Raw genomic sequence first — 110,468 nt, forward strand, 5'->3', positions numbered from 1 at the left:
GTATGATTGGTTCCTTAAATTGGGGTTTTTTTGATTACTTTTAATATTAGATTTGTTTATATTGTCTTTTTACTGTTGTTAGCCGCCCTGAGCCTGCGGAGATAAAATAAAATAAAATAAAATAAAATAAAATAATAATAAAAATAAAATAAAATAAAATAAAATACAAACAAACAAATAAATAAAATGGAAGGAAAACTTCAAAGAAATAAGCTGGGATAAATATGCAACAGATAAATTAATGTTGATGTTAGGTTGTTTCTAGACCACAAAAAGACATTAGTGGTAGACTGTTGATTGATGCCACAGCAGGATCGGATATGAGGGGGGGTGTCTGTAGATTCCCATGCTGAGTTTCCTCCATTGGTGGGCTCAAACAGGAGTCAAAGTCAAAGGAGTCAATAGGGGCAGTGAAGCAAAGAGGGCACCCCGTGAGGTTGTGGAGAGTTGCAGCTCTCCTGTCTGACTCAGAGTTCTTTTTCCTCAGCAATGGTGAGGTGAAGTGGCAGCCTAAAGATGGCTGCCACGAAGCTGGGGGGACAACCAGGGTGGACAACTAGTGCTGGAGTGAAGTAGGTGAACAGTGAGGGAGAATTTGGCTTTACAACCTAACCCCAAGGAATAATTAAAACTATTTGCTCAGAATTAGTTGTTAAAGCAGCATTCAAGCATTCTGAGAAAAATACCAGACTGGAAGGAAAGGATAGATAATATTTTTTTAAAAAATATTACAGAGAATTGGACCCTTAAATTGTGACGATGTGGTAATGGGAAGGCATTTTGAAATGCTGTAATCATTTACTTGAAAAAAAACTTATCCTGCTTCTATAATTGATCTACAACTAAAATGACAGCTGACTAGTGGAAATACTGAAACTTAAGTTGAGACTGCCATCTACTGGCGAAAGGAAAATATGCAAGTTTGGGAATATTTATATGAAGGACTGTGAAAACATTTACACTGGATTATTCCTAGCTCAAATAAGAAAATAAGGACGTTTTAAATTAAAGGGACCCATGAATGTTATGCCTGCTTCACCACCCACCGTGCTGTGAGTGGCCCACCCAGCCCTTACCTTTTGCCTCGCTCCGGTGCGCGTCTGATCTCCTGCAGGAGTGCTGAGAAGTTGAGCCATGGCACTGAGAGAAGAAAGCAGCGGAGTACCACAAGGATCAGTCCTAGCCCCAGTACTCTTTAACATATTCATTAATGACCTAGATGAGGAAACAGAGGACCAGATTATCTCAGGGACCGCCTTCTGCTGCACAAATCCCAGCGACCAGTTAGGTCCCACAGAGTGGATCTTCTCCGGGTCCCGTCAACTAAAGAATGTCACTTGGCGGGACCCAGGGGAAGAGCCTTCTCTGTGGTGGCCCCGGCCCTCTGGAACCAACTCCCCCCAAAGATTAGAATTGCCCCCACCCTCCTTGCCTTTCGTAAGCTGCTTAAAACCCACCTCTGCCGTCAGGCATGGGGGAATTGAGACCCTCTTCCCCCTAGGCCTTTACAATTCTATGCATGGTATGTATGTATATATGTTTGGGTTTTTTTTATATTAGTGGGCTTTTAATTATTTCTAACATCAGGCTACTATTGTATACTGCTTTATTGTTGCTGTTAGCCGCCCCGAATCTCCGGAGAGGGGCGGCATACAAATCCAATAAATAAATAAATAAATAATAAAATAATAATAATTAAATTCACAGGCAACACCAAGCTGGTGGGAGTGGCCAATACCCCAGAGGATAGGCTCAGGATACAGAAAGATCTAGACCAGAGGTCCCCAACCGCCGGTCCGCGGACCGGGACCGGGCCGTTGGGGCTTTCCAGCCGGTCCGCGGCGTCGGAGACCCAAAGCCCATCCTGCGTGGAGGGAGACGGAGCCAAGCGGGGCCACCCGGAGACCTTTTCCCGTCTTCTTCTCCTCGCTCGCTCCCCTCATAACCAGCAGCCCCGCTCGCGGGGGGATGCCCGTTCGTAGCTACGCCAGCCCGCCAAGCGTCGAGGGGGCTTCTGAGGCTGAAGGGAAGAGCCGGAATGCCCTTCCCGCGTTTAGATTGCTTGCCGTTGGGGGAAACGGAGGAGGCGGCGGCGGCGGTGGGGCGCGATCGCCTAGTTTCTGGAGCGAGGAGAAAAGAACCGCCGCCTCCTCCGTTTCCCCCAATCTAAACGCGGGAAGGGCATTCCGGCTCTTCCCTTCAGCCTCAGAAGCCCCCTCGACGCTTGGCGGGCTGGTAGCTACGAACGGGCATCCCCCCGCGAGCGGGGCTGCTGGTTATGAGGGGAGCGAGCGAGGAGAAGAAGACGGGAAAAGGTCTCCGGGTGGCCCCGCTTGGCTCCGTCTCCCTCCACGCAGGATGGGCTTTGGGTCTCCGACGCCCTCGCCCGTTCCCTCAGGAGCGATGAGTGGGACGTCTTCTTCTCCTCGCTCGCTCCCCTCATAACCATCCCTCCAGCGTCGAGGGGGCTTCTGAGGCTGAAGGGAAGCGCCGGAATGCCCTTCCCGGGTTTAGATTGCTTGCCGTTGGGGGAAACGGAGGAGGCGGCGGCGGCGGGGCGCGATCGCCAAGTTTCTGGAGCAGATAGGCTTTGAGTTTTTGGCTGGGGGGGGAGAAGTAGGACCTTCCTAAGTCCCCCCCCAGTCAAAATCACAAAGCCAGGCAGCCCCCAGCCGCCAAAGGAGCCTCCTCATTCTCCCCGCCCTGTGGAAAAGTGTGGAGGGCTGCGTCACTAAGCTCCACCCCTCCATAACCCCACCCCCATATGACCAAAGCCCCCCCCCACCGGGCCGTAGAAAACTCGTCTAACTTAAAGCCGGTCCCTGGTGCTAAAAAGGTTGGGGACCTCTGATCTAGACAGACCTGTACAGTGGGCCCAAACAAACAAAATGAAGTTCAATTTAAGGAAAAGTAAAACCCTACGCCTAGATAAGAAAATCCCAAAACATATATACAGTGATCCCCTGGGTATCGCGATCCCGATCATTGCGAACGGCTATATCGCGATTTTTCCACCCGGAAGTAAAAACACCATCTGCACGCATGCGTAGATGGTGGAGTTTGCGTTCCCCGCCAGGCAGATCAGCTGCTGGGCGGCCGAAGGAACCTTCCCTGGGTCTTCCCGCCGGCATGGGGGGCTTCCTAGCACCCCCCCAAACCCGAGCTGCAAACGGCGGGTAGGCGGGCGAGCGGCAAACGGCGGGTGGGCGGGTGAATGGGGCGAGCAGCAAACGGCGGGTCTTCCCCGCGGCGGGCAGGCGAGCGGCGGCCGGACAAGCGGCGGGCGGGCAGCGGACAGAAAAGCGGCGGGCGGACAAGGAACCTTCCCTGGGATCGTGCACGAGAGGCGGGCAAGCGAGCGGCGGGCGGGCGGGCAGCGGAAAAGCGGCGGGTCTTCCCAGGTGCGGAAGTAAAAGCACCATGTGCGCATGCTTGGCCATGAAAAAAGGGGCGCGCATGCGCAGATGGTGCTTTTACTTCCACAGCGCTACTTCGCGAAAAACCGATCATCGCAAGGGGTCCTGGAACGGAACCCTCACGATAATCGGGGGACCACTGTACAAAGTGGGTGAAACCACACTCAACACAAATAACTGTCTTGAGGAGTCTTGGCAGAGAACCAATTAAATATATTAAATAGCAATGTGCAGTGATGGCTAAAAAAGTCAACTTGAGTTAACCTTGAGTTGCATCAATAGAGGGATACAATCTAGGACTAAAGAAGTATTAATACCACTACATAATACCCTAATCAGACCACACCTAGAGTACTGCATTCAATTTTGGGCTCCACACTACAAAAAGACATTGAAAGTCTGGAAAAAGTACAGAAGAGAGCAACCAGAATGATAAAGGGACTAGAAACCATGTGAGGAAAGCCTGCAGGAATTGCACATAGATAGTCTAGTGAAGAGGGGGTCCAGGGAGGACATCATAGCAGTCTTCAAATACTTGAGGGGCTGCCACAGTGAGGAGGGGATCACACTGTTTCTTAAGGCACTAAAGAGCCAGACAAGGAGCAATGGATGGAAGCTGACCAAGGAGAGATTCAACCTAGAAATAAGGAAGAACTTTCTGATGGTGAGAGCGAATAACCGGTGGAATGGTCTGCCTGAGGAGGTTATGAATGCCTCAACACTGAAACCTTCAAGAAGAGACTCGACTGCCATATGTCTGGGATGGTATAAGGCAGTGATGGCGAACCCTTTTCCTTCAGGTGCCAAAAGAGCATGCATGCGTGCTATCGTACATGTGCAAGTGCCCTCACCCATAATTCAATGCCTGGCGAGGCAATGCCTGCCCCTTTGGAGGCCATCTGGAGGCCAAAAATTGCCTGTTTCCCAACTTCTAGTGGGCCCTGTAGGCTCCTATTTCACCCTCCTCAGGCTCCAAAGGCTTCTCTGGATCTGGGGCATAGTTCCCTCTAAGCTGAGCAGTGAGCAATCGCTCACTTAAAAATCATCAACTCAGAGTTTTCCAAACCTGCCCAGAAGCCGAGAGGGAAAGACTGAGAGGGAAGGAGGAAGAGAGAGAAACAGATAGAAAAAAGAGAGGAAGGAAAAGAGAAAGAAAAAGAATGGGAGTAAGGAAGAGAGAAAGAAAATCAAAATCTAGTTTGAAACTAGCTCAACTATTTAAGTGGCATTTTGATATTGATAGAGTTGCCCTATTATGAGCTCACTGTTATAGACACACAGTACAGTATTTTATTTTGAAATTCTCTGAGGCAAAACAGGGCGGGTGTTTTATTTGTTTGTTTGTTTGTTTGTTTGTTTATTATTTCTGTGCCGCCCAGTCCCAAAGGGACTGCCGCTCAGACACTATACTTTTCCGCACACACACCCCAAAAAATTAGAGGGAACACTGATCTGGGGGTGTGTAAAAACATCCTCCCGCATCCCCCTGGATGCTCTGGAAACCAAAAATGCCCTCCCAGAGCTTCTGTTTGAGCCAGATGGCCAGCACACATGCAACGGCTCGTGTGCCAGCAGATATGGCTCCATGTGCCACCTGTGGCACCCATGCCATAGTTTCGCCATCATTAGTATAGGGCCTCCTGCACCAGTAGAAGGTTGGGCTAGTAGACCCACAGGGTCCCTTCTAATACAAGCTATAAATAAAGCACAACATTATTTTATGTGTACAATTCATTCATCCAGTTGAAAAGGAGAACTGGTGGCTCAGTTTTCATATATGAGAAATACCTACCTGAAACTTAGAAAGTATTTCCAAATCTGCCTCAACAGATATTCCCCACCCAGTTTGTTAAGAGGGAGGAGCAGACAGAAAGCTGAAAGTCCATAACAGAAATGAAAAAACGAGTGGACTGGATTGTGTACATTCTGACAACTCTGCTAAGGGAAGCAGAAGTGACCGAGACGTACCATACAATAATATCTCTTTTGCTGTGTTGCGGGTGGGCCTCAAATCAGAGATGGAAAGCTTGGAAAACAAATTTATCAAGCCCTCCAAACTGGTGGAAATTGAAGGAATCCCAATGCCCAGTGAAGTGTTAGAAAATTGGAACCTCCTAAGTGGCTTTCAAGCTCGGCCTGATGACCTTCTTCTCTGCACTTATCCCAAAGCAGGTAAAGAGGAGCCCAGGAGAATGATTGGCAGAGCTACGGGAGAAGGAGAAACAGGAAACAGCTGGATGAATTCTCTATAGATTTTTTTCTTCCTTCCTGGTAGGGACCACATGGATACAGGAAATTGTGGACATGGTCCAACATAGAGGAGATGCAGAGAAATGTGCCCGGGCACCCATAACTGAGCGGAGCCCCTACATAGAACTTTTCCCTCCAAAGCCCATCCCTTCAGGTGAGTGAGTCTCACAGGCACAGAGGGAAAACTGTAGAATTAAATACTGTACTTTGCAATGTGTGGCTGACTTCGTATCTCCTGACTTTGTAGGCTTTCAAATGGCATTAGCAATGCCTTCTCCGCGAACCCTCAAATCTCATTTTCCAGTTCAACTCCTGCCAACTTCCTTCTGGGAACAAAATTGCAAGGTTAGAATTCAAGATTTACTCGGTGTATTAATGTTCACCAAGGCAGGGATGGGTTCCTCCCAGCTCAGACCGGTTCCTGGTGCCATTATGATGGCATCACTAAACCATAGCAGTCGTTGCTGGTCCATGGGCTCCGCCATCTTTTTTTTTTTTAAGTATAATTTTTTTAAAAAAAAATATTTGAATTTTTTTTCTTTCTGAGCAGGCACAGAAGCCGAGTTCTGGCACTGCACATACGGCCACCAACTTTTTTTCAGCTCCCCACTTACTGGATTTTTTTGTTATTGTAGGATTTCATTATGTGTAGGGTTTCATTACGTAATGCAGGCCAGGCACTCCACTTTTTCAGAATCCCCTCCATCTAGCATTTGTTCTGAATTGAACAAGATCTATGTTTGCCAATCTGGTACTTGTGGGACTACAGTGCTCACCACCACCCAGTTCAGCACAACATGGTAATAGGTGGTGATTACATTTGAAGAATAGCTCAGAAAAACAGGAATTAAATTATGTCTGAAAAGCCCAAAATTTCTAAATGTTTTGCTTCTCTTATAAACATTTCACTTGGAGAAGGTGATGTCACTGAGCCCATTCATCTGATGCATACTTGATTTTGATAGGGTTCTGTTCCACAACATTGTTGGAACTGCTACAACTTAAACCTCTAAATGGAAACAATCCTTAGTTCCATTTGTTGAGAAAGATATAGTTCAGTGATCGTGAACCTTTTTAAGCTTGAGTATCAAAATACCCTGTGCATGCGTGCCAACACCCATAACACAATGCCCTCCCCCCAGGTGCACAAGCTTCACTGAAGACTCCAGACTTCTGGTGGGCCTGTTGGGCCATTTTTCACCATCCCCAGGGTTCGGGAGGCTTTCCTGAAGCCTGCGGAGAGCAAAAACAGCTGCAAAGGATCCCCAAAATAAGCTGGCTAGCGTGCATAGGTGCACTGGAGCTGACATAGGGCAATGCCTTGCGTGCCCTCAGATATGGCTCCGCGTGCCACCTGTGGCACTCGTTCCATAGGTCTGCCATCACTGTTAAAGTTTAATGAAGATTAGTGATGGCAAACCTATGGCATAGGTGCCACAGGTGGCACGTGGAGCCATATCTGCTGGCATGCCCTATCTCAACTCCAATGTGCAAGTGCGTGCCAACCAGCTGATTTTTGGCTTACCCGGAGGCTCTGGGAGGGCATTTTCAGCTTCCAGAGAGTCTCCAGGGAATGGGGATGGGCATATTTGCATCTGGAGCCTGGGGAGGGTGAAAAACGGGCCTATTGGGTCCATCAGAGTTTGGGAAATGGGCTGTTTCAAGGCCTCCGGGGAGGGCAAGAGAGGCCATTTTCACTATACCCAAGTATTGAATTATGGGTATGGACACTTGTGCAAGCACGATAGCACTTGCACACGCGTTTCGGCACAGAAGGAAAAAAAAATTCGCCATCACTGTTGTAGATCAAATGTATTGTACTATTGCAAAGCCAGAACTGAGAATCATGTGCCAAAATCCCTAAATTCTACTTTTCCCTCCCTTACCTCTCTCTCATTGCCCAGCCTGGTGTAACTAGAAACATAGAAACAGACAGCAGAAAAAGACCTCATGGTCCATCTAGTCTGCCCTTATACTATTTTCTGTATTTTATCTTAGGATGGATATATGTTTATCCCAGGCATGTTTAAATTCAGTTACTGTGGATTTATCTACCACGTCTGCTGGAAGTTTGTTCCAAGGATCTACTACTCTTTCAGTAAAATATTATTTTCTCATGTTGCTTTTGATCTTTTCCCCAACTAACTTCAGATTGTGTCCCCTTGTTCTTGTGTTCACTTTCCTATTAAAAACACTTCCCTCCTGGACCTTATTTAACCCTTTAACATATTTAAATGTTTAGGTCATGTCCCCCCTTTTCCTTCTGTCCTCCAGACTATACAGATTGAGTTCATTAAGTCTTCCCTGATACGTTTTATGCTTAAGACCTTCCACCATTCTTGTAGCCCATCTTTGGACCTGTTCAATTTTGTCAATATCTTTTTGTAGGTGAGGTCTCCAGAACTGAACACAGTATTCCAAATGTGGTCTCACCAGCACTCTATATAGCAGGATCATAATCTCCCTCTTCCTGCTTGTTATACCTCTAGCTATTAGCCAACTAATCAGGTTCAACAAGATGTTTCCCTAAGGGTCAGTCCAAGCGCAGTTTGGTATGCAGCCTCCTCTTTCTTCAAGCTGGGTGACCTGGAGGCAGTGTCTCAAGGAGGCAGAGTGTTGTTTACTCTTGTTTCCCCAAGCATTCCCACCTTCATTCCCCCTTCCCACAGTTCATGGCAATTTGTCTCCGCATAGCAGTGAAGAACAAGCAAGCATAAGTGGCAGCTGACATACATTTGAAATGAATGATGGCATTTGCCTTTTTGTTACAATACTTAATGTTATTACCTAGTTTGAGTAATGAAACGTTTGCAAGAAAGAAGAGAGCACCAAGGACCCCTGCTTGTTATAATATATTTTATTATACTTTAGACCTCGGAGAAGGTCCACATCTTGGGAATCCTCCTCGATCCACAGCTGAGTTTGGAGCAATATCTTTCAGCTGTGGCAAGGGAGACATTTGCACAGGTTCACCTGATGCACCAGTTGCGGTCTTATTTGGACAGGGAATCTCTCCTTAAAGTCACTCATGCCCTCATCGATTACTGCAATGCTCTCCACATGGGGTTACCTTTGAAGAACGTTCAGAGACTGCAGTTAGTCCAAAATGCAGACATGTAAGTTGTCATGGGCCTATCAAGGTAGGCCCATGTATCTCCATCATTCCGCGAGCTGCGTTGGCTACCAATTGATCTCTGAACGCAAGTCAAAGTCTTGGTTGTCACCTACAAAGTCCTACATGGCTTGGGACCAAGATACTTGCAGGACCGTCTCCTGCCTCATGTATCCTAGCGAGTGGTCAGGGTCTAGAGAGTTGACCTTCTCCAGGTCCTGTCAGCCAAGCAATGCTGTCTGGCGCGTCCTTGGGGAAAGGCCTTCTCTGTGGCAGTTCCGGTCCTTTGGAACCAACTCCCCCCGGAGATTCACACTGTCCCCACTCTTTAGACTTCTGGAAGCTTTAAAACATCATATTTTCCAGCAGGCCTGGGGCCATTGAGCATGGACACTCTGCTCCGGCTGATACCATGACTGAGATTGGATTAATGTGGTTGTATGCTTTTTTAACACAGGTTTTTAGATTTGTTTTATAATTGTATTTTATCATGTTTTCTGTACTGTTTTTATATGTTGTAAGCCACCCTGAGTCTTTGGAGAAATCCAATCAATCAGTCAATCATAAATATTTTGTCCATTACAAGCAACATAACTCTGGGAACTCATTCTGCCCTTCTTACCAAGGTTGCTATAATCCTAAATCATTTGCCTAGGAACAAATGAGTGATTAAATTAAAGCTCTCTCACTTCTAAGTAGCCAATGGCCTACAAATTTAGATTTGTATGCTGCCCCGAGTCTTCAGAGAGGGGCGGCATACAAATCTAAATAATTAATAAATAAATAGATAGATAGATAGATAGATAGATAGATAGATAGATAGATAGATAGATAGATAGATAGATAGATAGACAGACATTAGGTAGGCAAAGTTGGCTCTTCTAGAACTTGTGGGCTTCAGCTCCCAGAATTCCTGAGCCTATCATGATAGCTCAGGAATTCTGGGAGTTAAAGTCCACATGTCATGGAAGAACCAACTTTCCCTACCCCTGGCCTAAGCCCATCAAATAATCCCTGTAAATTGAGTTTCTATCAACTAATGTTCCTGCATAAATTTTATTTTCACAGATCATTTATGTGGCCAGAAACGCCAAGGACTGTGCTGTCTCCTACTTCCATTTCCACCGCATGCTTGCATTGTTTGAAGATCCGGGAAAGTGGGAAGACTTTCTGGGGAATTTCATTGCTGGGAAAGGTAAATGGAGGCTATTTATGTAAAGAACAAACTTTCTTACCTGAATGTTTTAGGGGAATAGGTGATCCAGATAAGTTTCATAATACAGGAGACAAGTGGAACTTTTTCGTTAACAACACACATGGTGAGGAGTGAATGGGTTTTTGTAAAAAGAAAATAAAAAGACAAGAAAATCCCATGCTAATTATTTTCTACATTTAGAGTTTGGCAGATTTGGATACTATACATCGTTTTCTAATTTCTAATCTCAATTTTTATTTCTTTTGCAGTTGGTTATGGCTCATGGTTTGACCATGTTCGTGGTTGGTGGGAAGCTAAAGACCATCATTCAATTTTGTATCTCTTTTATGAAGACATAAAAGAGGTAAGCATTTCTCATACATTTATACGTACAGACATACTCAAGGTAGTAAGGCCTCTTTCTCCACTAAAGAGAACCTTAGGACTTCATCAAATAAGGTCACTTTTTTCCTATTACAGTAATATTTTTAATAGTGATTTTTAAGGGAAAATTAAAACTCAATTTTATACATTTTGAAAATCAAATACTAAATATTATGATTAAGTTTAAATACAGGCCAGTTAATCATAAAATGCACATACATACCATCCATAAAGCATCAGATTGGCATCTGAGTAGCACTGTTGAAAAAAAAATATGTTCATTTATTTAGTTATTTTTCAATTGCAATTGCTTGCAGAACTGTGGGATTCCATGCAATCGCAGTTGAAAAAATGGCTATAGTTTTGCCAAGAGAAAATGTGAATTTTTGTTGTTGTTAATTTTTGCCACTTATTGTATTTGTTGCTCTATTATAGTCCATCACAGCAGTCTCCAAACTTCTGGGTGCCTTGAACCAGTTCTGTGGAGAGTAATTTTTCCGTGGAGCAGGTGGGAGCGTGGTTGTGCGGTTACACATGTGCACGGATGGAGCTTTACTTGCTTTCTGGCAGGCCATGGATTGATGTCAATCCACAGACTGTGGGTTAGAGACCCGGGTCTATCATAAGTCATAGAAAACCTGAATGCCTTATTAATTGGACAATGTGAACATGAGTTCTTTTTGGAAAAGTTAAATGAGTGGAATGAATTACCATATTTTTCAGAGTATAAGATGCACCTTTTTGTCTCCCAAAAGAGGGTGGAAATGTCAGTGCATCTTATACACCAAATACAGTCATTTTTTACTTCCTGAAACTCTGCATCCCAGTTTTGCAAAAAAACCGTGCCTTTTGTTTGCAAAAATGGGGTATGCGGAGGTTTTGAGAGGCCTGTAGAGTGCTCCTAGAGGGGGTAGGGAGGCAAAAACTCTTGTTTTTTGAAAAAAAGGCACAAACATTCTTGCCTTCCTCCACCCCCTAGGAGCACTCTGCAGGCTTCCCAAACCCTCTGCATACCCTGTTTTTGCAAAAAAAAATGGGTGAAAAATGGGTCTTTCTTTTTTTTTTTTTTGCAAAAATGGGGGCATTTTTGCCTTTCCCCACGCCCTAGGAGCACTTTGCAGAATTCCCAAACCCTCTGCATGCTTCATTTTGCTAGCATGACTGGAGGAGGAATTCTGGGAGTTAAAGTCCACAAGTCTTAAAGCTGTTAAGTTAGAAGTTTGTAAAAAGTAAACATGGTTGTGTGTACTTGTATACACAATACAGTGGTACCTCTACTTAAGAACGCCTCTACTTAAGAACTTTTCTAGATAAGAACCGGGTGTTCAAGACTTTTTTGCCTCTTCTTAAGAAACATTTTTTTACTTAAGAACCCGAGCCCGGAAAAAATTCCCAGGAAATTTGAGAGTGGCACAAAGGCCTGGCCAGTTTCCTGCCATTCCCCTTTTAATCCCAGCCATCTGGGCTGCCAGAGGAGCCTTTTGGTGGCATTTAAGTAGGCTCTGGCAGTCCAGTGCGAACAAAGCATTTTCCTTTCGCTTGGACAGGGAATAAACCTCTGCCAACACCCAGAGAAAAAAAATGTTCCCTTTGCTCTGGGCAGCTGAGGAGTCACCACAACGAAGGAAAGGCACCAGCTACAAAGTGAGCAAGCGAGAGGAGAGGGGAGCCCTTCAGCATGGGATGGAAGAGGAAGCAGGAAGCAGCAGCAGTAGCCAGTGTAGGAGGCAGTGTACGGGAGGCAGCCTCACGCCGGGTGTATGGGAGGCGTGTGCTCCTCCTAGCCACCTCACAGTCCCTTTTTTTTTTAAGCTTTAAAGTTTGGAATTTTTTTGAATCCCCTCACCTCACCTTCTTCCTTCGGCAGCGACTGTTCTCCTCCTCTTCTTCCTCCTCCTCCTCCCACCCAAATTCCGAGCTTTTATTTCTTTCCTAATGGGTTTGTACGCATTATTTGCTTTTACAGTGATCCCTCCATTATCGCGAGGGTTCCGTTCCAGGACCCCTCGCGATAATCGATTTTTCGCGATGTAGGGTTCCGGAAGTAAAAACACCATCTGCGCATGCGCGCCCTTTTTTTCATGGCCGCGCATGCGCAGATGGTGGGGTTTGCGTGTGGGCGGCGGGGAAGACCCAGGGAAGGTTCCTTCGGCCGCCCAGCAGCTGATCTGCTCGGTAGCGCAGCAGCAGCGAGGAGCCGAAGATCGAGGTTTCCCAGCCGCCCACGCAAAGGGGAAACCCCGATCTTCGGCTCCTCGTTGCTGCTGCGCTACCGAGCAGATCAGCTGCTGGGCGGCCGAAGGAACCTTCCCTGGGTCTTCCCCACCGCCTCGGCTCCTCGCTGATACCCGCCCGCCGTTTGCCGCTCGCCCATTCACCCGCCCACCCGCTGTTTGCCGCTCGCCCGTTCACCTGCCCACCCGCTGTTTGCCGCTCGCCCGTTCACCCGCCCGCCCGCCGCTCGAGAGCAAGAGGAAGGAAGAGAGTGACGTCATCGTGGGAAAAATCGCGATATAGCGTTTCGCGAAGATCGAGATCGCGAACATCGAGGGATCACTGTACATTGATTCCTATGGGAAAAATTGCTTCTACTTAAGAACGTTTCTACTTAAGAACCTGGTCACGGAACGAATTAAGTTGTTAAGTAGAGGTACCATTGTATCTTGTGTACAAAGTATTCTGCCACACTGGTATTTTATTAAATAATATATTACTAAACAATTTGGTTCACAATACTTTTTTCCTTGTTTTCTTCCTCTAAAATCTAGATGCGTCTTATACTCCAACAAAATACTGTAGCTAAAAGCTCCTCATTATGTCAACAAAACACAAGGGTTTGAAGAGCATACAGAAACATGTTTTATTCAACAAGACTTTCCATAAGATGAAAATGGATTCTCACAATCCAATTCACTACACTTCTTGTTCTAATCTTTCTTTCCCTCCACAGAACCCAGCTAGGGAAATCCAGAAAGTAGCTCAGTTCTTAAATATAGAGCTTTCAGAATTGGTCCTGGATCAGATTGTGCAGCATACCACATTTGAGAGAATGAAAAAGAACCCAATGGCTAATTACAGCAACATACCTTCATTTGTCATGGACCAAAATGTGTCACCCTTTATGAGAAAAGGTGGGAGAGTAACTAATTCCTAGCTGCCTATGATGGGAAGGAGGCTGTTTTGTGTTGTGTGTTGTATTGTATTGGCAGTTCTGTGCTAGCAAAAACTTCAGAAGAGAAGGATTTAGGGGTAGTGATTTCTGACAGTCTCAAAATGTGTGAAGAGTGCAGTCAGGCGGTAGGGAAACAAGCAGAATGCTAGGCTGCATAGCTAGAGGTATAACAGGCAGGAAGAGGGAGATTGTGATCCCTCTGTATAGAGCGCTGGTGAGACCACATTTGGAACACTGTGTTCAGTTCTGGAGACCTCACCTACAAAAAGATATTGATAAAATTGAACAAATCCAAAGACAGGCTACAAAAACGGTGGAAGGTCTTAAGCATAAAACTTATCAGGAAAGACTGAATGAACTCAATCTGTATATTCTGGAGGACAGAAGGCAAAGGGGGGACATGATGAGCCGGGGTGGCGCAGCAGGTAGAGTGCTGTACTGTAGATCTGTAGGTCAGTGGTTCAAATCTCATCACCGGCTCAAGGTTGACTCAGCCTTCCATCCTTCTGAGGTGGGTAAAATGAGGAGCCGAATTGTGGGGGCAATACGCTGGCTCTGTTAAAAAGTGCTATTGCTAACATGTTGTAAGCCGCCCTGAGTCTGAGGAGAAGGGCGGCATAAAAATTTAATAGATAGATAGATAGATAGATAGATAGATAGATAGATAGATAGATAGATAGATAGATAGATAGATAGATTAGATTAGATTAGATTAGATTTATTGGATTTATATGCCGCCCCTCTCTGTAGACTCGGGGCGGCTCACAACAGTGACAAAAACAATACATAATGACAGATCTAATATTTACCAATCTAATTACAGTTTTAAGTTAAAAAGTTCATAAAAGCAACCCCAGTATATATAAAAAACAAGCACACAATCAATCAAGCACCAAAACAACATGGGCAAGGGGGAGATGTTTCAATTCCCCCGTGCCTGACGGCAGAGGTGGGTTTTAAGAAGTTTACGAAAGGCAAGGAGGGTGGGGCAATCCTAATCTCAGGGGGGAGCTGGTTCCAGAGGGTCGGAGTCACCACAGAGAAGGCTCTTCCCCTGGGTCCCGCCAAACGACATTGTTTAGTCGACGGGACCCAAAGAAGGCCAACTCTGTGGGACCTAACCGGTCGCTGGGATGGTTTTTTTTCTTCTTTCTCTAAATTGTTTTACTCCTCACTAGGCACCGTAGGGAATTGGAAGGAACACTTCACAGTGGCTCAAAGCCAACTGCTTGATGAAATCTGCACTCAACAACTAGGCAACACTGGCTTGAAGTTCCGCACAGAGCTATAAAACAGACTCCAGAGTGCCTTCAAGGAAGACTTTTTCATCAGCTGGTTTCTACATGACATTAAAGAAATAATTGCACATTTGCAAGCAATGGTGGAAAGTCCTTTTGCGATGGGTGGGCTTCCCATTCATAAGCTTTTCCCTTGGAAAGGAATTGCCCTGAGATGAACGGAAAGAGTTAACTTCATAATCACTCGCTCTGATGATGAGATAAAGAATGAGTACCTTTCATTTGAATAGCCTTGTCCTTTCCCCAAAGATCTCAGAGAGGCGCACACAATTTACACTTTACCCTTATCTGAATTCAGCTTGTGCATTATGCAAGAAAAAAAAAGAATAAGAAAATAAAGATCTAAATTATAACCAACCATAGCATATCATTCTCTCTATGTCCTGATCAGATTTCTGTCGGGAGAAAAACCTGCGGCAAATGACCATTATCCAGAAATTTTACTAAATTATTCTCCAACTATTACTCTGCTGGCCCTGCCAACTAAACAAATAATCATTTAACAACCACTTTATTCAACATCCATTTGAAGTCACAACAACTGTTGAAAATGTGATATTTCTGACCTTCCTCAAAGTTCAGCTGTTTGAGCACCACTTGGTCTCAATGAGAGATTGGTCATGGCATATAAGTCCAGTAAATAAATAAATAAATAATCATAATCTCTTCGGAGAGGGGCGGCATACAAATCTAAGTAATAAATAAAAATAAATAAAATAAAATTTGGCAGCTGACTTACACTAACAATGGTTGCAGACTCCCGCGGTCACCCAATTGCCCTTTGAATTGCCCTTTGGCACCACCTTTGCTGGCTTTCCACAAGCAAGGTTAATAGCAATAACACTTAGACTTACATACCGCTTCACAGTGCTTTACTGCCCTCTCTAAGCGGTTTTCAGAGAGTCAGCTTATTGCCCCCAACATCCTGGGTCCTCATTTTACCCACTTCAGAAGGGTGGAAGGCTGAGTCAACCTTGAGCCTGGTGAGATTTGAACTGGTGAACTACAGCCAGCAGTCAGCAGAAGCAGCTTGCAATATTGCACTCTAACCACTGTGCCTCCAAGGCTCATGGGGAAGCCTTCAGGAAAAGTTTGCCTTAGTAAGTCGCAGGTTGCCTTGGTAAGACGCTCACACCGCCTCCCACTTGATAGAAGTCAATCTGGGCTCCATACCTTAACCTGTCCACTACTCTGCTAGTAATCTGTCTGTGAGATACTACAGAAGAGAACTTTTGTAGCTCAGGGTTGAACTACAGGGTCCTTGGTGCTTTCTTGAGCTTGGTGGTTTCCTTGCAGGCATTTCATTACCAAGAGTTCCTCTTACTTATCTATCCGTGTGCTATTTGTGCATCACAATGTTTCCTGTGTGCACATTCTCTCATGCGATTTTGCTTCTGCGCACGTTCAGAGAACAAAAATTATTAAAAAATTAAAAAATTAGAGGGAAAAAAAAGATGGCGCTGCGCACGGAGCAGCAAAGAGAGCACCGGAACCATTGTGTGTAAATTGTGCAATCGGCGGGCCACTACTGAAGTGGCACATTAGACCACACCAGTACCAACCCATCTCTGAAATTAGGTAACATCATCAGTGCTAGGAGGGAGTGGGGTTTGCTCTTATTTTTAAATACCAGTGGGCTTGTCCCGATGGGATATTTTTGCTTCTTTATTTATAATAAAGTCCCATTCTGGGATTTGTTTTTAATAGTCTGCTAAATGTTTGGAGCAAAGTTGTATTCTGGTTCAAGTTAACAGAAACCAAATTGTTAGAACTTTATGACCAGTGAAGAGCTACTAAGCTTTTACTACCACACTGTGGGCGTGGCTTATACAGGACGCCCTGCATTTTCTTTCAACATCTTTCAGTGCAAATTGGGCGCTTTGGGGTGGAGCTCCATTTTTGCTACCCCACTGTATTCCCCACCCACCCCCACCCCGGTCCGGGAAATAGCTCACCCCTGTTTATGACAGTTGGTAATAAATTACATGGTCAACGGCCAAAGTTCCAGGTTATAAACCCAAAAACTCTATGTTCATTTTAGGCAGGAAAAGCGGTTGGATGATTTTAGGCCAATCAGTCTCTCTCTCGGTGCACATATCAGGCTTGGCCGACAAGCCACTCGGTCAGTTCCTGTTGCAATAGATTGACATTTGGTTGATTGGGAAAGAAAAAAGTGAACCCTGCACTTTCAGGAGGAATACTAGGAAGGGACGATAAATCAGGTATTTGAGGTAAGAACCGACAGAGATTTCCTTCCTTTTTTCTTTCCTTTCCTTTCTTTGCCTTCCCACTTTCCCCTTCCCTTCTCTTCCTTTATAAACCTAAAATGTGGTGCAGAATGGGATAGGACAGGAAAGGGGCAAAATTGGCATAGGCTACCAAATCTGCCCTGCAAAAATCTCGATGGCCGCTTTTATGGCAGGAAAGACAATTTTCCACATTGCTTTCCTGACATCTGCTGTTCATCCGAAGCTGTGCAGGTCTTAGATTGCAGCTCGATGGCATTTGGGGCAGATGAGGGAGGGGCAAGCCCTGGACCTCAGCCCCAATCAGATCTTGCTTCAGATAACATGACATCCGCAATTCTGGAAACTATGCCGTGTATTTCAGAATAAAAATGCTTACAACTATTCTCCTAATCCATGGTAGGCATGTCTTTCAAAGAGAAAGAACGAGAATATTTATTTATTGACTGATTGATTATATTTATGTGCCACTCATTCTGAAAAGGACACAGAGAAGCTAGCAAGTAAGATAAATACAACAATAGAAAAACAGAGAAATAGTAAAAAAAAAACAATCAGAATAAAATCAGTAATACAGTGGTACCTCATCTTATGAACGCCTCTTCTAACGAACTTTTCAAGATACGAACCCGGTGTTTAAGATTTTTTTGCCTCTTCTTCCGAACTATTTTCACCTTACGAACCCAAGCAGCTGCTGCTGGGATGAAGGGGTTTCGTTTTCCCCCCTCTTTTGAAGAAAGAAAAGGGAGGGGCGGCTTGGAGGAGGAAAGATTTTGCAGAGAACAACGTACTTGCAAAGACACTGAAAGGGTCTTTTTAAGAAAGAAAAGGGAGGGGCGACTTGGAGGAGGAAAGATTTTGCAGAGAACAACGTACTTGCAAAGGCACTGAAACGGTGTCATTTGAAGAAAGAAAAGGGAGGGGCGCCCCCTTGCCTTTCTTCCTTCCCACTCACCCTTTAGCCTAGCCTTGCTTCTTCCACACGCCCCCTTTAGCTGCTCCTCCCTGCCCTCTGTTCGCCTCCCTTCTAAAGTTTGGGATTTTCCTGAAGGATTTGCACGCATTATTTGCTTTTACATTGATTCCTATGGGAAACATTGTTTCATCTTACAAACTTTTCACCTTACGAACCTCCTCCTGGAACCAATTAAGTTCGTATGATGAGGTACCACTTTATAATAAAACAATATCCTAAAAAAAACTATAGATACATACAACTATAGATACCAACTACAGGCAATCTAATTCCAGACCTGCCAGAAAAGCCAAGTCTTAATGGCTTTCCGGAAGACTGATAGGGAGGAGATGGTAGGGGGGCAGTTGATTCCATAGGGTCAGAGCGGCCACAGAGAAGGCTCTTCCCCGAGGTCCTGCCAACCGACATTGTTTGGCAGATGGGACCTGGAGAAGGCTGATTCTATGGGCCTTTTCTGGCTGCAGTGAGGTATGAGGTTGGAGGCAGTCCCGTAAATAGTCTGGCCCTGAGCCATTTAGGTCTTTAAAGTTAATAACCAACACCTTGAATTGTGTTCAGAGACCAACTGGCAACCAATGTAGCTCGCTTAAAGATGGAGTAATATGAGCATACCTTAGTACACCCGTACCAGCTGAAGTTTCCAAACACTCTTCAAGGTTTAAGATTTAATATTTAAGATATATATTTGAAATTGCATGTGAGAAGAAGAAGCCCAGAAGAGGCTCACTCAGAACTCATGCTTGGTTTAATTCCTTCGGAATCGGAGATCTCATTAGAAAACCCAGGTTTAAACATTGTGTATTTAAAAGAAGCACACGCCCTGTATTCCTGGTGGCACACCCACAGATCACTTCAGGACGAGAGACAGAACGCTCAAGTCAAAGAAGGACATCGGACTGCCTGAGAGATTAAGTGAAGAGTTGGTAGGTCCTATGACTCTAGCGCCAACTGATGGCAACCAAGGGAACAGATTAAAGGGACTGGTGTTTGAGGCTGGTGGTGGGGCTAAAATTAATCCTTTCCCTTGTCATATCAGAAGATGGATGTTCAGAAGAGAATAGAAGATATAGACCCTGCATCTTTCGAACGCTTAAAGTTGGTGGAGCTGGAAGGAGTCCTTCTACCTGAGCCCACAGTGGAGCAATGGGATGCTATATGGGGCTTTAAGGCTCGACCCGATGATCTTCTCATTTGCACATATCCCAAAGCAGGTAAGTATGATTAAAGGAGTGAATGTGTGGGATGTGGTAGTATGCATGTGAATGTTTGATTTTAAAATGTTTAGATTTTTAAGATGATTTTTAAATTAATTATTTCTATTAATTGGATTAGAAGTGTTTATATATTGTATATTTTATTGAAATGTTGTAAGCCGACCCGAATCCATGGAGAGGAGTGGCATATAAGTCCAATTAATAAATAAAATAAAATAAAATAAAATAAAATAAAATAAAATAAAATAAAATAAAATAAAATAAAATAAAATAAAATAAAATAAAATAAAATAAAATAAAATAAAATAAAATAAAATATACAGAGGGGTGTAGAAATGGGAGGGCAGCCAGGGAGAATGAGAGCTACTGGGTTGCCTCCATAACTTGTACCCCTTGCCCCTTTCCTTGCCAGGGACAACGTGGATGCAAGAAATAGTAGACATGATCCACCAGGGAGGAGATCGTCAGAAATGTGCTCGGGCTCCCATCTACGAACGGCATCCATTCATAGAGATGTGCCCCCCCAAACCCATCCGCACAGGTGAGAAAAACAATTGGCTCCAGGGAGATTGCGAGCAAATGGGAAGTGCAGAAAGCTGAAGATACCCTTCTAACTCTTTCAGGTTTTGAAGAAGCAGAGGCCATGCCTTCCCCACGCACACTCAAATCTCACCTGCCAATTCATCTACTGCCCCCTTCCTTCTGGGAGGAGAATTGCAAGGTCAGGAATCCTAAGTGATGTTTTCAGACCTGAAGGGGAAGAAAGGACTTGGATTAAGCCTTGGAAGTAGGGGTGGGCTACTGCCAGGACGGTAAGGGGGGGGAAACGCAGTGGGGTAGCGAAAATGGAGCTCCACCCCAGAGCACCCAATTTGCACTGAAAAATGTTGAAAGAAAATGTAGGGCATCCTGCATAAGCCACGCCCACAGTGTGGCAGTAAAAATTTTGGTAGCCCTTCAGTGCTTGGAAGATACATCTACTATACTCTAAACCTCTAGGATTGCAAGGCACCCCAACAGAGAATAAAGCCGGTTTGCTTTGTCTTACATGATCCTTGTGTTGTTTATGAACTCTAAGCTGGGAGAGTGTGGATTCTTGAGGCTAGGATTAAGGGCAGCTTTTCAAATTAAGCTACGGGCATGAATACCCTTTGCTTTGGAAACAGAGATAAGGCAGGGGTGGAACGATGGCCCTTTTCATGACTTGTGGAATTCAACTCCCAAAATTACTGAGCAAGCCATGCTGACTCAATAATTCTGTGGGTTGAAGTCCACAAGTCATAAAGGGGCCTTAATTCCCCACCTCTGCCATAAGGAGAAGGAAAATTCTCACTCATGGAAGTTGTAGAGAAGTTAAAATTTGGGGCATTTTCTATCGCCATCAGAGTTGCTATCTAGGAGTGCTAGTAGCCTGCACTGCATCGGAGTCACACTGGTTTCTACTCTGGTTGAAAAAAATAAATAAATCCCTGTCATATCTAATTATGTGTGTAACTTTGTTCAAAGTGCAAACCTGCAAGCTAAGTTTGTAAAACCCAGAATGGGTGCAATAAAGGGGAAGGTTTGCTTATGAGCCAGCTAGTAAGTTTGCTGCAATCAGTAAATCTCAGTGTAGATTTGCCATAATAAACTGCCATTTTATTATTTAATGATAATTATAAGTTATATAATTTAATTTTACTTATATAATTTATAACTTATATAAGTTTAGGAGATCAGGGATGATAATTTCTAGCCCAGAGGTTTAATTGGCTGCTCCTCCCTTGCTTCACCCTTTTCCTCCCAACTATGACAACATCTACATTTTTGGGAGGAGGCAAATTTTCTACCTTTCGCAAAATGATGGGGGTGATCAAAATCAAGCAAAGCACTGGTAATATACCCAGGCTAATGCAGCCTTCCTGGGGAAGAGATGCTTCATAGCTGTTGCTTCATTTCTGAAACAGGATAATGTGATGGCAAAGTTTTGTCACCATCTCGAAGATCATTTGTCCCATGCAAATGGAGTTGGAGAAGGAAGTTTGTTTGGCCCAATTCTGTTTCCTGCCCCTGTAGGACACAGCAGGAATGTTGCGGTCATAGTTTTTCAGCAAAGTATTAGACAAAGCCCCTCAAGACAAAGCCCCTCATGACCACCAAAGTCATGAAATGTAAACCCGAAGTTTGTACCATCTGTTAGATTTGCAGTTGAATAGAAGGTTATTTTTTTTTATTCATTTGTCCAATACACAAATACATAGGAAGAAAATAGACATGTGGTAATATATATAAGGGTAAAAGTGAACTTAGAGGAGAGGATATATGAAAGGAAGAGAATATATATCATAGGTGAAAGAGAGGAAAGACAATTGGACAGGGGACGAAAGGCACACCAATGCACTTATGTACGCCCCTTACTGGCCTCTTAGGAACCTGGAGAGGTTAATCGTGGAGAGTCTAAGGGAGAAATGTTGGAGGTTAGGTTGTGCCTCTTCAAAAGAAAGTTGAAAAGCTTAGGAGCTAGACCTACTGGATTTTCTTCCTCGATGCTTTATTTTCCCAGATAATTTATGTGGCCAGGAACATCAAGGACAACGCAGTTTCCTATTTCCACTTCCATCGGATGAACAAAATGATGCCAGAGGCTGGAAATTGGGATGAGTTTCTGGAGAACTTTGCTGCTGGAAAGAGTGAGTAGATTAATTAGAGCTGGAAAACGGTAGAGCAGATGCACCACAACAGGTTCGGGGTTCAGGGTCATAGTGAGGGATTCAGGAGTATAGTGAGGAATCAGCCTGAATCTTGCATCTAGTTTTTGACCTTCAAACACTTTTATGGAAGAAGGATTAACTAGAAGGCTGGTGAGATGCAATTAATCGTGCTCTGTGTGAGCTCGCAAATCCTTTGGTGTTTTTCTTCCTATTCTGAAAATAAGCAGCTGTCTGTCTATGTGACTGACTTTTTATCTTTCTACCAATCATCAGCTTCCCCAGGTGGGTGCCCTCCAAATGATTTGGAGTCCATGATTCCCTTCGTTTGGAGGGTCTCCAATTCAGAATGCATATACAGTAATACCTCGTCTTACAAACCTAATTGGTTCCCGGGGGAGGTTCGTAAGGCAAAAAGTTCGTAAGACAAAACATTGTTTCCCATAGGAAACAATGTAAAATGAATTAATGCGTGCAACGAAAAAAAAAAACACAAAAAAACACCACCGCCCGGCTGTCACCTTTTGAAACAGCCGGGTGCTTTTCAGCGTTCTCCCAATGCCGAATCCGGAAGTTCGGCAAAAGTTCAGGTTCGGGTGGCAGCCAAGAAGCCCCGCCGCCCGGCTGTCACCTTTTGAAACAGCCGGGGGGCTTCTCCGCGGCCTCCCGAACACCGAACCCGGAAGTTCGAGTTTGGCGTTCCGGTTCAGGAGGATGCTGAGAAGCCCCCCGGCTGTTTCAAAAAGCAACAGCTGGGCGGCGGGGCTTCTCGGCGGCGGCAGTGGGTTCGTAAGACGGAAAAAGTTCATAAGAAGAGGCAAAAAATTTCCAAACCCCAGGTTCGTATCTCGGATTGTTCGTATGGCGAGGGGTTCGTATCACGAGGTACCACTGTACTGTATTTGCACATTTATTTATTTCTTTATTTATTGGATTTCTATGCCGCTCCTCTCCAAGGACTCGGGGCGGCACACAACATTTAATACACAGTATACAAAACCTTGAATCCAATTATTAATTAAAAATTTAAAACCTCAAAAAAGCATAAGAAAAAAACATTCCATTCACTCAACCTTCTCTCAACACATGTATGTATGTGTGTGTGTGTTACAAAACAATCAGGGCAGGGCTGAAATGCTCCTGGTTCACTCGTGCCTGTCAATCTCGGATAGCAGGTCATGAAGGGAGTGCAAGGCTCCGCCCACCCGTCCGGATGCCGCCATTTTGAGTCTTTCTACCCATTGCGCAGAGGGTAAAAGAACTGGCTCTTAGATGACTGGCAGGCACAAGTGAACATGGATGCTGTCCTTTTCCCTTCCACATTTTCCTCTCTCTCCTAGAAATCCTAGAGCAGTGATGGCAAAACTTTTTTCCCTTGGGTGCCAAAAGTGCATACTCACACACTATTGCACCTGTACAAGTGCCCACAACCATAATTCAATGCCTGGAGAAAGTGAAAATTGCCTCCCTTGACCTCTGGAGGCCAGAAACAACCCTTCTCAACTTCTGGTGGGCCCAGTAAGTCTGTTTTTCACCCTCCCCAGGCTCCAGTGTCTTCCCTGGAGCTTGGGGAAGGCAGAAAAACCCTCCCCCATCCCCCTGGTGGCCTTCCAGAAGCCAAAAATGCCCTCCCAGAACCTCTGTGTGAGCCAAAATCAGCTGGCCGGGGCACACATGCGTGCTGGAGCTAAACTAGCCAACAGCTCGCGTGCCGGCAGATATGGCTCTATGTTCCACCTGTGGCACCTGTGCCAGAGGTTCACCATCACTGTCCTAGAGAAACAAAGACGTTCAAAAGGGACTATAGATTATTTGGGATTGGCACACATCCAATTGTTTTAAAAGTTAAAGAGAAACAGGTCATTTTACTGCTAGATAAGGAGCTAGGAGACAAGCAACAGATGGAAAGGAACAGTGAATAGGCACAAGGGGGGGGAAGGGAAGTTAGAGATTGGTCCAGTGTCTGGATCACAGAGGGCTCCAGATTGATCAACCTCTACAAAGAGATGGAAAGAAATGTGTGATAAATTTAATTCCACTAATTTATTTTTATTTCATTTTTGCAGTTGCCTGGGGCTCCTGGTTTGACCATGTTCATGGTTGGTGGAAAGCTAAAAATTGTCACCGAATTCTATATGTCTTCTATGAAGACATTAAGAAGGTAGGCAACTTGTTTTTGAACTCTACATCTACGCAGCACACAGGCATAAACATATCACAATTCCATCTCATACAGTATGTACATCTCAGTATTTATCTTTAATTATTTATCTATAAACAAATTCTGACAAGAAATTCATCAATTCCTTTAGAAAGTTCTAAAATCAGATCTTTTGACACATATAAAGCAAGCCCTGTCTGGCTCATGGAGCAGTTCAATAGATTATTGGTGGCAGATCAACAACTTCCCAGCAATATTTGAATGACCCGAGCTATGCACCTAATCCAGAAGTGGGTTCCTCCCGGTTCGGACTAGTTTGTCCGAACTGGTAGCAAATTGCTGGTGACATCATGATATCACGGAACTGGTACAAAAAAATAAAAAAGAAGTCAAATATAGAATCTGAATTATAAAACCATAATTAAAAGCCATAATAAACTAACCCGACATGCATACATACAATTTGGCCATGACTGTTGTTGGTTCATAGCCCCCAGGCCTGCCGGCAAAGCCAGGTCTTTGTGGCCTTACAGAAAGCCATTAGGGTGTGAGCAGTACGGACTTCGGGGGGAGAGTTGATTCCATAGAGCCGGGGCAGCCACAGAGAAGGCCCTCCCCATGGCCCTGCCAACCTGCATTATTTAGTCTATGGGACCTGGAGGAGGCAAACTCTGTGTGCTCTTATAGGTTTCTGGGAGATACGCGGCAAGAGATGGTCCCATAAATTATCTGGCCCTGAGCCAATAACCAACACCCTGAATTGTGCCCGGAGACTGATAGGAAGCCAGTGCAGCTCACGGAGTGTAGGTGTTATATGGGTGTACCAAGGTACGCCCATGACAGTTCACGCGGCTGCATTCTGGACAATTTGGAGTAGCCAAACAGTCTTCAAGGGTAGCCCCATGTAGAGCATGTTGCAATAATCAAAATGGGAGGTGATGAGGGTCTGAGTGATTATACATAAAGCCTCCTGGTTCAAATAACGCCACAACTGGTAAATCAGACAAACCTGAGCAAAGGTCCCCTTGGCCACAGTAGAGAGATGGTGATCAAGGCTAAGCTGTGGGTCCAGGAGGACACCCAAGTTTCGGACCCTATCTGAGGGGATCAATGTTTCCCCCCTCCCCCAGATAGAAATAATGGATGGACAGATCAAATAGTCCTTAGGAGGAAATGCTCACAGCCACTCCATGCTGTGACCGGTCCTGAAACCAGACTGAAAGGAGTCCAGATAATCAGCTTCATCCAAGGACCGCGAGAGTTGGAGTGCCACCACCTTCTCAACAACCTTACCCAGAAAGGATAGGTTGGAGAGTGGCCTATAGTTCTTCAATTCAGCTGGATCCAGGGATGGTTTCTTTAGGAGGGGTCACACGACTGCTTCCTTCAATGGCTGCAGAAACGACCCCTCAGTCAAGGAAGCATTAATCAACGCCTGGATCCAGATGCGTGTCACCTCTTGACTGACCGAGACCAGCCAGGAGGAGCACGGATCCAGTAGACAAGTGGAAGAACTCACAGCTCCCATGGCCTTGTCCACTTCCTGTAGAACTGAATTAGAAGCTCCTTGGGCAGTTTGAGCTGAGTTGGCGCAGGAAAAACATTCTTTGTTGTGCTTTTTTTGATGATTTTTTGATGTTAGGTTTTTGTTCTTGAAATATTATAGAACCTAGAACTTTGAAGATCTCTAGTGTTCATACTGTGTTGTCTAGTATTGTATGAGGGAGTAGTATAGGAGGGTTTCTCCTAAAATCTACCATTATTTCTACAGTTTTAAGTGTGTTCAGTTCAAGACTGTTCCAGCCGCACCACAAGGCTAGTTGTTCAACCTCCCGTCTGTATGTAGATTTGTCGTTGTCTTGAATGAGACCAATCACTATTGAATCACTTGCAAACTTCAGTACTTTAACAGAGGGATCTTTTGAGATGCAGTCATTGGTATACTGTATAGAGAGAGCACACAGCCCTGGGGGTGCCCTGTGCTATTTGTACAGGTATCTGATGTGATTTTGTCTACTCTCACCTACAGTTTCCTGTCTGTTAGGAAGCTTATGATTCACTTATAGCTGTGGTCGGCCACAGTTAGCCAGGCTTGACCACATTTCTAACCAGAACATTAAGTACTTAAGAACTTTCTAAGGACGCTAAGTGAAAAGACACTAAAGTTTTATGAGAGATTCCCATATGTTCTAAGGGGAGTTATAATATATTTTATGGCCTCTTAAATGTTATCCCACGAATAAAAATGTAGTCTTACCTGAATATATTTTGGAGCTATAAATCATTCCATAATCCCTGTATTGCTGTCTTTAATCACTTTATTACTTTTTCTTGCTGAATCACAAGGGACACTGAGGGCGATTGTTCATGTAGGGATATTATTTAAACTCAGAGCACTTTTCTTCATAAATCTTAGTTTAACTTTGTGAGCCTTTCTTTTCTTTTATAAGGACCTCATCTCAATACCACTGCCCCAAAATGTGGGCATTTTATGCCAGTACTAATTTGCTTGGCTTCTGTTAATATTACAAAATCTGGACAATAGGTACCATCAGAGGTGGGCTGCTAAGGTGGAATGGTGATGTGTACTTACCCCCATGGGCGCACCTGCGTGTCCATGCACGATTTTTCTACCTGCCCAGGTGCAGTAGCGCAATTGCGCTGGACTCCACTAGCACTCAGAGCCATGGGGGCAAGCACACGTCACCGTTCCACCTTAGCAGCCCATCTCTGGGTACGATGCATAAACAAGTAGTATCCTCAGGCATGATTTTAGCCTATTTTTTCTTGTTCTTTATGGTAATGAAATTCTAACCTAGGCAAGACCTATTGGATCCCTAGGCCATACACCAGGGGTCTCCAAACTTTAAGATCTGAGCATTTCAATTTCCAGAATTCCTCCATCAGTGAGGAATTATGGGATTTGAAATCCACTCACTAGTGTTAAAGTTGCCAAGTGGAGACTTCTGCCCTGGAGTAAAATATTTAGTAGAGTATATATGGTACATTGCTCAACAGTAATAACTGTGAGAGGGATCTTGGAGTCCTAATGGATAACCATTTAAATATGAGCCAGCAGTGTGCAGCAGCTGCCAAAAAAGCCAACATAGTTCTAGGCTGCATTAACAGAAGGATAGAATCAAGATCACGTGCAGTGTTAATACCACTTTATAAGGCCTTGGTAAGGTCACACTTGGAATACTGCACTCAGTTTTGATCGCCACAATCCACAAAGTGCAGAAAAGAGCGACAAAGTGCAGAAAAGAGCGACAAAGATGTTTAGGCTAAAACATATGAAGAAGGGTTGCAAGAACTGGGCATGACTAGTTTAATGAAAAGAAGGACCAAGGGACACATGATGGCAGTGTTCTCAGGGGTTGCCACAAAGAAGAAGTCAGCCTAAACTTCAAAGCACCTGAGGGTAGAACAAGAAGCAATGGGTGGAAGATGAACAAGGAGAGAAGCAACTTAGAACTAAGGAGAAATTTCCTGACAGTTAGAACAATTAATCAGTGGAACAGCTTGCCTCCAGAAGTTGTGAATGCTCCAACATTGGAAGTTTTTAAGAAGATGTTGGATAACCATCTGTCTGAAGTAGTGTAGGGTTTCCTGCCTAAGCAGGGGGTTGGACTAGAAGACCTCGAATGTCCCTTCCAACTCTGTTGTTGTTGTTGTTGTTGTTGTTGTTGTTGTTGTTGTTGTTGTTATTAATTTCCTCATGTTTGGCCTCCATTTGTTTCTCTCTTTCTTTCTCTGTCTCTCCCTCCCTCCTGATGAATTAGGATAGTTCCTGGATTTCATACTGATTGCTGGTTAATGTTGAGGAACTTCTTGAATTGGCATTACTTTATAAACCAGTGGTATCTATTCTTAGAGGTTTGAGATTGGGCAATTGGTAGCACCTACATTGCTTATTAAATATCTAGATGACTGAATCCTGCTTTATTTTTGTTAGGGTAGGGTGTGTCCCTAAAGACAATCTAGAAACTGTCATTGGTCCAGAATGTGGCAGCAAAAGGACACAATGCTTCTGGCATAGTTCCCTCTAAGCTGAGCCGTGAGCAATCGCTCACTTAAAAATCATCATCAACTCAGAGTTTTCCAAACCTGCCCAGAAGCCGAGAGGGAAAGAGTGAGAGGGAAGGAGAGAGAGAGGAAGAGAGGAAGAGAGAGAAACAGATAGAAAAAAGAGAGGAAGGAAAAGAGAAAGAAAAAGAATGGGAGTAAGGAAGAGAGAAAGAAAATCAAAATCTAGTTTGAAACTAGCTCAACTATTTAAGTGGCATTTTGATATTGATAGAGTTGCCCTATTATGAGCTCACTGTTATAGACACACAGTACAGTATTTTATTTTGAAATTCTCTGAGGCAAAACAGGGCGGGTGTTTTATTTGTTTGTTTGTTTGTTTGTTTGTCTGTTTGTTTATTTATTTGTTTGTTTGTTTATTATTTCTGTGTCGCCCAGTCTCAAAGGGACTGCCGCTCAGACACTATACTTTTCCGCCCACCCCCAAAAAAAATTAGAGGGAACACTGGCTTCTGGTATTGAAAAAGTTGCAGTTGCTTTCCAGGGGACTTCCACACACGACCACATGGCGTGGGAGGAAGCGAACCATCAGCAAGGTGAGGCAGGAGCAGAACCACCTCTGCTCCTGCCTCACCCCAACCTAAATCTCGCCTCAGTCTATCTGGGGAATTCTGGGAGTTGAAGTCCACAAGTCTTAAAGTTGCCAAGTTTCAAGACCTCTGACGTAGAGCATCAAAAAAATAAAGAGACAGCAAATTTTCCAAGTAACGAATTTTATATAAACGTACAAGCTTTTGTGAGTATAGCTTACTTCATCAGATGCTGAGTGGCTAGCCCAGAGTTCTTCAATCTTGACAACTTGAAGAAGTGTAGACTTCAACTCCCAGAATTCCCTAGATAGACAGGTGGGATTTAGGTTGGGGTGAAGCAGGAGCAGGGGTGGGTTTTAATCTACATCACTTCTAGTTGGCTTCCTCCCACCCAAAAATTAATCAGAAAGAATTAATCCTCCCAAAAGGCGAAAACAAGATGGTGACGCATGCGGAGTGCCAGAAACATGGTGTGCAGAAGGAGAAAAAAAGCCCCAAAAATCCCCCCTCCCCCAAAAAAGAAGAAAAGAAAAAGAAAACCATAAAATTCCAAAAAAAGATGCGGGCCTCCATGGACTGGTACCAACTGATCTGTTTCTGTGATGTCAGCGTGATGTCACCAGCGGGTTGGTACCAGTTCAGGCAAACTGGTCTGAACCTACTTCTGCGCAGGAGGGGAAGCAACTAGGCATGTAGATTCTGTTGGTATGGATGAGAGAGTATAGCAAATCAAAGCAGCCACATCAATTCCCTGGGAGGATGTATTAAAGCAGTGATTTTCAACCTTTTTTGAGCGGCGGCACATTTTTTACATTTACAAAACCATGGAGCACATTGAGGGGGGGGGGCTAAAAAAGTTTGGACAAAAAAATTATCTCTCTTCTTCCCTTTCGCTCTATTTATCTCTCCCTCTTTTTTTCTCTCTCTCCATCCCTCTTCCTTCTTTCCTCTTTTTTGCTCTTTCTCTCTCCCTCCCTACTTCCCTCTATGTCTTTCTCTCTCTCTCTTGCTTTCTTTCTTTCTCTTTCTCTCTCTTGCTTTCTTTCTCTCTTGTTTTCTTTCTCTCTCTCTCTTGCTTTCTTTCTTTCTCTCTTGCTTTCTTTCTCTCTCTTGCTTGCTTTCTCTCTTGTTCTCTTTCTCTCTCTCTTACTTTCTTTCTTTCTCTCTCTCTTGCTTTCTTTCTCTCTGTTGCTTGCTTTCTCTCTTGTTCTCTTTCTCTCTCTCTTGCTTTCTTTCTTTCTCTCTCTCTTGCTTTCTTTCTCTCTCTTGCTTGCTTTCTCTCTTGTTTTCTTTCTCTCTCTCTTGCTCTTTCTTTCTCTTGTTTTCTTTCTCTCGCTGAGCTTCGTGGCACACCTGACCATGTCTCGCGGCACACTAGTGTGCCACGGCACACTGGTTGAAAAACACTGTATTAAAGTACAGAAATAGAACACAATATCACTAGTTATCACCTATAGCTGAAACCACTTACACATTTTTAATAATCTATAGCCCATACTGGACAATGATATTACATTTTCTCAGTGATATATAATCACTATAGACTAACATGGCTGCCCTCCTACAATATCTACCCTGGACAATATTTTTATTTATTTTATTTATTCATTCATTTGTCCAATACACAATACATATTTTTTTATTAATATTGCTTCTCCATTGCTTATTTGACCCCTATGACAATCATTAAGTGTTGTACCACATGATTCTTGACAAATGTATATTTTACTTATGTACGCTGAGAGCATATGCACCAAGACAAATTCCTTGTGTGTCCAATCACACTTGGCCAATAAAAATTCTATTCTATTCTATTCTATATGGAAGAGAATAGACATGAAGTAATATATATAAAGATAATGTGTAAAAATTGAGCAGAAGATATATGAAAGGAAGAAAATATATATGATATATGAGATAAAGGAAAGACAATTGGACAGGGGACGAAAGGCACACTAGTGCACTTATGTACGCCCCTTACTGACCTCTTAGGAACCTGGAGAGGTCAAACGTGGATAGTCTAAGGGAGAAATGTTGGGGGTTAGGGGTTGACACTATTGAGTCCGGTAATGAGTTCCACACTTCGACAACTCGATTGTTAAAGTCATATTTTTTACAGTCAACTTTGGAGCGATTAATATTAAGTTTGAATCTGTTGCGTGCTCTTGTGTTGTTGCGGTTGAAGCTAAAGTAGTCATTGACCGGTAGGACATTGCAGCATATGATCTTGTGGGCAACACTTAAATCGTGTTTTTAGGCGCCGTAGTTCTAAGCTTTCTAGACCCAGGATTGTTAGTCTTCCTAGTCCTCTTAAATTTTCAGTGAGACTTTTTTTGCAAATGCTATGAAGAATATGGGGCCCCTCAACAGCTAATTCTAACATTCTCATGGTTCTCTGTTTTTGGAGATGTACAATTTAGGGGGGGAAACTTAAGATGTTTATTCTTCCCAGTACTAAAAGAACTGTTTTATAATTTTTAGATTAATTTGAATCCTTTTATTCTACATTAGGATTTGTCAAATTGGCTAGAACCAATATTCCAAGCAGGGACTAAAGATGAGCTGCCCAAAACGTGCAATGATAATTTAAAGTTAGCCTTTGAATCCTGAACAAATTGAAGAACTTTACTCACGGTCTTACTTTTCTATCCAACTTCATAGGATCCAACTCGAGAAATCCAGAAGGTCGCCCAATTCCTGGGAACAGAGCTCTCGGGAGCAGTTGTGGATGAGATTGTGCAACATACAATGTTTGAGAGCATGAAGACAAACCCAATGGCTAATTACAGCACCTTGCCTAGTTTCCTTTTAGACCACGACATATGTCCATTCATGAGAAAAGGTAATATTGAGAGGGTAAATTTTATTCTGGCCCCATATTCTGTTGAATGCAATATGAAAACAAATATTTTTACGTTTATATTTATAAAAGGGCCATTAATAGAATAACAATAGCATTTAGATTCATATAGATTCATGGTATGTTTGTGTGTATGTTTGGTTTTTTATAATAAGGGTTTTTTAGTTGTTTGTTTTAATTGGATTGTTCATGTTGTTTTACCACTGTTGTTAGCCGCCCCGAGTCTGCGGAGAGGGGCGGCATACAAATCCAAATAATAATAATAATAATAATAATAATAATAATAATAATAATAATATTTCTTCACAGTGCTTTATAGCCATCTCTAAGTGATTTACAGACTCAGCATATTGCCCCCAACAATCTGGGTCCTCACTTTACCCACCTTAGAAGGACAAAGTGAGGCAGTGAGACTCAAATTGCCAAACCTCTGGCAACCAGCAGTCAGCAGTCAGCAGAAGTACCCTGCAATATTGCATTCTAACCACTGCGCTCCCATGGCACATCCCTGCAAGAGGTGCTATCTTCAACACTAACTAAATACATCATCATTGTTGCCTGTTGCTTCAGAGTGAGCATAAGTCTCTCTACATGCTCAGATATGCTTACTTTCTTACATATAATTCCAAATGTCAGGACATTTAACTCTTCGAGCAATAAATTCATATTAAGAAGTATTACAAGACTCTACAATATTCTTGATTTAATGACTACAAGACAGACAGTGTGATTTTCTCTTTCACTGTGTGTGTGTTTATGCACCCTATTTCACAGGACCATTGCTTTAGAGATTAAAGTTGCTAAATTAAAGTTGCTATTAGCAATTAAAGTTGTAACCAATTTAATCAGTTAGCTATTATTGCTGTATTTTATATTCTGCATTATTTCCTTGCCTGCAGGCACTGTTGGTGACTGGAAAGAACAGTTTACTGTGGCTCAAAGTGAACAGCTAGACAATCTCTATGCCCCCTTACTAGCAGACAGTGGCCTGACCTTCCATACGCAATTGTAAACCTGTGCCTCTCATCACTTGAAATGCTTGCTTTTCCCTGTATTTAATAAAATAGACTGCTGAAAGCAAGAGCAACCCAAACTATGTGTACGCCTTTTCTTTAAATAATCTTGGCATTAACAAGCAAGTGGAAATAAAATGAATGTATTTCAATTTCTCTGCTATGTCTATTATCCCTATTTAGTTTGTTGAAAAAAGTACCAACCATAAACTAAATAATGAGGTTTAACTTACAAGCTTGCAAACTTAGGATGAATCAGATGGACCATTTACATTGTACCTTTCCCCATCTGATACTCTCTGAAATGTATTGCTATTCCAAACTATTTGGGTTGACCCACAAAGAAGAATGTGAGTTAACATTTGTTAAGAGTTTATAACTTTTTTGTGCCATGAACCCCTTGGGCAGTCTGATGAAACCTACAGACTCTTTCTCAGAAAAACACACTTAAATGCATGACATGAAATGCATAGTTATAAATTAAATCACAAAAGAACCAAAATTATGCATAATCCTCAAACTGCAGCAACAATTAGAATTTGTAACCTTAAGATGCCGCAAGCAGTAATAAGTGCAAGATGATTGGCAAGCACCCAAATTGTCATCACATGACAATGGGGATGGTGTGATAGTCATAAGTACGAGTATCGATCATATGGAGAGGACATAACTGGAAAGACTGGATTTTTTTAAGCACCATCGTAAATGAATGATTACTAAATGAATTATTGTAAATTAAAGACATAGAAACATAGAAGATTGACGGCAGAAAAAGATCCCATGTCCATCTAGTCTGCCCTTATACTATTTACTGTATTTTATCTTAGGATGGATCTATGTTTATCCCAGGAATGTTTAAATTCTGTTACTGTGGATTTACCAACCACGTCTGCTGTAAGTTTGTTCCAAGCATCTACTACTCTCTCAGTAAAATAATATTTTATCATGTTACTTCTAATCTTTCCCCCAACTAACTTCAGATTGTGCCCCCTTGTTCTTGTGTTCACTTTCCTATTAAAAACACTTCCCTCCTGAACCTTATTTAACCCTTTAACATATTTAAATGTTTTAGTCATGTCCCTCCTTTCCCTTCGGTCCTCCAGACTATACAGATTGAGTTCATTAAGTCTTTCCTGATAAGTTTTATGCTTAAAACCTTCCACCATTTTTGTAGCCCATTCAATTTTATCAATCTTTTTGTAGGTGAGGTCTCCAGAACTGAACACAGTATTCCAAATGTGGTCTCACTCATACAGCGGGATCACAATCTCCCTCTTCCTGCTTGTTATACCTCTAGCTATGCAGCCAAGCATTCTACTTGCTTTCCCTACCGCCTGACTGCACTGTTCACCCATTTTGAGACTGTCAGAAATCACTGCCCTTAAATCCTTCTCTTCTGAAGTTTTTGCTAGCACAGAACTGCCAATACAATACTCAGATTGAGTATTGTATTTTATTGTATTTTACATGTGGAAACATTAAACTACAGTTTAATGAGATGCACATTTGAACCAAATATCACATTGATCTGAAATCCTGAATGGATTTCATTTAAAAAAAAATCATAGCTTGCCAAGAAAAGTCTTCATTAAATTCAGGTTAGTGGGGACGCTATCAGTGTAACTGATGATGTGAATATAACTCACAAAAGTCTTTTAATCACATTTGCTAGTGATAACCAATTATTGAGTGAGCAAAAGAGTAACCTTTGATTTTAAGCTGCGCATCTTTGCTTACTGGTCTCTCCTGTGTGCTAATGTTTTCTTTTTTCCTATCTCTTTCCCTAGCGATAATTACCTTCTACTATAAATCTTAGGAAAAATAACAGGAAATAAGGTCTTAGTATCTATGGCCGTGGCGGCAAACCTATAGCACGCGCGCCACGGGTGGCACACATAGCCATATGGGAGGGCACGCAAGACTTTTCTATGTTTAGAATAGAATAGAATAGAATTTTATTGGCCAAGTGTGATTGAACACACAAGGAATTTGTCTTGGTGCATATGCTCTCAGCGTACATAAAAGAAAATATACATTTGTCAAGAATCATGAGGTACAACACTTAATGATTGTCATAGGGGTCAAATAAGCAATGAAGAAGCAATACTGTATTAATAAAAATCTTAGGATATAAGCAACAAGTTACAGTCATAGTCAACATGGGAGGAAATGGGTGAAAGGAATGATGAGAAAAACTAGTAGAATAGAAGTGCAGATTTAGTAGAAAGTCTGACAGTGTTGAGGGAATTATTTGTTTAGTAGAGTGATGGCATTCGGAAAAAAACTGTTCTTGTGTCTAGTTGTCTTGGTGTGCAGTGCTCTGTAGCGACGTTTTGAGGGTAGGAGTTGCAACAGTTTGTGTCCAGGATGTGAGGGGTCAGTAAATATTTTCCCCGCCCTCTTTTTGACTCGTGCAGTATACAGGTCCTCAATGGAAGGCAGGTTGGCAGCAACTGCTTTTTCTGCAGTTCTGATTGTCCTCTGAAGTCTGTGTCGGTCCTGTTGGGTTGCAGCACCAAACCAGACAGTTATAGAGGTGCAGATGACAGACTCAATGATTCCTTTGTAGAACTGTATCAGCAGCTCCTTGGGCAGTTTGAGCTTCCTGAGCTGGTGCAGAAAGAACATTCTTTGTTGTGCTTTTTTGATGATGTTTTTGATGTTAGATGACTATTTTAGGTTTTGAGATATGATAGAACCTAGAAATTTGAAGGTCTCTACTGTTGATACTGTGTTGTCTAGTAGTTTCAGTTCCAACGTGCATGCACGCACTGAGCAGCAGAGTTTTGGCCTTTGGAGTTTCCTCCTCTGAATGCTTCAAGGAAGCTTCCCTGAAGTTCCAGAGGCAAAAAAATTCCTGAACAGACAAACCTAAAGTTCAGGAAAACGCATTTCCGGTTTGCTCGTTTGGGCTTTTTTTTTTAACCTAACAGCAGTGGTGGTAAGGGTAGAGCCGTACCGATATAAACCCACTGATTTTTTGGTGACTTTTTTTCCAGCATCTCTGTGTGGAAGAAGCCCTCGGCTGTGATTCGGACAAAGTTTAAAGGTCAGCATTAAGGTGAGGGGAGGACGGGAGGGCTTCTTCTGACATGGAGACGCCAGGAAAAAAATTGGCAAAAATCCGTGGGATCAGACAGGGGGCTGCACATGCATGGGGCAGAGGGAAGGGGTGTGGGCAGTAATGGGCAGCCAAAATTTTTACTGCCACACTGTGGGTGTGGCTTATTTTGTGGGTGTGGCTTACTGGTCATGTGACTGGGTAGGAGTGGCTTGTCGGCCATGTGATCTAGTGGGAGTGGCTTGAACAATCATTATTGTTCATGTGAACTGTTATTGCCGCACAATGTCCTTTCATCTCAGCTGTGGGACGAGTGAGGGATTCACGAGGGGAAAAAGTCCACAGCCCAGACTGCTTGGGCGCAGCTCTCCCGGCCTTGGGAGGTGGCCGCGTGAGGCCTGGAAAGGAGCCGGGCAGGAGAGAAGGAAGCTCGTCCGAGTCCAGGAAGGGGGAAAGAGGAAAAAAGCGAGGAGCACAGACGCAGCAGCAGCAGGAAGGGGAAAAAAGGAGAGCCAAGCTGAGAACGGTAATCTAGGAAGTTACTGCCGACGGTCAGCTGGAGCTGTGCATGCAGCTTCATTTCCGCTGGTGGAACTGAGTTTCACCCCATCCTGCCTGCTGCCCACACCTGGATGTAGGCAAGTGCACGCATGCTAGCACAGCCACACACACCCTTTTGGCACATGAACCAAAAAGAGTTCACCATTACTGGTCTATGGCAATTTTCAGTCATCCAGATCATGGCTGTCCCAAATGTGCTTTTTCAGGAGGCAACTTGGGTTTGGTTTTGTTTCTGAAGATGTTTCGCTTCTCATCCAAGAAGCTTCTTCACCTCTGACTGGATGGTTGATTTATATTCCTTATTTGAATGTTGTTAACAAGTCATTGAGGCCACTTGAAGGTTTGTATGTCCTCAGGGTCACTTCAATGATTCTGTAAAAGACTACAAGACTCCAGCTGTCTACAAAGGAACATAAATGCTTCCATTCCCCACCATCCAGTCAATGCCGAAGAAGCTCCTGGGATGAGAAGTGAAATGTCTTCAAAGAGAAAACAAAGAACAATTGCCTCCTAAAAAAGCACCTTTGGGATACGCGGTTAGTGGAAAACGACATCCAGTTATTATCTTCTGTTACGGAACCTGTGCCTTGCCTCCTCCCTTCCCTCTAACCGTGTAGGGGGGGAACATCAATGTTTTCTACAGGCAACATCAACGTTCTCTGCTTGTCCCATGTGGAGTAGATGCTATGTGGTATAGGAATTAATTAAGGACTTCTTGGGAGTCAAGAATTGGGTGCCCCTTCTTACAATCTTTGCTTCTGTTTGTGGTTTCTTTTCACTGCACTCCTACGGTGAAGTCTTGCACTCCAAAGACTCATGTATTTGTCAACTGCTTCCTCTAACTGGATGTACAGGGTGAAAAGGAAGTACTGTAAAAGAGAAAAAGTGCTGATTAATGGAAGAATAGAGAAAAAGAAGGCAGAAAGAGGGCTTATTCTCTCCAAAGGGTGCACCTCTTTTGCACTTTTTGCATAGTCTTGTTGGTACTCTTCTGCATAGAGGTATGTTTGCATAGATGAACATGTGGTTTCCATTAGCTTCAGACGACCCTGTTTTCTACCTTATTTCTATCTAATAATCTATCTAATAATAGTTAAAACTTTCTTCTTACACACAAAAAAGAAGAAAGTTTTAACTATTATTAGATAGATTATTAGATAAAAATAAGGTAGAAAACAGGGTCGTCTGAAGCTAATGGAAACCACATGTTCATCTATGCAAACATACCTCTATGCAGAAAAGTACCAACAAGATGTATCTCTATGCAAAAAGTGCAAAAGAGTCAGGTTGAGCAGTTTAAATGCCCCAATTCTTATACATTTAATCTACTCAGTTTTCCATTACAGTATTATGATATCACATGGTTCTTCACAAACACATACAGGTCTACAATCACAACAACAGCATTCAATGATACAACTAAATCACATAATCAACACATCTTTTTTTTGTCTATTAAAAATAAAGTTTATTAATTAACAAAGGGTAAGTGGGGGGGAGGAAAAGGGGGGTACATAAATTCAAAAAGGGGTAAGGGTATTTATTACATGGTATTGTATTTCAAAATATATATCTCACATTGTAACAAAAATTCAGTGTTCACATTTGTATCTTATTACTATCAATAATTCATTTATCTAACTTATCATGTTAATTAGAACCTATAACGATAGTAAGTGGTAGTAAGGATAGCAAGAGACGTATTTGTAGAAAGTTAGTTAGAAAAATAGGTTTAAGATTGTATAAAGTATTTAGGAAAAGAAAAGTATAAAGAGTGAAAAGAAAAAAAAAGTTAAATAATAAGGGAGGGAGGAAGGGAAGATCTACCTGAGTAGCAAAAGTTATCAGGAGATACGACAAGGTGTAATGATACAGTAGTCCCTCACCTATTGCTGGTGTTACGTTCCAGACCCGGCCGTGATAGGTGAAATCCGCGATGGGGAATTTATCGACTGATAGTACTTATTTAAGTATTTATATTATAATTGTTTGATAAGTTTTCATTGTTTTAAGTGTTTATAAACCCTTCCCACACAGTATTTATTTTAGATACAGTATTTAAATACAGTATTTACAATTTTAGATATATTTTTTTTAAAAAACCTGCCGATCGAGTTCGGCGGGCTGTTTAAATCTGCCGATCGACTTCCTCAGAAACCCGCGAACCAGCAAAGATCCGCGAATGATTTTTCTCATTAATATTTCTTGAAAACCCGCGATGAAGTGAAGCCGCAGTAGGTGAAGCGCGGTATAGCGAGGGACTACTGTATATAATTGGGTGTAACAGTAATATATCAATAATGGGGGAAAAAATGGAAAAAGAAAAGAAAAGATATTTATATCTATGTAGTAAATATTGAAAAAGAAGAAAGGTGTAACTCGATTAATATGAAATAAGATAAGTAATTAAATTGTAATATTATAGTATAAATCATTGTTTAATTGAGTTTAAAAAACAAATAAAAAGAGTAATGTTGTCGGAATCGGGTTCTGATCGAATTATTTGTTTGTTTATTTATTTATTTATTTATTTATTTATTGTGTCAGTATTGAAATTGTTTTATTGATCAATGGAGTTTTGAGTTCAAAACGTTGAGAGATAAGAGAAGTTTTTTAGTTTATAAAATGAAAGTTAGATATTTTTTTGCCGTGGTCCATTTATACCAATTGTTCCATATATTATAGTAATCAGAATCTTTTTTATTATGAATCTCCATTGTAATTTTTGACATCTCCGCACATTCCATAATCCACTATAAGAAGGAAGAGTAAGTTAATGCTTCTTGACCAATCAATTAGAGGAAAGTCTGGGTTTAAATCTAAGATTAGATAAAGGACCTATATTTCTGTATCTAGATATTTTTATTATGGTTTATTATTCATTTGTTTAGATTTACCTTCATATTACCTTGGCTTCTTGATATATTAGCCCTGCTGTTCATTTATGAAACTGGAATGGGAAAATCATTAACTGCGGTTAACTTGACCTCTCAAGCAGGTTCTAAACCACCTGACTAGATTGGCACTAGTTAGATTTCAATATTGACTTTTTAAAAAAACTCTTTTTCACAGAATGTCCAGGTTGGTTTGAAGTTTACAGGAGTTTTTCAGTTTAAAAATAGAAAAAAGCAGATACAATCTTCCCCATACCTACTTTTGCAATTCCAGGAATGCCTAACCTGTTTTTCAGCCAGAGATTTAAAAGATAAGTGAGAATCTCCCATAGTATTTGAACATTGCCTGAAGTCCTTTGCAAAGCAAATGCTTCCAGACAAGATTTGCATTCCATTCAACTCTGGATCAAGTACAGAATTTTTACAAGGGTTCTAGAAAATAATTATAGCCCCCAATTTATAGAATTTATATTAGTTCTCTAATATAGTTCTCACCTTATCTCCAATCCAAATGTTATAAATTTCATCATATCTAGAAGGCATAAAATCAAAGATTGTATTGAAGGGAAGCAGGATTTTCTCTCCCTCTCTCTCTTTTTTGGCTCTTGACTGCTTGGACTAGTCCTTGTAGTTTCTTGACAAGATTTTGGAAATGTTTTGCCACTGCCTTCATTTTAGAGAGTGATTGACTCAAAATAATCTAGCTGGGTTTGTGTTTAAGGCACGACTAGAACTCCCAGTCTCCCAGGCATCACGGGAGTTGTAGTTTTGTGGTGTAGTGGTCGACAGACGTCGCTCGAAAAGTACGTTTATGCGACCGCGTCGCCGCACTTATAATTTCCACGAATTGTCTTTCGGGAGTGGTAGTTCTTTCCCATTCCTCTTCCCCATTCGGCATTTGCTGCTTCCGTTGCCGTCAGAAACTATGCCGGGGAGCCGGACTGGGAAGTCCCGAGAAGCTGCCAACCCCGCCGTTGCGGGTGGGACAGAGTCGGTGACAGAACGGGTCCTCCGGGAGGCCCACTCACTTTATGTGCACCCGGGTCATGGTGAGAGTTGAGGGGATAGGGTGGAAAAAAACGTGTAGGGGGGACTCTTTCCTTTTTGGGGTGTGTGTGAAACAACTATGCGAATTGTCACCCATAACTTTCCCGTTATGCTTCAGGTTTGGTGTCCATAGGAAACCGCCTGGGCCTGACCCTGCTTCCCCCTCGCCGTAGAGTGACTGTCATGGTGATGGGCAACCACAGTGCTGGGAAGAGCAGCTTTATCAATTGGTGAGCTGAAGGAGAATGTCAGAAAATTAATCAAGGGAAATCAAAATTGAGAATGGCATCATTAGGATACGGAAGACCCAAAGGGTGTTGGTATGAGTGCAGGGCATTATGGAAAAATCTTTTTTTAAAATAATAATAATATTAATAATAATAGTTTTATTTATTTACATTTAAAACAAAAATATATACGAAAAATGGACAAAACAATACAAAACAAAACAAAATACACTACATAAGCTCTAGGGTTATAGTACAGCAACTTATATCGACAATAATTTCATGTTTATATTTTACATTTATACTACATTGATATATATTAATATATATATACAAGTAGGTATGTATTACATTTACCTACGTAGTTACTATTCATTAATATAATTATCTTATTTTAATACAAGTTGAAAATTGTCATATTTACAATATTAAGTTAGTTATTTACTAATTTATTTGGTTTCTCTTTTCAAGCCAATTATATAATTTGTTCCAAATTTCATAGTACAGTATTCTGTGTCCTCTTTTTCATTTAATTCCATCATCATTTTGTCTAATTCAGCATAGTCAAGAATTTTCTTAATTATTATATTTTCTTTTGGCATATCCCTTTGTTTCCAACATTGTGCAAGGCTGTGGTGAGTATGTGTAATATAATGTAATAGTATTTTTTCTTAAGTTTCCAGTCCAGAATTCCCAGAAGAAATATTTCTGGTTTCATAGTTATTTTCTGTTTTGTAGTTTCCTCCAATCATTTCCAGATTTTACACCAGCATTTCTTTATAACAGGACAAGTCCACCAAATGTGATAATAAAATCCAATTTTATAGTTGCCGTTTTCAACATTTAGGAGATAGGTTTGGATACATTTGAGTCAATCTTACTGGGCAAATCCTAATAAGGTGACATGGCAATAGTATTCTTGGAAAATCCTACAAAGTTATCCATAGTACAGGTAATCCTCGATTTACAACCACAGTTGAGTCCAAAATTTATGTTGTTAAGTGAAACATTAGTTAATTAAATTTTCCCCACTTTACAACCTTTCTTGTCACTTTAAGTGAATCACTGCACAGTTACTCACATGGTTGTTAAGTGGAATCCGGCATCCCTATTGACTTTGCTTGGCAGAAGATCACAAAAGTGGATCACATGACTCTGGGATACTATCACAATCATAAATATGAGTCAGTTGACAAGAGTCTGAATTTTGATCATGTGACCATGATCAAAATGCTGCAATGATTGTAAGTGTGAAAAATTGTCACAAGCTACTTTTTTCAGTGATGTTATAACTTTCAGCGATGTTATAACTTTGAATCTGTTAGTACATTGGTACTCACCTGCTTTGGGTCTGTGACTATAAAGATGTAATATGTCTTTAAGAACTTTGGCTGGTTTGGCCATAAGAGGGGGCTAGTACCGTACCATCTTAAAAAGACAATGTTCTCATATATTCCTCAGGAATAACCTGCTATCTGTCAATGTACTAACTAAGATGGGTTATACAGTATTGTTTAAGAATGACAATTGCATTATTGATAGTGCTGGGCGAACCAAACTTGCATAGTTCAGGTCCGTGCTGAACTTTGTGGTGTTCGGCATACTGAACCCGAACCTGAACTTTTTTGAAAGTTTGTGTTTAGGTTCGGCGTTCGTTCGAACACTGCGGTGAGCGTGTCAACCTGCCGCCACCGCTGGGATGCCCCACCTCCGGACTTCCATTGCCAGCTGCAGCACCCGTTTTCGTGCTGGTGGGATTCCCCTGAGGCTCCCCTCCATGGGAAACCCCACCTCCGGATTTTGCGATGCTGCAGGGGATTCCCAGCAAGGGAATCTCACCAGTGTGAAAATGGGGGCTTCGGCTGGCAACGGAAGTCCAGAGGTGGGGTTTCCCACCGAGGGAAGCCTCAGCGAAATCGCAGCATTGCGAAAATTTGGATTGCAGCTAGAAGGATAGCGAAAGGCAGGTGCACGCACAACTTGTCAGCTCCTCTGGGCTCTACCTCCAGCAATTTAAAAGGCACTTCTGCCCGTGAAGAAGAGAAGGCAAACATCAAACAGGCCAGAGTAGCCGAGCCAGTCCTGCAGGTAGCCACCTCTCCATTACTGACACCACACCTCCAACACAGCATCTCTCTCTCTCTCTTTCTATCCCTCCCCCCATGTCTTTGTAGTCAAACTCTTAAGGGGGGAAAGAGAAGGAAGGAGAAGCACACGTGGGTGGGGGTGGGGGAAGGAAAAGGCAAGAAAGCAGAGAGGGGGGAAACAGATAAGGCTCAGCCCACTTTCAAAGCCGTTTAAAACTCAGCTGCCTCTCCATTGCACCAAACGGCAAACAGCTCGCAAAGTGTTCCTCCAAGCAAGTCTCTATGAGTCCTAGGAGGGAGAGAAGAATACATTGGGGGGAGGGGGAGGAAAAGACAAAGAAAGGAAGTTCTTGGATGGAGAGAAGCAGTCAAAATGAGCCTGCCTTGCCCACTGAGAATGTGCTCCGTCAGAAGCAGATATCGCAGCCATCGGGACTCTCAAAGAGGGGAAAGTCCCTAGCAGGAAAGACGTGCTTGGAGGAAGGGAGGGAGGGAGCAGTGGAGCAAAGTTGGTGAGAGAAGGCAGGTTCACTTAGAGGGAGACTTTCTTTTGCCATCTTTGCACCTCATTTTCATGAGCGAGCCTCACCCTGTCAATGTTACTAGAAATATAGAAAACGCTCTTCCCGCTGGCTTGGAAACGAGTCTCGTTGCTATCCGTGGGACCTGCTATTCTGCAAAAAAAGTGCCTGAAGTGGCAATGCATTCCAGCACCAAGGGCTTTATTATTTCAATTTTTAGACTTTCTTGCAATCTCCCTCTCCCCATTCCTTCCTGCAAGCCTGTCTCTATGGGTCAACGGAGGGAGAGAAGGAAAGAGCGTACACACATGGGGAGGAGGGGATTCCAGCCCAGCCAGCAACAGAGGTTGCTTTCCACCCATCAAATGTCTTGGCCCTTCTCTATCCTCCCTCTCCTGCTGTAAGAGAGTGTATAAAAGATGGGATGATTTGGACCGGGACTCACTGCTCACTCATGTCCTCATCACCTTGAGGTTCGACTACTAATGCTCTCTACATGGGGCTACCGTTGAAAAGTGTTCGGAAACTTCAGATCGTGCAGAATGCAGCTACGAGAGCAATCATGGCCTTCCCCAAATATGCCCATGTTACACCAACACTCCGCAGTCTGCATTGGATCAATTTCCGGTCACAATTCAAAGTGTTGGTTATGACCTATAAAGCCCTTCATGGCATCGGACCAGAATATCTCCGAGACCGCCTTCTGCTGCACGAATCCCAGCGGCCAATAAGGTCCCACAGAGTTGGCCTTCTCCGGGTCCCGTCAACTAAACAATGTTGGTTGGCGGGCCCCAGAGGAAGAGCCTTCTCTGTGGCGGCCCCAACTCTCTGGAACCAGCTCCCCCCAGAGATTAGAAATGCCGCTACCCTCCTTGCCTTTCGTAAACTCCTTAAAACCCACCTTTGTCGTCAGGCATGGGGAAACTGAGATATCTCCCCCCGGGCCTATATAATTTATGTATGGTATGTTTGTAGGTATGTCTGCTTAAAAATGGGGTTTTTTAACTATTGTAAATTGTAAATTGTAAATTATTAGATTTGCCATGAATTGTTTTATTGTGTTGTGAGCCGCTCCGAGTCTACGGAGAGGGGCGGCATACAAATCTAATAAATAAATAAATAAATGATCAAGCTTGAGTACTATGAGAGTACAGATAACATAGCTGACAATTTCATCTACAATTTCAAACTACATCTTGAGAGTTGTACTAGGTACAACATGAAACGGTAAATATGAAACCGTATTAAATGTAAATTGTGGGACAGTTCAGGTCTTGCAGAAACTGTGGCTCCTAAATGTATTTTAACTATAATATCTGGTAAAAAAAATTTAAAATTATTGTTTATTTGTTTCTACTGGTGATTAATAATTTAAGATGGCAGTCTGAAAAGCTGAACCTCTCAATAGCTCCTCTGAGAAAAAAATCCTTTCCACTCTTATACTTCTGCTTAAGTTTATGTCAAAAGAAGTGATGAAAGGCTACTGACAAAAGATGCATGGACAAAATGAATACTGTTTGTCGATTATACTGAATATTATCTGGAAGAGTTAATATTTTTATATCTAATTTTAAACGGAGAGGAAATTGTAATCCACAGATGCCTAGATTATTGTGTCATTGATACAAATAATGCGATGTAATAGAATAAATGGGTGTTGAAACACTTGTAGCGATTTATCAACATTTCAGGAAATTGGCTCTGTATGTTGCAATATTGTACTTCCCCTCTTCAGTTCAGATTTGCCCATATTTTGCACACAAAGAAGAAAAAAAAATTATCTTGGTTTTCTTGACATATTTGTGCAGGTATGTGGAGGAGCACATCCAACGTACTGGGGTTGCTATTGAGACTCAGGGCTTCACCTTCATAACCAGTGGAAAGAAGCGAGAATCTCTCACGGTGAGATGTACAGAGACACTCATTTTTAATACAGTGATCCCCCGGTTATTGCGTCCCCAACCATTGCGAACAGGGTAATTTGCGATTTTTGAGCCCGGCAGTCAAAACACCATCTACGCATGCGTGCCCTTTTTTTCTATGGGCACGCATGCGTAGATGGGGCCCGGCAGATCAGCTGCTGGGGGGCTTCCCTGGGTCTTCCCCCTCTTGCTGGCGGGAGGGCGAGCAGCGGGCATCAGCAAGGAGTTTCCCCACCGCCCACGCAAACTCCTCGCTGCCGCACGCCCTTTGCCCGCCCACGCCGTTCATTCTCGCCGCTTTCGAGCTGAGTCCTGAAGCGAATTCGCTCCCGGACTCAGCTCGAAAGCGCCGAGAGCCAGCATGGACAAGCCGTTCGCTGGCGCTGGCTATCGGCGCTTTTGAGCTGAGTCCGGAAGCGTATTCGCTCCCGGACTCAGCTCGAAAGCGCCGAGAGACAGCGTGGACAAGCCGTTCGCTGGCGCTGGCTATCGGCGCTTTTGAGCTGAGTCCGGAAGCGAATTCGCTCCCGGACTCAGCTCGAAAGCGCCGAGAGCCAGCGCCAGCGAACGGCTTGTCCGCCGCCTGCCTGCCCGCTAGCGAGGAGCCGAAGATTGGGGGCGGCGCGGCTATTTTAAAATGTCGCCGCCGGCATGGGGGGCTTGCCAGCACCCCCCGGACCCCCAACCCGGGTTTGGGGGGCTGCTAGGAAGCCCCCCATGCCGGCGGCAAACAGCCGCGCCGCCCCCAATCTTCGGCTCCTCGCTAGCGCTGTGGGAGTAAAAACACCATCTGCACATGCGCAGATGGTGTTTTTACTTCCGCAGCGCTACTTCGCGAAAACCCGCTCGTTGCGGGGGGTCCTGGAACGGAACCCTCGCAACGAGCGGGGGATCACTGTATAACATTGCATGTATCGCTCTTTTGGCTATTGCTATTTAACCAGTAAGACTTGCCCCTCTTCAATACGCCAGTCACTGCCTTTCCTGGCAGGCAGTCAATTCATCCTCTCCCCCAGTTTTGTTTTGCTTTGTTTCGTTTTCTTATCAACAGTCAACCAACATGAAATCATTGGCAGCTTACATAAAGATATTCAAAAGTTCCTCTCCTCACCCTCTACATTTGTCTCCCCTTGAAAAACCTTAGGTTTCTCCAAACTGCTGGTGTTTTCTTCTTGTGCATGAGTAATGCAGATTTGATTGGGGAGTTATAATTCTAGTAGTCCTAACCCCAATAAGCAGTGATAAAGAATAAAGAAAGTTGTGTTTCACAACATTTGGAAGGCCACACATTTCTCACCACCTAAAACCAGCGATGGCGAACCTTCTTTTCCTCAGGTGTCGAAAAAGTGTGCGAGCACGCACTATTGTGCATGTGCCTGTACCCACATCCATAATTGGATGCCTGGGGAGGGCAAAAACAGCTTCCCACATCCCCCAGAGGTCCTCTAGAGCAGTGATTTTCAACCCTTTTTGAGCCGCGGTACATTTTTTACGTTTATAAAATCCTGGGGCACACCACCAACTAAAATGACACAAAATAACACTCTAAGACACTCTCCTCTCTTTTTCCATCCCGGTCTCCTCCCCCCCCCCCCTTTGTGTGTGTGTGTGTTTATACACACTCTTGAACCATTTCCAAAAACAGGTGAGGGCTCTCTTATTATTTGGGTGCTTTTTATCATATGCTTTAAATCAAGAGTCACTTCTCTCTTTTGTTTCTCTCTCTTTCCTCTCATTCTCTGCCTCAATCATTTTCTCGTTTCCCTTTTTTCTCTCATTTCTCTCTCTCTCTCTTCCTCTCATTTTCTCTCTTTCTCTCTCTCTTGCTTTCTCTCTCTCTTGCTTTCTTTCTCTCTCTTTCTCTCTCTTGCTTTCTTTCTCTTTGTCTTTCTCTCTCTTGCTTGCTTTCTTTCTCTCTCTTGCTTTGTCTTTCTCTCTTGCTTTCTCTCTCTCTCTTGCTTTCTTTCTCTCTGTCTTTCTCCCCCCCTCTCTCTTTCTCTCTCTCTTTCTCGTACACCATGCCGGTGGCATCGGGCAGTAGGGGCGGGGCAGTGGCAGGGCAGTCAGCTGCAAGTGGGAGCTCCAGGACGGAGGCACCGACGACAACGGCTGGACATGTTGCTGGATGCTGTACATGCTGGCGCTGCGATGGGCATGGGCATGGGGCTAGCACCTCCGTTCCGGCCCAGCCAGAGGGCTAGTGCCAGGCCCGCAGCACCAGCATGTACAGCGTCCAGCAACATGTCCAGCCACCGCCGTCGGTGCCTCCATCCTGGAGCTCCCGCTTGCAGCCGACCACCCTGCCACCACCCCACAGCTACTGCCCAATGCTGCTGTTGCCGGCGTGGTGTACGCTGTTGCCAACCACTTGCATCCACCACCCCACAGCTACTGTGGTGCCGCTGCTGCTAGCGCCCTCCCGCTCCTGCTGCCAGTGCCCTCCCACCAGGCCCCAAAGCTCACCTGCTACCGCCGCCAAGGAGACTCCAGCCGGGCGGGGTGCTGCAGCCCAAAATCAGCTGGCCGGCACACACATGTAGGTTTGAGCTGAGCTAGGGCAACGGCTCATATGCCAGCAGATATGGCTCTGAGTGCCACCAGAGGCATCCATGCCATAGGTTCCCCATCACTGACCTAGACTATGCAGTGAGTTTGCTGGTGGTTTAAAACAAGCATGCGACTTAGCTCCCAGAGTCACATATTATTCATATGTTTGGATTTTCAAACATTACTTCAGACAGGTATATTTTAGGTGTCCAAAGAGGACAATGCATGAGACACAATAAAATTAATGTTTAATTCATTCAGTTGCATTTATTTTTGTCCTGGTCCCACCTAGCTTTTGAGCATATACACTGACATCCCCCATAAAAGATCAAAGGCAATCTTCAGCCTTGAAATAATTGTGCACACTTGCTAAATAGAATTTGTCTAATGACATTAAAAGCCATCTGCTACAGCCATAGTAATATCACATACGCTAAAGCCTTCTGTTTTTCCACTCTTTTTCTCCAGGGCAATGCTACACTCCACCTCTATCCTCATTTTCAGATTTTGCAGAACTTCAAAGGTTAGTTGCTGACTGAAGATAAATCAGTGGTTGCCTTTTAATTCAGAACAGTGTTATGTAGCCTGAATGAATATTGCTTTTGATCAGAAAGCTGACATTTAAAAAATAGAGTAATTGGTCATTGACAACTTGCCTGTAATAATTCATGTCGGTAATGAAATTTGAAGTATGGTGTCTGGTTTAAGGATTATTAGAAGGAAAATATGGCATTTGTTATCTGTTAATGGCAAGAAGCTGCTAGTAAATTTTAACATTCTGCTCTTTATCATTCATTTAGGAGTGCCAGAATACCTGACTACTGAGATTTGTACCTCCAAGCAGAAACAATTTCCTCTGATCACTTTTCTTGATACTCCAGGCTTGGTAGATGGTGATATGAAATACCCTTTTGATGTGGAAGGAGCACTGATCTGGTTTGGTGAGTATAGCTTCAAGGAATAGCCTTGGTTCCTGAAGAAGTATTCTATTAAATTGGAGCCTGGCCTCAGGAAGTATTGAAAACACATTTTCCAAATCACCCTAGCCCTCAAAACGAAATAGATGTGCCCAAGAAAGGTTGAATCAGAAGATGGATTAATATAGGTAACCCAGGAATGGTTTCAGTCTTAGGAAAAATCCTTGCGAGATATTTTGGGTTTGGGAAGAAAATACAGGCTTGGTGATGGGAGAACAGATTTTAGCACAGGGCATTTTCTATAGGGCATTAGCTGGAGAGAAATATTATTTATTTATGATTTATTATTCTCATATAAATTTTTCTCCCCATGTTATAGCACCCTAAGTCCTTCCCTTGTACTCTTGTTCAGGCCAACTCTGCGATCTCATCCTGGTCTTCTTCGACCCCATGGGGCAGGCCCTTTGCAAACGCACCTTAAACATAGTGGAGAAGATCAATGAAGAGTACGGAGACAAGTTACACTTTTATCTGAGCAAAGCTGATGAGGCAGGCACAGAGGGCGACCGACAGGTAAAAAGTCTCCCATGGATAATGGGATGGGGAATGGCCCTGTCATGGAACAGGAGGAGTTCAGAATGGTAATTTGTAAAATTGTTTATGTGTGTGTGATCTTTTTCTTTTTCTCTGACAGAGAGTGTTGATGCAAATTGTTCAAGAACTTTGTAAACGCCCTGGTCTCAATAAATGTGGCTTTGACATGCCTACAATTTACATTCCCAACCCCAACAAGGTGAGTGACAAGCTTGGAGTTATTTTTGATATGAGATTGAAGCAGAAGCCATGATTAATCCAGACTTCCGAAAGGATGGGGAGCCTTGGGATGGATGGAAGAGAAAAGTTGAATCAGAAGACGGGTTAATATAGGTAACGCAGGAATGCTACCAACAACCCAGCTGGTTGGTCAGCACCTTATGAAGATGTGTCTTTCGGGATTGGGCAGCATAAAAGTCGAATAAATAAATAAATGTGGAACAAATTGGGACTGAAAATAGAATGTTGATAGATTGTCTGCAAAATGGTGATGTGGATTTTGCACTCACCCTTAGCCGAGTCGGTGTGTTAATCAGATTGAGGAGATCTGTCGCACAATTGGGAAGACCATCAGCCAAACTGTGCAGCATACACTCAATGCTTTGGAAAGGGATTGCCGGCTCATTGAAGAGGCCACACAGGCTATGCTAGAAGATGACAGGTAAGAACATAGCATTGTGGGAGTGGGAGACTTGAGATCTGAGAGGTCCTACCGTTTACAACAAAAGAGGGATGGTATATCAGATCCCGGGTAGAAAACTGGGTGTGTGCATTTGTATATAAAATGGCAAATTGAATCGCCTTGTAGTGAGATGGGTGGCAAATTTAATTAATTAATAATTAAAATAAATTGAGAACTGAGTGGAAAATTCCGATTTGACAGCTGTTGAGATATAAATGAACAATTGCTTTGGAAGGAAAATTGAGTAGAAAGTGAGTGGCAAATATGACCTATGTCAAAGGATTGCTATGTAATTTGCAGCACAGTCTTTCTCACATTTACTAGGACAGAAATGGAGCATTATAAGTGCCTTAAATTGTAACGTGACTCCTTTAAAGAAAGACATATTCCACTATTTCAAATATAATTGGGACTGGATGGTTCTGGTTGCTGGCCTTCACTTTGAAAGGGAAGAGAAGATTATAGTTGGAGAAAACAAGTCCTGGGAACTAATATCTGAGAGTTCTGAAGATAGAAAACTATTCCTAGGGGAATGCGGGATTTAACTATACAACTATATATCTTCCTGAATCCTATATGCTGACTTCGCTTTTTCACTTTTTCTGTTATTCAGCAAGGCCAAAAAGAGCAACTTCCGTGCTTTCTTCCATGGGATGTTTCTGGGCATAGCGGGTTGTCTATTGCCCATTTTTCTCTTTTTCACATTGATATTTGGTACAACTTTTGCTCACCAACTGTGGAGCTTGGTCCTGGGGGAGAAGCAAAGCCAGACCCTGGATCTATACATAGTGAGTATGTCTGTTACTTGAGGGTGTGGGAAACAGGCCTTTCTAGCCTCACATCCACAAATCAACACAAGCTGGTGGGTAGGATTTTAAAACATATAACTCAGTGGTCCCCAAACTACGGCCCGGGGGCCACATGCGCCCGCTTAGGCCATTTATCTGGCCCGCAGGTCTTTTCCAAGGCCGCACTGGAAAAGCAGTGACAATGTCCCCCTCAATCTTATCTCACCCGAGGTAAAGTAAGGCTTGCTGAAAGCCGAGCTGGGCACAACACACACACATACATGCACACACCCGCCTCCTCCTCCTCTTTGAGCTGCTAGCTCCCGTTTTCTGAATGGGGATTGAATGGGAGTCTGGGGTCAGAGGATGGAGGCTTGTCGGGTGAATCCTCCGCGGGGAGAGAAGAGGGAGGGTGAAAGAGGGAAAAGTGAGAGAGAAGTGGAGAGAAAGAAAGAAAAGGGAAAGAGAAGGGAAAATGAGCGAGGGAAAGAAGTGGGAAGGAGGGAGGGAAGGGAGGTAGGGAAGATGGGGAGAAAGAGAGGGAGAGAGAAAGGGAGGGAGGAAGCAAGAGAGAGAGTGAGAAAGACAGCAAGAGACAGAAAGAAAGAGAGAGAGAGAGAGAGAAAGAAATAAGGTACGTGCAGTGTGCATAGGAATCTGTTCACAGGTTTTTTTATAGTCTGGCCCTCCAACAGTCCTAGGGACAGTGAACTGGCCCCTGTGTATAAAGTTTGGGGATCCCTGATATAACTTGTAAAAACTGAAGAACAAGAGACAGAGACAATACGCAAAATATAAGGAACGTATGTTATACACTAATAATTAAGAATGGCTCACTATTGCAAAATTCAGAATCCTGGATTTTCTTTCTTTCTTTCTTTCTTTTTTTCTTTCTTTCTTTCTTTTTTTCTTTCTTTCTCTCTCTCCCCCCCCCCTCTTTTGCAGGAGAAATATGTAATAATCAAGTTTCTAATTCTTACACCAATAGAAATAGAAATGTCTGAAGCCTGCTGAAAGTAGAACAGATGATAGCCTAGAGTAATAGAATAAGAAAAGGATAAGAAGTATAATTTCATGATTCATTGTGTAACTTAGCAAAACCACAATTGAGTAATCTTCATTTCTTGTCTCCCTTAAATTTATAAAGTTTTGGCTATGGTTGGGGAAGTCTAGAAACAATCAGAGAATGCCTATTTGTTGTAGGTAATTTCTGACTACTTTAATTATAGCTAAGTTGTGTGTTAATTATATATACAGGTAGTTCTCAACATATTACCACAACTGAGCCCAGAATTTATATTGCTAAATGAGGAATGTGTTAAGTGACTTCCCCATTTTATGAACTTTTTTGCTACACTTGAGTGAATCACTTCAGTTGTTAAATTAGTAACAATTAATTAATTGAATCTGGATTCCCCATTGCCTTTGCTTGTCAGAATGTTGCAAAAGTTGATCACATGGCCCCAGGACACTGCAACCATCATAAATATGAAATCAGAAGGCGGTTCCGGATGTATTCTGGCCCAATGCCATGTAGGGCTTTAAAGGTCATTACCAACACTTTGAATTGTGACCGGAAACCGATACGGCAGCCAGTGCAGGCCGCGGAGTGTTGCAGAAACGTGGGCGAATCTAGGAAGCCCTACGATGGCTCTCGCGGTTGCATTCTGCACGATCTGAAGTTTCCGAACACTTTTCAAAGGTAGCCCCATGTCGAGAGCGTTGCAGTAATTGAACCTCGAGGTGATGAGAGCATGAGTGACTGTGAGCAATGCGGTCCAAATAGGGCCGCAACTGCTGCACCAGGCGAACCTGGGCAAACGCCCTCCTTGCCACAGCCGAAAGATGATGTTCCAATGTCAGCTGTGGATCGAGAAGGACGCCCAAGTTGCGGACCCTCTCTGAGGGGGTCAATAGTTCTCCCCCCAGGGTAATGGACAGACAGATGGCATTGTTCTTCTTGGGAGGCAAGACCCACAGCCACTCCGTCTTGTCTGGGTTGAGTTTGAGTTTGTTGACACCCATCCCAGCCCCAAAAGCCTCCAGGCACCAGCACATCACTTCCACTGCTTGTTGTCAGTCGAGGATTAACTGTACATTATTGACGTAGAATTCAGACATCATTGTCAGAAATATATTTTTATATTATTATTTTCTTAAAAGTGGATAAACTTATATTTTCCTCAGTTAATATTATGTATCCCATTTATTCTAAATCCTAATTTTTAGCGGCCGGTTGCATCAATCTGGAAAATTGTCCCTGAAGATCAAACCTTAACAGTATTTTTTGGTCTTCTCTTCCTCTCGGTTCTCTTCCTACTCTTGGCCAGCTACACTCTCAGGTAAGAGCATTCCTGTTTACCAAGAAGGGTTGCCCACCACACTTCATACAATGCTCCTTTGTATCTTTTGCCCCACTTAGAATGAAGCCCACCCTCTCCAAAAAGCAGAAGCGGCAGCTGGAAGATCGACGGGATTATGTGTTGGATGTGGTCCTGGCTAAGAAGGTTAATACTTTGGGAACTTGGGTGGGGTGGTTTGAAGTTGTGCCATGAGGCCTGGCACTTATTTTGTAGGACCTAAGAGGGCAGGGATATGAATCCTGTTTGGGTTCTGTGGTGGCCAGAGGAAGAGGTTGGATACGTAGCAGATTTTTTAAAATTGCACTGTTTCTCTGCAGAGAAAACTCTATGAGGAATACCTTCGACAGAGCATTGGTGAACAGGACTTGAGCTGAAACCAGTCTATTCTGAAGAGATCCCTAGCCCCTCTTCTGCCCCCTGCTCCCATCAATACACAAAGAAGAGCATTTACAACGACAAGCCGTCAAAGTCTATTTGATCCAATCCAGTTGCCTTTCTTTCACACCAGTTGGATAGGGATAGCCCTTTTGAATTGTGACTAACCATACCTCTAATGTCCTACATCTGAAAGGATTTGTTTACTGGTTATATTTTTTACTAATTTGTTTGCTGCCTGTGGACAGAATGATTATTTTCAGATTTACGAGGGGACTGTAGTGGCCAAGATCAACTCTACGTCCAGTTGAACTGGTTTTAGGGATGGTAAGAGCCTTACCCGATGTTAAAAGGCCAGGGGTAGGCAAAGTTGGCTCTTGTATGACGTGGATTTCAATTCCCAGAATTCCCAAGCTAGCATGATTGGCTCAGGAATTCTGGGAGTTGAAGTCCACATGTCATAGAAGAGCCAACTTTGCCTACCCCTGAAATAAGCAACTTTATAAATCAACAATCTGCTTTGATGGCTCCTATCATAATGGGAAGATGTATTTGCATCAAGATGCAACGGGCATCATTTTGGGGTTGCTGCCTTAGTCTCTCAGTGATTTAAAGCGACAGTTTACATAAGCTTATTATGCTAAATGTAGCATATTATCTCTCATTTGTAGAATACCTCATATTTCTCAATGTACCAGTATACTATGGGCACACAGATGACTATTCCCTTCCATTTCACATGAGCAAGTGCCTTTGTGACCATCTCTTGGAAGTGAAAGATGGGACATGATTCCTGTTAACAATCTCTTAATTGTTTGGTCATAGCCCAACCAATGCCAGCACAGTAATTAACACTGTGAGATTTCCCCAAACCCGTGACCTTCTAGGCCAGGGGTCACCAAACTTGGCAATTGTAAGACTTGTGGACTTCAACTATACTGGCTGGAGAATTCTGGGAGTTGAAGTCCACAAGTCTTAAAGTTGTCAAGTTTGGTGACTTCTGTTCTAGGCTTTGTAATTTATTCAGCATCCTGTGGAACACGCTGGGAATGCCAAGCCAGCTTTTCCTCCAATGCCAGGAAGTATAATTTATGTTGAAAAGAGGCCAGTGTTTTGGCCAGTTCAACTCACTTGATCTCACTGCCCTGCATTCATCAACTCTGGGAAACCACCATTATGTCTGTATCTAGAAGAAACTTTTGCTGACTCTTCTGAGATGTTTTGTATTAAGTCCTTCTGAAGTTAGATTTAAGCAAAATAATGTAACTTATCATGCTAGAGAGGTGACATTACTGTCAGAATTTTTAACATGGTCCTTTGTAGTAAGAAAAAGTGTAACACATTAACTTAAATTTGAGCAAGAATTTGCTATTTGGGTATAGGAAAACAGTTGGCCTATATTAGCCCAGCTCTGGTAACCCATTAAGATAACTTTGGTATCTCTTTTCTTGTTCAATATCAAATTAGGGGTGGGGGATTGATTTGCATTGTCTTTGCTTCCCTGAAAGCTCTCTTTCATTTTTTTTGGCATGAGCTTCTGGGGAGTAGCAGATGTGAAGGTTGACAAACCAAGTTAAATATTTGCCAGAAGTTATTTAACATTTATTAAATTCATCTCTTCTTGCATCAAACTGACATTGAAATCAAAGGAATTATTTTCTAGGCCTTGTGCACAAGCAAATACTGCCAAGGTACTGTGGGAGGAGGGTAGAGAGAAGGAACTTGAGTATTTCAATAAAAGCTTATTTTAAAATCTGCCTCTGTTCTCGTCCTTCTGTTCTGCTCACTTTGTATGCCTTGTGCACGAACTGCGAAGATAGTTTGGGAGAAGGGTAGAGGGAGGGATTTGTGTGTGTAATAAAAGCTTATTGTAAAATCTGCCTCAGTTCTCTTCCTGTTGTTCTGCTCATTGTGAAAGTCTATGCTTCATTCCAAATGATTGCGAGAAAACAGAAGTCAATTTTATTTATCATGAAAAAAACATAAATGCACATCTTAAGGAACTAAAGATTGAACATAATGCTATTCCCTCGATCCCCACATAGGTTTCTCTTGATCCATTCTCCTGCCCACTCCCCGTTTTCCCCTAATTTATGTAAGGTTAACATTGTTACAAACGCATTTTCCCCCATATCAAAAGTAGATTTACTCATCTATTTTCATTCTTTTTTAGAGAGAAAAACAAACAAAAAACTGGGCTACCATTAATAACAGCATTTATAGATGAATCAAATCCTCCCTCAGGATAAGTTACAAAACTAAGACATCACAATATCCTGGCTTTTTGTTTTGAACATTGAAGGGGGGGGGAGGTAAGCTTAAGACAATTATTTGCTTTTCCAAGCCTAAGTGTACAATCATTCTATTTGCTTTTCCAGAGTGAATAATCATTAAGGCAGTGGGGTTTGTTTGTTTTTCCCCCCCTGATGATTTTGAAATGAATTGCAGCCTTCACTTTCACTCGCTCCTGATGTGAGCCATAAGACTGTCTACCATCTTCCGTAATTCAAGGAACCACCAAATTACATGGCGTCCATCCATCGGTCTCCGTATCCTCGTCGACATTGCCATGGTGTCCAGAACCTGAGTAGCAAACCAGATTCAAAGCTGGTGAGAGAGGAAAGAAAATGGTGAGTGATGGGTACAGCTTCTACAAGGGAGGAAAAATAATATTTCTATCCTGAACGTCAACTCTGAATGGCTGATAAAGAGTTGAAGGATAAGGGTGTTTCAGAATATTATGCAGTATGGGATGAGTGAGCCTTGCTGGTGCAGAGGTTAGAGTGCAGTACTACAAGCTGCTTCTGCTGACTGCTGGCTGTAGTTCACCAGTTCAAATCTCACCATGCTCCAGGTTGACTCATCCTTCCGAGGTGGGTAAAATGAAGACCCAGATTGTTGGGGGCAATATGCTGAATCTGTAACTGCTTAGAGAGAGCTGTAAAGCACTGTGAAGTGATATATAAATCTAAGTGCTATTGCTATGATTGGTTTGAATGAATAGACAATAGAAATAGTAACTATAAATCTACATAGTTGGATATATTGTAAATAGAAGGTATTTAATGTACCGATTATTGATTTCAATTGTATAATATCCCAGACTTGCTAATTATGTGATAGAATTGTGTAAAGCAATTGGGAGTTGAAGTTCACAAGTCTGAAAAGTTGCCAAAATTGGACACTTTAAGAGAGTGAAAACTACAGTACATTTGATATGTGGCTGTATGTTCTCCCTTTGCAAGGAAAGCAGCCTCACCCAGCTGCCTTCTACCAACTTGTGTCAAGAGACAATCGCTTGGAGTTAAAACTCTTGACATCAGTGGAATTATTTATCAAGCCATTCACTGGCCTTTTACCTTCATTTTTTCATTTTTTGGAGTTTGTCATCTTTCGCTTTTGCTCTGTGTTTTGCAGCTTCAAAACGATCTTGCGTTCATGGCCACCAGGATTCGGGCGATTTGTATGGTCCTCAGCCTCTTTCTTGGATCGGCCTTTGCGTGAAGAGCCACCTAGGGATACCCCCAGAACAATAGTTTATTACTTTGGACCATTGACACTCACTCTTGTGTAAATGATTTGTTTTTTACATGTTGTGAGCCGCCCCGAGTCTTCGGAGAGGGGCGGCATACAAATCTAAGTAATAAATAATAATAAATAATAAAATCCAGTAGAGAATCAACAGTTTCAGTTTCAGTTTAATCAGATTTGTATGCCGCCCCTCTCCGCAGACTCGGGGCGGCTCACAACAGTAGCAATACAATATAAGACAAATCCAATATTTAAATTAATTTAAAAAACTTAATTTAATTAATTTAATTTAAAGTTTATTAGATGTTGCAGGTCAACTTCAACCTCTTGCTATCTATTAAGCAATGTAGAAATAGCAAGAAGAGCACCAGGATGTCAAAAAAAAGTTGAGATGGAAACCATCACCATATGATCAAAACGGCTACTTTTTATATGCATTGCATACTACTTTATTCCTTTTGCAATAAATAACCACTGTGGGGGGGGGCTTCCCTTTTCACAGTGCCTTAGCAAAAAGTAAGAACTTGTGAAATTTTGGTTCATAATCTTCAGACCCCATGAAAAAGTCTTCTAGCTCTGTAGAAAAAACTTGGCTTACAAGGGTTATTTTCAGGGTATGTGGTTACCAAACTCTACAAGCCAATGCTAATGTGAGGACAATATTTTAGAAAGAATATTTGAGCAGAAAGTTTCCACTAAAATAAGTTGTCATGGCTTGGTTTTGGCCATATGTTGGCCTGTGCCTACATAGAAAGTCTGGCTGGAATTTTTAATGTGCACTAACTGGAGTTGATTTTTTGGGGGGGGCTTCTTTTAAAATGCACAGACAAATTCAGGAAGCGATGACTTTTAAAAAAAATTGATGGGATGAAAACACAGGCTTTTTGTTGTTGTTAAGAATTCAGCGACTTGGAAGCTTGTTGGTTACAGTTTTTTCTCCAGCCACTAGAACTAAAACATAAAATTATATATTTATTTTTAGCAAAGGCTTGTTTGCCAGCCATTGTGGGAATCATGTGCCAGGGACACAGAAATCTGTAAACAGTACCAGTAGAGTCCCTCTATGTCTGTGGATATAAGACCAATGTAAAATCTTTAATAGCTTATAATTGAGTAAGAGAAAAACCTAATAAATCATTTTATTAATAACCCTCAATTCCTGGATTTACGTAAAATACTACCCAAATCCAAGAATCTGGAGACTTGGTTTACAAATATTGTGAAGTCATGATTTATTTAACCGCCCAATTTTCAAATCATTAAGCCAAGGTACTATTGGCCCACAAGATTTCAAAAATAGTTTAATATTATTATGCAAATATTTCCAATCAACTCCTTTGTGCATAGTAGAGCCGCCAGTATTTTTCACCCAGATTAACATGTATGAAAGCACTTTTGCAGAAATTCACGTCTCTGTTATGGGTGTGGTGTTCAATACACATGAAGGTGAAATCTGACATCTAATCGGAAAGATAAATTCCAGATTAATAATTGCAAAACGAACCAGAAAGAGGACTAAGAAAATATTTACAGATCGCTCATATCCTGAACAGAACATAATAACTGAGTTGGAAGGGACCTTAGAGATCTGGTAATCCTACTCCCTGCTCAGGCAGGAAACCCTATATAGCATTTCAGACAAATAATTGTCCGATCTCTTCTTAAAAACTTTCAGTATCAGAGCAATCACAACTTCTGGAGGCAGGTTGTTGCACTGATTGTTAATTTGATTAATTTAACGTTACAAAACAACCTCGAGTGTGAGAACGATTACAATGTAAACACAGGCATGCGACGCCAGACACAATGATGTAACGTACACCTAACGTCACCTATCTCTCCTCCTTCCCACGCCCCATGGGTGTCGCCACATCCCACCTGCTAACGCCCAAGCTGTTCGGGTTTTTTCCTTCTGTGCCCTTTTAAAAAAAATTGTTGACCGGCCCCTTCAAAGCTCCGATTTTTAAATTCTAACATACTTTAATCTCTCTCTCCGCCACCCCCTCTCATCTCTGGATCCCATATCTGGTAGCGCACCTACCGCTGTATCTGTCGGTCAAGCTGTAGAAATCGTACTGGTCGAAGTATTCCACCTCGAAAGCAGTCGGGCGCAGCTTCTCGGCTTGCACGAAGGAAGTGGACATGATGAGACGTCTCTTGCTCCCAGATGGCAGACGGAAAAACAACAACCAGGGGCGGTGTGGCGTTTTGCAGCGACAGCCGATCTTCCGAACGTTATTTGTTTTTTGGAAACTGGATATCTGTGTGTGTATATATATATCTTTTTTTTCCGAGAACGCCCATAATTGCATCAGCTTTTCCCACCCCTTAAAGCTGCAGGCAAGAAAACAGCCACGCTGATGCAACGGCTGATAAACAGATGCTAAGCCAATACTGTATTTGAGTTTATCTTCAGACAATTGTCCTCAACCAAGGACGAAGAAAAAAAAAAGCGCATGTCTTAACACACGTCTTTAGGGTTTCATTTTAAAACCTTGCCTGAGAACAACAAAAGCAAAAAATTCCGCTGTAAAGCCCATACAAGTAGTGTTGACACTATCTGCTGAGTTGCTGGGAGCTATGCGAATTTGTCTTGCAAATAAATAAAAACAATCCTCCATGTGCTGCCGTGTTTAGGCATATATAGTATGTATCTACATCCTTTGGGTGTTAGTACCTTTGATGAAAATTGAAATCACTCAATATGTAATTCACCATTCCTTAATGTGGGCTGCTTTCTTGTTAAGGGGAAGGGGCAATTTTAAGACTTATTTATTTAGTCCAATGCACAATAATACACAATGAAGGTTATAGAGGATATACTCGAGTAAAATATATTAGAGAAAGAATAGAAGTGAAAATAGAGGAATAAAATATATCAATAAGAGAGTAGAAGAATATTATAAGAATAGTATAAGAAGAATAGAATAGAAGAATAGTAGATACTATATATGAGAGATAGGACAATAGGACAGGGGACAGGAGGCACACTAGTGCACTTATGTACGACCCTTACTGACCTCTTAGGAATCTGGAGAGGTCAACCGTGGATAGTCTAAGGGTAAAATGTTGGAGTTTAGGTGAAGATATTACAGAGTCCGGTAATGAGTTCCATGCTTCAACAACTTGATTACTAAAGTCGGATTTTTTACAGTTCAATTTGGAGTGGTTAATATTAAGCTTGAATCTGTTGTGTGCTCTTGTGTTGTTGTGGTTGAAGCTGAAGTAGTCATTGACAGGCAAGATATTGCAGCATATGATCTTGTGGGCAATACTTAGACTTGTGGATTTCAACTCCCAGAATTCAAAATGAAAGAGTGAAGGTAAGAAGCCAGTGTACGGCTTGATAAATAACTCCATTGATGACAAGAGTTTTAACCCCAATTGGTTGTCCCTTGACACAAATTGATACAAAGCAGCTGGGTGGGGCTGCTTTTCTTGCAGAGGGAGGACATATAGCCACATATCAAATGTAATGTATTTTTAATTCACTTAAACCAAGAATGTCCAATTTTGTCAACTTTTAAGGCTTGTAAACTTCAACTCCCAGAATTCTCCAACCAGCCATGCATGCTGACTGAGGAATTCTGGGAGCTGAAGTCCACAAGTTTTAAAGTTGCCAAATTTGAAGATTTCTGGGCTATGGATCTATGAAGTGGTCTTCCAGAAGGGTTGCTTTGTTAGAAACAAAGATCAATTTAAAATTTGTTTCATCTGGAGCAAAATTATTCTATTTCCTTTGTTTTCAAAAGTAAAAATCTGTTTTAAAAAAAACACCTTTAAAAATATTTTGTGTAAACGTTATTTACTAATTAAAGTTTTTAAGTTGCCATATATGTAGTGAAAAGCACAATCTAGATCAGTGATGGCAACCCTTTTTTCCCTCGGGTGCCAAAAACATATGTGCACACATTATTGTGCCTGCGGGAGTGCCCACACCCATAATTCAATGCTTGAGGAGGGTGAAAATTGCCTCTCCTCTCCCCCAAAAGCCCTCTGGAGGCCAGAAACAGCCCATTTCCAACTTCTGGTGGGTCCGGTAGGCCTGTTTTTCACCTTCTCCAGGCTCCAGAGGCTTCCCAGAGCCTCCGTGCAAGGCAAAAATTAGCTGTCCGATATGCTGTGCTGGAGCTTGAACTAGGGCAACGGCACGCGTGCCAGCAAATATGGCTCCACGCGGTACCTGTGGCACTCATGCCATAGGTTCACCATCACTGCTCTAGATTATCCTTCTGACCTCGAAGTGTAGGGTTTTGAGCCTACCATAGTCTTATTCATTTCTGTATTGCTGCTAAACAATGCTAGTAAATATAAGCCACGTGTTCATTTTGTATTTTATGCAGAATAATGTTAATAACATAAAATACTTTAGATGTTTGCAGACAATGGATGCTGTTTGCTTACAGCTGGCTTATAAGCTTCCAAACAATGCAGAGTTCATGCTGTTATCGAATACAACTCTCATTTTCCTATCATGAATTCTGAATGGCAATAGGAATTCAATCCAAGTCATCTGAAGAAACAGCTGAAAGAAAATCTGTCCAAAAAGAAGGATATTTTTAAAAATGTCTGAAACTTTCAACATACACACACACACACACACATCATCATAAAAACTAAATCAAATTCCTTGGCATTTCTGAGTAGTCTTCCAGCCTTCTGAGGTGGGTAAAATGAGGACCCAGATTGTTGGGGGCAATTATGTTTATTCTTTAAATTGCTTAGAGAGGGCTGTAAAAGCATTGTGAAGCGGTATATAAGTCTAAATGCTATTGTTATTATTGTAATAGTCCTGTCACTAGGACTGTCTGCCCCATTTAGACTTCACAGTTCTCCCTAGACAGGGCCTCTTTGTCTGCTGCTGCTGTTTTTTGCTTTGCATTTTCTATTGGCTATTAAGGTATTTGCCCCAGTCTGGACTATATCCAAGACAAACAGATGGAATCACAAGGACAGGCTGAGTCAATGTTATTGCTGAGCTCCAAGGTGACTTACTCTAAGTTTTTCTCTCTGTGTAAACACTGTCTTTTCTCACTCACCTCCATCAGGAACTGTTCAGCAATTTTTAAAAGTTTATTACGGCTTTCTCTTGCCTAGGTATAAATTTGGACACACCAAATGTGGGTCGTTCTGGGTAGTCTCGTGAAAAGATAATTTGTGGGGTATTAACTTCTGAATTCAATAGAATCCAGAGGCACATGCATTTTGTTCCCAGGGCAAAACACTCATGATGCATCTCTATTCCTTTACTACATAAAATAAATTTCCAGTTGAGAGGGAGTCAAATTAGAGACATGTAACTGCAGAAGAGGTGTCCCATATGGCTAATTTCATATGGCAATGGAGTCAACTCAGCCAACATATGGTCACCTTCAGTAAGAGATCAGGTATCAAGGAAATAAAAGAAAGGAAAAGATGAAAGGCAAGAGGAGGGGAGGGGAGGAGAGGAAAGAAAGGGAGGAAGAGGAGGTTTAGGTATGGAAAAGAAAGAAAGCATAAAATAACACAAACATTATCTATCTTCAGTTCATATAATTCTATCCAAAGAAGAAGGAAAGGGTCTGCCTTTCTGCAAACATCTCAGTTGGGCATTTGGGTAAGTAAAAAAATAGAATTTAAGTTCCATCCCTTTCTACATGTGTCACATATGTATGTAAAAAGCAGTTGGGGTTCAATAGCAATTGCAGCTATTATTTTGAATTTTTGACATCCTATAGATCAGTGATGGCGAACCTTTTTTTCCTCGGGTGACGAAAAAGCATGGGCATGTGCTATCGTGCATGCATGAGTGCCCACACCCATAATTCAATGCCTGGGGAAGGCAAAAACAGTTTCTCCCGCCCCGTGGAGGCCCTTTGGAGGCTGAAAATGGCCTATTTTCCAACTTTTGGTGGGCCCAGTAGGCTCATGTTTCATCCTCCCCAAGCTCCAAAGGCTTCCCTGGAGCCAGGGAAGAGTAAAAACACCTCCCCCATCCCCCCAGAGGCTCTCTGGAAGCCAAAACCGCCCTCCCAGAGCCTCTATGTGAGCCAAAAATCAGCTGGCCAGCACATACATGCATGCTGGAGCTGAGCTAGGGAAACGGCTCACTTGCAAACAGATATGGCTCCGCATGCCACATGTGGCACCCGTGCCATAGGTTCGCCATCACTGCTATAGATGCTCACTATATAATAATGTATGCAACTTCGTATGGAATAGGGTTCTCTATATAAAACTCTGTAAGCATATCCAAAAGTTTTCAGTAGTGCAATTTTAAGAGCTTATTGGTAAACAGTTGGTTGTTTTAAATAGGTGCTGATCATTTGTTGTTAGATTCTGCTCTAGCTATTACTCACCCCCATTTAGATCTATGCTACACTTACGTGTGCAGACCAGCAGCAGGTTCCTCTTAGCTGCTTACTGGTGCGCTACACATGCATCCTGACAATTTAGGTGCTTGCACACAACCATGAACCCCCCTCACACGATTTTGCTTCCTCGCATGTGCAGGAAGCAAAGAAATGCTGAAATCTCAGAAGGGAATGCTCACGCGCACTTGATTTTAGCAATTTTTTGCTTACTCGCATGCGCGGAAGCAAAAAATTGTCAAAATCCCCTGTGCGACAGCATCCCCCCGCAAAATTTTGTTCTTCATATGCACAGGAAGCAAAAAAAGGCCAAATTTTTAAAAAGATGGCGCCGTGTGATGCACCGGCAAAGATGGCACCAGAGCTGCTGCATGCAAATTGCAGAATTGACAGGCCGCTACTTGAACAGCGCACCCTAGTGCACCAGTAGGAACCCACCACTGGTGCAGACTATGCTTTAGTGTTGCATTTCCATGTAGATACTGTTCATCTAAATCAGTTGTATGTACAGCCGTGCATAGGCCGAATTTGCCTAGTTTCTGCTGATTGGCTAATCAAACAGTGGGAGAAATAAACTGCTGTCGATGGCCAACTAGATTACAGGGAAGCCCATAAAAGTGGCTTCCCTGTAGCCTGCCAGCAGTTCATATTACTTTCAGCCAGGAGAATAAAAGGTGCTAAACTGTTATTGTGGCTCACTCCTTCTTTCCTGCACAATTCTAAAGCTGGTGACAAAGGTGGTTGAAGAAAGACAACAGGACAAAGGCACCTCATGCCATCTGCTGCCATCTTAGAAGTAAGTATCAGCCTGCTCTGGCCAAACTTGAGGACGGCTACTCACACCTCTCCCACTCCAGCAATCTTTGACCCAAAGACGAAAGAATGGCACACTTACATGAGCTGCTTTTGCATGTTCCTAGAAGCCAACAACTTCTAGCACCTGACAATAGGAAGAGGGCTTTGTTCCTAACCTACTGCGGGCCAAAAATGTACAAAATGGCAGATTCTAGTGGCACACACAGACATTGAGTCCATTTCGTGAGCAACGCTCCAGACAAGTTTGAAGGAACATTATGCTCTGGCAGCAACCCCAATGGTCAGCAAAAACTAATTTTACCATTGCTGCCAACAGATGGTTAATCAATCAATGACTTTGAAGCTAAACTCTGGGAGATTGCAGCCAAATGTGGATTCATAAACCTGGAGAAAATGACAAAAGATCGGATCATTTTAGAAAAAAGAAAAAAAGAAGCTGCTGATCAGAAGGGGACCAACTTTCAAGAATGTTGTGGAAGAAGCTGGAGCCGCTGAATTATTGGACAACTCAGTAGCAGTCCATCGCACACACAGGAAGCCCGATTGGACGTCCAAAGTCCCAAATATAACGAGTCATAGGACAATGAATTGGTGCACCGTGTTCACACTGAGAAAAGAGTAAGCCACAGAGACTATGAGAACAGGCAAACCCGATGTTTGGGTTGCCTAAGGCAGTGTTTCCCAACCTTGGCAACTTGAAGATATTTGGACTTCAACTCCCAGAATTCCCCAGCCAGCGAATGCTGGCTGGGGAATTCTGGGAGTTGAAGTCCAGGTATCTTCAAGTTGCCAAGGTTGGGAAAGACTGGCCTAAGGGGCCATGCCAGGGCATTTTGTAAATTTAAAGACACCATTGGCTGCTACTGCCACAAAAGAGGAAGCTTTTGCTGCCTCTTTAAAGAAACCATTGGCTGCCACTGTCACATCGCGGAAGCTTGCCAAGTCACCCAACCGACCCCCTACCAGCCAGCCCTGTACTAACCCCCCAAACCCTCAGGATCAGAAAGACAAGGGCAGAACTGTTCAGGGGGCCCTTGGGGTTGGCCAGGGATAAGCAAATTTGGCTGTTCTATGACTTGTGGACTTCAACTCCCAGAATTCCCAAGTCAATCATGTTAACTCAGGAATTCTGGGAGTTGAAGTCCACATATCATAGAAGAGCCAACTTTGCCTACCCCTGGGGTAGGCACAGGGACAAATACCAATACTAGGACAACTAGGGGCTCGACAACACCACTGTTGGCCACTCCGACACTGGTCAGGTTTAGAGGTTCCACATCACTGTAGCCATTGAATGAACCCCATGCAATATGGAGCTAGACACTGGCTCCGCATTCATTGTTATGTTCTGAGAAATCCTGAAGCAAGTCCTGATAATGGCCGAGTGTGGTGGACACACATCGACCAATTCAGGGACAGGCTGTGAGATTCCTGGCTTCGCCACCCAGAAGCTGACTAATTTCAATTTCAATGTCAATTTATTAGATTTGTATGCCGCCCCTCTCCGAAGACTCGGGGCGGCTCACAACAGTAATAAAAAAACAGTATAACAATGGAACAAATGTAATAATAAAATTATATAAAACCCCCCAACAATTTAAAAACCATACAGCACATACATACCAAACATAAAATATAAGAAAGCCTGGGGGAGATGTCTTAATTCCCCCATGCCTGGCGATATAGGAGGGTCTTGAGTAACTTGCGAAAGACAAGGAGGGTGGGGGCCGTTCTAATCTCTGGGGGGAGTTGATCCCAGAGGGCCGGGGCCGCCACAGAGAAGGCTCTTCCCCTGGGGCCCATGAAACGACACTGTTTGGTCGACGGGACCCGGAGAAGGCCAATTCTGTGGGACCTTATCAGCCGCTGGGATTCGTGCGGTAGAAGGCGGTTCCGGAGGTATTCTGGTCCAATGCCATGAAGGGCAACCCAGTGAAAGGCTGTATTTGCTGGCGCCACAGGAGCATGCCATGAGCACATGCACGAAAGCAAAAAGACCCGGTGATTTTCACCAGAATCTAGCCAGTTGTGCACATGCATGGCAGCCTGTGCTGGAGCTACGTGTGCAGCTCCATTTTTGCTACCCCCACAGCACCCCCTCCCCCTGTGTGGCCAGCAACCCATGCCTGAACCAACCACAAGAAAGCACGGTGCAAAGGCAAGAACAACATGGGTTTCTGCGCTGAAGACGATACAGAACAAGCAATTCCGAGAGCTAGGTCCTGCCCGCAGATTGTACTACTTTCAGTCAGGAGAATAAAAGGTGCTCAACTATTCCTGTGCCTCATTCCTTCTTTCCCGCGTGAATCTAACAGCAGTGTTTTCCAAACTCAGCAACTTTCAGAAGTATGGACTTCAATTCCCAGAACTGCTCAGCCAGTACCTGAATTCCACTCTGTTTGTAGAAGATATACCATATTATAATGGATCCCAGACATTGACTATTTCATAATCAAGAGACAGAACACAAGATAAGAATTTTAGATTGGCAACATTAATAGAAAACACTGAGCCAATCAAATAAACAACACTTTGGACGTTTGGTAAGGCATTACAGTAGTTTATAATTTTTCTGTTCTTCTCAGGACCCTTAAAAGTGCATTAGAAAGCCTTTTATAGAGATTATGGTATAATATCTCTACTGAGAAAGCAGAATATGGGTGAACAGCCCATTCCCCAACTTCAGGTGGGCCCGGTATGCCCGGTTTTCACCCTTCCCAGGCTCCAAAGGCTTCCCTGGAGCATGGGGAGGGCAAAAACGCTGTCTTCCATCCCTCCAGGAGCCCTCTGAAAGCCGAAAATACCCTCCCAGAGCCTCCGTATGAACTGAAAATGAGCTGGCTGCTGCGCACATGTGTGCTGGAGCTGAGCTACACAACGGCTCACTTGCCAGCAGATATGGCTCCCCATGCCACCTCTGGCATCCGTGCCATAGGTTCACGGTTCACCATCACTGTCCTAGAACATAGAACCGAATTGGAGGGGACCTTTGAGGTCTTCTGAAGTCAAGCCATGTTTTATCTGGGTTACCTTTGCCAGAGCCTCCAGAAGGACACTTCTGGTGAGAGCAATCAACCAATGGAACAGTTTGCCTTCAGAATTTGTGGATGTTCCATCACTAGAGGCTTTCAAAAAGAGACTAGATTTATCTGAAATGACACAGAGTCTCCTGCTTGAGCAAGGGGTTGGACTAGAAGACCTCCAATGTCCTTTTCAATGCTATTGTTCTATGTTTTTGGTTCAAGCTATTCCATTGGTTGATTGCTCTCACCAGATGTGTCCTTTCTGGAAACTAACCCAGAAAAAAAATTACTTCATTTTATATCACCCAACAATGTTAATACTACAGAGAAACCCAAGTTCCATTTTATAATCAGTGCCTGCAAGGTATTAATATTGGAAGAAGTAACATTTTGTTTTCATTGGGCAGCTGAAGTTTTTATCAGAAATCATTAATAACCTTTTTTTCATTGTTCCTTCTTTCTTTCCCCTGTTCCTGCTCTTGAGTTCTGCTTTTATTTCACAAGAAAGTCCTATTGGTGTATTAATAGTATACTTAACAGTTAGCAATCTACACTTTCTCTTCTCTAAAGAAAGTGATATTGCATTTTTAAAGTTTCATTTCCCCATTCTTCTTTCTTGCAGCAATTGTTTTGCTTGAGATGGGTTGGAAAAGGATTCTGGGGAAGACTCCACATATCTGGTTTTCCATGCACCATGTGCAATAAATGCATATTTTTGTGCATATTTTTCATAGGCATGGGCCCAGTCTGAAAAGGGTGCGATTAATGATTAATTTATGTGCTGTCAAATTGACATCAGCTGCTAATGACAACGTAGATAAGATGTTCTCGAGGACAATTAAGTATAATCAGGTTTTTTCAGGTCATTGAAGGGTGTCCATCACCACTGTAACCCATTCTGTTTTGTTACTGGTCATCTTCTTTTTCCTTTCATCTTTCCCAGTAATAGAACATTAGAGAGCTTGATCTTTGCATGTGTCTGAAATGGGATAATTTATGTCTTGAGTAAGAATTCTGGGTTCATTTATTTTTTCTGGGATGCATTTGTTTATTTTTCTGGCTACCCTTGGCATTCAAATCGTGCAGAATGCAGCTGCGAGAGCAATCATGGGCTTCCCCAAATATGCCCATGTTACTCCAACACTCCGCAGTCTGCATTGGTTGCCGATCAGTTTCCGGTCACAATTCAAAGTGTTGGTCATCACCTATAAAGCCCTTCATGGCACCGGACCAGGGTATCTGCGAGACCGCCTTCTGCCGCACGAATCCCAGCAACCGGTTAGGTCCCACAGAGTTGGTCTCCTCCAGGTCCCATCAACTAAACAATGTCATTTGGCGGGACCCAGGGGAAGAGCCTTCTCTGTGGCGACTCCGACCCTCTGGAATCAGCTCCCTCCAGAGATTAGAACTGCCCCCATCCTCCTTGCCTTTCATAAACTCCTTAAAACCCACCTCTGCCGTCAAGCATGGGGGAACTGAAACATCTCCCCTTGCCTATATAGTTATTTGTGTATGATGACGGTATGTATGTTTTTATATATTGGGGTTCCTTGTTTTTTAGATTTTTTAAATGTATTATTATTACTTTAGATTCTAACTATTAGATTTGTTATTATATATTGTTTTTATCATTGCTGTAAGCCGCCCCGAGTCTACGGAGAGGGGCGGCATACAAATCTAATTAATAATAATATTAATAATAATAATAATAATAATAATAATAATAATAATAATTCTCAGGAGGCTTCCCCGACACCAAAGTTCAAATGCATACATTCTCTTCAAAATCCAACTTTTGCTACCATTGGTTGTCACAGGGAAAACCATTGCAACGATTCTGATCTTGAGAACGGTGTAATATACAGCAAGTGAAACATTTTCATTCTTGTAAATGAAACATAAAACATTTATTAACTCTACATTTTATTTTCATGAAGCAAAGTACAGACTTAAGTTGCCTTTAATAAATCCATAATTACTGCTAATCATACTATGCTATTACAGTATCTTAACTAGGCCATCCCAGGTTAAGATCAACATAAAGACTCATTTATTTATTATGTTATATAATTCGTGAAATTCTTCAGGTGATGACTAAAGATTTCTGACTAGCCAGATTTGTTTCATTTCACTTCATTTTATCACAAGTCCAAGATCCATTAATCAGAATTGGATACAAAAGGCATTCATATTGTTCCAATGTTCAGCTACCAATTTTGTTGTCAAAGCCACAAATCACTGAGTTTGAATATTATATTAAGTTATAATACAGCTTGTTTGGTTTTAGTTGAGCCAACTGTTCTGTTTTATAAATAATTTATGAAGCACAATGAATGGATTTACATATCACCCTGCAATAAACAAATAAATAATCCACACTTTGTATTAATTTGAATGTTGAGTTAAAGATCAGGGTAGTTCTGAGCATATTCTGAATTTAGGAGCTAATTTTTCTGAACCTGATATGAATTGAATCCATGCAAATATTGTTACACAATTGAAAATCAGAAATAGCTGTATATCACATAAATTTACATACCGCAGTTCTATCTATCTATCTACCTACCTACCTACCTACCTACCTACTTATTTATTTATTTATTTATTTATTGGATTTGTATGCCGCCCCTCTCCGGAGACTCGGGGCAGCTAACAGCAACAATAAAACAGTGTACAATAGTAATCCAATACTAAAACGATTAAAAACCCATTAATATAAAAACCAAACATACATACATACAATGCATAGAATTGTAAAGGCCTAGGGAGAAAGAGGATCTCAATTCCCCCATACCTGTTTTACTTCATGAAAACGTTTGCTGAAATAAATTTAAGGGAAACAAGTATCATTCTATTTCTAGAAAGATTATGTGAAACTCATGATAATTATCAGAGTTAAGGCATCGCAGCACACTGAACCTTTGGAAGCATGGCTTTATGATGCTTAAGTAGCCAAAAATAATTTATCCAAGCAAAGAATCTCAGGAAAATATGCAGGCATATAGTAGAAATTAAGCTTAGGTAACATTTAAATTCACTTCAGCTTCTGATGGACGCAGTTATGGCCTCAATAGGCAGAAGAAAGGTACAACTGCCTACATTGTAAACCACTGCCCCAAGTTAGCTTGTTGTAAAATGGGCGGCACAACACTTAATGATAGTCTGGGTACAAATAAGAATCAAATCATATTAGGAACTAGTCAATATAAATTGTAAGGAAACAAACAAGTCATTTTTAGGAGGGGAGGGGTGATGGAACTGATGAGATTAATAGTAGTGCAGGTTTAAAGTAAATACTTTGACAGTGCTGAGAGAATTATTTATTTAGTAGAGTGATAATGTTCAGGGGGGAAACTGTTCATGTATCTAGTTGTTCTGATTTGCAGTGCTCTATAGCGTAGTTTTGAGGGTAAGAGTTGAAGCAGTTTGTGTCCAGGATTTATTTATTTGTTTGTTTATTATTTCGATTTCTAGGCCACCCTTCTTTGAAGACTCAGGACAATGTATTTATAAAGATAAATACATAAGGTAAAATGTATTTATAAAGATAAATAACAGTAGAAATCGAAGATTAAAACTAAGCCAATTTAAAAACTAGATCTGTTAAACATGCTAAAATCAATCTAACATTTAAAAACCCCTATCATTAAAATTATTCAATCACATCCATCCCTGTCTCTATCATAATGATCTATCTATGATGAGCCGGGGTGGCGCAGCAGGTAGAGTGCTGTACTGCAGGCCCCTGAAGCTGACTATAGATCTGAAGGTCAGCGGTTCAAATCTCATCACCGGCTCAAGGTTGACTCAGCCTTCCATCCTTCCGAGGTGGGTAAAATGAGGACCCGGATTGTGGGGGCAATAGCCTAGCTCTGTTAGAAAGTGTTATTGCTAACATGTTGTAAGCCGCCCTGAGTCTAAGGAGAAGGGCGGCATAAAAATCGAATGAATAAATAAATAAATAAACAAACAAACAAACAAACAAACAAACAAATAAATAAATAAATAAATAACATGGGATGCAACAGAGTGTCCGTATTCAAGCCTGCCAACAAGGATGTGTCTTCAACATTTTCGGAAAGGACTGGAGAGTGGAAGCAGTGCAAATCTCTGGGGGAGAGTTGATTCCAAAGGCCAGAGCTGCCACAGAGAAGGCTCTTCCCCAAGGCCCACCAGCCAGCATTGCTTGGCTGACGAGACCTGGGCAAGCCCATCTTTGTGTGCCCTGACCAGCCATTGGAATACATGAGGCAAGAGACAGTCCCATGGGTAATCTGGACTTTCTTTCTTTCTTTCTTTCTTTCTTTCTTCCTTCCTTCCTTTCTTCCTTAATTAGATTTGTATGCCGCCCTTCTCTGTAGACTCAGGGCGGCATATAGCCATATAGGGCTTTAAAGGTAACAATTAACATTTTAAATTGCATTCGGAGACTAATTGGAAGCCAACGCAGCTCGCAGAGTTTTGACAAGGCATGCACATATCTGGGAAGGTCCATGACAGCTTGTGAAGATTATCTGCAGTCTCCGAACATTCTTTAAAGGTAGCCCCATGTAGTAATCTAACCTTGAGGTGATGAGGGCATAAGTGACTGTAAGGAGACTCCCTGTCCAGATAAGGCCACAACTGATACACCAGGCAAACTTGCACAAACGTCCCGCTTGCCACAGCTGAGAGGTGTTTTTCTAAACTCAGCTGTGGATCCAGAAGGACTCCCAAGTTGTGGACTTTCTCTGAGGGGGTCAAAAATGTCTGTAAATATTTTCTTTTCTTTTTAATTTAAAAAAAAATGTAAATTTATATGCAAATAAAAATAGCAAACAGCAATATACACACATCTTTAAAAACAAGAGAGCTGACCTTGCTCTCTCTTTCTTTATGTTATTACTTATACATTTCTAAATTATTTGCAGATTTTCATATTGGCATCATACATTCTTATACATTTTAGCTCTATTTCTTATAATAGTAAATATTTTCAAAGCCCTCTTTTTGACTCATGCAGTATACAGGTCCTCAATGGAAGGCAGTTTGGTAGCAATTATTTTTTCTGCAGTTCTAATTATCCTCATTGCAGAGCCAAACCAGACTGTTATAGTGTAGTAATGCCTGATTCAATTATCTTTTTTTTGCCATGGTTAATAAGTGAATCACTGACGTTAAATGAACCATGTGGTCGTTAAGCAGATCCAGCTTTCTCTTGTGACTTCGTTGGTCAGAAACTGGTTGGGAAGGTTGCAAATGGCAATCACATGACATTGGGGTGCTGCAACCATTGTAAACACATGTTAGCGGTAGTTGCCAAGAGCTTGAATTTTCATCACATTACCATAGGGATATTTGACGGTTGTGTGAGAACCAATTTAAGTGCCACTGTTACTTCAAATGGTCATTAAAAATAGTTGTAAATCGAGGGATTATCTATAAGAGCAGTAGCAAACTACAGTACTGTACTTCTGATGTGAACTCTACCATCTTGTGATTCTGATGACCGGTAGTTTCAGTTCAGCCAGTACATTATCTAAGGGTCAATAATGTTACGCTGGTACAGTTTGTTCCTGAACATACTGAATGAAGAAATGGCTGAAATCAACATGATGCAAACTGTGCTGAATGTGGGGAGGGAAGCATCGTAGTAGCCAATGAGAGAAATTGCCTGCCATGTAGAGCAGACAAAAAGGACAGCTAATAAAATTGTCACTGTAATTTGAGAAGCATTTCTGCATCTGTTTGCTTTTTTAAAAAAATTACCAGAACTTTTCCAGCTGTTCAATTAAATTTTCAACAAACGATAAACATGATTTTTGAGCCAATCTTTCTCTCTCAGCCTAATCCACTCACAGGATTGTCGTTGTGGGGAAAATAAGAGGAAACTATGTTTGACACCTGAGTTATTTGCAAAAATAATGAAGGTGGGATATAAAGATAAGTAAAGCAGCTTTATTTAGCATAAACTCTTGTGGACCACAGCTCATTTTCCCCCCAATCCATGGAATATAATCCTGAAAGGCATGGTGTTCCAGCTGTTCCACATTGTGGTTTGACCGGTTGTGTTTTAATCTCTCTTGGTATTTGTTTTTGTTTTATGATTGCATTAATCCACTTCAATATGCTTGCTACAAAAACGAAGCATGTTCTCCGCAGGGATCCCCCACTTTTTGCAATTAATTTCCAGCTTTGTTAGGACATAGAAAATATGTTTTGATTTTGAGAATGCCTGTTGATTGTAATTGTGTTTTCCTATCAATTCCGTGCTAGGTTTTATGTTTGCAATTCAGTAACGCTTATTTGAAAGTAAACTTAAATGAGTATGACATCTCCAAGTAAACCCCATAGGAAAAGTAATTTTTAGAGAATGTTAACATTGCATGAACCGCGATCATGTCTCAAAAACTTCCAAGATTTGGAAAATTAAACCACGCGCTCCGCAACAAATCCCTGCTTGAAAGTAAACCAAAGAGCATGCGTCGATCAACAAAAACTACAATTCCCAGGAGGCTTCTTGCAATAGTAATTAACTCTTGGAAATAATAAATTACTCCACAATCAAAACTCCTGCTTTGGGGTGGATTCTTAATATCGTCCAACTATAGAGGTCTGTCTTTTTCCTCATAACCATGTTCCACATTGTTTTGTTTTGTTTTTAAGACTGGGAAGAACAACAGAGAAATGAACAGAACTCTGTTCACAACGGGTTTTTTTGGTAGGGTTGTTTTTGTATATGCGTGTATGCGTTTTGTGTATGCTTGGTGTGGGACGAAGTTTATAGACGCATGTGCAAAAATTAGAGCCCGTCAATGTGGAATGGACACATACGCAAAATGAAGCCAGTGAACGGGAGAATAGACGCATGCGCAAAAATAGAGCCCGTCAATGGGGAATAGACGCATGCGCAAAATACAGCTCGTTAACGGGAATAGACGCATGCGCAAAACCAGAGCCCGTTGAACAGGGGTAATTGATTCCGCGGATCGCACGTGCGTTAAACGTTCCACCGCTGAGCGCGCATGCGTTAGTTACGTAGCCGTAGGAAGTTCACTGTGCCGGGCTTCTGCGTCATTTTTAGGCGCGCGTGCCGCCTTTATTTATTTATTTCTTTATTTATCTATTTATCGTTTACTGCAGCGAGCGTTATTCTGCACGGATTTTAAACGGTAAGGGATGAAGTTGCTTGTCGCGTCCATGTGTACTTGGCTTAAATAAACATGGGTGAAGAAGTCTTATAATTGTAACAGATTATAAATGTATCATATCGCCCCCTAGTGGTTTCCTTCGTTATGTTGAGAATTTATTCTATGCTGCGGCGCGTGTGGTCGATCATTGCAATACAGCCGGTCTTCCACTTTTATTTATTTATTTATTTATTTATTTATTCTTTGTCCAATATACAATACATATGGAATGAAATAGACATTAAGTAGTATATATAGGGATAGTAAGTAAAAAAGAAGAGGAGTGGATGAGAGGGAGAGAATATATAGGATATATGAGAAAAGGAAAGGTAATTGGACAGGGGACGTTAGGCACATCAGTGCACTTATGTACGCCTACTTGCAACAGTTCATTTAGTGGCCGTTTAAAGTGACAGCGCCACCAAAAAAAAAAGACTTATAACCGTTTTTCACACCATGCAGGATCCCATAGTAAAGTAGTGATTGCTCCAACACTGGAAGTTTTAAAGAAGATGTTGTATAACCATTTATGTGAAGTGGGTGGAAGGTTTCCTGACTAAGCAGGAGATTGGACTAAAAGACCTTCAAGGTCCTTCCAACTCGGTAATTCTATTTTATGTGATCAAAAGTCATTCTTAGCAACTGACTCATATTTACCCTTTTCCCTATCCGCTTCTGACAAGCAAAGTCAATGGGGAATACAGATTCACTTAATAACCCTGTTACTAATTTAACATATGCAATGATTTGCTTAACTGTGGCAAAAAGGTCGTAAAATGGGGCAAACTCACTTAAATGTTTAACTCGGCAACATAAATCTTGGACTCAATTGTGGTGCTCATAACTTGAGGACTGCCTGTATATAGTGATGCACCTTCTTTCAATCAAAACATCACGAGAAACCGTGCTGTATCTAAGGAAATCGCAGATTCTTCTGTTTTCTTTGGATGTAAGAAATGGAAGGTGGTATTCTTCAATGTTCAGTGAAAGTGTACAAAGTAATATGTTTTTGACAGCAAGTACATACATTGCAGTTGTCCAAATGTAACATAACTTAACGTAGCCAAATATAATGTACAATAACTGTAAATGTGCATATTGGGTTTGCAAATGATAGTTGGAATTCATGCATTTATGACTTTCCAGAGGGATGCCTTTTTCTGTCTGTTGGAGTGTAAATCTGCTTCAGAGTTCTTATGTCAGCCATGGTGGGTTGCATGGTTGATAAGGATGCTAAAATCCAACTTTGTTCATGCCAACTTTGTTCATAGCTCCCAGAGTGAAATTGAATAAATATGCATTAAAAACATACATCAAATTAAATGGGCAAATACTTTTAAAATAAAATATGCACCTCATATCTGCTGAATATTCAGAAAATAAGTACATTTAATTCAGTATTCTGCAAATATAAGCACAGGTATACAAGATGGAAGCTGGTCCCAAGGCTATTTTACTAAATAAAAATAGATGAAAATCTTTCCAACATTTTATTTTATTTTATTTATTTATTTTATTTATTTGTCCAATACACAATACATATTGAAGAGAATAGACATGTAGTACTGTAATATAAAGAAAAGGATAAAAGAAAAGATATAGAAATAGAGGAGAAGATATATGAAAGGAAGAAAAGATATATGAGATAAAGGAGAGACAATTGGACAGGGGACGAAAGGCACACTTATGCACACCCCTTACTGACCTCTTAGGAACCTGGAGAGGCCAGTCGTGGATAGTCTAAGGGAAAAATGTTGGGGGTTAGGGATTGACACTACTGAGTCCGGTAGTGAGTTCCACGCTTCGACAACTCGATTGCTAAAGTCATATATTTTACAATCAGTTTGGAGTGGTTAATATTAAGTTTGAATCTGTTGCGTGCTCTTGTGTTGTTGCGGTTGAAGCTGAAGTACTCATTGATAGGCAGGACGTTGCAGCATATGATTTTGTGGGCAATACTTTGATCTTGTTTTAGGCATCATAGTTCTAAGCTTTCTAGACCCAGTATTGTTAGTCTATTTTCGTAAGGTATTCTGTTTCGAGTGGAGGAGTAAAGGGCTCTTCTGGTGAAATATCTTTGGACATTTTCGAGGGTGCTGATGTCTGAGATGCGGTATGGATTCCAGACAGATAAGCTGTATTCAAGGATGGGTCTGGCAAAAGTTTTGTAGGCTCTGGTGAGTAGTGTGAGATTGCAAGAGCAGAAGCTGCGTAGGATCAGGTTAGCAACTCTAGAAGCCTTTTTGGCTATATTGTTGCATTGGGCTTTGTCACTAAGGTCATTTGATATTAGAATTCCAAGGTCTTTTACTGAGTGGGGGTTGACTGTGAGATTTTGTTTATTCAATTTATATATGAGGCTCGGGTTCTTTTTGCCGATGTGGAGGGTAGAGCATTTGTTGGTTGATATTTGAAGTTGCCAGGTGTTAGACCAATCTGAGACAAAGTCGAGGTCTTTTTGGAGAGTGGATGTGTTGTCCGTGGTGTTGAAAAGTTTTACACCGTTGGTGAAAAGAACACCGTTGCTTGTGATGTGATCACAGAGGTCGTTGATGTAGAGAATGAAGAGAGTAGGACCTAGCACCCTGCCCTGGGGAACGCCACTTTTGACAGGGATAGTGGTGGAAATAGCGCTTCTAATTTTGACAACTTTTTGCCTGTTTGACAGGAATGCAGTAATCCAGCTGTGGAGGAATCCTGAGATGCCATAGGATTTGAGTTTTAGGAATAGTTTGTCGTGGACCACTGAGTCAAAGGCTTTGCAAAAGTCAATATAAATTGCATCAATGAATTTTCCTTGTCTAGCTGGGTAGTCCATATGTTTTTGCAATGAAGTAGTTGTAGGTTGCAGGATAATTTCTGAATCCAAATTGTTTGTTAGAGAGTAGACTCTAAGTAAAGGGTGATAGATTGATCTATAATTGATTCCATGATTTTACATGAGACACAGCATAGTGATATTGGTCTGTAGTTGTCTACGAGAGAAGGGTCTCCTTTTTTGAAGATGGGGATGATTACTGCTTTTGACCATAGTTTGGGGAGTGTGCTGGTCCTGAAGGACTTTTGGAAGATAATGCTTAGAGGTTCAGCTATAGCAGAAGAGAGCTTTTTTAGGAAGTACGCACAAAGACTGTGTGGTCCGACTGATAGGGAAGGTTTGAGGTCATGGATTGCTTTTCCAACCCGGTCTACAGTGAAGTCTATTTGGGTTAATTTGTTGAGAGAGTTTGAGGTGCGATTTGCAAAGATGGGTGATGAGCCATTACTGTTAACAAAGACAGAGCCAAAGAAAGAGTTGAAGAGTTTAGTTTTGGATGGATCATTGTGGTATTCTTTGTTGTCGGGTCCTACGAGAGGTGGAATAGGTCTAGAGTCATTGAGTTTGTTGTTGACGAAGTTGGAACGTCACTGCTAGATGAGTGATTTTAAAAGTAGGAAGAACTTTTAGAACTACTGTACTTTATTCATTTGTTTGTATTTCATATTTCTGAAGTCCCTACTTACCAGGTGGACTTTAATAAACACAGAGAGCTGTTTTATAAACAAAATTTTCACTATTTTTTAGATTAAAGTTAGTTTTGCCTGTGATACAGGAAAACACTATCACTTCATTATGTTACTTATCACCAAATGTAGGATATGCGGAAAGTACTGTCTGGAGATTGTCAGGTCATAGTTGTCTCAGAGTTGCCTTTTTAAAAGGCAACTGAACCTTTTTTTCCAATTGCCTTTTGAAAAAGCAACTTTAAGACTAAAAGTATTACATTCCCTTATTAATGTTTTAAGATTTAGCAGTGCAATCTTTTCCAAAATGTTATAATGGCAATTGATTTGAGAGAAATTCCTTTCTCCTACTTTATGTTTCCTTCAGCAACATGGCTTTGGTATCAGCTGATTCTAGAATTGCTGAACTCCTAGGAGAACTTCACCAGCTAATCAAACAGACCCAGGTAATGTTCTATTCTTCGTCCCCTGCAATATTTAGGCCTGTATGAGATATGAAGCTTATTTAGGTTGTCATAATCAATTATGAGGAAAGGAGAAAGCTTTCATTTTATGTTTTTAGAAAGGGAGGGTATTTTTTCATTTCGCCCACATTGTGTTTTAGCAATGCACCAAGGAGTCTATATAATAATGATGAGAGGAAGGCATGAGATCTGCTTTTGGAGGCCTTTATTGCCTTAGAACCAGCGGTGGGCTATGAGCCGGAACACTAAATTGCACTCGCTGCCATGGCTCGTAAGTTCTTATGGGACCAGCGCAATTTTGCTGTTGCATTTGTGGAGGTAGCAAAATTGTGCCCGGGTTTCAGCGAGATTTTACCTGCAAGTCCGTGTGCGATTTTGCTACCTTCACAGGTGCAGCAGCAAAATTGCACTGGTCCTGCAAGAAACTTATGAGCCGCAAGTGCAATTTAGTGTCCCGGCTTGTAGCCCACCCCTGCTTAAAACTATCTGTGTGCTAAAATAGAAATCATATTGTCCAAATAATTAACTCTTTTTGTTGCTAGGAGGAACGATCAAGAAGTGAACATAATCTTGTGAATATCCAGAAAACACATGAACGGATGCAGACAGAGAACAAGAGTGAGTGGAAAATGTCAGTCTTGTATGCACCAAGACCAATTCCTTGTGTGTCCAATCACACTTAACTTATAAAGTTCTGTTCTGTTCTATTCTATTCTAACGCCTTCCTTAGAAATCCTTTGTAATGCAACATTTTGAGTCTGCTGTATTCCCCATGTGCTAGAAAGAATCAGTTGAGCCAGTTTATTCAACTATCACTACTCTTTAACAACTGCCAATAGTGGCAATGGCCATGGAGATTCTGAAGCTTGTAGGCAGGGGGAGTCATTAACTATATCTAAAAGGCAGTTTTAATTAAAAGGCAATTCAGTGGCTGGAGAAAAATGCTGTGTGGTTGGAAAAGACATGGTAGATAAATCCACAGTAACTGAATTTAAACATGCCTGGGATAAACATATATCCATCCTAAGATAAAATACAGAAAATAGTATAAAGGCAGACTAGATGGACCATGAGGTCTTTTTCTGCCGTCAGTCTTCTATGTTTCTATGTTTACCCAATGTCGAAAGTTATCTGGCTAGTGCACGCATGTGCACTGGAACTGACATAGGACAGCGCCTCACGTGCCATCTGATATGGCTACGTGTGACACCTGTGGCATGCGTGCCATGGATTCTCCCTCACAGTTTTAGAGAATCCTTGAAAATAAATCCTCCCAGTGCCACCATACAGTCAGAGTTGAAGAAGCTTCTTGGATGAGAAGCAAAATGCCTTCAAAGAAAAACAAGAAAGTCCATTTGCCTCCTGAAAAAAAGCATCTTCGGTACTTGGCTTAGAACAATAGATAATTAGATTTCTATGGGAACTCAATATTGCCTGCCTGTGTTTCTTCTGTCTAGTCTCTCCATATTATCGGACGAAGTTACGTGGCCTCTATACAACAGCTAAGGCGGATGCAGAAGCTGAATGCAAGTGAGTTTTATCTAAATTGAAGGCTTCTGAGCATAGAAGGCGACTCTTTTTCATGTCGCTTCTTTACTCTCTTTACCCAGCATCCTGCGCAAGGACTTGGACAAGATTGCCGAGATAAAATCTCTTCTGGAAGAAAGGCGAATTGGTGAGTGTGCTGAAAAGCTCTGAATAAGAAAGAGCAAACCGGATGCTTGAGCTGTTGCAAAAATGTTGGGTGCTATCCCAGGGTTTTAAAAGTTTTAATTATTCAGGCCACCTATAATGGTAGTCCTCAAGTACGATGTTGCTAAGCAATGCAGTTATAAATCATGACTGCATTGCTTGGTGACAACAATCTCTACACTTCCAATGTCTATTAACTGAATTGCAGCAGTTGTTAGGCAAGGATGTCCTTGCAACAAGGAGGCCCAGTGGCTTTTTTAAAAATGTATTTTATTTATTTGTTTTTTTCAAATATAACATAAAAAAGAGAAGACATACACAAAAACATACACATATGACATTTGGGAAATGAAAGTTTCCCCACTTTTTAGGTATTTGATCAGAGAATTTTACATCTTTCTTTCACATAGTATTAATTTTCCCATTCTTTTATTCGACGTGTTGCTTTGCGTAAATTTTTATTTATTTCTTTATTGCTGTTTTCTTTAACCAATCTTAAAATTTTGCCCATATTTTATAATAATCCAAATCTTCTTTTCCCTCTAATCTTTTAGATAGCCTGTCCATCTCCGCACAATCCAATATTTTTTAAATTATTATGTTTTTTTCCGGTGGTTTGTCTATTTTCCAATGTTGGGCATATACTATCCTGGCAGCTGTTAGTATATGTATAATTAAATATCTTACCTCTTAATGATGCCAGAGATGGTTCTCAGCTCTGACAGTTTGAGCCTTGGCAATGTGTGACAAGGTGAGTTTCTGTCACTCGCCTCGGCTTCTGTTCACCTAATAGTTGTAAAACATGTTCTATGCAGGTAGATAGATAGGTACCATTTTGGAGGAGAGACAGACTGGTGCTCTGTGCAAGCAGGCAGTTTCCTATGGCTCTAAACCTTCCTGGTTGTAGCACCTGCTTATGAGGCAGCTCTGGGAAGAAAGGAGTGAAGCTGTGGGAAAAGCCATTCGTCTTTCCAGTGTGAAGCCAGCTCGCCCTCCTGTGGTGCATCTTGGGAAGCGCCCAAACATTTCCTATAAGTGGGCTGGTATCTTGGCAGGCCAAACTAGTATTCTGCAATGCTGTTGTGGTCTCCTGGCTACTGTAACAATGCCATACGATGATGATGATGATGATAACAACAACAACAGCAACAATTATAGGTGAAACATGCTACAGTGATACCCATTGTTATTGGGGCACTTAATACCATGTCCAAGAATTTTACAAAATACATCAACAAATTGCAGCTTCCTGCAATAACACAAGTGGAATAGCAAAAATAGCCGCCCCAAGTCCACGGAGAGGGGCGGCATACAAATCCAATAAATAAAATAAATTAATTAATTAAAAAAACCCTGTGCTATTCAGAATATCGTATATCTTAAGATATTTGGTCGATGCCTAGGATGCTGGAAGCAACCCGTATCAACCATCAGTGCCAGTCCATAATATTTTTGATACATTGCTAAATGTTCAGTTGACCTCATGTTTAATGAATAAAAGTTAATCATCATTATCATCATCATCCTCGCAACTTTCAGTTGGCTTCCCACAACAGGGAAGCCAGCTGGGAATTGCAAGTCACAAGCGGTTTGCAAGCAGGCAAGTAGATAAGAGGGAGATGTTGTGAGGGAGGTGAAGCTTAGGGAGATGTGCAGGGATGCTAGTGGCTATTATGGAGTAAGAGCAGATGGGCAAGGGGAAATGGCGTGGGTGGGAGAGACCTATCCCAGGAACTTGCAGTTTTCCTTGATGGTTTTCCTATTGATGGGGTAGCCATTCAGGGAAGGTAATAAATTGCAACCATGGCTTGAAGAGCACAACAACCGATTTTAAGTATGAGCTGGATGCTAACTGCCCAGATTGAAATCATGATTGCAGAAGTGCCGGGATAGATTGAATTTTGAGAACCACCATTTATTAAGCATCATGGTCCTAAGTCAAGGACAATCTGTATTCAAGTCTAATGCTTTCAGATCAGGATTGCAAATATTTAGACAACCATTAGGTAGTAAGTAAATATACAATATAATGCTTTATTGCCATTTAGTGGTTATCTATTTTTTTACAGTCCAGTTGTTCTTTTTATGTAGATTATATGTCACCTTACATTCAAGACTTCAGGTTTGCCTGCAGAGTGTTCCCTTCTCTTCTTCTTTATGACATAAAGTTACTGTGCTCTTGATATGGAAGTGAATATGATTGACAGATTTATCTAAAAGCTGGGAGACTGCCTGCAGAGTTTACTCCCTTGGAATATTGAAAGTGTTATTTTCTACGATTAAACTATACATCTGGTTTTGCCTTGGATTGATTGATTGATTGAGCGATCATTCATTCATTCATTTATTCGTTCTTTCGTTCACATTATCTTCTATTGCTTGAGACACTTCTGTCCCTATTGATTATTACATATAACCAAACCTTTTTGGTCTGCTTCCCTCTCTTTTCACAGCTGCCAAGATTGCTGGCCTCTACAATGACTCCGAGCCGCCACGCAAAACAATGCGCCGTGGAGTCCTGATGACTCTTCTACAGCAGAGCGCCATGACTCTTCCATTGTGGATTGGGAAGCCTGGAGAAAAGTAATTGCTGGGAAGGTAGTGGTGGGTTCTGAGCACCCGAAGTCACCCTTCAGACATGGATTAGACCCTTTTGTCTGGTTTCTCATGCAGACCGCCTCCTCTTTGCGGAGCCATTCCTGCCTCTAGTGATTATGTGGCCAAACCAGGAGATAAAGTGGCCGCTCGTGTCAAGGCTGTTGATGGGGATGAGCAATGGATCTTGGCTGAGGCTGTGAGCTACAACCATGCCACCAACAAGTGAGTATAAGTGGGACTATGATAGTGATATTGAGAGTCTTCATGTTGTTGCTTTTTTACTTTAATAGTGTTTTTAAGTTCATAGATAGTGTTTTTACGTTCATAGATAGTGTTTTTATGTTAATTGATAGTGTTTTTACATTCATAGTGTTTTTATTTTAATAGATAGTGTTTTGCTAATTAAGAACTGGTTGTTTGTCTCAGAAACAGTCATTTTGAAGCATGTAGATGCATTAGGTAAGGGCTAGCTTGGTCTAATGATTAAGGTGCTGGACTAGGAGTTTCACACCTGCCCTGAGCACAGAAGACACCTTAGGCCATCATTGTGTCAGTCCAAAAAAAAAGGCAATGGCAAACTACTTCCAAAAACGTTGCTGAATGAGCTTTGGGTGTCCATATAGTCACCCAAAGTTTAGATTGACATTAGATTATTGTGTGGTGTGCATGTGCGTATTCAAAACCAATCTGTCCTGAAAGAGAATAAATTTGGCAACACTACAGTTAGTATCGAACTGTGCATGCATGGTGTATATGGATAATTGATTTCCTTAGTGATAGGCCCCAGTTTGTGCGAGTTGAAAGAAAAGTTTCCAATTCCATGTCCTTGAGTTAGGAGTTCCCCACAGGGTTGTGTCTTTTGAGTCCGTTACTGTTCACCTGGATAACTGCTGTGCCAAGTCTGCTATGAATCATATTGTGAAATACGTGGATGACACGGCAATGGTGGGTCTTATCTGGGATGACGGTGCAGATTCTTATAGAGAAGAGGTGAATTTTTAAATGGATGGGTGCAATAAAATAACCTGGGTTTGAATGTTAACAAAATATAGGAGATCATTGCTGATTTTAGAAAGAGCCAGGATAGTCATGCTATACTTTGTATCAAGGCTACAGCTGCAGAAGTGGTTCAATAGTAACTGGGGGTGCCGAGAACTGTCTCTTCATTATCTCCGGTGAAGCATGCAAACCAGAGTCTGCATCTGAGTCCGACCCGGATTGTAGGGGCAATAGCCTAGCTCTGTTAAAAAAGTGCTATTGCTAACATGTGCAAGGGGTGGAGAGGGGCGGCATACAAATCCAATAAATAAATAAATGTTGTAAGCCGCCCTGAGTCTAAGGAGAAGAGCAGCATAAAAATCGAATGAATGAATGAATAAATAAATAAATAAATAAATCTCCTGCATCTGATGAGTATATCTTTCTCCTCTGTCCTGGCCACTTTTACAGGGACACAATTGAGAACGTCTTATGCATTTATGCAAACGTTTAATTTGGGGGGCCGCAGTTCCTCAACTTGAAAGCCCATACAGAGAGTGGTAAGGGCAACCGAGAAGATAATAGGAAGCATACTTCTCATTATTCAGGATGTTGCTTATAAGCGCTATTTGCTTAGAGCGCGAAGCATTGTTAAACATCATATCCACGCATCCAATTTATGGTCTGTTTCTGTTGCTCCCCTCTGGCAGAAGGTTTCAAAGTATCTAGCAGGAGTACTAGATTCTGTAATACTCTATCCTTATGCCATCCATCTTGTAAACCCTCAAGACTTGAGGTCCCCCCCCCCCCCCAACCATGTATATGTAGAAATACATCTGAACTGGACTGCAGTGGTTTTTTGTATCGTGTGTGTGTGCGTGTTTGTGTGTATGTGTGTGAGAGAGAATATGGATACAGTGATACCTCGTCTTATGAACCCCTCTTCATGCAAACTTTTCGTGATACGAACCTGGTGCTTAAGATTTTTTTGCCACTTCTTCCGAACTATTTTCACCTTACGAACCTCAGCCGCCACCGCTGGGATGCCCCGCATCCGGACTTCCGTTGTCAGCCGAAGCGCGGGGATTCTCCTGAGGCTCCCCTCGCTGGGATTCAAATCAGCGTCAGCAAAAATGAAGGAAATCCTTCAGTGAGGGGAGCCTCAGGGGAATCCCAGCGCTTTGGCTGGCAATGGAAGTCCGGAGGCAGGGATTTCCAGCGGCACAAAGCAAAAGGGGTGACTTTTGGGATGGGGTTGCACACATTGTTTGCTTTTACATTGATTCCTATGGGGAAAAGTGCTTCGCCTTACGAACTTTTCATCTTACGAACCTAGTCACGGAACGAATTAAGTTCGTAAGACGAGGTACCACTGTATATGCAAAATGGTTAACATATGAGAGTTGAATGCAACAAGATTTCATTTTAATATACATGCTGATTAGTATACATTTAAAGTGACAAGAAGGTTTTTAAAAATTCTATTTGTTTCATGCCTGTTGAGCCTAAACTACTACATGATTCGGTTCAAGAGTCCAAAAGAGATTCCTGTCTGAGAAGTCAGAAATGCTTTGCGTTGCTTTTGAAGACATGGGAGAACCATCTAGGGTGTAGGTTTCTATGTCATCCCAGATCTTTTCTTCTGCCAAGCCTTCAACTGCAACCACTTGTTTTTCAACTGCCACCACTTTGTAGACATGGAATGATGCTAAGACAGGTTGAGAATAGGAGAAGGCAGAAAAGAGAAAATAAGTTGGTCAACAGTTTAAAATCATTGGTTTTCTGGGATCCTTTTTAGTCAAGGACCCCAATTTCCCTAATCTAAATGTTGCCCTCAGGGGCTCTAGATTTGGGTTCCAAAGGGTTTTTTGTTTAATGGGGAGAATGGTTAGTTAGTCCTAATTAGTCATGGCGTTTGGTCTATTAGTCATGTCTTTCCATGTTTAAGGTTCTTATGTGCTAAATCATTACAATGTTAAAGAAGTCAGTATTAAGCCATTCTGCAGGTAACACCTACTTCGAGGAAGATCTCTTTCCTTTCACTACATTACCAGAAATGGCTGCAGAGTTTCATTGATACACATGCTAAAATTTACATAAGGAATAGACAAGGTGTGTGTCAGGCGGTAGGAAAAGCAAGTAGGATGCTTGGCTGCATAGCTAGATGTATAACAAGCAGGAAGAGGGAGATTGTGATCCCCTTATATAGAGCACTGGTGAGACCACATTTGGAGTACTGTGTTCAGTTCTGGAGACCTCACCTACAAAAAGATATTGACAAAATTGAACGGGTCCAAAGACGGTCTACAAGAATGGTGGAAGGTCTTAAGCATAAAACGTATCAGGAAAGACTTCATGAACTCAATCTGTATAGTCTGAAGGACAGAAGGAAAAGGGGGGACATGATTGAAACATTTAAATATGTTAAAGGGTTAAATAAGGTTCAGGAGGGAAGTGCTTTTAATAGGAAAGTGAACACAAGAACAAGGGGACACAATCTGAAGTTAGTTGGGGGAAAGATCAAAAGCAACATGAGAAAATATTATTTTACTGAAAGAGTAGTAGATCCTTGGAACAAACTTCCAGCAGACGTGGTTGGTAAATCCACAGTAACTGAATTTAAACATGCCTGGGATAAACATATATCCATCCTAAGATAAAACACAGGAAATAGTATAAGGGCAGACTAGATGGACCATGAGGTCTTTTTCTGCCATCAATCTTCTATGTTTCTATGTTTCTAAGATTCTGTGCAGATAATTGTTATTATTGGTTATCTTTCTAGTGTGCACTAACCACATTTTTCTGGTAGTTTGCAAAGTTTTATTAGCATTCTTTAACTTCTCACTGGAATCTGGACAAATAAATGACTCCAAAGAAGGTTTTGACTTTTAATATCCCATGGATATGTTGTGTTAGAATTCCTCTTTGTTTCTTTTTCTCTGGGGGCATTCCATTTGGATTTCTTCAAACTGATTCAACCTTTTCTCTTCTTTAGATATGAGGTGGATGACATTGATGAAGAAGGAAAAGAGTAAGTGATTATAGGGATTATTAAAGGTAGAGGTAAATTATACATATATGATTTAATTATTTTCTATAACATCAGTGACTCTGGGCAGCCTACATTATAAAAACATTACATAATCAAGAATAAATATACTGTATGTGGTTGTTAAGTAAAATTATTGCAATAGATATTAATATAATCAAGAAATGGGGAATTCAACACACTTGGGGCCCTGGGCCCCAGCACATAACCAGGTCTTTGTGGCCTTGTGAAAGTCCAGCAGGTTCGGGGTCACCCTGATGTTTGATGGGAGAACGTTCAAAAGAGAACTTTGCATGTTTTGTTCCCCAGTCTGCTTCCTGAAATTCATCTATGTCCCTCAGCCCCTCCCATAGTTCCCTCTAAGCTGAGCAGTGAACAATCGCTCACTTAAAAATCATCATCAACTCAGAGTTTTCCAAACCTGCCCAGAAGCCGAGAGGGAAAGAGTGAGAGGGAAGGAGAGAGAGAGGAAGAGAGAGAAACAGATAGAAAAAAGAGAGGGAGGAAAAGAGAAAGAAAAATAATGGGAGTAAGGAAGAGAGAAAGAAAATCAAAATCTAGTTTGAAACTAGCTCAACTATTTAAGTGGCATTTTGATATTGATAGAGTTGCCCTATTATGAGCTCACTGTTATAGACACACAGTACAGTATTTTATTTTGAAATTCTCTGAGGCAAAACAGGGTGGGTTTTTTGTTTGTTTGTTTATTTATTTATTTATTTATTGTTTCTGTGCCGCCCAGTCCCAAAGGGACTGCCGCTCAGACACTATACTTTCCGCCCACCCCCCCAAAAAATTAGAGGGAACACTGGCCCCTACCCTCACATATTTTGGCCCTGAATTATGGGGCTTTTGGCGAGAAATCTGCTTTTCTTGACTTCTGCTTTTCCACAGGCGCCATACTTTGAGCCGACGTCGCATCATCCCTCTGCCTCAGTGGAAGGCCAATCCTGAAACAGACCCGGAGGCCTTGTTCCAGAAGGACCAGTTGGTCCTGGCCCTGTACCCACAAACCACCTGCTTCTACCGAGCCCTTATCCATGCTCCGCCTCAGCGGGTAAGTAAGAGACTGTAGGAGTTTTCGTCCACAAATGATCCAAACTGTAATATTGTCCAGCTGATGCTAATAGAGCAGGGGTCCCCAACCCTTGGTGTGGGGCCACAGCCCATTTAGAATCGGACCGCAGAAATGTTGGGCAAGTGTGTGCAGAGAAATCTGCATTTGTGAAAGCAGCACACGTACGTAAAACCATCCCTTCCCCCCACTGCCTCCACTGGTTCGCTAAACAAGAAAGTTTGGGGAATCTTGTAATAGAGTGTCAAATCATAGGTTTCTAGTATCTCATCAATGGGGAACTCATCAAGGTATCAAACTCATCCATCTTCCCTGGAGTGACATGTCAGGACTTTGGTGATTTAGATAGAACCAGGTGTGGATGGAGCAGGAGTTTTAAAAAGACAACATTATTCATCAACGTTTAATTGTAATCTAAAAGCAGAGAGAGAAGGAGCCTGACAACTACAGATCATCAGTCAGGACCTCTATCTCAGTCTCTAGTTTGCTTGGTTAGAGTAAAGCAATGCAGAATGGAACAGAATAACAGAGTTGGAAAGGACCTTGGAGGTCTTCTAGCCCAACCCCCTGCTCTGGCAGGAAACCTATACTATTTCAGACAAATGATTGTCCAGTCTCTTCTTAGAAACGTCCAATGTTGGAGTATTCACAACTTGAATACAATTCCACTGATTAATTGTTCTTTCAGGAAATTTCTCCTTAGTTCTAGGTTGCTTATCTCCTTGATTAGTTTCTACCCATTGCTTCTTGTCCTGCCTTGAGATGCTTTGGAGAATAGCTTCACTCCCTCTTCTTTGTGGCAACCTCTTGTCTTCCCTCCAAACCAACTATCTCTGAAAATTATTTACAGAAAATTGCTCTGAGTGTATTTTTTCTCTCTCACTGTCTCATTTTGCCAAATCCAAAATCCTTGATGTTTTCTTCAGCACTGGAATTTCACTTGATCAGTGTTACATTGTTTTGACCTTAGCTATCGTATTCCTGGTTTAACAGGAATATCCGTCTCTGTCTTAAATCAGAAGTGCAGATAGAAGGGCAATATATTTGGAAGTTAAGCTTTCTTTAAAAAAAGAAGCTAAATCACAATTAGCTGAGGAGCAACAATGGGAAAAGTTGCATTCTGAATCAGCAATGTTGTGGCATAATGGTGAAGTAGGTAGGTTGCTGGTGTGTGGAAGGAAAAATATGTCTTATTAAATCTGAATGCAGAGGGATTTATTTGGGAGTTGCTACTTCATTGTTATGCATTACATGTTTTAAATAATTATGAAATTTGGGATATAAGCGATAGATACTATAGAGAGATGGAGGGATGGAGGGAGGCAGAGATAGAGAGATAAATAGAGATAGATAGACAGACAGATAGATAGATAGAATGATAGATATTTTCCCTAAAATAAGCCCTAGCTTATTTTTTACGTGTGTCCAATATAAGCCATACCCCCAAAATAAGCCCTAATTAAGACCCCACCCATTTAGGTTGCACCTAGTTGTATGGGGTGGGGCAAAGCACATGGGTAGCGATCAAGTCGGGATGGTTGCAACTGTCTGGATCTTCAGACAGTTGCAACCAAACCTCGCACATCTGCCTCACCTTAACAGCCCACTTTTGCAGCTGTTTGCTTGCATGCGTTGCCCCTGGCCTCCGTTTGAAAAAGAGAAAGAGAGCTAGAGAGAGAGAGGGGAGAGATGAGATAGAGAGATAAATGAGAGAGAGAAAGATCAAAGAAACATTAAAAGTTCGAAGAAATATTTTTCAATCAACAGTTGGCAAATGACTGTTAAGAAATCGTGTATGAGTGCACATTCTTTGTAGCTCTGGATACAGGAAAGCAGGAGCCTCTTTGAAAATTTCCCCAATCCATTCATAATTAGGGTTCAAGAAGGCTTTTGTTTGTATCAGTAAGATGCAGCTGACTGCTTTTAGTTAAGACAGTTCAGTAGTGCAGGACTGAAATGTGGAAATGTCCAGAAAAGTGTGGGAAAGAGCAGGAAGAAGGGAGATCGAGAAAGATGAGAAGAAAATGAATCTGCTTAATAATCCAGTGGAGAGGACCAGTCAGTGGTCATCCCCCTGTAAGAAGTAACTAAATCCATTCTTTTTCTTTGGCCTCAGCCCCAAGATGACTACTCAGTCCTTTTTGAAGATACCAGCTATGCAGATGGCTACTCTCCCCCACTCAATGTAGCTCAGCGCTACGTTGTGGCTTGCAAAGAAACAAAGAAGAAGTGATGTTGCTCTGCACCTGTAGCTTGGTGAGGAACAAAGTCTATCCCTGTGAACCTCTGCAGTGGGACAGTGAATGAAGCAGGAAGCAACAGAAACTCATCAAGAGCAGGAATCTTAATTTATTTCTGGGTTTCCGGTTCCAGTGGGGCAGCAAGAAGGAGGGAGGAGACTGCTGCTCCACTGGACTACAGTATAAGATGACAAAAAATTGAGGGGAAAATTGATTTAGCCCAGCAGCTTGTTAGCAGTTCCAGAGAGATGAGAAGCCCTAGCCTTGGAAAATTCAATCTGGTTTTCTCCCTTGCGGCATTTTCTGATTAATTTTAGCCACAAGAATGTTGAGAGCCGATCAGCTGAGGCTCTGAAAATAGCGGCCGTTATTGACAGCTGAGCCGCCTGCCTTGCAGAGACCACAGAGAGAGAGAGAGAGAGAGAGAGAGATCTCACAGAGAGATTAAAAACTAAGAGATCGAGGGACTCAACTCTAAAAGACACCAAGGGACTCAGCTCTAAAAAAATTGGGTAACAGAGCCGGAAACAGCCAAATTAGCCTGGCCCTCCGGACTAGACGGACCTGGGACGCCGAATGGTGGGGGCGCCCAGCGTCGAGGGGACTGTCAGAAGGAGAGACGGTGTGGGAAGCCGAAATGCCAAGGAACTGACTGCTTGTTTTTGAAATGGAGAAGGTCGTTGTGGAAGAGGAGGAGAGGGATATCAACAAATTTGCTGAGGCTGAGTGGAGGCTGTTTGGAGGCTATCCGGAGATTGTGCGGGGACCGCAGAGAACAAGGAGAGCCAGAGATGTCGCCCCATAAAAACAGCAGACATCAGAGGATGACCGAAATGACTGACGAGAGCTGAGGGCGTTGCAGATACATTGGAGCCCGAGGTATACCAACCGGAACAGGGATTTGGACACTCTCACTGACTCTGACTTTTCTGGAACTCTGCCGACTTAGAGTCTTGCACCATCTGCTGCTGATTTGCTTAAAGAACTGCTAGCCAATCGACTATTCCCTGTATTTTTGTTACTAATTAGTATCTGTAGTTTTTAGCAGTTTTTTAGTACTTATAGTGCTAATTGTTGATAATTTTTATTTCTAATGTTTTTTAACGTTTTTTACTCTTTTTAGCTAAATTATTAGGTTTTTTTTTAAATGATAGATATATGTAATAATTGGAATAAATGGAATGAATGGGGTTACATGTATGGAATGCATGATTGGCATATAGTGTAGATGGGATGCTTAGCTCACCTGGTGATGGAAGGGCAGGAGGGTTGGGAGAGCCTATCTCTGGGGTGGCAGAGGGCCAGAAAATTCCGGTAATGCTGGGGAGAGGCAGATATGGTGGGAGCCATGGGGCAAGCCGTTTTGGGGGAAGAAGGGATCACTGTCTGAAAGTGATCCCTTGTTCCAGCTCCCATGAGCTCAACCTGGGGTACTGGTGACGAGTGTAATCCGGGCCCTGATACTCAATGCCAGGTTGGTGGTAAATAAAGCTCTCTCTCCTCATCCGGAATTTGATCCTGGATGAGGAGTCCGACCTGGCATGTATGACTGAAACCTGGCTGGGCCCAGGAGTTCCTCTCTCGGAAATCTGCCCAGCCGGGTTTCAGGTATGGCATCAGCCTCGACCCCAGGGAAGGGGGGGAGGAGTGGCTATTATAGCCAAGGAGAATCTGCCTACGTAGACTTGTTGCTCCTGAGATTGCGGGTTGTGAGTCCTCCTTGTGAAGTTGGATTTAGGGGTTCAGGTGGGCTTGTTGCTCATGTACCTGCCTCCCAGCTATGTGTCAACAGCCCTGCCTGTGCTGTTCGAGGAGGTGGCCGGGTTGGCAGTGGAGTTCCCCGCACTTATCGTCCTGAGGGACTTCAATCTACCATCACTCGGCGGTTCCTCTGGGTTACCACAGGAGTTCATGACCACCATGACAGCCATGTACCTGATTCAAGTAGTTCAGGGTCCAACTCACGAGGGGGGACACTCACCTGACATGGCATTCCTCTTGGAGCAACTGAGTAATGGTCTGAGATTAAGGGGCTTAGAAGTTTTGCCTTTGTCATGGTCAGACCATTTTCTATTGCAGCTTGATTTCCTGGCTCCAATCCTCCCCCATGGGGAGGTGGAACCGACTAGGCGGTTCCGCCCCAGACGCCTGATGGACCCAGAGGGCTTTCAGAGGGCACTTGGGGTTTTACCAGATTCACTCATCCACAGCTCGGCAGAGTCTCTTGCCTTGGCCTGGAATAGGGCTGCGACGGAGGCTCTTGACCGAATTGTGCCGTTGTGACCTCTGGAACTAGACCCCGGAGGGCTCCTTGGTTTACCAAGGAGCTCCGGGAATTGAAACACCAGAAGAGACATCTAGAGAAGCGATGGAGGAAGAGTAAATCCGAATTCAACCGAATACTTGTAAGAGCTCACATTAAGACTTACAAAGTGGCGCTCAAGGTGGCAAGATGCGTGTATCATGCCGCCTTGATTGCATCAGCGGAATCCTGGGGGAGTTGGGGAGCTCTTGCAGAGCAGTGCCGAGAAGTTTAACTTTTTTGCTGATAAAGTCGCTCAGATCTGGGCGGACCTAAACTCCGATTGGACAGCAGTGTCGACTGACAACAAGTCAATTGAGGTGACTGAGGCCTGTCTTTGTACACCTGTCTGGGTGGAGTTTGACTTGGTGACACCTGATGAAGTGGACAAGGCCATTGGAGCTGTGAGTTCCGCCACCTGTTTACTGGATCCATGTCCCTCTTAGTTGGTTTCGGCCAGCCAAGAGGTGACACGGAGCTGGGTCCAGGAGATTGTCAATGCTTCGTTGGGGAGGGGATCCTTCCCGGTTCCCTACAAGGAGGCACTTGTGCGCCCCCTCCTCAAGATGCCTTTTCTGGACCCAGCCGTGCTTAATAACTACCGTCTAGTCTCCAACCTTCCCTTTATGGGGAAGGTTGTTGAGAAGGTGGTAGCGCTCCAACTCCAGAGGTCCTGAATCCAGACTGTCCTTAATAGTCAGGATTCAGGCCTGGCTCCAGCACAGAAACTGCTTTGGTTGTGCTGATGGATGATCTCTGGGGGGCCCGGGACAGGGGCTTGTCCTCTGTCCTGGTGCTTCTTGACCTCTCAGCAGCTTTCGATACCATCGACCATGGTATCCTGCACTGACTGGAGGGTTTGGGAGTGAGAGGCACTATTCTTTAGTGGTTCTCCTCCTACCTCTCCAGTCGGTTGCAGTCGGTATTAGTGGGGGGTCAGAGGTCGGCTAGGTTCTCCCTTGTGTGGTGCCTCAGGGGTTGGTCCTCTCTCTCCTGCTATTTAATATCTACATGAAACCGCTGGGTGAGATCATCCAAGGGCATTGTTCTGCCGGACTTTCTGGTATGAGCCTCCCGAAAATTCAAGGGTACAAATTTCCGACACACACACATTTGAAAATTCAAAACAATGTTCTTTATCACAAAATTCAAAAGAAGCAAAGTACCCTTTTTGTATTGCAAAGAGCACTCATCCCAAAACAACCTTGTAGGCTTTACAATTCCCTTAATCAGTCCTTAAGTACTTAGCTAGCACTGTGAAGAAACGACACAGCCCTCCTTCCAATGAAGTGAGACACACACACTTTGCTCTGCTTTGGTTTCAAGGGCGTGAAAAATCAACAAAGTCCGGAAAACAGCAAAACACGGTCCTGAAGAACTGCAATCAGATAATCTTCCACAATGGCCAAACCAACATCAGCAGCTTTAATTACTAGAGTCCCACCCAAACACAGGTGGCCTCTCTTATCTCCTGTAATATGTCCTCAATTGGTCTCTTCTATGCATAACTGCGCCTGCGTGGGTCCAAGACCTCCGCATCCAAATTGACCAAAGATAATGGAGATTGGCTTCCTGGGCTGTGTGCCAAGCCTCCCTCCTCCAAGTCACCCCCACCTTCGTCCGAGGAAACCACTACCTGCCTCTGTCGGCAATAAAACAGGCCTATGACATGTTGATGTTTCCCCTGCATCCACCTCCACATTCCTTGGGGCAGGAGCTGGGCCAGAGCCAACCTCAGCAGGCATGGGGTGAGGTATCATCAGTATGCTGATGATAGCCAGTTATACATATCCACCCCATGTCCAGTCAGTGAAGCAGTGGAAGTGATATGATGGTGCCTGGAGGCTGTTGGGGTCTGGATGGGTGTCAACAAACTCAAACCCAACCGAGACAAGACAGAGTGGCTGTGGGTCTTGCCTCCCAAGAAGGACAAGTCCATCTGTCCATCCATTACCCTGGGGGGAGAACTATTGACCCCCTCAGAGAGGGTCCGCAACTTGGGCGTCCTCCTCGATCCACAGCTGACATTGGAACATCATCTTTCGGCTGTGACGAGGGCGTTTGCCCAGGTTCGCCTGGTGCACCAGTTGCAGCCCTATTTGGACAGGGAGTCATTGTTCACAGTCACTCATGCCCTCATCACCTCGAGGTTCGATTACTGCAACGCTCTCGACATGGGGCTACCTTTGAAAAGTGTTCGGAAACTTCAGATTGTGCAGAATGCGGCCATGAGAGCTATTGTGGGGTTACCTAGGTCCGCCCACGTCTCTCCAACACTCCGTGGCTTGCATTGGCTGCCGATCAGTTTCCAGTCACGATTCAAAGTGTTGGCAATGACCTATAAAGCCCTACATGTCATCGGACCAGAATATCTCCGGGACCATCTTCTGCCGGCCGATAAGGTCCTACAGAGTTGGCCTTCTCTGGGTCCCGTCAACTAAACATTGTCATCTGGCGGGCCCCAGGGGAAGAGTCTTCTCTGTGGCGGCCCCAGCCCTCTGGAATCAACTCCCCCCCCCCAGAGATCAGAACTGCCCCCACCCTCCATGCCTTTTGTAAATTGCTTAAGACCCACCTATATCGCCAGCCATGGGGGAATTGAGACATCTCCCCCAGGCTTATAGAGTTTATTTATGACGGGTTTATAGATACTTTCTTTTAATGTTAGATTTGTTACACTGTATACAGTGATCCCCCGATCATTGCGAGGGTTCCGTTCCAGGACCCCTCGCAATGATCGGTTTTTCGTGAAGTAGCGCTGCGGAAGTAAAAACACTATCTGCGCATGCGCAGATGGTGTTTTTACTTCCGCCGCAGCAGCGAGGAGCCGAAGATTGGGGTTTCCCCGCCGCCCACGCAGACTCCCGCCCACGCCGTTCGCTCGCGCCGCTTCCCAGCTGAGTCCTGAAGCGAATTGGCTTCAGGACTCAGCTGGGAAGCCGCGCGGCTGTTTTAAAACGTCGCCGCCGGCATGGGGGAGCCCCCCATGCCGGCGGCGACGTTTTAAAACAGCCGCGCGGCTTCCCAGCTGAGTCCTGAAGCCAATTCGCTTCAGGACTCAGCTGGGAAGCCGCCCAGCAGCTGATCTGCCCGGCGCCATCTACACATGCATGGCCATAAAAAAAGGGGCACGCATGCGCAGATGGTGTTTTTACTTCCGGGTTGAAAAATTGCGATTTAGCTCGTTCGCAATGATCGGGATCGCGATACCCGGTGGATCACTGTATTGCTATTGTGAGCCGCCTTGAGTCTGCGGAGAGGGGCGGCATACAAATCTAATTTATTATTATCATCATCATCATCATCATCATTATTAACCTAAGAAGCTTGCATTCCAATACAACACAGGCAGAGAGATAATTATATGATTACTTCCAAAAGTTAAAGACTATCAACAGTTGCTTTGGAAGCAACCAACTACAATTTTTGAGTAAAGAACAGACAATTATTTGCTATTTGCCAGTTTTTGTTATTCGGATTTTAAAAAACTTTTTCCCCTTGCAGCTGTTTTATTTTATTTAGACTGCCTTTTTTTTTTTGGCATGCCTCAGATTAATGAATTGCTGCGAACTTTTGATTCTTTTCCAATTATTTTTTCCCCTCTGTATTAAGAAGAATGCAAAACCTCCTGCCTTGGAGAAAAGATTTAATTAAATCCAGCAATCTAAACACAAGGACTTGACCTGAATTTGTGAAGTTCTAAAGGAAAGCAGGAATTCCTTTAGATTTTGGGGTGGTGGGGGTGATAGTGAAAAGGATAACTTGGACTCCTCTTCAGCTATGGAAAATTATTTTATTGTTTGTATTGCACAATTTCCAATTTTATTCCTTTCACTGCTTGCAAAAAAAAAAAAATTAAAGGGGTTGCTGTTATTCTGATGAAATAGAATTCCAATAGAAACTTTTTTCAAGGATTGGAACATTTTGAAAAACCAGGGGTGGTGACTTGGAACTAGTTTCAAAACAACAGATTGCATAATATTATTTTATTTATTGTATAAATTGTAACATTTAAACTGCATAGGAATACAAATACAAAAAATAAAGTAGAAAAGGAAGTTCTAATAAAAAAATGTAATGAAGAAGAAATCATAATGCGTTCGATAATAATTGCTGCCTTCAATAGAAATTATACAATTGATAGTTTTCTGGGGTATATCAAAGCAGGGCATATCCATATAATTTTTTTTAAAAAGTTATTGGCAAGTACAAAAACCAGATAATGGTGGCTGTCAGTCTCTAGAATTTTCAGCGGGAAGAATTGTGGAGCTAGAAATTATATTTCCAGAAATAGGGACATTATAAACATTTGATTTCTTTCTTATATTCTGACAGTTTTAGTAGAATCCTTAAGTGGTGTAACACTATTTTCCATCTAGACATTTTCTCTTACTGCTTCAGATAATACTATCTAACACAGACCAGATTTATTTTTCTTTCACTTCACCGTTTTTTAAAACTAGATTTCAAAGTATCATGATGAAGAGTTCTTAGAAACTTAAAAGATTGCACAAAACATTTTGCCCCAATACAAAATTCCCCAAAAGTGATTTTTGAAAAGATAATTGGATTTCCTTATGGGTTTTTTTCCTTGAAAATGCTTCACTTCTCATCCAAGAAGTTTGTTCAATTCTTCAGAACTGAAGAAGCTTTTTGAATGAGAAGCGAAACGTTTTTTAGGGATAAAACCCCCAAGAAAATCCAATTGCTATTTGAAAACCACCCTCATGACTTGGAAGATTAAGAATCTCCATAGATATTTTTGCCCAATAAAAAAAATTATAAACTTAGGGGAAAATGGGGGAAAGGACAGCATTGTTTCTTTTTAAAGAGGTGTTTGTGCAAATAATCAAACATGAATTTTAATTGGTGTTAACTACAAATGGCTACCAAAATGATCCCCCCCCCCAAGAACAGAATCAGTAGCTGACATGTAAATGTTTTATGTGATCCTTTGTTGTTAAGGAAATTGGGGGGGGGGGGGGGAATGCATGGCACAATGTTCTCCAATAAATGAAGCTTGAACTCAGAATAAACATTCCGGGCCTGCTATCACCTGTCAGTTTTCTTCTGTTTCAAGAAGCTGGGAGAAGTTAGGAATGGTTGGAAGGGAAAAATGTGACCCAATAATAAAATAAAATTAAGCAATAGACCACCAGATTGAAAAGCTACTACTGCTGACTTTGGGACTTTTCTCTTGGTGCTACCTATCGACAGTTTACTGCCTACAACTTTATATGCTTTCCTTTGAAAGCTATTTTTTTCCTCCCCATTGCTTGATTCCACAATCAATGTTCTCTCATTTCCCAATGTGTATCTAAGCTCCGTGCCTTTCTGCTGGCAGTGAACTTTATCCGGTGGCCTCTTAAACTCATTAAAGCCCGCAAAGTCTTTTACAGTATACGGTTTGCTGATTAACTCAATGAATTATATTAGGAAGATTTGGGCAGGGAGTTTTCCACAGGCGCACGAAACATTTGCTAAGCATCAGGTTGTCATCCCTTAGTGTGTAGCAAGGGTTATTAGGATTGGACTGAAGGGAAGGAGATGTCCTACAACAGGGAGAAGTGTGAGGTATTGAGCAGTTTGAAATGTAGGGCAAAGATCAGAAGAAAGGAGATTCTTGGCTTGAAAGCATTATCTCTGAGAAATATTTTAGGGACTTCAGGTTGTAAGCATCCCCGAGTTGGACTGAGTCAACAACACATATGTTTAAATAAGAATAACAATTATTTGTAGTGTTAGCATCACTCCCTCGCTGTTTATTAACATGTTACTGACAGTCAACTCAGTGTATTTCATTGCAATTTATTTATTTATTCATTCATTCATTTATTTATTTATTTGTTTATTTATTCAACTTCTATGCCGTCCAATCCCAAAGGACTTAGGACAATGGCTAATACTATTTGACTGACATATTGTCAGGTAAGATACTGATATGAAAATTAAACTTCTGATTCCTGGGTTCTCTCCCACATGCAAATTGATGCAGAAGCTACCTACTTTTCTTCCTTGCTGTTCAGGTTTGCTTGCACAATGCCCCCCCCCCCCTCTTTATCTTACAGGGGTCTTTTTTCAATGTTTTTCAGTTCCTTGTATTAGACAAAACGTATTGATTATTTTGAGCAGTTGAAGAAGCTCACAGAGCCATGTACTCAAGTTTTTTCCTTTCAGTCTCTCTTTCATTAGAGGGCAAAGCTCTGTGGGTTACACATCTTCAGGATTCTTAAGCTACAGGAAGTCCTCGCTTAATGACCAGCTTAATTATCAGCTGCTTACCACTTGAAGTCCCCCGTTGTTTCTCCAAAAGGTACTTAATGACTCGATTTTGATATTCTAACAGCCACACACTAACCGCATAGTCACATGATCACATTTTGGGCACTTGGCAACTGGCGCTATTTACAGCCATTTGCAATATCCCATGGTCACGTGACCATGATTTTTGGCGTTTTTGTCAAATTCTGATTTTTGGCAACGCTGAATGATCATTGTGTTCATTCAACAACTGCCTCATTTGCTTAACGAGGGCAGCAAATGGATTTTCTTAACCACCACCGTATTCAAAAACTTCAGAAGAGAAGGATTTAGGGGTAGTGATTTCTGAGAGTCTCAAAATGGGTGAGCAGTGTGGTCGGGCAGTAGGGAAAGCAAGTAGGATGCTTGGCTGCATAGCTAGAGGTATAACAAGCAGGAAGAGGGAGATTGTGATCCCCTTATATAGAGCGCTAGTGAGACCACATTTGGAATACTGTGTTCAGTTCTGGAGACCTCACCTACAAAAAGATATCGACAAAATTGAACGGGTCCAAAGACGGGCTACAAGAATGGTGGAAGGTCTTAAGCATAAAACGTATCAGGAAAGACTTAATGAACTCAATCTGTATAGTCTGGAGGACAGAAGGAAAAGGGGGGACATGATCGAAACATTTAAATATGTTAAAGGGTTAAATAAAGTTCAGGAGGGAAGTGTTTTTAATAGGAAAGTGAACACAAGAACAAGGGGACACAATCTGAGGTTAGTTGGGGGAAAGATCAAAAGCAACATGAGAAAATATTATTAGTAGATCCTTGGAACAAACTTCCAGCAGACGTGGTAGATAAATCCACAGTAACTGAATTTAAACATGCCTGGGATAAACATATATCCATTGTAAGATAAAATACAGGAAATAGCATAAGGGCAGACTAGATGGACCATGAGGTCTTTTTCTGCCGTCAGTCTTCTATGTTTCTATGTTTCTATTCATTTAACCAGTGCCACAATCACTTAATGACCACCGCAAAAATGTTAATAAAATCAGACACAGTAAAACAGTCCGCGTAACAAATGGAACAATGTATAGCCATAATTCCAGTATCAGTTACCAGTAATAAACCAAGGACTACCTGTAGGTTGTTGCTGGTAAGGGAAAGGATGATATTCTATCAGTGTCAGAATTAGAACTGGTAGACTTCTGAATGGATTTGAGATGTCATCTTAGCAAAATGCCTTGATATGAATCCGCTTCTCTGTAACTCTCAACTGATTAAAGGTTATTTCTCTTACATGATTTCCTTGCTGTTCATAAAGAGCACATTGTGCATGGATATATTTCATGCTGTCTCATCATGAGCAGGTTAAGGCAGTTGGCTGGAGAATTCTGGGAGCTGACATCCACAAATCTTAAAATTGCCAAGTTTGAACACCTTTGGTTTAAGGGCTGATATTGTTGACTTCCAGGCACCCAGCCAAGCAGAATGACAAGCCCTGTCCCTAGTAACATCCTCCTAGTTGTTGTCTCTCATTTGTAAGAAGCCAGTAGCTTTATAAAATACACTAAGCTGACTTGAATGCCCGATGATCTTATAAAATAAATAAAATATTTAGCAACACCTAAATATAGTTTGGCTTTCTGTTTACTCTATTGAACCAAGCCAGGTTTGGGAATTATAAACAATGGTTTAAAATTTACAAATAATGTTAACATTGTAGCTTATAAAACAAAACTTGACTTCATGTAGTGAGCAACATAGCCAGTATCAAAAAAGAAAGGAGCGGGGAGAGAGTTTCATATTCTTTCTCTGTAAGTAGAGATAGTCCTTGACTTAGGACCTCATTTGAGCCCAACGTTTCTGCTGCTCAGCGAGACAGTTTCTAAATGAAGTTTCCACATTTTATGACCTTTCTTGCCAGACTTTAAGTGAATCAATGCAAGTGTTAAGTTAGTCATATGGTTATTACTATTTTTTTCGGAGCATAAGACCCACTGGAGTAAAACGTACCTTAGTTTTGGGGGAGGAAAACAAGAAAAAAAGGCCTCTGGCTCCCAGCAATTTGCCAAACCAGAAACAGCAAACAGCACAGATGACATACACTGTTTGCTGTGTATTTCTGTGCATGTACATTGCCAGGGGTAGGCAAAGGTGGCTCTTCTATGACATGTGGACTTCAACTCCCAGAATTCCTGAGCCAATCATGCTAGCTCAGCCACCTTTGCCTACCCCTGGCCTGACCCATAGAAATAGCAAAGAATTGGAGAAATGTGCAGTATATTAATGCCAGAAAGTTTTCTTAAATGTAATCACACTAACGCCTCCCAATTTTTAAAATAGATCTACTCCAAAACATGACTAAGTGAGGGTTTAACTCAGCTGCCTTATCTTAATACTAAATAGGACACTGTTACATTTCAGATTATACTTTTACAGATCCTGTTAAAATTGATGTGACTTTCTGGAAGTATAGTTATTCTCTGCAATTTAAAAGAAGCTACAATAGCATTGGGCCCCTCGAGATCAAACCTTTATTTTAAAAAAGCTTCTTCATATTTTTAAGTTGTCTAGAAGAAGAATAAAGCAGTCTTAAAAAATAAATTTAATTTGAACATTCTATAGGCATTTACAGTTATTGTTATTCTGTAGGCATTTATAGTTATTGACTTATCTCCTTGCAGCAAACTACAAACACTCCAGTTTCAGCACAAGCTGCCAGTCAGAATGTAAGATAAATAAAACTCAGAGTCCTTGCTTTAAAGTTCAAAAGTGAATTTATCAAAATCAGAACTAGATGCATTGAAAGAAAAGCAAAGTCTGAGAAAATGGTGCGATACAAGCATATATCAAAACCCCTTTTCCACCCCCTTTCGGGATTATGCCCAATCCTCATTGTCCATATACATCAGGTGGGATATGTTGACCCTCACATCGCTCTTTAGGAATTTTCCCTCTAACAGTCTCCTCCTGGTACCTAGGAAAATGAAACTTAACTCCTCCTGTGCTCTTCCCAACCCCCCTCCTTCTCTAACCCACCCCGTAACTACATGACAACCAAGCGACAGATTGCAGCAGCACAGCGAAGGTTGACAGTCTGATTAGCACAAGAAAATAAAATTTTGCTTTGTCTCTCCCTGCCAGCAATTTGCTTCCACACAGCTTTAGTTTTACTTTCATTTTAGCAGGTGTATTTGCCTGCAGCTTCAATTAATCAGCTGAGCGTAGGGAGGCAGATAATCAGTGGCTTGTGCTAATCAGACTCTAGACTGCTTGCTGCAAGGAGGTAAATTTTTTGGAGGCAGAGACCAAAGGGTGAGGGTGGCTGGGTGGGGCCACATTCAGGGTATAAGAGGCACCCAGGTTTCCATGCTGTTCTGGGAGGTAAAAAGATACATCTTATACTCTGAAAAATACGGTAAGTGAATCTGGATTCCCCATTGGCTTTTCTTATCAGAAGGTCACAAAAGTTAATCACATGATTCATTGCCACTACCCTGTTTCCCCGAAAATAAGACGTACCCCGAAAGTAAAGCATGTCAGAAGTTTTGCAGAATTTGCTAATATAAGGCACCCCCCGAAAATAAGGCGTAGTCAAGTTTACATACGGTACGGTGGAAAAACATACGGTACCATTCAAAGCTGTTCATAGCGGTACGGTAATAATGTGGCGTCCCCTGCTGGCCCCTTCCATCGCTTTATACCATCCAGTACAGCAGACACAGTCTGCTGCTGTCTCACCGCCATTATAGTCTCCACTACAGTGCGTAGACTGTAGTTCCTCTGGTGGCCGGAAGCTGCAATAGCGGGAGTATACTGTTGTACCATATAAGTGCCGTCGTTTGTGTGTGTGGGTGCCATACTGACAGGTACAGTACCGTAATTAGTGTACCATACGGTACACTTTCTTTGAGGGTGTCAGCTTTTCTGCCTGTGAATTTGTCTTATTTGAGAAATATAAGGCACCCCTCGAAAATAAGACGAGCAAAAATTAATATAAGACAGTGTCTTATTTTCGGGGAAACACTGTATCATAAATGTGAGTTAGTTGCCAAGAGTCTGAATTTTAATTGTGTGATCATGGGGATGCAACAGTTGCAAGTGTGAAAATCGGTGTGACTTTGAACAGTCACTAAATGGACTGTTGTAAGTTGAGGACTACCTGTACTAGTCGGTTCCAAAAAAAGAAGAAGAGAAAAAGCAAACTAGGAAGAATCTGCTAGTATGGAAGGCAGAGATTTGATTATAGTGGAGAGTCTCACTATCAAGAACTTGCCTGGTGCCACCAGTCCTTAAAATCTAGAATTCCTTCCTCAAGGCCCATCTTTTGTACAGCCTCCTTGTCTTCCTTCCTAATGGTAACCCCCTGCTCCCTCTCTATTTTAGTGAAGGAAGGATGTGCTTATGTTGCAGGTGAGAATTTTTGAGGATATATACAGGTAGTCCTTGACTTACAACAGTTCATTTAGTGACTGTTCAAAGTTACCACAGCACTGGATAAAGGGACTTATGATTGTCTTTCACGCATCCATTGCAGCATCCCATCATTACGTGATCAAAATCCAGATGCTTGGCAACTGACTCATTTTATTTATTTATTTATTTATTTATCTATCTATCTATCTATCTATCTATCTATATCTTTATTTATTTATTTGTTTGTTTGTTTGTTTATTTATTTATTTATTTATTGGATTTGTATGCCGCCCCTCTCCATAGACTCGGGGCGGCTAACAACAATGATAAAAACAGCATGTAACAATCCAATCCTATACTAAAATAACTAAAAAGACCCTTATAAAAACTAAACATACATACAGACATACCATGCATAAATTGTAAAGGCCTAGGGGGAAAGAATATCTCAGTTCCCCCATGCCTGACGAAAAAGGTGGGTTTTGAGGAGTTTACGAAAGGCAAGGAGAGTGGGGGCAGTTCTAATCTCTGGGGGGAGCTCGTTCCTTACAGTTGGGGCCGCTACAGAGAAGGCTCTTCCCCTGGGGCCCGCCAAACGACATTGTTTAGTTGATGGGACCCGGAGAAGGCCCACTCTGTGGGACCTAATCGGTCGCTGGGATTCGTGCAGCAGAAGGCGAGATATTCTGGTCCGATGCCATGAAGGGCTTTATAGGTAATAACCAACATTTTGAATTGTGACCGGAAACTGATCGGCAACCAATGCAGACTGCGGAGTGTTGGTGTATCATGGGCATATTTGGGGAAGCCCATGATTGCTCTCGCAGCTGCATTCTGCACGATCTGAAGTTTCCGAACACTTTTCAAAGGTAGCCTCATGTAGAGTGCATTGCAGTAGTCGACAATTGCAGTGATCCAGGGTCATGCAATCTTCTTTTGCCACTTTCTGACCAGCAATGTCAATGGGGAATCCAGATTCACTCATGTTGCTTACTTAGCAAATGTAGTGATTCACTTAACAACGGTGGCAAGGAAAAAGCAAACACCCTTAACAAATGTTTCACCTAGCAACATAAATTTTGGGTTCAATTGTAATTGTAACTTGGTTAAACTGAAGACGGGATATCATTGTGCACCCATTGAGAAAGGCAAAGATCTACTGTAACTTCTTACTATCAAAGCCAATCCAGTAACAAATACAAATTCCAAACTGCAATTGCTGCTTTGTTAATTTTTAACCTCTTTCCTTCTGTGGAAACTTTGGAAGAAGTTTAAGAACATGTAGTTGATATGTTTTTTTGACAGGGATGTACTTTGGCCTTGCTTGCTTGCTTGCCTGCCTGCCTGCCTGCCTGCCTGCCTGCCTCCCTCCCTCCCTCCCTCCTTCCTTCCTTCCTTCCTTCCTTCCTTCCCTTCCTCCCTCTCTCCCTCCCAATTCTGAGCCACACAAACAAAAAATTGCAGCTACTTGATCTTTAGTTTCTTGGTGGTTTATTTGCAAAAATACAAATCCTGAAAATTAGTGAGTAGCAAGAATAGGTTGACAATGATTTTACATAATAATTTTTGTTCCAGGTAAACATATGTACAATAAAAGTCTCCTCTGAAACTACCCTGTGACTCTTTTACTTTTGCTCCTATGGAATTTTAATTACACAATAAGAGTTATGCAATGCACCAAAAAGCTTTTAATTATAATCTCTTTCTATTTATATAAAACCTGATCGTTCTTCCTGAACTGTCAGGACTTTACATAATCTTGAACATACTTTTTTACCTTTTATTCCTGTTTTCTTTAACCAGATGGACTGTGCAGGAAAATGCTGTCAGCAGTCTCAATTTTAAAACATATCAGGGAGAGGGAGTTGCAATTTTTTTCAGAACCGGTTCCGTGCATGCTTCTCAGTACAATTGTTTTATTTGGATTAACTTTCAGTTTGCTTATCTGCATCCATCCTAAATTTTGCTTCCAGATGTGATTTTAGTGCTTCATAGCCTCCTGAAACTAAGAGTTGGAGATAGGATTGACTGTCATTCCCAAATTTATAATGCTTTTGTGTAATCTTCTACATTGGTGTTTCTGAGCTGTGTCAAATTTACAATGCATGGATTTCAACTTCCAGAATTCCTCAGTGAAGAAATGCAACAAGTGTTTTCAGACAGTGTATTCTCTCTCTCGAGATTATGAAAGGGTTTCGATAGACAATGGAAAGTTTTGATTTTACAGTGTTTGCCTCCCCAGGTATATGGTCTTGAATTTGCATTACACATAATGTCTCATATCTTTAGCTTATCTGAAACATATAAAACATGCAGTAACTGTCTTTTTCTTGAAAAAAATTTAAGGAATATTGACAAAATTGAACGAGTCCAAAGACGGGCTACAAGAATGGTGGAAGGTCTTAAGCATAAAACGTATCAGGAAAGACTTAATGAATTCAATCTGTATAGTCTGGAGGACAGAAGGAAAAGGGGGGACATGATCAAAACATTTAAATATGTTAAAGGGTTAAATAAGGTTCAGGAGGAAAGTGTTTTTAATAGGAAAGTGAACACAAGAACAAGGGGACACAATCTGAAGTTAGTTGGGGGAAAGATTAAAAGCAACGTGAGAAAATATTATTTTACTGAAAGAGTAGTAGATCCTTGGAACAAACTTCCAGCACACGTGGTAGATAAATCCACAGTAACTGAATTTAAACATGCCTGGGATAAACATATATCCATCCTAAGATAAAATACAGAAAATAGTATAAGGGCAGGCTAGATGGACCATGAGGTCTTTTTCTGCCGTCAGACTTCTATGTTTCTATGTTTCTAGGAAAAACCTGAACAAGGGACGAATCTGAAACAGATGTCAACTCGCAAAGCCTCCCTGGAAAAAGGATTTTGCAATAGTCATAAATATGAAAAAAACAGTCATAAGTCACTTTTTAGTGCTGTTATAACTTTTGAACAGTCACTAAATGAACTGTTGTAAGTCAAGGACTTCCTGTACTTAGAAAAGTCCTTCGGTAATTAATTTCTATCTTTAAATGAACCTGATACTGGAAAAGAGGTCTTTATTCAAATTATAGCTTGTTTGACTGAGGCTGAAGCTATGCTTTGACATATTAATGATATTTTATAAGGTGTAATTAAAGCATTTCTATTTTGAAGAAAACGCACCTGGGACCTCAATCCTATCAAAAGCCTTCCACCTCACTTTTCCATTTGTTCCTAAAAATGAGGCATGCTGAGGGCTATACAATTCCACAGTTGCTTTTCATTCCTTCTCAAATAAGTACTTTAAGCATACTTTTAAGAATTAAAAATAATTCTAAATGGAATTTGATCCTGGCAAAGAAAAGAATCAAATTTGGAGCCTGCCAAAAGCTTCTGGCTTAATTTGGCTGGCTCATCTTTCAATTTGGATTTGGATGCCAATCTGGCTCTGGGCCATTTCTGTGGTTGAAATTCAGTGAGAAGATTTCATAGTTTTTCATTTCCTTTGTCGTTAAAAACCTCCCGATTATTGGCAATTTGAGCTGGGTGTTAGCTTGCCTTTTAACTTACTGAGATGCTGTAGATACTCCAGTTATTCCTTAGGGCCTGTATGGAAAAAGGAGAGCTGCAAACATATTGCTGGAAGATTGAAAATGGAGACAAAGGAGAGAAAAAGTTTTGTTCATTTCAGCCCCAAGTCTGGGAAAAAAAATCCCTGACCACATCAACCAAAGAGAATTAGCGTGATTGGTGTGCCGCTTAGATTGTTCCATCCAGGAAGGGAGGGGTATTATGTAGTGACAGTTTGTACATGGTTTCACCCAGGTCCATCATTTGAGCGGGAAAATGCTCCAACACTCTTAGTTGTTGTTTCTGGTAGCGCCCTATAAAAGGGCTGGCTGTCAGACTGCAATTTGCTGGTTGTCTTGAGCAGTTGCTGAGTAAAGAGCTCTTCTGAAATCTGCCTCCTGTCATCATTCCCACGACTTAACATCAACTAGGAGGCATATGCCATGTGCTGACATGAATTAGAAACATAGAAACATAGAAACATAGAAGTCTGACGGCAGAAAAAGACCTCATGGTCCATCTAGTCTGCCCTTATACTATTTCCTGTATTTTCTCTTAGGATGGATATATGTTTATCCCAGGCATGTTTAAATTCAGTTACTGTGGATTTATCTACCACGTCTGCTGGAAGTTTGTTCCAAGCATTTACTACTCTTTCAGTAAAATAATATTTTCTCATGTTGCCTTTGATCTTTCCCCCAACTAACTTCAGATTGTGTCCCCTTGTTCTTGTGTTCACTTTCTTATTAAAAACACTTCCCTCCTGGACCTTATTAAACCCTTTAACATATTTAAATGTTTCGATCATGTCCCCCCTTTTCCTTCTGTCCTCCAGGCTCTACAGATTGAGTTCATTAAGTCTTTCCTGATACATTTTATGCTTAAGACCTTCCACCATTCTTGTAGCCCGTCTTTGGACCCGTTCAATTTTGTCAATATCTTTTTGTAGGTGAGGTCTCCAGAACTGAACACAGTATTCCAAATGTGGTCTCACCAGCACTCCATATAGCGGGATCATAATCTCCCTCTTCCTGCTTGTTATACCTCTAGCTATGCAGCCAAGCATCCTACTTGCTTTCCCTACCGCCTGACTGCACTGTTCACCCATTTTGAGACTGTCAGAAATCACTACCCCTAAATCCTTCTCTTCTGAAGTATTTGCTAACACAGAACTGCCAATACAATTCTCAGATTGAGGATTCCTTTCCCCCAAGTGCATTATTTTACATTTGAAAACATTAAACTGCAGTTTCCATTGCTTTGACCATTTATCTAGTAAAGCTAAATCATTTACCATATTACACACCCCTCCAGGAATATCAACCCTCTTGCACACTTTAGGGCACATGTATAGAATGTGTAGGTTTGGAAGTCATATAAGTCAAATAAAATAAAATAAATTATTATTATTTAATTGTGAGAAAATGCAAACCCAAGGAGAGGGAAAAACAACAATCATATCTCTATTCAAAACCACAGCATTATTCCTTTCATTCGCATCTTATAATTTTCATTGAAATGTTCATTTCGTGCCACCGTGAACTGATTCTTACACTCACCAGTAACTCCTAAATTGAGAGGAAAATAATATTCAGTATAACTAAGGAGTCCTTAGTACTTTCTGAACTTGCTTGTTTGCTTGCAGGTATTTCATCAACCAACTAGATAACATTTTAAATGTAGTTATGTTGCAATAGAATGTATGTAGCTCACAGTTCAATTATGGAACCTTTTGATGGGTTTTTGGCTGGGTTGTTTGCTTTCACATTTCATTACCCAACTAAGCAACATGTGTTATCTTCTATTTCAACATCACTCTGTTTAAAACTGAATAAAATAAAGTTGGATCTATAACATACAGTATGTTCCCTGGAGATAAAAATTAGCAGAAAATGGGCAGAGGAGAAATAAAAGACTGATCATGTGCAACATACTGCATATTTAGGAGAATGTAGCAGCTAGCACAAGGCAGGCATAACCACAATTTCTCACTCCGTTTTCCTTCTCTCCCAATTTTAATTAGGGTGGTCAGATCCAAGTAGCAAACTGACTTGTCTCTTTCCTACTTGGAGATTACTGTAGAAGAAGTGAAATCCCCAGGAAAAGGGTAAAAAAATATGAAAAGCATCTAGTCAGTTAAGAGCTTACCCACAACCTTTGTTGAAAATAGATCATGTTAATCTTTCCTAAGCCATTGTATTGCATTATCAATTGCTTTTATTCCTTCTGGAAAGTTTGACACTTACACATGTTGTGCATGTAACATCTACATTTGCCTGCAACAACATTATATTTCCATGTTATAATTATTGTTGACCTTTATCCCAGCTTCTTTCAAGTGCTGATATTAGGAGTAGGAAGCAAGAACACAAGAACAAAGGGACACAATCTGAAGTTAGTTGGGGGAAAGATCAAAAGCAACATGAGAAAATATTATTTTACTGAAAGAGTAGTAGATCCTTGGAACAAACTTCCAGCAGACGTGGTAGATAAATCCACAGTAACTGAATTTAAACATGCCTGGGACAAACATATATCCATCCTAAGATAAAATACAGAAAACAGTATAAGGGCAGACTAGATAGACCATGAGGTCTTTTTCTGCCGTCAGTCTTCAATGTTTCTATGTTTCTATGAAGCTTGACCTGAAATTCCATAATCCTTGACCAGCACAACAATTAGCCCTGATAACTGGAGTTGCAAATCTAATACATATGGAGCTTGTCAAGCTAGAGGAGGCAGCAATATTATTTCATCCTTTTATTTCTGAGCATTAAAGATTCTGAGCATTAAAGATGCAAACTTCACACCAGTTTGGTTGAGTCATAGGTTTATCTTTCCTCATGAAAGAAGAGATGGTGTGATCCATCAAAAAAATCGGAACACCTATATAATTAGACATTGTATTCTCATTCATCTCTTTGAAAGAGTTGCAGTGTGCAATCTTCTTAATTAAGTTTTCATTAGCTGGTCTTTCTAGGAATTCCATTATCTTTCGTAACTCTTGTTCCCAGTGAAGGGCTGCAAAAATTTTTATTACCATACTGTGAGCGCGGCTTATTTTGTGACTGTGGCTTGCTGGCCATGTGACCAGGTCATAAGTCATGCAACTGTTGAGGTAGCTTAAAAGTCATGTGACTGACTTAAAGGTAGCTAACTTCACGTCACTCACCATCAAGGGTTTGGGTTAGGGTTAGAGTGCCTGACCTCTCCTCGCCTCAAAGAGATACAATTTCCCTATCTATTTACTATTACTGAACATCCAAAATATACTATTTAATTCTAGGTATTTATGCCATATGTGTACATACATATTACACACAGGCACACAAAAATATACATTATCTACTATAAAGTGTATGTACACACACAGCTCTTCTAAAATTATACACATTAAATCTCATTTACTGCGATAGGAAAAACATATCCAGAGCCCAGAAGGGAAGAAAAGAAAAGAAAATCAAATTTTTTCTACCGGTTTCGCATTCCTGACCATACTCGTAGGAGCCCATCACTGCTTGTTCTAGATTCTATAAGCAGTGCAACAATCAAATAGTGAAACCAGGAATTTTGCATTAGGTAGAATGGTGAGATACAGGTAGTCCTCGACTTACGACCACAATTGAGCCCAAAATATATTTCGCTAAGCAAGATGTCATTAAATAAATTTTGTCCCATTTTACAATCTTTCTTGCCACAATTGTTAAGTGAAGCACTGTACTTGTTAATAATGGGTGTTATGTGAATCTGGCTTACCTATTGACTTTGCTTGTCAGAAGGTTGCAAAGGGTGATCACATAACCTGATCACCTTGGTTGGCACATGGCAACTGTCATAAATACAAGGCTTTTGCCAAGCATTTGAATTTTGATCACGTGACCACGGGGATGCTAAAACAGTCATGTGTGAAAAATGGTCATAAGTCATTTTTTTCAGTATTGTAACTTTGAATGGTCACTAAATGAACTCTTATAATTCGAGGCCCCCCTGTATAATGAGATATTAAAAGACCTAAAATATGCTTTGCATTTTCACTTTCTGCGTCTGATGAGGAGACCACATCTTTCTCCTTCTGTCCTGATCACTTTTTACAGAGCACGATTGAGAGCATTTTAACTAACTGCATGACTATTTGGTTTGGTGACCACAGGTAAGTGGTAAGGACACCTGAGAAGATTATAGGAAGCTCACTTCCTATTTTTTAGGATACTGCTTATAAGCACTGTGCATTTAGAGCTCAAATCATTGTTAGTGACCTGGCA

General features: G+C 41.9%; 5 protein-coding genes across 7 annotated transcripts; 4 read left to right on the plus strand and 1 right to left on the minus strand.

The window, feature by feature from the left end:
- The first annotated feature begins 5,375 nt into the window (after positions 1–5,375).
- On the plus strand, positions 5,376–15,174 carry LOC139155245 (sulfotransferase 1C2-like). The gene is made up of 7 exons (XM_070730356.1): positions 5,376–5,588; positions 5,692–5,820; positions 5,914–6,011; positions 9,847–9,973; positions 10,243–10,337; positions 13,308–13,488; positions 14,708–15,174. The coding sequence occupies exons 1-7, from the start codon at positions 5,435–5,437 to the stop codon at positions 14,818–14,820; spliced, it is 897 nt and encodes a 298-aa protein (XP_070586457.1). The 5' UTR covers positions 5,376–5,434; the 3' UTR covers positions 14,821–15,174.
- Positions 15,175–16,951: 1,777 nt separating this feature from the next.
- On the plus strand, positions 16,952–32,680 carry LOC139155242 (sulfotransferase 1C1-like). Of its 2 annotated transcripts, none has more exons than XM_070730353.1 (8): positions 16,952–17,058; positions 19,086–19,260; positions 19,676–19,804; positions 19,887–19,984; positions 21,806–21,932; positions 24,017–24,111; positions 31,389–31,569; positions 32,487–32,680. In XM_070730353.1, the coding sequence occupies exons 2-8, from the start codon at positions 19,089–19,091 to the stop codon at positions 32,597–32,599; spliced, it is 915 nt and encodes a 304-aa protein (XP_070586454.1). In that variant the 5' UTR covers positions 16,952–17,058; positions 19,086–19,088; the 3' UTR covers positions 32,600–32,680. The 2 variants fall into 2 exon arrangements, with proteins under 2 accessions (XP_070586454.1, XP_070586455.1); XM_070730354.1 differs by lacking the exon at positions 16,952–17,058 and adding an exon at positions 17,806–18,972.
- A 7,298-nt stretch (positions 32,681–39,978) lies between these two features.
- Positions 39,979–54,942, plus strand: LOC139155247 (uncharacterized). Its single transcript, XM_070730358.1, has 12 exons — positions 39,979–40,165; positions 40,282–40,393; positions 44,807–44,900; positions 47,936–47,990; positions 48,268–48,408; positions 48,797–48,957; positions 49,079–49,177; positions 49,494–49,639; positions 50,274–50,448; positions 52,678–52,790; positions 52,871–52,955; positions 53,129–54,942. Exons 1-12 carry the CDS (start codon positions 40,042–40,044, stop codon positions 53,183–53,185), a joined length of 1,362 nt encoding a protein of 453 aa, XP_070586459.1. The 5' UTR covers positions 39,979–40,041; the 3' UTR covers positions 53,186–54,942.
- Positions 54,943–55,125: 183 nt separating this feature from the next.
- On the minus strand, positions 55,126–58,962 carry LOC139155248 (nuclear protein 1-like). Its single transcript, XM_070730360.1, has 3 exons — positions 58,759–58,962; positions 56,546–56,698; positions 55,126–55,793 (listed from the first exon to the last, which is right to left on the minus strand). Exons 1-2 carry the CDS (start codon positions 58,859–58,861, stop codon positions 56,556–56,558), a joined length of 246 nt encoding a protein of 81 aa, XP_070586461.1. The 5' UTR covers positions 58,862–58,962; the 3' UTR covers positions 55,126–55,793; positions 56,546–56,555.
- Positions 58,963–73,912: 14,950 nt separating this feature from the next.
- Positions 73,913–90,868, plus strand: LOC139155325 (SAGA-associated factor 29). 2 transcript variants are annotated; one of them, XM_070730452.1, is made up of 11 exons: positions 73,998–74,057; positions 74,538–74,678; positions 77,947–78,025; positions 78,586–78,661; positions 79,501–79,573; positions 79,654–79,718; positions 82,189–82,318; positions 82,409–82,555; positions 86,310–86,345; positions 87,258–87,420; positions 89,555–90,868. In XM_070730452.1, the coding sequence occupies exons 3-11, from the start codon at positions 77,951–77,953 to the stop codon at positions 89,669–89,671; spliced, it is 882 nt and encodes a 293-aa protein (XP_070586553.1). In that variant the 5' UTR covers positions 73,998–74,057; positions 74,538–74,678; positions 77,947–77,950; the 3' UTR covers positions 89,672–90,868. The 2 variants fall into 2 exon arrangements, with proteins under 2 accessions (XP_070586552.1, XP_070586553.1); XM_070730451.1 differs by lacking the exon at positions 74,538–74,678 and having other exon boundaries at positions 73,913–74,057.
- The last annotated feature ends 19,600 nt before the right edge of the window (positions 90,869–110,468 follow it).

Source organism: Erythrolamprus reginae, unplaced genomic scaffold, assembly GCF_031021105.1.
Source record: "Erythrolamprus reginae isolate rEryReg1 unplaced genomic scaffold, rEryReg1.hap1 H_1, whole genome shotgun sequence".
In the NCBI taxonomy this organism is placed as follows: domain Eukaryota; kingdom Metazoa; phylum Chordata; class Lepidosauria; order Squamata; family Dipsadidae; genus Erythrolamprus; species Erythrolamprus reginae.

What these genes read in the sequence shown, in the direction of transcription:
- LOC139155245 (XM_070730356.1), top strand. Translation starts at nt 5,435, where the DNA reads ATGGAAAGCTTGGAAAACAAATTTATCAAGCCCTCCAAACTGGTGGAA. An exon ending in TCTGGGAACAAAATTGCAAG is followed by an intron (nt 6,012 to 9,846) that starts GTTAGAATTCAA and finishes TTATTTTCACAG; the next exon opens with ATCATTTATGTGGCCAGAAA. An exon ending in GAATTTCATTGCTGGGAAAG is followed by an intron (nt 9,974 to 10,242) that starts GTAAATGGAGGC and finishes TTTCTTTTGCAG; the next exon opens with TTGGTTATGGCTCATGGTTT.
- LOC139155242 (XM_070730353.1), top strand. Translation starts at nt 19,089, where the DNA reads ATGGATGTTCAGAAGAGAATAGAAGATATAGACCCTGCATCTTTCGAA. An exon ending in TTGCACATATCCCAAAGCAG is followed by an intron (nt 19,261 to 19,675) that starts GTAAGTATGATT and finishes TTTCCTTGCCAG; the next exon opens with GGACAACGTGGATGCAAGAA. An exon ending in TCTATGAAGACATTAAGAAG is followed by an intron (nt 24,112 to 31,388) that starts GTAGGCAACTTG and finishes CCAACTTCATAG; the next exon opens with GATCCAACTCGAGAAATCCA.
- LOC139155247 (XM_070730358.1), top strand. Translation starts at nt 40,042, where the DNA reads ATGCCGGGGAGCCGGACTGGGAAGTCCCGAGAAGCTGCCAACCCCGCC. An exon ending in AGAAGCGAGAATCTCTCACG is followed by an intron (nt 44,901 to 47,935) that starts GTGAGATGTACA and finishes CTTTTTCTCCAG; the next exon opens with GGCAATGCTACACTCCACCT. An exon ending in TTGGCCAGCTACACTCTCAG is followed by an intron (nt 52,791 to 52,870) that starts GTAAGAGCATTC and finishes TGCCCCACTTAG; the next exon opens with AATGAAGCCCACCCTCTCCA.
- LOC139155248 (XM_070730360.1), bottom strand. Translation starts at nt 58,861, where the DNA reads ATGTCCACTTCCTTCGTGCAAGCCGAGAAGCTGCGCCCGACTGCTTTC. An exon ending in CTTGACCGACAGATACAGCG is followed by an intron (nt 56,699 to 58,758) that starts GTAGGTGCGCTA and finishes GGGTATCCCTAG; the next exon opens with GTGGCTCTTCACGCAAAGGC.
- LOC139155325 (XM_070730451.1), top strand. Translation starts at nt 77,951, where the DNA reads ATGGCTTTGGTATCAGCTGATTCTAGAATTGCTGAACTCCTAGGAGAA. An exon ending in GATGCAGAAGCTGAATGCAA is followed by an intron (nt 79,574 to 79,653) that starts GTGAGTTTTATC and finishes CTCTTTACCCAG; the next exon opens with CATCCTGCGCAAGGACTTGG. An exon ending in ATTGATGAAGAAGGAAAAGA is followed by an intron (nt 86,346 to 87,257) that starts GTAAGTGATTAT and finishes GCTTTTCCACAG; the next exon opens with GCGCCATACTTTGAGCCGAC.